The 144179-nt window shown below is 37.7% G+C and overlaps 3 protein-coding genes across 3 annotated transcripts in view; 1 reads left to right on the forward strand and 2 right to left on the reverse strand.

The window, feature by feature from the left end:
• Positions 1 to 2264: 2264 nt before the first annotated feature.
• Positions 2265 to 89746, forward strand: PLCE1 (phospholipase C epsilon 1). Its single transcript, XM_070946465.1, has 31 exons — positions 2265 to 2456; positions 19278 to 19573; positions 36836 to 36981; positions 38898 to 39156; positions 41205 to 41419; positions 48170 to 48845; positions 49642 to 49824; positions 50461 to 50578; positions 52972 to 53134; positions 54131 to 54253; positions 54336 to 54472; positions 55410 to 55648; positions 56719 to 56780; positions 56860 to 57025; positions 58653 to 58760; positions 59214 to 59330; positions 60366 to 60524; positions 62193 to 62322; positions 65431 to 65555; positions 66335 to 66452; positions 68442 to 68573; positions 70390 to 70677; positions 72784 to 72947; positions 73429 to 73690; positions 76355 to 76473; positions 78019 to 78147; positions 80054 to 80263; positions 84198 to 84359; positions 85474 to 85692; positions 86132 to 86332; positions 89169 to 89746. Exons 1-30 carry the CDS (start codon positions 2291 to 2293, stop codon positions 86309 to 86311), a joined length of 5571 nt encoding a protein of 1856 aa, XP_070802566.1. The 5' UTR covers positions 2265 to 2290; the 3' UTR covers positions 86312 to 86332; positions 89169 to 89746.
• Positions 89747 to 94011: 4265 nt separating this feature from the next.
• Positions 94012 to 114875, reverse strand: NOC3L (NOC3 like DNA replication regulator). Its single transcript, XM_070945128.1, has 21 exons — positions 114806 to 114875; positions 112904 to 113108; positions 112234 to 112363; positions 111663 to 111820; positions 111172 to 111237; positions 110087 to 110214; positions 108526 to 108687; positions 107112 to 107205; positions 105580 to 105755; positions 105369 to 105497; positions 104520 to 104651; positions 102833 to 102913; positions 101857 to 101957; positions 101351 to 101423; positions 99824 to 99887; positions 98942 to 99013; positions 98390 to 98571; positions 96059 to 96187; positions 95470 to 95567; positions 94535 to 94619; positions 94012 to 94433 (listed from the first exon to the last, which is right to left on the reverse strand). The coding sequence occupies exons 1-21, from the start codon at positions 114812 to 114814 to the stop codon at positions 94302 to 94304; spliced, it is 2406 nt and encodes an 801-aa protein (XP_070801229.1). The 5' UTR covers positions 114815 to 114875; the 3' UTR covers positions 94012 to 94301.
• A 2139-nt stretch (positions 114876 to 117014) lies between these two features.
• The window catches only part of TBC1D12 (TBC1 domain family member 12), a 54487-nt gene continuing 27322 nt past the window's right edge, over positions 117015 to 144179 (reverse strand). The window contains 11 exon segments of the mRNA XM_070945635.1: positions 117015 to 118633; positions 120848 to 121106; positions 123394 to 123503; positions 125402 to 125530; positions 127281 to 127352; positions 129690 to 129784; positions 132624 to 132704; positions 136907 to 137013; positions 137353 to 137470; positions 139940 to 140022; positions 141955 to 142067. Coding sequence (XP_070801736.1) covers positions 118565 to 118633; positions 120848 to 121106; positions 123394 to 123503; positions 125402 to 125530; positions 127281 to 127352; positions 129690 to 129784; positions 132624 to 132704; positions 136907 to 137013; positions 137353 to 137470; positions 139940 to 140022; positions 141955 to 142067 — 1236 coding nt within the window. The 3' untranslated portion in view covers positions 117015 to 118564.

The raw sequence follows: 144179 nt of genomic DNA on the forward strand, positions 1-144179 counted from the left end.
TGTAGGCATGCAAATCAGAAGTAAGCTCCATTGAATATATAGATCACTGCCATCTTCAGCTGCATACCAGGTTGTGGATAACTATTTTGGGATAAAGGGATAAAGATGAAATAATAATACAGTACAATATGTACAGTACAATACAATAATACAATAAAATACTGAAGCACACATCCCTTAAACCTTAGACTCTAGAAGGAAATATGCTTTATTTATCTTTCTCTGACCTAAATTTAATCAAATTCCTTTCCCATGTAGAAAGCAGATACTATTTTTTTTTTTTTTAAAAGGTGAGAGATACATTCTTTAGAGACAGTTGGAGAAATTCCTGTGTTCTGGAGACAGGTGCCTGGTTGTCTCCTTTTATGATTGCAAGCTACTGTCTCCTGCTTCTGCAGACAAGATTTGCATCAGTAGGTTGTTGTTTTTTTCATCAGTAGTTAAGAAAAACTCAATGCAAGAAAGCAAGAACCATCAACTTCGTAGGTTGCATAATATTAATATTTTGAAAAGTATAGCAATTTGAAATCACTTTTGTTATCCAAATATTTTGAGAAAAGCAGTAGAAAATAAAACTGAGGCCAGCCCAAGAGATATTCTGGGAATGATTTATTAAATATAAATTTAGGAAATAAAAAATGTGAAATGCAGTTCAAGAATGCTTCACCATACTTACATGTGGAGCAATCTGAATAAATTCAGCCTCCAAATTTTGAGGCTTAGTTATCGTTACAGAATTGTAATCTTTCCCTTTTGCTATTACTACAGTTTTATATATTTTTTTAATGTGATCAAAACAGTTCTGATTTAAATATACTGAATAACACTGTATTAATTAGAAGTATACATTTTGGAACTTTTTTGTTTTTTCATTTTAAACCCTTCCCAATTAAAAACCCTGGAAAAACATGGAACAGTTAAAAATGGACAATATTTGAACCCCCTGTAAAATCCCATAACTGAAACTATGCTGTTGTACAATGAAACTCTTACATGTTCCATAGTTAAAACCAGCTCCCAGTTTCTCCTTCACTTTTGCTTCCCCAAATACAATGGCAAAAGGAAAGTAAAAAAAGAAGCAGGCTCAGCACAAGAAATGAGATAAATCAATTTCTTCTATTGGGAATATTCCCAATATTGTCTGGGAGGCTATATATTAGTAGTGGAGCAGAGGTGGGTTTCAGCAGGTTCTGACCAGTTCTGGAGAACCAGTAGCGGAAATTTTGAGTAGTTCGGAGAACTGGTAGTAAAAATTCTGACTGGCCCCGCCCCCATCTATTCTCTGCCTCCTGAAGAGGAAATGGGGATTTTGCAGTAACCTTCCCCTGGAGTGGGGTGGGAATGGAGATTTTACACTATCCTTCCCATGCCACGCCCACCAAGCCATATACCATGCCCACCAAGCCACACCCACAGAACTGGTAGTAAAATTTTTTGAAACCCATCATTGTAGTGGAGTAAGCTCGGTCAAGGTTCCTGTGGTCCAGTAAAGATGCTCTGTTTTGAGGAAGTGCAGTGTTTTGGTTTTGTGGCCTAGAGGCTAAAGCACCAGGCTAGAAACCAAGAGCCTATAGGTTCTAGTCCTGCCTTAGGCATGAAGGCTGGCTGGGTGACTTTGGGCCATAATTATTCATAAATCACAATAAGCTATTCTTAAAATATGATTGGCTCGTTTTCTGCAACATGTTAAGCCATATCCAAGGAAGTCACACTGTGGTTTTGTGTAATGCGTAAAACTATCCCATAGGAAACTCTTTTTAAAATCCATTTACAATTGGTTTTCTCTTCTGCAGTACAAAGCTCTCGGCAGCCGTGTCATATCTTCATCTTTTCTGACACTGCAGTGCTGTTTATAATGTCTTGATTATTTCCAGAAGAGTTCCTATATAAATGCCTCCGAGTGCTAATAATCCATTCTGGAATGTTGCCTTAACAGATTATTTTCCCAATAAGAAAAAAAGAACAGTAATGCTGGAGGGTGGGTAAGGGGTATCAGGAGAGACACATGGATGACAGTCTTTATCTGGAGTCCAAAATTACGTAAGTAAGACAGCATAATGAAAGTCAGCGAAAGCCTTGTATGAAAGCTTCCTGAAAGAGCACTTTCTTAAATTAGATTTATTTCTTTTTTATTTTTATGCTTGAAGAATAAATTCAACACAGAACTCAGTTTATTCACTCTGATATTGTTTTTCAGCTCTTCGGGTCAACACAAGGAGCTGAAGATTCTTTGGACTGCTTTCCCCATCCAGTGAGGATTTTGTTAACGCCATGCCACCGTGCATGTTGCATGACCCCGTGTCCTCAAAGAGCTCCTGAGTACCGGGCTACTTTAAGTAGAACTTCTCTTTCAGACTTTATCAGTGGAGCCTTACTCGAAGCTACTATATCTCTGGGAGCAAGAAGTGGCACCTTAAACATTTCAGGAGGATCTACTGGAAAGACCATGTTAAAAGGTAATGAAGCTATATAGTTTCTGATGGTCTGCTTGTGAAAGTTGTTATATGCGGAATATTTCTCCAAAGAGCCATAGGTAAGCCAAATGGTATGTGTATTCGCGCATGCGTGTATAGGACAGAAGCAACTTAGAACTAAGGAGAAATTTCCTGACACTTAGAACAATTAATCAGTGGAACAACTTGCCTCCAGAAATTATGAATAATCCAACACTGGACGTTTTTAAAAGGAGATTGGAGAACTATTTTTCTGAAATGGTATAGGGTTTCCTGTCTGAGTGGGGGGGTTGGATTAGAAGACATCCAAGGTCCCTTCTAACGCTGTTGTTGCTGTTGTTGTTATTGTGTGTGTGTGTGTGTGTGTGTGTATACATACGTATATATTGTAATACATAGGCATACACACACACACATAGAGACACATATACTGTACATATATACATATCCTTACATACATACACACACAAATGCATATATACGCATACACACATAACAGCCCACATTTTTAGAGTTCAAATGTTGGATATTTTAAGTTTTCCATAAGTATTATTTTGAAAAAAAGAAACCCAGAGACTCTGATTTTTATCTTCAGAATGCAGAGAAGCTGTTTGCGACATTTTTAACCGATAATTTAAAGGCAAGTAAAATACCAGATTAAGATTTCCCATAAATATATGTTAAGATTGCCCATAAATAGATGTTAAGATTGCCCGTAAATAGATGTATAGTGATATAACGTTTTCCTACTAAAAATGATCAAAATATAAATACAGAATTTGCAGATTGTGATCAAGCTGACCTACTCAGCATCTATTCATTAGGTCTGGGAAGTTGACATGGTGTTTTCGGAACAAGTTGTTTTTATTTTCTTTTGTATCTTTAGTTTCTAAAGCCAATATGGTTAATCTCATCACATGGATTATATATTCTTTGACTTTTTTTTAAAAAAAGAATCCCTCTTCCTAGATATGCCATTTCACCAGGGATGGTAAAGTTTAGTGTCCATAAATATATTATTTTGTGGAGTCTCTCAAATTTCATGCTTTTAGGAATGTTAACTGCTTTAGATTATAAAGTCTCAAAGCACTGGGTAAAGATACTTAAGTATATTTTTATTGCAGTTTATAGTGAAGTAAGACTCCATGTCAAAGTGGTTCTTAATGAAAGTACAGTCCTCATTGTTTTGGATAAATTCAGAATACATGTCTCTTTCGGTGTTAAATAATTAGGTGTTCATTATGTTCCTGAAAACTGATGGTCAAAAGATTTATAAAATAAGGAATTAAATAAATGCATTGTTCAGTTTTGGAATGTAGTAGATTAACATAAAACTTCAATGAATAAACATTGTTATATTTTAGTGTCATTGTTATATTTTAGTATCTTGATTTGTACAACGCTGTCAATCTAGTATGTTGTTGCTATAATAAATGCTGTAACGTTTATTGAAAAACTAATGTATGTATCTCTACAACTGTACAATACGTTACTAAATCAGATTCTAGATCCTAATGGTTGCTTCTCTATAGCAAATTGGGAGATTGTAGGATACAGAGAAGAATGCAGAGTAAGAATATATTTAAAACACTCCATTCCCTACTTTCCAATCACATCTTCCCCAAACACAGGGGAAATACTTTTAGGAAAGTCATGATTTCGACCATGTATTGTGATATCATGTTCTTAAAACGTTACCTTTTTTTGCTATTTTTCTCCTATACTGTTTTGTTAGGTAACCTTTTTCCCCGAAAATACGACCTACCCTGAAAGTAAGTCCTAGCGCCCAATATAAGCCCTACCCCCAAAATAAGCCCTAAATAAATTCCTGAAGCCCTCTGACAGCAAAAAGGAGATGGGTGTCTGTGTGTATGACACGCACAAGTGAGGTTAGTCAGTGGATGACTTCCCCTGAAAATAAGACCTAGTGCCTTTTTTGGTGACAAAAAAAATATAAGACAGGGTCTTATTTTCGGGGAAACACGGTAATATATAATGGGCATTTAAAGAGTCATTCTTGCCATGGTCCTCTATTTCTAAGATTATTTAGCACTCCTAATCATTTTATTAATTTATACAAATTTCTTTTTAATGGGCAGCACAGTAAAGAAACGTGATTTGTTTGTGTACTTAAGCACATCAAACACTTTAGGGAATAATTTAAAATATTAAACAATTTGTTTGCCAGTGTTCTGCTTCCTGATACTATAATCGTGCTATCCTTGTTACTCTTTCATTCCACTAGAACCAAAGTATTATATTATTGATATTTTTTGTGAATCATGTCACATTTGTCAAAATTATTGAACTCATTTTAATATCTTGCACTAAAGTTCAAAAGATGCATCATATTGCCACATGATAAAAAATAATGGTGTTTGTTTTTTCATGAAGAGATAAATACTCATGTAGACCAGAATTAATGCAAGTAAATATCTTGATATGTGAGGTATTAAAATGAACAAAATGTGTATTCATTTATACTTCATTAGACTTTGAAGATATAATCAATGACCTCTTAGGTGGAAATCTTTACAGTTCTTCATTTTGAAAATATTTTTTTCATCTAAATAGTTTAATTTTAACCTTTTCCTCTGAGAAAATAATTAGTTCAAAATAAAATTGGAATTTTGATAATATAAACAAAAACAAACCCATACCTAAATATGTCATGTACTAATTAGGAACATGTTTGAATTTTTAGAAATAATCATGATTATGATTTCTGATATATTTTGACAATTTAAAAGGATATAATATTGCCTATTGCTATATATGAAAACTAACATAGTACAGTATTGATTATTAGAACACTTTGACATCACTGAGTCTGTTCCAGGTGTATTGATTTCTGTGTAGCATAAATGTGTTTGTCTTTTTCTTGTAATTAAATCAAATGCTAGTCTTCGTAATTTTTAAAAAAGTATAATTTATCTTGTTGCAGTCATAGTGTTTCCGCTTTTATCTGGTAAGTAGGTAACCTGACCTTTATGCCTCTTGCCTTTGTGACTTACACATCGTATTCTAATTGTGTATTTTGATAGTTCTTAGTTTCAGCTGTTGCACAACAGTGAATGCAAGTAAATGTAGCGTGTTTTATTTCTCTGCTTTGGAATCTGTACAAACTGACATTTTATAAGAAAATGAATAGAAAAATTCAGTTTACTGGTAAGCTTGATGGCTTATATATCTCATGTCTTTTTCATCTAAAATGTTTTTGAGATAGAAATAATGGTATGGATTTCAGAGTCAGTTGCTGTAAATTATTTGTGGAAAGTTTATCTAACATATATGTATTTTAAAATCATTTTTGACAGATTTTGGCTATATTTCTGAATATTTTAAATGCTGTAAAAATTTAATTGTAATGAATTTAGTTTAGTCTGTTTTAATACTAATGTATTTTATTTAATACATATGACTACATGTTCAGTATTATAACCATGGTCCGTGTTGGTAATGTTACTGGATATTAGGAATTTTGTATCAGGAATTATTATTTTCGTTTAGATGGCACTTGTTGCTTTTTCCTTCTCCCATAACAGATAATTTCAAGTTCTCTTGAATCCTTATTTGCCCTGTTTGAATATCACAGTCAGTGATAGCTGTGCAAATTGCAATACTGAGGAGAAAATATATTTACCAGAGAAAGTTTAGAGTTATGATGTGGGGAACAGATCATCCTGAAACATTTTTTTTTCTGTCCTTCAAACCAAATTTTGGAAAATCAGAACAAAATGTCTACTGGTTGTTTTCTCACAGTATGGTAACCAAGATTTTAATAAGCCACTGGGTAAGCTTAATTACACTGCTATTTTTCATCTAGAATTCTTGGCACTGTCTTGAGGATTCCAGAAAGTTAGATAATAATAGCTGCCCAGATTTAATATTAGAATGTCATATAGCATTCTTATACAATATTGCAAACAAGGGTTGTGGTAACTGGGGATTGTAGAAAGGATATTAATTTTTAGGGGTTTCCCATGGTTTACAAGATTATTACTCATTTATTTGCATGAGGGGGAAAAAAAAAGAAAAATTAGTGCTAATAACTTATTTCATTGACAAAATTAATAATGACTTAATCAATAGTAACTTAATTTATTGAAAAAAGAATTTAAATACAGGTAGTCCTCGATTTATGACTACAATTGAGCCCAAAACTTTGGTTGGTTGGTTGAGACATTTGTTAAGTGAGTTTGCCCCATTTTACAACCTTTCTTGCCGTAGTTTTAAGTGAATCACTGCAGATGATAAGTTAGTAACATTTAAAGTGAATCTGGCTTCCCCATTGATTTTGCTTGTCAAAAGTTTGCGAAATGTCATCACATGACCTTGGGACTTTGCAACCTTCATAAATATGAACCAGTTGCCAAGCATCTGAATTTTGATCACATGGTCATGGGAATGCTACAAAGGTGGTAAGTGTGAAAAATAAGTCACTTTTTCAGTGCTGTTGTAACTTTGAATGGTCAGTAAATGAATTGTCATAAGTCGAGGACTACCTGTAATATGTGTTCACCAGAAGAATAATATGTTTCACCAGGGTTTAATTTATATTGTTGTACATATTTTTATTTTAATACAATCTGATTAACAATTAAACAGTTTCATGCTATTTGTAGTACTGAACTAGCTATGATTTTCACTTTAGTCATTGATGAGCAGGTTTAAATTATAGTTGATTATAAAAAATAATGCTCTGTAAAGACTTGGAAAGAGGACACTTTGGAGCAGAAATATGGCAAAAAAGCAGGGTTTGTATAAACAATTTCCTGTTGATTTTTTTCCTTTTGGTTCAATTAACACTCACAGAGCTTGTTCTTTCACAAACAGGTGGAGGCTAATCTTCTTTAATATAGAAGTGCAAATTTTGTTTCCAGTCAGACAGCAGGAATAAGTCAGCTATAACTAACAGCAAATTGGATGAATACAGTATACTTAGTTTCCTCCCCCCCATATTTTTTATGGAATATATTGCTTATAAAAGAGGTATAAAGAAATCACCAATGGGTTTTTCTTTTTGTACCTAAAAACATCAGAATTTAGCCCTGTATTATTAGTTTATAATAAGTTAAAACAACACTAATCCCTGCAGTTTCTGGCTCCTGTAGATATGTATTTCTGATACAATTAGTCCACAATTGGCCACAACTGAACCCAAAATTTCTATTGCTAAGTCAGACAGATGTTAAGTGAGGTTTGCCCCATTTTACAATCTTTCTAGCATAGTTGTTAGGTGAATCACTTCAGTCGTTAAGTTAGTAACACAGTTGTTAAGTGAATCTGGCATCCCCATTGACTTCGCTTGTCAGGTGACCACATGGCCCTGGGAGATTGCAACTGTCATAAATGTGAGTCAGTTGACAAATGTCTGAAATTGCGATCACATGACCATGGAGATGCTACAATGGTTGTAAGTGTGAAAAATGGTCATTAGTCACTTTTTTCAATGCATTGTAACTTCGAACAGTCACTAACTGTTGTAAGTCAAGGACTACCTATAGTTGAGACGTAAAGAGCAGAAGCAGATGATACAATTATTTGAAGGTGTAACCGAGTTGAGTCCCAGAATGCAGATGGGATCTGTATTATAGGTTCCCTTTTTCAGGCCAGTTGTAACTTCAATCTGTGTTATAGGTTCCCTTTTTCAGGTCAGTTGTAACTTTGAAGAATTGCTAAGTGACAAGTCATAAGTCAAGAACTACCTGTAGTATTGGTACCTCCTCATAGCCATTGCTTGTGTACTGTATTGCTACCACTACTTTTTTTTAATGGGTAATGATAGCAATAGCAATAGCGTTTAGACTTATATACCGCTTCACAGTGCTTTACAGCCCTCTCTAAGTCAGCCTATTGCCCCCAACAATCTGGCTCCTCATTTTACCCACCTTGGAAGGATGGAAGGCTGAGTCAATCTTGAGCCTGGTGACATTTGAACTGCCAAATTGCAGGCAGCCAGAAGTAGCCTGCAGTATTGCACTCTAACCACTGAGCTACCACAGCTCATGATACTTTTAGTGGTACAGTACCGCTATTGGACTCTTATATCAAGTAAGATTCAAGTGCTAGAATATGTTTTTGGATTTTGGGGTTTTGTACTGCAGTGCTCAATTTTTTTCAATATGTTTTGTTCAATGTAATATTCACTGCAGTACATCATTTATAAGTGTCAAAGCAATTTTGCCAAAGCAATTTTCATCTCTGCGGGGAGGACCTTTTTTTCTTTTTTTTACTGTACAATTACTATTAACACCCTACTGTGTCTCATTATTTTTGGATATTTGTTGAACTTTTGTAATATTCAGATTGAAAATAGATGAATCTGAGCTGTGACTATATATTAATCTTTATTATTTTAATTTATGGTTATTTATTAGAGAATTAACCTAATAAATAGCATTTTTGAAACTATTAGACTAAATTCTTATTTGAAAATGTCTGAAAATGTCACTACAATTCTAAAAATGCCCTCATCACATGGTTGTGCAATATACTTAAAGCTGAATAGAACATTTATATAATTTGATCTAAGCAATTTGAACAAAAAACCATCTGATGAACTCTATTTTTAATATGAAAATGACAACAAATCACATTGCTTTTTCTATAAATTAAAACCTCCAATGATGGCACAAACATGAAAATGGCAGAATAGGTGCTAGGGAGAAACTTCACCACTTTTAAAAAAAAATCTGTTGGCTCATGTTCTAAATCTAAGCTTAAAACAATCTATATTAAATTCCATATACATGTTTTTCCAAGAACAAAAAAAAGTTATTTTTCCTTAATGGCTTTCTGAAATGATAGTGGACTATTGTAAATATGACCTCTCCCCTGTGGGCTGTCTTTAATGCCTTTTGACTTTTTATGTATTCAGTATGAAAAATTCCTTTCTTTTTAATAGTTAGGAAATGCATGAACAAAACGTACATTTGGCAACCGATTAATAAAAATCCTAAAGGGATTTTTTATTTTTAGATGTCATGATTAGACTAATAGTTATGAGACCAAGTATATCTTTCCTTGTCTGAAGAATTTTTTGTTTTTGTTGTTGACAGCGTACTAGATTGGATCAAAAGATTTCTTATTAATGCTAGCTTTCTTAAAATAGAAGAAACTTTAAAAAAAATCCTCTTATATTTTGTTTGTTTGTTTATTTGTTTGCAGTTTGGGAATTCTCCAGCATTTCCTTTTTGGTAATGTTGGTAAAAGAGTGTCATGGGATCCCCTTTTTGATTATAAATTTGTTACTGTTAATAAATTATAGGCGCTGAATTTAGTATTAAAAAAATTATAATGTCACCATGTAATTTGCAGTTCTGCTTCTTCCTTGCCCCCTTTTTGTTCTGCTTGTGATGTGCATTGTGCAAAACAAACTAACTAAAACCAGGGGGAAAAACAATTCCTCTGGAATAAAAATATTTTTAAGATCTGATAGCTAAGACCCAAATCTTACAGTATGCTTGTATGCATGACTTGTTAAGGTCAGAAATTACATTAATCAAACATTAAGTTCAGAAGCTGGTTTTCATAAATAGCAACATCATCCTGAAACAACGTTATTAGACTGTATGCATATTCATCATCACAATCTTGCCAAACAATGAAGAAGTTGTATATGGTTTTGTTGATCCATTAGGAAAAAAAGTCACTTTAATGGTCACAGAATGGAAATACCTTAATTAAATGATGGGCACACTGCAAGTAACTCACAGTGACCCTTAAAAGCATTTCTACAGTAAAGAGTTGCCAAACATTCTGTTCATAGATGGAACATTTGTAAAAGTTGAGATTATTTCGTTCCTCCTCCGGTCCATGCCATTCAAATGTTATAGAAGAGAACCTGCAGCTTTCCAGAAGTCTTTTGGAAAAGGGAGTGGTTTATGGTTTATGGTGTTCCAAAGGTAAGTCAGCGTTAGATGGTACATTCCAGACATGATCCTCAAAGGCTAAAAGAAATTTTTTAAAAACTATGCTTCTTCTGTAATGTAAAGTGGTGGATTAAGCTGGTGTGTAATAGTATAAACCGGTGTATTAACACTTCATGTGAATAAAAATCACGTGAAATGTTAATACCATTTTATAATACCTTAGTAAGACCACACTTGGAATATTATATCCAGTTTTGGTGGCCATGATATAAAAAAGATGTTGAGACTCCAGAAAGAGTGCAGAAAAGAGTAACCAAGATGACTAAGGGACTGGATTAGTTGCAGGAATTGGGTATGTCTCAGGGGTGAAATGTAAAATTTGTTATTACTGGTTCTGTGGGCGTGGTTTGGTGGTGGTGGGTAATGTGACTGGGTGGGCGTGGCCAACTTTTTTTTTTTTTTAACTTTTCAAAGCATTTTTTCTAATGCTTTGAAAAGCCTCTGCTGATCAGGCAACTCAGCTGGGATCATCAGAGACTTTTCAAAGCATTTTTTTTACCACCTCTTTGGCCAAGAGGTTGCAGAAAAAAATGCTTTGAAAAGCCTCTGATGATCCCAGCTGAGCTGCGCAATCATCAGAGGCTTTTTTTCTTTACTTTTAAAAGTATTTTTTCATCGGAAGAGGTTGTAGAAAAAATGCTTTTAAAAGTAAAAAAAAAGCCTCTGATGATCGTGCGGCTCAGCTGGGCATGTGAGGGGCCGCAGGGATTTTAGCTACCGGTTCTCCGAACCACCCACCGCCATCGCTACCGGATTGGGCGATCCGGTCTGAACCGGGAGCATTTCACCCCTGGTATGTCTAGTTTAATGAAAAGAAGGACTAGGGGTGACATGATAGCAGTGTTCCAATATCTCAGGGGCTGCCACAAAGAAGAGGGAGTCAAGCTATTCTCCAAAGCACCTGAAGGCCGTACAAGAATCAATGGATGGAAATTAATCAAGGCGAGAACCAAGGAGAACTAGAACTAAGGAGAAATGTCCTGACAGTTAGAACAATTAATCAGTGGGACTAGTTGCCTCCAACTTGTGGGTGCCCCATCACTGGAAATTTTTAAGAGGAGATTGGATAACCATTTGTCTGAAATGGCATAATGTTTCCTGCTTGACCAAGGGGTTGGATCAGAAGATCTCCAACATTCCTTCCAACTCTGTTATTCTGTTATCACAAAGCCTTGGAGGGATGGTTTATCAGGCTTTATCAGTACTGAACAAAAAATATGTGAATAGTGACGGCATCGTGATGTTATCTCAACATCATATAGCAAAATATAGAAATTGTAGCGCCAGTGCAAGTGCATATATAGTTATATTAAGTTATATTATTTTTATTTTATTTATTTATTTGTCGAGTATGTATTAGATAATATATATAAGTATAAGCATGAATTGAATACATAAAATGACTATAATTAAAGGGAACATTAGGACAGGAACGGTAGGCACGCTGGCGCTCTGTGCATGCCCCTTACAGACTTCTCAGGAATGGAGTGAGGTGAAAAGTAGCCAGTCTAAGGTTTAAATTTTGGGGGTTTGGGGATGAAATAACTTTCTGCTATTTCTGTTCAGTACTTGGTGCATTAAAGGAGATGGAACATAAACCTTGAAATCTGTGTTGTAAATACCAGACTATGAAAAGACTACCCTTTTTAAAGGTATCCTGTAGATGAATTTTGTTTCAGAATTATTTAACTCTGAGAAAGATTTTAAATTGCTTCTGCTGCACTTTCTTAAAACTTTATCTCTTTAAGTACATTTGTTTTGTTTAAAAAAAATCCAAGGTGAGACCAGTTAGTATTACAGATGTAATAATATATTCATCTTCACCAACTCTGAGAACACAAATGGGCCAATACCACCTTCTGTTGGCATAGGAGAGCTGCAGTGCTGGCTATTGTCTGTTATATTACAGAGACAAGACTATATAACTTCTTCTCTTCCAGTGTTATGATTTTCATCATAAGAATGACTTGAAGGTGCAGCGAGGACAAACAGTACCTTTTGGAGACCATGGTAAAACAAATAGTTTTTAATGTTCTTCACAATTTTTGGGCCTGTTTGTTCTCAGGCATTAGAAATTTACTGTTATCTTCACAACAACGTGTGAGGTAAGATAAATTGGAAGATAACGATTAGCTCAGGAGGAAGTATTTACATTTTTAGTAACTGTGGTAGTTTTGGAAGAAGCCAAACATGGATAAAATAAATGGATTTTTCTGGAGTTAAACTGGACGTCACGTTGTTGTTGGCAGTTGTCAAAAAGTGTAGTACAATCCCTCTTCATTTCTGAAGGCAAATTTTTGAATGTTATATAAGTAAATTGAAAGAAATTTGAAAAGAGAAACATCATATCTAAATCACACTGCCTGAGATCATTGCCCTCAAGGTGTCCTTGTTTTCTGAATTTTGTCATTGCATTGGTTTTCACCTGGCAAAGTGTTGAGAATATCTAAATTACTTTTGGGGAAAATGTGCTGGGTATCTTTGGTTTTTTGAAAGAACCAAAGATCAGTACTGAGAAACTGTAGAACGATATAAGTGTGATCCAGGGAAAAATTATTTTGCTAGGTAACATGAAAAAATGGGTGGGAACAAGACAAGAGAAAGTAATTGGATAATTCAGAAATATGACTTATGTTAGTACTATCTTATTGACTTGCATTTTTTCAGCCAAAATGGCTTGTAATTTAAATGAAGCTTTTAACATTTATTTTTTTGTACTTACCCTGCAATTTATTTTAATCCTTTTAGTTTCAACCTGAGGCTATCTTAGGTTCGCTTTGTGCTGGTTAATATTCTCAATGAGAATTGATTTGTAAAAAAAAATGTGTTACGAAAGGCCAATGAAATATCTGGGATTAAGTTAATAGACTGTGTGGGAAAATGCTTAGTGAAATTATTTAATTTAATTTAATTTAATTTAATTTAATTTAATTTAATTTAATTTAATAATTTAATTTAATTTCCAATTTATATACCGCCCTTCTCCCTGAGGACTCAGGGCGGTGTACAGCCAAGATAAAAACATAGAATACAAATATTAAAAAACAGTTAAAAATATATATAGATTTTGGCCCGAAAGTTAAGAAATCACAGACTGATTAAAAGAATTTAATTATGAAGTGAAAAAGACTGTTAATGAAGAAAAAAAGGGTGTATAAGAAAATTATTACTATAACAAAATAGAATGAGGAAAATATATTATATATTATATAGAAAGGAAGAATTAGACAAAGACACAGTTAAAACTAAAACAGGAACAGACTGCAAGATAATTTTTATTTATTTATTTATTTATTTATTTTTCATATTTGTATACCGCCCTACTCCCGAAGGACTCAGGGCGGTGAACAGCCATAATAAATACAAATACATATAGAAGTTAAAAACTATTAAGAAACAGATTAAGTAATTTAGGCTCAAAGATTAAAAAACATCCAAATTTATCTAAAGAGGTTTAAAACCCAATTTAAAAGACAGTTTAAAAGCCAATTAAAAAGGGAGAGTTAGGCCAGACCAGCTTGTTGGAATAGAAATGTTTTCAGGGCTCGGCGGAAAATGCGTAAGTCTTGGATGTTTCGTAACTCCGGGGGAAGCCCGTTCCAGATGGTAGGTGCCCCCACAGAAAAGGCTCTCCCCCTGGGGGCCGTCAGTCGACATTGTTTGGCCGACGGCACCCTGAGGAGTCCCTCTCTATGGGAGCGAACTGGTCGGTGAGAGGCTATTGGTGGCAGGAGGCGGTCTCGTAAGTACCCTGGTCCTGAGCCATGGAGCGCTCTAAAGATAGTAACCAAAACCTTGAAGCGCACCCGGAAGACCACTGGGAGCCAGTGCAGCTCGCGCAGGAGGGGGGTTACATGAGAGCGCCACATTGCTCCCATTACCACCCGTGCGGCCGCATTCTGGACCAGTTGGAGCCTTCGGGTACTTCTCAAGGGGAGCCCCATGTAGAGAGCATTACAATAATCCAGGCGTGAGGTGACAAGGGCGTGAGTGACCGTGCGTAACGAGTCCCGATCCAGAAAGGGATGCAACTGGCGAATCAGGCGAACCTGATAAAAAGTCCTCCTGGCTACGGCCGTCATATGCTCTTCAAAAGACAGCCGTGAGTCCAGGAGGATGCCCAAGTTGCGAACCCCATCTGTGGGGGCCAACGACTCGCCCCCAATAGTCAGAGATAGTGCCAACTGACTATATCGGGACGACGGAAACCACAGCCACTCGGTCTTGGATGGGTTGAGTCTGAGATTGTTCCTCCCCATCCAGATCCGTACGGCCTCCAGGCACCGGGACATCACCTCGAGGGCATCATTGGGGTGGTCTGGGGTGGAGATGTACAGCTGGGTGTCATCAGCGTACTGATGGTACTTCACCCCAAAACCACGGATGATCTCACCCAGCGGCTTCACATAAATGTTGAATAGAAGGGGCGAGAGGACCGATCCTTGTGGCACCCCACATATAAGGGGCCTCGGGGTCGACCTCTGCCCCCCTGTCAACACAGACTGCGACCGGTCAGAGAGAAAGGAGGAGAACCACTGTAGAACAGTGCCCCCCACCCCCAACCCTTCCAACCGGTGCAGCATGATATCATGATCGATGGTATCAAAAGCCGCTGAGAGGTCTAATAGGACAAGGACTGAGGAGGAACCCCTGTCTCGAGCCCTCCAGAGATCATCAACCAATGCAACCAATGCTGTCTCTGTGCTGTACCCGGGCCTGAATCCCGACTGGAACGGATCTAGATAATTCGATTCATCCAGGTACTGAGGCAGTTGTCGTGCAACCACACTCTCAACAACCTTTGCAACAAAGCGAAGGTTGGAGACAGGACGATAATTTGCTAATACAGCTGGATCCAGGGAGGGCTTCTTGAGGAGGGTCCTCACCACCGCCTCTTTCAAGACGGTGGGAAAGACACCCTCACTCAAAGAAGCATTTATAATCTCCTGGAGCCAGCCTCGTGTCACCTCCCGGGAGGCCAGTACCAACCAGGATGGACACGGGTCCAATAAACATGTGGTCGCCTTTAGTCTGTTCAGTATCCTGTCCACGCTTTCGGGAGTCACAGGATCAAACTCTTCCCAAATAATATTCTCAGGACCTGCCCCTGTCATCTCCTCTGGATCAATCCAGTCAGAGTCTAGCTGTTCACGAATCTGAGCAATTTTGTCATACAGATATTGTACAAAATCCTCAGCTCTACCCTCCAAGGGGTCTTCCCGCGTCTCTTGATGGAGCAGAGAGCGGGTCACCCTAAACAGGGCGGCTGGGCGATTATCTGATGACGCAATAAGAGTAGAAAAGTAGTTACTCTTCTCTACTCTTATCGCCACTAGGTAATTCTTAATATGAGATCTTACCAGTGTTCGGTCGGATTCAGAACGACTAGCCCTCCAACTGCTCTCTAGGCGTCTTTTCCGGCGCTTCATCTCCCTCAGCTCCTCAGTATACCAAGGAGCCAGGTGAGACCGGCGCCGGGTCAGAGGCCGCAAAGGTACGACTCGGTCTAAAGCATCAGCCGCCGCCCTATCCCAGGCAGCCACTAAGTCCTCAGCCGAGTCGTGTGCTAGAACCTCAGGAAATGGCCCAAGCTCCATCTGGAATCTCTCAGGATCCATCAGGCGCCTGGGGCGGAACCACCTGGTCGGTTCCGCCTCCCTGCGGCGGGGTGTGGCGGTTCGAAGGTCCAGGCGAAGGAGGGAGTGATCTGACCATGACAAGGGTTCAATCACTATATCCCCTATCTCGAGATCACTCAACCACTGTCCAGAGACAAAAACAAGGTCCAGTGTGTGTCCCCCCATGTGAGTAGAGCCATAAATTAACTGGGTCAGGTCCATAGCCGTCATGGAAGCCATGAACTCCCGAGCCACCTCAGATGTCTCGCCAACTGATGACAGGTTAAAATCCCCCATGACCATAAGCCTGGGGGTGTCAACAGCCACCGCGGCTATAACATCAAGCAGCTCAGGCAGGGCTGCTGCCACATGGCAGGGAGCCAGGTACGTGACTAGCAAGCCCCACTGCACCCTATGACTCCACTTCACAAGAAGGGATTCACATCCAGCCGTCTGAGGAACAGTGGCCTCCCTTGGTCCAAGACCCTCGTTAATAACAACCGCCACCCCTCCACCCCTCCCCTGAGACCTTGGCTGATGGAAAGCACGGAAACCTGGTGGGCACATATCAACAAGGGGGGCTCCCCCTTCCTGGCCCAACCAGGTCTCCGTAATACCCGCCAGGTCCGCACCCCCCTCCTGAATAAGATCACAAATGAGGGGGGCTTTATTTACCATGGACCTGGCATTGCACAGCATCAGCCGAAGGCCTGGGGCCCGAGGTTCCCTACAACCTGGGGAACGAGAAGAGCTTTGAGGGTCGGAGCGCGCCACCGCTTGTAAACAGCGAGGACGCACTCCCGTAGGATGATGTGGCCACCTGCTCCCGCCATATCTGCCCCTCCCACCTACAGTATCGATGTTATGGGCATCTGTATCGTAAGATCTAATCATCTCCTTGACCCCAGAGTTCACACCTCCCATGCCATGCCCTACGGCTGGCCCAGATACCCTCCCCCGCGGGTCTTCCCCCGAACCCACGTAATCTACCCCCCTCCCAGAATCCCTTAAAATCTTATTAAGAAATTTCCCTAAAAAACCCCATAACCCTCTTTTTGCTGTATGCCATCTCTCCGGACTCCAAAGTCCGTCATCGAGATAGGCCCTCGATAAAGAAGAGGGCCAGACCTGCGAGAGGGGGGCATCTCGCAGTTTGAGGAGTTCTCCCAATGAGTACATTTTGTAGCTAGATAGTCTATAGCTGGTAGGCATGTCCTAGTTATCCAGGGTCCTGTGGAGAGAGTATCAATTAGAGGTACAAGTCATTTTAGTCCTGCTGAACTCTCATATCAGCGGTAGAAAGAGCCATTTTGAACTCAGATGTGAACATCGATCACCCTCTCACGGCAACCAGATATAAGGGAGGAAAACAGCAGCTATAGTCCTGTTCTTTCAATGTTGTACCTAGGCATAGATGGAATAGCCAATCCTTGAGATTAGAGATACGGATAGTCTGTGGGAAATATATATAGTAGGCGAAAATCCAGGGAGACTCAGATGAAATAAAAGTAAGGAAATTCTCATCCTGATATACAGGAAACAACAAAGCTGGATAGCAAATGATTCACAAAAAGCCGAATATCCGGTCATAAAAGGGCGATAGGAGATAAAAATACAGGAGGGGAGATGGAATAAGGCAGTCACTTTGTAGAAGCAAAGCCCCCATGATAGATATAACAATCATTTCTAATCTCCTTAGCTTTCTTTAGGTCTTTTATGCATGAAGGTTTAACCCCCCCCCTATGGAAAGAGAGGGGGGAGGCCCCTGGGATGGTAATCCAGAGCTGGCCCGACAATGGAAGGATCAGCATCTTTCCATTGCCCAGGAGATCAGTTGAAAATAAATAAGAAAGGTCCCTATTCTCCTTTCTGAGGCCTCTTTGGTCTCTAAATTGCTTTGGTTTTTGCTGCCTGTAACTGCCAACTGTAACTGCTATTTCGGGCGCCATTTTGGAATTTTAAACTGCCACCACCATCAGCCTCCTCCGCACCGATTTCGCCCACCGCCGGCCTCTGCAGGCAACCTCCAATCTTGCCAAGGGTCTAACGAAGTCAGCCCAGGGTGCCAGACAGTTATCGCAGCTGTATATCGCCATCCATCCAATTTTGATGGAAATAAACATTTGTTGTGAAAGTTAGTGAATAGGGATAAGCAAGGAAAGAAAATGGAATTAAAAATAAAATTATGCAACAATTTAAGATGAAAATGAACTGAGGGAAGGCTAAAAGAAATACTTTATATATTTGTATGGGACTGGGAATGGTATGTTGAAGGGAGGAATTGTAGTGAATGGGTAAAGAAATCATTAAAAAAACATTAAATTTATTTGTCACCCCATCTCGCCATGGGACTATTCTGTGGGAATAAATGTTTTTTTCATAGTGCTTTACAGCACTTTCTGGGTGGTTTACAGAATCAGCCTATTGTCCCCAACAATCTGGGTCCTCATTTTACTGATCTTGGAAGGATGGAAGACTGAGTCAACCTTGAGTCAGTCGGGATCAAACACCTGGCTATAGGCAGAGTCAATCTGCAATACTGCAACATTGCATTCTAACCACTGAGTTTAGCAACAAGATGGAGGGACACAACTATACTTGTGATGGATGCACAGTGGGAAGACCTGAAGGGGCAGGTTGAGGGAAAATTTTCCTGGAAAGTATCTATTTATGTGGTTGCTAAGAGTAGACGCCAACTTAATGGAGCATAACCATTATGAGCATTTCAGCTGATGAAAGGAGTCTTGTGCTCCTGATAGTTTTATTTTGATTGTGTGGGTAAGATAGAGTACTTCTTGGATATGCATTATGAAGATCTTGCCTGGCCATAGGAAATTTTTGATCACAGACCTGAAGTTTCACAGAACCATAGTGGACACTAATACGAAAATTCTTTAAAGTATGGTCCCATTCACTTCATGTTGTCACTAAATGAGGATAAATGATCATGAACTGAATGGAGTTTAGAACTGAGGAAATAATTATTGTCCCAGCAGAGCATGAATACAAATTACAATTTACTTGTATCTTTGGTAAGAAGATGACTTAACGCATCCACCTATGCAGATGTTTATATATTATTGTCTACATTAGAATTTAATGTATTTAATAATGTTTTATAGAAATGAAAAAGGAACTTCAATTGCCATCTATGTGAAATTGCTTAGGATTTAAGCTTGTGCAGAATACATGATAAATTTCTTATAAAATGTTAATTAAACCTGATGATAAAAGAGAAAATACTGGCTACTTTTTACTTTTATTTGTTTTAGAACGACAGTTGGGTTCATCCATGGCTGCATCCAATGCCCTCACTTCCACTGTCAGTAAAGAACTTGTAGAACTGCAGCATCTCATTCAGTTCCCAGAGGAAGTTGCTAGTATCCTGATGGAGCAGGAGGAGGATCTTTACAGAAAAGTATTGCCTGTTGACTATCTCTGCTTCTTAACCAGAGATTTGGGAAATGCGGAATGTCGGAACAAACTTGCATCCATCAGAGCAACTTTTCTCTCTGTCCCAGATGGGGAACAGAGTGCTGTTGAAAATTTGGTGACACGGTTCAATGAGGTAGGTGGAGGATTTTGATTATCTTCTGTATGTTGTTTTATATGGTTTTTGTTGTATGTTTTTTAAGGACAGATTGAATGGTTCTCAAGTGAAGAGAGCGCTGCTGGGGCCTTCTCCCCTTTGATGAACTTTTCAGACTGACTTTATATGAGCACACATTTGTGAAGCAGTGAAATAGCTAGATGTAGCTGCCACTTTAATTCTTCACAGTGCCTCTGCTATAGCCATTGCATTAGGGCATTGTTTATTTATTTATTTATTTATTTATTAAATTTATATACCGCCCTACTCCCGAAGGACTCAGGGCGGTGAACAGCCATAAAAATAAAACATGGAAATACAAAATTTAAAATAGAGATAAAACAAATTAAATAAATTTGGCTGAACTATATTTAAAACCCCAATAATTTAAAACCAAATTTAAAATTCCCATTTAAAAGCGGAGAAGTTTAGGTCAGGCCGGCTTGCTGGAATAGGAACGTCTTAAGCGTGCGACGGAAGGTACGCAGATCCGGAATCCTCCGTATCTCGGGGGGGAGCTCGTTCCAGATAGTAGGTGCCCCCACAGAGAAGGCTCTCCCCCTGGGGGCCGCCAGTCGACATTGTTTGGCCGACGGCACCCGGAGGAGCCCCTCTCTATGGGAGCGTACTGGTCGGTGGGAGGCTATTGGTGGTAGCAGGCGGTCCCGTAGATAACCAGGTCCTAAGCCATGGAGCGCTCTAAAGGTGATAACCAAAACCTTGAAGCGCACTCGGAAGACCACCGGGAGCCAGTGCAGCTCGCGCAGGAGGGGCGTTACATGGGAGCGCCACGTCGCTCCCATCACCACCCGCGCAGCTGCACTCTGCGCCAGTTGGAGCCTCCGAGTGCTCCTCAAGGGGAGCCCCATGTAGGAAACTATGTTGGAGCCACTGATGAACTGTGGTGGAATGTAGTCTGGATTCCCAGGAGGGAGAGCTGTATTCCAGAGAAGTAAGAGACAGCAAAGGTTAGCTAGTTTTGTTTGAAATGAACATTAAGGTCAAGATACCTCCTCCCTAGAAGTTCTCAGAGTATATCTTTAGTGATGCAATAGTTTAGCAATAGGACCTAGACTTATATACTGCACCATCGTGCTTTACAGCCCTCTCTAAGCGGTTTACAAAGTCAGCCCTATTGCCCCCAACAATCTGGGTCCTCATTTTGCCCGCCTCGGAAGGATGGAAGGCTGAGTCAACCTTAAGTTGGTCAGGATTGAACTCCTGACAGTGGACAATACTGCAATCTAACCACTGTGCCACCAGGGCTCATAGTGGTGGCATAAAGCATAGTTTGCTTTAGCTTGGCAAGATTTCTATCTACAGGTGAGGAACAATAAAAGAAACTACTTCGATGTAACATAGCATGTCTTTCTTGGTTTTTGAAGCCTGATATAAACTGTATGTTGAGTATTGGGTTGACTATTTTTTAGAGAACGAAGGACAGATTTTAATGGTGGGCTTTCTATTTCACTAGACCATGGATCTTGCCCGAGGAAGTGTATAATTGCCAATCCTGGTCTTCTGACAAGTAGATTGATTGTAACAATGGATTAGATTTAATTGCTGGACCATTTTGTTACAGAGTAAACATAATTTTTCTAATAATATGAAAGGAATATGAAACAAGCATTTCTAAACTCTTAACAGGTTCTAAGTATTCATTTATAATCCATCATCCAAAGCACTTTCATGTGCTATGATTGTTCCTAAAGAAATGATGCTGTTTTTCTATTGAAGCAAACTTTAAACTTATTTTCTGTCTAATTTATTTGAGTGTGACTGAAATCCAACAGTGCAATTAGCAAGTGTAACATACACTGCTGTGCAGTTTTCCTGAGCTGAGTCAGGTTGTCATTATAGTGTAATATGGTAGTGACAGCAGAAATGAGAGTCAGATAATTTAGTCACATAATATATACATGATTCAAGGCATGATGGAACTGGCATTGTTGCTCAAAATGGCTAAATATGTATTTGGTTCTATTATAACCGTGATGACGAACATATGGCATGTGTGCCACAGCTGGCACGCATAGCCCTCTCTGCGGGCACGCGAGCCATTACCCAGCTCAGTTCCACTGTGCATACATGCCTCCCGCCGGCCAGCTGATTTTTGGGATGCGCTGGAGGCAGGGCGCATGCCAGAGATGCGCACACATGTGCAGGGGTCGCATGTGCAGGGGGTGGGGGGTGAGCGTGGAGTGTGTGTGTATGTATGGCGTGGCCACCCCCGGCCCGTTTTTGGTCCCAGGAGGCTGCATGGAGGCATACTAGGCCCAAAACGGGGGCGGGGGGACACGTGCGCGGGGGTGGGGGAGTGTGTGTGCACATGTGCAGGGGGCGTTGGTGATCCTGCGTGCATGCACAGGGCCCCCGCATTGCATTATGGGTGCTGGCACACACGTGCGCTGTCTTGCACACACACATTCGCTTTCGGCACACAATGAGAAAAAGATTAGCCATCACTGTATTATAATCATCACAGAATCATGTATATTATTAGAACTATTGGCTATGTGGTGAATATCAGTTTTATATAAATCTACGTTGTAGTAGTGCTTAATAGTGCTTAAGATTTGTTTTTTATTTAAACCTACAAAATCATCATCATACAGTATATCAAAAAGATCCTGATCATAATATGAGTAAACGAGAAGGTAGAACTAGAAAAGAAAAGAAAAAAAAGAAATACCTATATAACAAGATCAGAGAATTAGTGGCTTGCCTAGAATTCTCTTCAAAATATCCATATACCCTTATGCAGATATTATTGTATCTGGAAAAAAAAGATTCCAGAGGGAAGAGTCATGTTTTGGTTGGCCAAAAAATGTAACTGCTTTCTGGCATTGCCTGTAAAAATAATTCACTATATTTATATTGTGGGAGCCAGAATGAATTTTTAGATGACAGACTCTTGATACTTAATGGAAGAAAACTATTTCATACCTCAGTCCTATCCACCCTCACCCCCAATTATTTTTTGCAAATTCTCTACTATGTAGTATTTCTTATGCACATTAGCACTTTGATTACTTAATAGTTTTTATTCTCTGAGAAAAGAACTTTTGGCTTTATGTGGTTACCCATTCATCTTACAAGTTGGCTCTTTGGGTTTGTGTAATTTAACTTTATTATCAAATTGATGTGTAAAAGCCTTAAAGTCCTAGTGTGGTTGACCATGAAATATAAAAAAAGAAACATTAAAAGACAGTTTTATGTGTAAATGAAACTGGCTTGTTGTAAAAAATCTTTGCTTAGATTAAAAAGGAATAGTCAATATTTTCAGCCCCTTTTAGAAGGAAATAATATCTAAGAATATAGAGACAGGATTTTTACGACAGTCTAATTTTATATACCTGTGTTGAAAGAGTATCAGTTGATTGTATTTTAAGCCCTAAATGGCCATTGATCACAAAGTGAAAAGAGATAAACTTTTAGAGTAATTTAATCACTTAAAGACCACTCAATTATTTAAACACTACAGTTAACATTTTAAATACATTCACAATCTATCCATCTGTCATATTTCTAAGTTACACCAAAATATCAGTAAATTAACTTGCTCTTGGATCCTTTTACTTTTTAAAAAGTAATTTTAAATTGTTTTCCTACTCTTGTATAACATTATATTGACCTATTTATATGTCTATTGCAACCCTATAGAGGTAAATGAGTTATGTAACGAATGTGTGTAGGACAGCTTAACTCTCTTAGCAGTCCAAGAAGAGATGGCTTAAAAGTATAAATTTGCTTCAGCAGTGGAATGTAAATAAATATTTCATTCCCCAGTTCAGAACTTTTGAAAACTTAAATGAGCTTGCAGAAACTTTTAGAAAATATTATGTTTGTATAAATAGCTAAATGTTTCCAGTCCTTGTTTGGAACAGTATGTTTGAATTAGTATATAATCGGATTAAATTGGTGAAAGTACTTTGTTGGTCTGTTTTACTCCTTTCAAGCAGACCAGTTAATCCATCATGTTTTATTAAAGATTTACAGGTTTTGCAGAAGGAAGCAGAGTGGGGTTTGTTTGTTTGTTTGTTTGTTTATGTGTTTTCTTGCTGCCTGGTAGCACTTCCAAACACAAAACCAAAAACATTTCTAGATCTCTCTTTCTACAATTGTAGCTGGAAAATGTTTTCCACTGCACTTGAAAGAATGGGTCCAGTTTAGGAGGTGAAAATTAGCCTGTGTAGAATTGCATCAGTCAAATGATGACCCCTTAACAACCATCATAACAAATGACCATAATGGGCAGGATCCATTACAGTTGTAAGTCAAGGACTATGTTTACAGAAGTATCCACGTCTATAGATTTTGACTTGAAATAAGATATTGTACTTATTTCAGGTACATACAAACATTTACTAGAGTCCAGAAATCTGAATTATTTGTCCTTGGAAGTCAGAATAAAATCTCACTTTGTACCAGTTATCTCCATTATTTCAAAGTACTACAGTACTTGATTTGGATTCAAGGGAAGACTGCCCCAGCGATCACCATTATTTCAGCCCCAATTAGCTCTAACTCAATACTTTGCAGTTTTAACTATGATCATCGTTATTAATAGAATTTTATATCCTTAAAATTCACAGTAATTTAAAATTTTAATCAAACTAAGGTTATAAATATATATATATATGTCCTTCTCAAAAAAGTAGAAGTTTTGTTTCTATTGTGATTGGATCAAAGTTCATTGCTAGTATGTCCGGAGGGACTTAAAGTAGTAGTCATTAATTACTATTTAAGAGACATTAGCTCACGCAGCTCTACCAGAACAGATTGCAAGGTTGAACAAGAAACTAACATCAAATATATAAAATGCAACAGCTTCAAATTTCATCGCTCATGGTACCATGCCGGTACCTTGCTGGTATTAGCATTTGTTCTCACTCGTTAGTTATTTGTATGCATTTGTTAAATATTTTCCTTGGCTCCTTAAATCACTAGGTTGGTGCTTGTAAGTTAAATCTTAATCAGAATGATCCACCCATCTCAGGCATCATTTGCTGGTTGATTACTTAAGGTTTTTTTTTTTTTAAGAAAAGTCTATATTTTATGATTTTTTTTGTAGTAGTCGTTAAGTGAACCTGTAGTCATTAACTGAACCCTGTGGTCATTAATTTTTTGTGAAAAACCAGAAGTTAATGCCAGTTCTAGCATGTGACCACAAGATGGTGCAAACTCCTGTAAATGCAGACCAGGTGCCAAAATGCAGTCATGTGATTACAGGGAGCGACCCTCAGAACTTCAGAACCGGATTGTAAATAACTTTTAGGGAGTTGTAGCTTCCGTCATAAGTCAACGACTACCTGTATAGTTGAGATGGAGAGATATTAAGTAGGAGTACCCATTGCTTGCCGTCAAAGGCAAAAAGATATTATGGAATGTGCCTGCGATTTAAACCAAACCATATGGCAGTAAGAATTAGTATTGAATAACTCATGTATAAATTTAGCCGACAGGCTTGGGATTAAGCTTTTGACCCTTTTTAAAAGTGGATGGCTTATGAGATTTCCTATTTGATTCTAGCCACAGAAGAGGTATGATCAAAATTCTTTTCTGGTGATTGCCTTTATATTTTAAAGCTAGTATACTCTTATTTTGGTTTGTGATCACAATTATAAACAGTTAAAATGCATTACACATCGTTCTTAGCATTGTTCACTCAGAAAGACATGGTGCTTAAGTAAAGTTGGAGACAAAAACAGATAAAAGCTATAGAGCAGGGGTCCACAGCTTCCGGTCCACAGCATGCTATAAACCGGTCCGTGCAAACAAGCAAAGCCCCATCTGCGGGATGCAGGCAGCACACAAAACTATGCCCCCTCCGGTCCATGGAACAACCTCTCTCCGTGGAACTGGTCCCTGGTGCCCAAAAGGTTGGGGGCTGCTGTTAAAGAGCATAGCATTCATCTGATTGACTAAGGAGCATTTGAATGTGGAACATTTTAAATTTGTTTTAAGTTTCACTGTAAAAAAAGTCAATATAAAATGAAATAAATAGTTTACTATTTTAGACCTAGGGGTAGAGATTTATATCCGAATGGTTATTGAGAATAGCTGAAGGTACAGTATAACATCAAAACACACAAAGTTAAAGGCTCTGTGATATTTAGAGGTTACACAAGTTGATTACCAGCTAGTTTTGAAGCATTCGTTCAATTCCAAAATGGATGGACCATAGAGATTTCATTTTGATGGTCCATGTCTACAGTCCTTCCTTCAAGCTCTGTCCTGCTCAGCCATAAATCTACATACTTCAAATGTTTGGCTTCTTGAATGTTTACCCAGAAGGACTAATATTATCCAACAGTTTAAAAGGCAGCCATGTAGTATTTTGCTCATATTGGCTATTCTGAACAAAGTAAATTATTCTTATTTTTTCACTTGGAAAAATATTTAAAAGGAAAGTAAAAGAATTGTAAAGTTCATTGCTGCTGGTGAAAAAAAAGATCTGCCAATTTATTAAATACCAAGCAATCTGCCTTTATGTTTGGAATATTTGTCCTCAGTTTTGTTTCTTTTCCAATCCAGATAGTACCATTAGTTTCTTGCACTTTTTGAGGGTTGAGAACATGTTTATTTTTCACTTTATTCATAATTTGATCGACAATTTTGGAGAAGTTACAGCCATTTGTATTCCTCTTTTGCTAGTTGCAGATCTTTTCTAAGAGAGATGTTTTTAGTGACATAACTACTAAGTTCACAAACAGATGTGTTAAAATTGTTCTCCATAATTAATTTTTATTAAACCACAGAGCCATAATTATAATTTATTAGAAATTATAGATGTCAACGAAAATTCTCGGTCATCCAGATAGAGTTGCCTGGAAGTTGAGTCAGGGTAACTGGACTTCTAGAAATGCTAGAATTCTATAGAAAATCTCAACTTTAATCTTAAAAATCTAACGTAATTTTGCTGTCATTCTTAAAAACAAGTTTATATTAATTACTTTGGTAGGAACTCAGTGTTCTAAGTTTAATAGATTTTATAAAGATGTTTATTTATTTAGATTTATATGGCCACCGATCTCACTGATTTTGGGCAGCTGAGAAGAATGAAAATACAATATAAATGCATATGTAATTTTTTTAAAAAAACCATCCCAACCAGTTAATACAGTACAAGTGGCTCTCAGTGAAACTGAGTTTATCAGAGAAGAGTCTATAAGGGGTGTCAAACACGTTATTGTCACGTGACATATTGTGACTTTTTACCCCTTCGCTAAAACGGGTGGGTGTGGCCAGTGCGTGATGCATCCGGACTGCGGGCCGCGAGTTTAACACCCCTGGTCTAATACATCCTCCAACCAACCAAGCTAATGTTTGGGTAGGAAGTACATGATTTTTTTTCCTGTACCACAGACCACCAGGAGTTTTGATTGCAGGGAGATATGAAAGCAATACATAACTAAAGCATCCTTTTCCATTTCAACTAGAAAGGATTTATGTGCTTCTGTGTGTATGAATATATGTATACCTAATACTTAATCTACCATTTAAGATTATTTATGGCTCTTAAGGCCACAAATTCACCTCCTGTGCCAGATATGTCCAAAAATGTATAAACATAAGCATGGTTTTCAAAAAGATGAAAGTGATGGCTGTGAAGATGTGATCAGAACACAGTCCCATGTTGCTACACATAACCAAAAGAAAAATGGGGTTGTGTTTTTTATTACACAGTCACAGTTGCCATCTTGATTTATCTTTCACCCTTCTTGCAAAGACTTCAGATTTAATCATATTCATGGTTAAATTTCTGGAATATGCCTCATGGACCATGTTCAGAGCAGCTTATGCATCCAAAAATCACTACGTTGTTCAATCGTATTTGAAAGTCTAAAGAAATGAGAATTTTAGAATAACATATCATATGCTTAGAACAGGGGTGGGTTCTAAATTTTTTTACTACCGGTTCTGTGGGCATGGCTTATTTTGTGGGTGTGGCTTGGAGGTCATGTGACTAGGTGGGCGTGGCTAGCTGGTCAGAGTCATTTCTGGAAGGTCCTCGCACTTACGACCTGACTCATTTGTTTGCTTTTAACACTGATCAGCTGTAGGATGGCCCTTTGAAGTCCCGTGGCAAGAGTTTAAACAGTTTTTTCCCCTCTAGTCATCAGCTGGGACTCAGGAGGCAGCAATAGATTGGGGGTGGGACCAAATAAAAGGTAAGAATAACGGGGGTGAGAGGGGGGGGAGAACCGGTTCGGTGACGTCATATTGTCACCGCTACCGGCTCGGTCGAACCGGACCGAACTGGGAGGAACCCACTACTGGCTTAGAATCTTCTGTACTGGGGACCTGCTTATTTACAGAGTCTTCTTTCTCTTTACCTTCCCAAATAAAGTGGATTCTGCTTAATCGTATTTCTTGATATTAATTGGTTAGTCATTCAGATGTAGAAGTGTAAAATATTGCCTTTCCATGCTCTCTGTTGTTACTTTTGAAACATTCTGAAAGTTCTTAATGGTTCTGTATGGCCTTTTCTGCTGGAAGCAAGACAAGCTTCTGTTTATGTTACCAGGACAACTGTCAAAAACTATGTTGCATAGAGTTTAATCTCTGAATAATTCTGTAGCTATGTGTTACTTGTACTAGGGATGAAATACCACACAAACCTCTCAACTCTGTTTAGGCTGATACCGTTTAATAATCTGTTTTATTGTATTTGTTAAATTACATTTGTTTCCAATTAAGATTGGTTTGGGAATTGTGTATATTTACTGATCATTATGCTGTACAGTATTTCAAATTCACTATCCAGAGGTGTTTTGGAGTGTATGAGAGAACAGACACAGCGCCTGTCTGCAACATTTTAAGGCAGCTTTGACTTTTCTGATTTCCAGGATCTTGTGACTGCCCTCTGAAGCTACTATGAGCTTCTGACAAAGGGCACAATTGCTTGAATATCTCAGAGAGGTGCCATATATGAACTGTGTACAGTCTGAAGTACTTTTTTGAAACTGAACTCAAAACACGGCAAAACTCTATTACAATGGTCCCCTTTTCGGCACCAGGGACCGGTTCCATGGAGAAAGTTTTTTCTGGGGACCAAAAGGGGCGTGGTTTCACATGCTGCCTGCATCCCGTGGATGGGGCTTCACTTGTGTGCGTGATCCAGTTGCTGGCATGCCGTGGCCCAGTGCCGGTCCACTGGGACCTCTGCTCTTTTACACTGAATGCAGGGGTGGTGTGATGGTTGTAAGTGTGTCTAGGCCATAAATCCCTTTTTTTCAAAGCTTTTGTAACTTTCACCCAGAGTTAAATGGATGGTCATAAGTTAAAGTCCATCTGTTGGCAACCAGTCCACTTGATTGTTTTGCCTTTATGTGTTGGGAAGGCAATTCTAGATATGTCCTAATGATTTTGGAGAGATTTCTTATCAGATAATGATATTTATGGGGGAATTACAAACTACGGTTAATTGATTCGCGTTTCAATTGGACAGTTGCTCGATTCTGTTTTCTGTTTGAAAAAGGGAGCTCGTTCTGTTCTCCAGGTTGGTGAGAACTGAGTTATCTAGTCCAGGGGTCTCCAACCTTGGCAACTTTAAGCCTGGAGGACTTCAACTTCCAGAATTCCCCAGCCACCCAGTCAGTATTCTCTCCTTCCAGCTGTTCAAAAGGAGTTTGAAAAACTCAGTGAAACCCACCCAAATTATCTCATTTCCTTTTTTTCTAGTCCATTGTCCACTCACATCACACAACCAAGTATGAGAGTTTCTGCTTTCTGGTCATCACTTGAAGCCTTTATGTAGCCTAGGACTGTTCGATTGTTGTTTTTTTCCTAGTCCCTGATACTCTAATGCTGTCTTATTTTGGGGTTTTAGCTTACACAACAATGCATTACCAGTGGACAGAGGATTATTTAACTATTCTAGTCTTTTGCCAATTAAATGTTCTTATCCTACACAGTCTTGTCAGTGTTTGTCATTGCCTTCTTCGTTCATTCTCTTTCTTTCTCGAGCACGTTGAACATTTTGTTTATTTTTGAGCCCCAAACTTCTTGGATATTAAGGGAAGTGTTTTACTTTCAAAATTGCTTTTAGTAATAATTATTTTATGTTTACACTGTCACGTGTCTTTTCCTTTTAGATTTATCTTTAGAGTTCTATTTGTTTTGCGTTAGTTATTGACTGCGATAAGTATTGATTTGATGCAAAAAGTAAATGAAAGTTTAGTGATATCATATCCCTCTACTTTGCTGCAAATGTGTCTGATTTTTTTGGTGTGCATTTCTGTCTTCCTATATAGCTCTAATTTTTAAGATCGTAAGCAAAACATTGCCTGCATAACAAATTAGTTTAGTGTTTTTTCTTGTATGAAACTTTGAAGGACTGCTTGATTTTGCTGAAATATCATGCAGTTCTCCCATTTAAACAGATTTTCGAAGCAACCTATCTCCTTGCTTCTAAATGTGAAATGGCCACATTGTGTTGTGACTCCGACCCCGGGGACAGAACACATTGCCTCTCTTTGCAGTGCTCTGGACTTCCTCTGAAACCTCTGTTGACACTTCCAGTAGCAGAAGATTTTGTTATTGGATTTAATTCAAATAACTTAATTTAATTGATTTGATTTTAACGCCACCTGACTCTGGCAGGGTACAACAGCATAACAAAAAAATAGAATACCACAACATCAGGGAGGAAATACCCCAAATAAAGAACAAAATGATTATGCTGTGATGTGCAGGACTTCTTCTGATGCGTCTTCTGATGCAATTTAGTAGAATTGCTGTTGAAGATCCTGATAGAATGATCCTCAGAAACACAACGTGGACAGGTCATGCTCAACTTAGAACCATTCATTTGAAGTTACAATGGCATTGTTAAAAGTGACTTATAATGGATCCTTGCACTTACAAGGAGTCTCAACATCCCTACAGTCAAGTGATCAAAAATCCGGGCGCTTAGCAACTAGTCTGTATTTATTTTTTTAATTTTTTTTTAATTTTTGCAACTAGCCTGTATTTATGATAGTTACAGCATCCGGGATTCACAGATCACCATTTGCACCTTCCCAGTCGTCTTCCAACCAGCAAAGTCAATGGAGGAAGAAGCTGAATTCCCTAAACGACTGCATGATTCACTTAACGCTTGGTTAATTAATGTGCATTGTCACCAAGGTGGGGTGGGGGATTATTATTATTATATTATTATTTTTATTATTTATTATTTTTATTTCTGTGCTTTTATGTCCTATAGGCTGCCTTGAATTGCCATGTGTAAGTAGGTGGCAGTATAAATTTTCTAAATAAATAAATAAACAGCAGTTACTCACTTAATAACTGTGGCAAAAAAAAAAGCCATAAAATCAAAAACAACCCATTTAACAACCACCTTGTTTAGCAACATAAATCCTGGTCCCAATTGTGGCCATAAGTCGATAAACGATCACGTCATCTCTAAGTCTTGTAGTAGTGAATTGTGGGTGCTGTCCACTCCTGTATACCGAAGTAGGAGTATTGCAACTGCTAACAATAATGCTAATGTTAATGCTCATAATATCCCCTCTGCAGCAAGTTTGTCTAGTTGTGCATATACAATTATGATCATAATTGAGTTCCAAATTTCCATTGCTAAACAAAATTTGTTAAGTGAGTTTTGCTCCATTTAAAAACCTTTCTTGCCATAGTGGTTAAGTGAATCACTACAGTTCTTAAGCTAGTAACACAGCTGTGAAGTGAATCTGGCTTCCCCATTGACTTTCCTTGTCAGAAATTTGCAAAACATTGTGACATGACCCCGGTACACTGCAACTGTCATTTGTTGTTAGTTTTGAAGTCGGGTCTGACCCATCGTGACCCCATGGACAACGTTCCTCCAGGCCTTCCTGTCCTCTACCATCCTCTGGAGTCCATTTAAGCTCACACCTACTGCTTCAGTGACTCCATCCAGCCACCTCGTTCTCTGTCGTCCCCTTCTTCTTTTGCCCTCAATCGTTCCCAGCATTAGGCTCTTCTCCAGTGAGTCCTTCCTTCTCATTAAGTGGCCAAAGTATTTGAGTTTCATCTTCAGGATGAAAGGTGACGATGATGGGCATTACATGTGGGTGTGAGAGGCAGATATGGTGGGAGCAGGGGGCCATATCGTGTTGTGGGAGTACGCTCTCGCTGTCTTCGAGCGGTGGCGCGCTCCGGCCCCCAATGCTCCTCTCGTTCCCCAGGTTGCACAGATGCTCAGGGCCTGGGCCTTCGGCTGATGTTATGCAATGCCAGGTCCATGGTAAATAAAGCCCCCCTCATTTGCGATCTTGTTCAGGAGGGGGGAGCGGACCTGGCGGGTATTATGGAGACCTGGTTGGGCCAGGAGGGGGAGGTCCCCCTCGTCGAAATGTGCCCACCCAGTTTTCGCGCATTTCATCAGCCAAGGTCACAGGGGAGGGGCGGGGGGGGTGGCGGTTGTCATTAAAGAAGGTCTTGGTCCGAGGGAGGCCACTGTTCCTCAGACTGCCGGATGTGAGTCCCTCCTTGTGAAGTGGGGTCATGGGATACAGATGGGCTTGCTGATCACGTACCTGGCTCCCTGCCACGTGGCAGCGGCCCTGCCCGAGCTGCTCAACGTTATAGCCGCGGTGGCGGTTGATACCCCCAGACTTATGGTCATGTGGGATTTTAACCTGCCATCCGTCGGTGAGGTGTCTGAGGCAGCCCGGGAGTTCATGGCTTCTATGACGGCTATGGACCTGACCCAGTTAGTTCATGGCCCTACTCACACGGGGGTAAACATGCTGGACCTGGTTTTTGTCTCTGGACAGTGGTTGAGTGGTCTTGAGATAGGGGATATAGTGATTGAGCCCTTGTCATGGTCGGATCATTCCTTCCTTCGCTTTGATCTTCGAACCGCCACACCTTGCCGCAGGGAGGCGGAACTGATGAGGTGGTTCCGCCCCAGGCGCCTGATGGATCCAGATAGGTTCCAGATGGAGCTTGGGTCATTCCCTGAGGCTCTGGCTCACGACTCGACTGAAGACCTAGTGGCCACCTGGGATAGGGCGGCCGCTGGAGCTTTGGACCGGGACGTGCCTTTGTGGCCTCTGACCCGACGCCGGTCTCACCTGGCTCCTTGGTTCACTGAGGAGTTGAGGGAGATGAAGCGCCGGAAAAGACGCCTGGAGAGTGGTTGGAGGGCCAGCCTTTCTGAATCTGACCAAATACTGGTAAGGTCTCATATTAAGACCTACCTAGTGGCGATAAAAGCAGCAAAACGTAATTATTTTTCCACTCTTATTGCATCATCAGATAATTGCCTGGCCGTCCTGTTTAGGGTGACCCGCTCCCTGCTCCATCTGGAAGCGCGGGAGGACCCCTTGGAGGGCAGGGCCAAGGACTTTGTGCAGTATCTGTATGACAAAATCACTCAGATTTGGGAAGACTTGGACTCTGGGAAGATTCAGGAGGGATGATGGAGGTAGGTCTTGAGAATGTTATCTGGGAAGAGTTTGATCCTGTGACCCCTGAAGACATGGACAGGATTCTGGGTAGACTGAGCGCAACCACATGTTTATTGGACCCGTGTCCCTCCTGGTTGGTGCTGGCTTCTCGGAAGGTTACACGAGGCAGACTCCAGGGGATTATTAATGCTTCATTGAGTGAAGGTGACTTTCCCGCCGCCTTGAAAGAGGCGGTGGTGAGGCCTCTCCTCAAGAAGCCTTCCCTGGACCCGGCAGTGTTAGCAAATTATCGTCCAGTCTCCAACCTTCCCTTTGTGGCGAAGGTTGTTGAGAGTGTGGTGGCGCGGCAGCTTCCCCAGTACCTGGATGAAACGGTTTATCTAGATCCGTTCCAGTCGGGCTTCAGGCCTCGGTACAGCATGGAAACGGCATTGGTCGCATTGGTTGATGATCTCTGGAGGGCTCGGGACAAGGGTTGTTCCTCTGTCCTGGTCCTATTAGACCTCTCAGCGGCTTTTGATACCATCGACCACGGTATCATGCTGCACCGGTTGGAAGAGTTGGGGGTGGGGGGCACCATGTTGCGGTGGTTCTCCTCCTTTCTCTCCGACCGGTTGCAGTCTGTGTTGGCAGGGGGGCAGAGGTTGATCCCGAGGCGCCTTGAATGTGGGGTGCCACAGGGGTCGGTCCTCTCGCCCCTTCTATTCAACATTTATGTGAAGCCACTGGGTGAGATCATCCGTGGTTTCGGGGTGAAGTACCACTAGTACGCTGATGACACTCAGCTGTACATCTCTACCCCGGACCACCCCAATGATGCCCTTGAAGTGATGTCCCGGTACCTGGAGGCCATGCGGATCTGGATGGGAAGAAACAGCCTCAGGTTCAACCCATCCAAGACCAAGTGGCTATGGTTTCCGGCGTCCCGATATAGTCAGTTGGTGCCATCACTGACTATTGGGGGCGAGTCGTTGGCCCCCACGGAGAGGACTCGCAACTTGGGTGTCCTCCTGGATTCACAGCTGTCTTTAGAAGAGCATTTGATGGCTGTGGCCGGGAGGACTTTTTATCAGGTTCGCCTGATCTGCCAGTTGCGTCCCTTTCTGGATCAGGACTCCTTACACACTGTCACTCATGCCTTCGTCACTTCCCGCCTGGACTACTGTAATGCTCTCTACATGGGGCTCCCCTTGAGGAGCACCTGGAGGCTCCAACTGGTCCAGAATGCGGCCGCGCGGGGGGTTATGGGAGCGACGTGGCGTTCCCATGTAACACCTCTCCTGCGCGAGCTGCACTGGCTCCCGGTGGTCTTCCGGGTGCGCTTCAAGGTCTTGGTTACCACCTTTAGAGCGCTCCATGGCTTAGGACCTGGGTACTTACGCGACCGCCTTCTACCACCAGTAGCCTCTCACCGGCCAGTATGCTCCGATAGAGAGGGGCTCCTCAGGGTGCCGGCAGTCAAACAGTGTCGACTGGCGGTCCCCAGGGGGAGAGCCTTCTCTGTGGGGGCACCTGCCATTTGGAACGATACGGAGAGATATGGAGGATCCCGGATTTACGCACTTTCCGCCGTGCCCTCAAGACCTTTTTATTTCAACAGGCTGGCCTGGCCTAACTTCCTTTTAATTGTTAATTTTAAATTTGTTTTAAAACAATAGGGGTGTTTTAATCTGTATGGGCCAAATTATTTAATGTGCTTTTACATTGTTTTTTAAATTTTGTATTATGTGTGTATTATCTTTTGGCTGCTCACCGCCCTGAGTCCTTCGGGAGTAGGGCGGTATATAAATTCAAAATAAAGTAAAGTAAAAAGTAAAAGGATCTGGGCTTCTAAAGAGCTGTCAGGGTTGATCTCCTCTAGGACTGACCGGTTTGATCACCTTGCAGTCCAAAAGACTTGCAGGAGTCTTCTCCAGCACCATAGTTCAAAGGCCTCAATTCTTTGGCGCTCAGCCTTTATTATGGTCCAACTTTCACAGCCATACATTGCAACTGGGAAAACCACACTTGTTGGCAGGGTGATGTCTTTGCTTTTTAGTATGCTGTCTAGATTTGCCATAGCTTTCCTCCCCAAGAGCAAGCGTCTTTTAATTTCTTTGCTGCAGTCCCCATCTGCGGTGATCTTGGAGCCCAGGAAAATGAAATCTGTCACTACCTCCATTTCTTCCCCATCTATTTGCCAGGAATTGAGAGGGCCGGATGCCATGATCTTAGTTTTTTTAATGTTGAGTTTCAAGCCAACTTTTGCACTCTCCTTCACCTGCATCAAGCAACTGTCATAAATATGAGCTAATTGCCAAGCATCTGAATTTTGATCATGTGACCATGGGGATGCTGCAATGGTCATAAGTGTGAAAAAAAGTTCATAAGTCACTTTTGGTGCTGTTGTAACTTCAAATGGTCACTAAATGAATGGTTGTAAGTCGAGGACTCCTTGTACAGTTATCTTGGCAACAAAAGTGTCATTTTTCCAAGGTGGTATTCAACAATACAGTTTAATCTCGTGCCCTAGTATTCCCTTGGAGTCTTCTTAATCTGGCCCAAATCTGCTTCTGTTCCAAGAGCAGGCGTATATTCTTGCAAATAAGATATTTGATTTTTTGACGGGGTAATTTTCTCCCTTTATAAATAGCTTTTAGGTACTTTAGTACAGTTTTGTAGACAAGTTTGCTATATGTCTTTAAATCTAACAGTTAAAAGATGATGAAATGCATGTGAAGCTCTCGTTACTGAAAGAATGTCAGTAAACATAAATTATAAATCCTTCAGGAGCCAAGAAGAAGAAAACTTAATGGAGGAGGGAAAAAAAGATTGCATTTATTATCTCATGTTGATAAGTGTTTATACAATGGGAAAAAACAAACCTCTTGGGAATCTCACTATAAAATAGTCCAGTTGGTTTGAATTATGTTTCCATGTGAAATATGGCATTTCTATATTTCTGTTTTTCTTTTTCTTTCAATTAATGTTGTGGGAAAGTGAACTGCATTTTCTAAGTGTTAGATAATTGTTCAGGTTTGAGCCCTCAAACAAATTATGTTGAAATGAGTACTCTCACTGAACCTAATATGGAATTTACCAATGAAGTCATATTGGGAATACGAGTTAGATCAAATTAAAGTAGATGTGTTTACATGTTCAGCAACATAGGAAGCGTTCTGAGAGTTTTAATTATTTAAAATTATTTCTGGAATTTATTTTTTAAAATATTTATAGCGATAAATGATATGTACCGTATATAAAATGATAGTGGTGAAGGGAAATTACATTCATACTTTTCTTATAAATGATGTAAAGTAAAATATCATTTTAAAATATGGTTTAAAGAAAGAACAATGCTTTGTAATAGAAAAAAGTTGTATTATTTAAATCTTTATAGTTATAAAACGTTACTAAACATTAAACCTTAGTGTTTTTCTTTAAAATTAGCAATCTATCATTGTGTATCCACACTATAGAAAGGTTAGTTTTAATTCAGTCATAGCTAGTTTTACATATATTGACCATGACAGTGAAAATTACTTAGATACAGCTAAAATATTGATTTCTGGATTCTGTACACAAATGTATTACATAGTGTTATGCACCCCAATAATAATCTTATCATGATTACACTGGATATAAAAAGTTTACACACCCCTATTAAAATGTCAGGTTTTTGAGATATAAAAAAAAATTCAGATCAAGATAAATTATTTCAGAATTTTTTCCACCTTTAATATGACATATAAGTTATACAATTTACTTGAAAAACAAACTGAAACATTTTTGGGGGGAGGGGGAATAACAATTAAAATATACAATAATGTTTTGCTTTCCTTTTTTTCCCCTTTTCAATAAGGTAAGCTCTTGGGTGACATGGCTGATTCTGACCGCAGGTTCTATGGAGGAAAAGCGAGAAGTTTTCTCTCATGTAATACATGTGGCAAAATGCTGCTGGAACATGGGCAACTACAATGGTGTAATGGAATTCTTGGCAGGCCTCAGGTACTTGAAGCTCATTCTTGAAATGATGGCAACTGAGGGATAGATTACGTTACAGCATCTGTTACATACCACTTGTCCATTTAAAAATAAATAAATGGTGAACATCACTCCATCAGTCATTGTGTTGAACGTTCTGTTAAATTGCATCCTTTAGCCTCATCCACTGAGTTTATGATTATAAATGTTTTGACAGAATTGAATAAGATGGATGACAGAGGTTATATTGTTTAAAAGACAGATCTTTTTTCAGAAAACTGAAGGGACCTCATTTATCTTACGGAAAGATAAACAAGGAAAACAGGGAAAAAAATTTTCAATCTCTTAGTACCACATTTAAACGTAGTTAAGAAAAAGTGCTATTTATCACCCTGAAGGAAAGGCATACTTTAGATAAATTTAAAATATATCTTATCAAATCTACCATGTTAAAAATACTTGCTCCATTTTTCATTATTATTCATGATTTCTCAAACATCGATATCTTCTCTCATTCGTACTCAATAAAATATGCACGTTGGAAAATAAAAGTAGCTTGATGTGACAAGACAGAGGCAAGATCTAAGTTATATGGCAGTGTACAAAGAAAGCCTTATATTTGAAAACATTTGTAGTTTCTTCATTCTATCCATTTATCATAACATTTCATAGCATCTTGATCATGTATTCTCTATTTGAAGAGGACTTTTTCCTTCTGGTTTGTAATGTAACATAATGATGCATATGATTTAATGAAATTATGTGCTGATGAATCTAATCTGACATGCTTACAGTACATAGTCTACATTAAATATAGTCTTCCTTCTGCCGTTGGCTTATCACTTTTTACTTTTAGCACATTTTTAATTCAAGTGTTCTTGTACATAGAATTAACTGAGTAAGATGAGAGTAAATCAGAAATTATCTACTCATTCTCCTTATATACAGGTAGTCCTCAGCTTATGACCACAATGGAACAAATTTCTGTTGTTGAGTTTAAGTGACTTTTGCCCCATTTTATGATCAGTTATTAAGTGAATCACTGCAGTTACTAAGTTAGTAACAAGTTGTCAAATGAATCTGACTTCCCCATTGAATTTGCTTGCCAGAAAGTCGCAAAAGATGTTCACAAAACACCGAGATACTGAAACCTTCATAAATAAAATCAGTTGCCAAGTGTCTGAATTTTGATCACGTGATCATGGAGATGCTGTAACAACTATAAGTTTGGAAATTGGTCATATATCACTGTTTCAGTGCCCTTGTAACTTTGAACGGTGACTAAATGAACTGTTGTAAGTCAAGAACTACCTGTATTTAGAGCAAGGGTCCCCAGCATGTGGACCATGGCCCACTAGTGGGCCATGAGGGAATGGCAACTAGACCATGGAAACAACCAGCAAGCGAGTGCGTGGGCAGTAAATAAGCATGTCTGTGCGTGCTCCATTTGCGTGAGCGGCAGTCTTAGGGGAGCCATCCCCTTCCCCCCACGGTCTTCAAAGCTGGTCCGTAAAACGTTGGGGAACTCTGATTTAGAGCATGTGCATCAGGTGTCAAAACGCGATCGCATCATGGGCCGTATCGTGATGTTCTTTGCTTTTGCGGAGCTGGGGTGGGCATGGCCTGCAGAGACCATATCCGGCCTGTGGGCCACTAGTTTGACAGGTCTGATGTACATCTAAATGATTGCGAGGTACTTATATTACCAGGCCACACTAAGACTAGATCAAAGCACACATGTCCCAGGCACAACACTGTCCTCAAAGAAATAAAACAGGCATATCCTTTGGGAATTTAACATGGCTAACATGATTAATTGTGCAATTGTAATTGTACAACAGCAATGATATTTTCATACCTGCATTGTGACATTATTTGTTATTGCTGCTAACAAGATATGTAGAAAAAAGCTAGTAAACTTTCTTATATTTTCCAAATAGGTCAAGAAAAGTTTTAAAAATGTGGCAGTTCATGGACCAATCTGATATTGAAACAATGCGCAGCTTGAAAGATGCTATGGCGCAACATGAATCATCGTTTGAATATAGAAAAGTTGTCAACAGAGCTCTGAATATCCCTGGCTGTAAAGTAGTTCCTTTTTGTGGTGTATTTTTAAAAGAGCTCTATGAAGTTTTGGATGGGACTGCAAGCCTCATCAGACTTTGTCCTCAGTATAATTCTCAGGATGAAACACTGGAGGTAATTTAATCCGTGAGCAATCTTATCTAAGAGAGTTGTTATATTTCCTTATAAGTGTGTGTGTGTGTAATTGTAAAGATTGATTGATTGATTGATTGATTGATTGATTGATTGATTGAAACCTTTACAATTGCAATAATGTTTTATCTGATAAGAATTCAAGTCATCTGTTAGATAAATTGTTCAGGTTCTCTCCAACCTGGACTCTGATGTTAAGGCAGATTCCATGGAAATGACCAAAGCACACTGGTTATAACTGGGGCAGTTTGATCATGTTGGTCCCGATGAAGTGGAGAAGGTTCAGTCACCTGTGTGTTGGACCCTTGTTCTTTCTCCTGGTTAACTAAGGGTATTCTAGGAGACCATCTGTGGTTTGATCCTGGTGGTGGTGAATTCACCCTTGAAAGAGGGGGTTGTCTCACTGCTGCTTTCTCATAGACTCTGGTCTACCCATTCCTCAAGAAGCCATCTCTGTATTCAACTATTTTGGATAATTGTTGTGCCATCTCCAATCTTCACTTCTTAGAGAAGTTTGTTGAGAATGTGGTTGTGTCACAGTCTCAGGGAATCCTGAGCTAGGGTTCATGCTTAGGTATACAACTGAAACAGCGTTGATTGCACTTGTGGATGACCTCTGGCAGAGGTGGGATGGGAGAGGTCCAGCACATGACCCATTGTCTGCGGAGTCCACCAGGACACAACATTCTCCACTGTCCTATTTAACATCTACAGAACATGAAGGACATTCTAGTAGGCATGGTCATACAACTTAATTTTGTGTGCCGGTTACATTCCTTCCTGGACTGAGATGCACTGCTCATCATCCCTCACACTTTAGTTACTTCCGAACTGCAATGTACTCTATATGGGTCTGCCCTTGAATACTATATATGGAGCTGCAAACTTTTCACAAAGCATTAAAACTGGAGATGCTCCAGAGCATGGAATTTGGAAGATTAAGTGGCCTGTGCATTGTTGTTGTCTTGCTGATGGCTTTTTATGTTGATATTCTTTTTAATTCTAATGCGTTGTAAGCTAACCAGAGTTGTAATTGCAAGACTGGTGGCCATATAAATAGCTTTAATTAATAAATAAAAGGAATACTTGGATTATTCTGTACTAGAATTACTGAGGTTAAATTGCAAAATCATCCTTTCTTCTATGTAAGTCTCTGTGCAAATTCCCTATGGCCTATGCCAAACAAGAATTAATTAGTAAGGTTATTAAATGTCTCTTTCACATACACACACTCACACATTCAATGTAATCCTTAAGATCTGCTTAAATTCTTATACACAACAGTCTCCTACTAGATTTTTTAAATATTCTTTTGAATGACTTAGCTAACAATGTGTCTCCTTAAAGAATACAGTTAATGGGAGAAAAAAACAGCCAAACTCCCTTAGGCTTATAGATTTGCTGCTATAGTTTCTTGGATCTTTCCTTGGTTTCTAAATTAGCAAAAATGCAATAAATATATTCCCATGTTCCACAGTGAAATACTCTGTTTTTGTCGTTATTTCCAAATAAATGCCCTTTCAAATTTACCATAACAGCAATATCAGTGTTATCAAGAACAGAGACTGTTCTGTGAGCTGAACTGAAGTGCCAAAGCAACATTAATGATAGACATTCCAGGCATGCAAGTACATTTTGGTATGAAGCAAAATGTATTCTCATTGAAAGTCTGTTCCTATTTATCTTAGAATAGACCTCATTCATTTCCAATAGCATTTAGATTTATATACCGCTCCACAGTTCTTTACATCACTCTCTGAGCAGTTTACAGTATCAACATATTGCCCTCAACAATCTGTGTCCTCATTTTACCGACCTCAGAAGGATGGAAGGGTGAGTGAACCTTGAGCTGGTAGTCAATTTAATGGGATTCCAATTGGCCAGAAACATTATTGGATAATCTATGTTACCTGGTTCAGGCGGTAACTACTTGTAGTCCTAAAATGTTTAAAAGATATATTTTTGTATAATAATCTTTAGCTATGAATAGTTATAAAGTCAATACTTAGTACTGTGTCTTCTTTTTTTAGTTTGTTGCAGAATACAGTGGTCAAGATAACTATTTGCAAAGGATAGGTCAAGATGGTCTACATGATATAGAAAAAGAATCTATGGCTAATTACATATTTCAAACAATTCGAAGCTGTAACCGAAGTTTGGAGTCAGAAGATGGAGAAGATAACTTTATTGAATATGAAGGTGGAAATTCCAGAAAAAATTCTTTGAAGGACAAAACTCGCTATCAGTAAGATTTTTTTTTAATTTTTTTTAATTTATTTAGATCTTCAAGTTACAGCATTAAAAAATTTATATGTAAGTTTTAAATATAAAGCATAGCTCAAATAATTGTCCAAAAATGTTCAGTCAATCATGACCCTGAGGTACTCAAAATGGCATCATCCTTATACAACATAGAAAAATTGAAAGAAAAGGGAAACCCTTGAAATTTGTAAGAATATATACCCACAGAATTCAACTCAATAAGGATGAATTTCATAGACATGAAGCATTGTTACAACTCCCATTTGTACTTCTACATATCTTTTTTCCTACAGCAATATCATCATTAATGACATCTTAAATTTTTAAATGTGGTTATATTGGCAACCATCATCAGAAATATCTCTAAATCATGACTAAGCATGGAGGTATTGAGGCCTGAGGAGGCATGTGGACAAAATTCTTAGATGTGACCTTCAGATCCTTCTAAAAGATGATGCCCACTTCTGTCTCCTGGTTTTGTCTACTTTTAGACACAGGAATAGAGTATCCCAGTACTTGAAAGCACTGATCAAATCACAATGCTCATGATGTTCAATCACTTCAAGGTTGAGTACCCCTGGTTTAGAGTTTGATGGGTGTTTTTCTGCTTCCAGTTGTAGCTTTCCTTGTGTGGTTCCAGTGCTTGTTATTTGGGGAAATTTACAGGGAATACTAATGGCATTCTCTCCTTTTCTAAAACTCTTCCATATTTTTTCATCTTTTTTTGTTATTAAGAAAGAACCCTTTGGGAGGGGAAGATAGAACTAATTCCTTGTTTAGAACCATCAAGGCTCAGAAAATAATAGGTTTCTACCTTTCTTCCTCGGCTCTAGCAGAGCCATAAAGCAACTGAATTAAGTATGTGATGAGAGATCACTAAGAAATACCTCTATCTCTCTTAGATGAGAGATCACTAAGAAATACCAGGACTGTGGGCTAATTTAGGAAACACAGAAAACAGCCCAGAAAAAAGCAATGGAAGATCAGAGTCACCTAGATAGTAGGATGGGTGATATCTAAATTTGATAAAGAAATAAGAAATAAATAAATAATTTTGTATTGTTGCCATGAAAACTGCATGTCCCTTCAATTACAAATTGAGCTCAAGGACATTAATTTAGATTTTATTTTTGAAGCCTGAATGTTATACCGGTAGTAAATTACAGTTACTTTAAAATGGAAGCAAAAAAATCTGAACTTGGCCTCAGAAGAAGAAGAGAGATGGTATGAATAGGGAGGCATTTTTAAAACACTAAATTATACTTTGATCTTTAGCATTATATTCAGCTGAGCTGAATATGTCATTTTAAAATGTATATTCCCAATTGTAATTCGAGAATACATAATTTATTTATTTATTTTATTCGATTTCTATACCGCCCTACTCCCGAAGGACTCAATTTAAAACAAGGGTGTACTTGAACTTCTTCTTGGTCCAGTCCTTTTGTCAAGAATTATGTGTGGAATTGTGGTTCTAAGATTCTTGGAATCTTTCTCTTTAAATTTTATATTCCCTCGTGATGTAATTACTTTCAGGCAAAATTATTTCATCTTGTACATGAAATTTTAAGCAGCCTATAGATGCAGCTAGGACATAAGTCAGCGATGCCAGGAATAACATCATGCCATCTCTGTTGATCTTAGCTTAGAACATTGTATCCTGCTGGAATAGCATTCTAACTCAGTCAAAATAAAGGTTATTTATTATTGTTCCTAATCCCATTACTTTTAAGGACATGTTATCTGAGATTCTCAAATTATTTTAGGAAGAGCTTATCAGAGCTAGTAAACTCTTTGAATATTCACACTAGAGCACAGCCATTCAGCACAGGTGTTGTTTTCATTATGGCATATGGGAAGGTTGTTATTCTCTGTTCTCGGATCTCCCAGTGCTCTGTGTGTGGTGAGAAAACAGCTGAGTCCAGGAACACCATGCACTTAAATGAACGTTCTGAGAGACCAATGAAAACTTTTTTAGACTTCACTGCTTCAACCATATCCCCAAGAAAAGTTATAACTGCTATTATTTCTCGTTTCCTGGTGAATTGAAAGTTGACAGCTGTGATATAGAGAGATAACATTTCTCTTAGGTGTATGATCCAAGAATACAGTTCTGTTCATCTGTGAAATCCACTGGGTGGTCTGTGCAAGTTACTGTCAGCCTAACTTTATTCTAAATGTATAGGAATCATTGCCTGCCTGCCTGCCTGCCTGCCTCCTGCCTGCCTGCCTGCCTGCCTGCCTGCCTGCCTACCTACCTACCCACCCACCCACCCACCCACCTATCTATCTATCTATCTATCTATCTATCTATCTATCTATCTATCTATCTATCTATCTATCTATCTATCTATCTATCTATCCCAGGTAGCATTAAATCCCAAGGCTAAATGTCTTATCGGTATCAAAGCACACAGCTGCCAAATTATTTCATGAAATGCATTTATTCATTTATTGACTTTATTTGCTGCCCATCTTGTAGGGAACAACTAAAATAAACCTTTTTGTGTTCTTGCAAGGCAATTCTGCCATATAATTACAATATAAAATAATTACATTACAAAATTTGTAAAGATTGCTTCCAGGAGACCTTTTTATGTGCAGTATGCTTATTCATCCAAGTTCACAGAGCAGCCAGATGTCACCATCTCTTAATCATCAGTCCATGTTTCATCCTCTTTTCTGTTGTTGTTCCTGTTAACAGGGATGATCTATTTAGACAGAAATACTCACAGCAATAATTTTGTCAGATTTTTTGGTTGTGGATTTGAAGTCAGCGGAGGCAGTCACCGTCTTTCTTTCTCCCTGCCATTGCTCTGGAAATGTGACTCGTGAGCATGTAGACATGGCAATTTTAATGCAATCTTAAAATTAACTTTTCTCCTTGATTCTATCGATTTTTCCTTACAATGTAGAAGGGACATATTGCACATAGATGGGTGATCTATCTGTACATGTATTTAAAAAAAATACATGTACAGTGCTTTGAAACGCATTAAATTTGGCCCTCAATACATTTTGATGTGAAACTTTTGTCCCAGCACACATTGTTTGTTCGGTACTCAACATACAAGCTAGAACATGTCAGCGTCAGTTGCCTTGTGACTCACTATATTATTCCTTATGGGAAAAATTTGTTTGGTACTCATCATTTTTGGTATTCATCTCACCTCCCGGAACCAATTAACGATGAGTTCTGAGGTATGACTGTATATGGCAATATGTGAACAGTAGATTGTACCCAAAGAAATTGTCAACCTTTTAACAAATAATTCCCAAATTATTGGTCTAGGAGGGAAAAATAGTTTATTTCACAGATAGAAAAGAGTTACGTTATCATAGGAAGGTCAGCAACAAGTGTGGGAGTTTTAGGAGTATTGTGTAGGCCCGCGACCTTTGGGGGAGGGGTTGTGTAGTTTTATAGTCCTTGCAGCTCTTGGTGTGTGAAACTCTTGCATTCCTGTTCACAACTATCATTGTATTCAGGAAAGGGATTGGGATGGGTGAGATGAAATGCTACTTTATTATGATCAGTCCAATGAAACTGATGGTATACATCAGACGTCTTTATAATAAAGCATAAGAACTGCAAAAAGAAAGTATGTTTACATCTGGACATGGCCAAAATCAGGGTAAAATCTCGGTAACATCAACATTGAAAAGAAGCATTATAAGCAAGCAGTAACAAATTAATCATTAGAAGTGGCTGTAAAGCCAAGCTCTTTTAAGGCTACCAAAACATATAAAGAAATGCTATTTGACTGGTATTAACTACCATGCTGGCATTAATGAAATCTGGCTCTGAGACAGACCAGTCAGGAACCGGTACTGTTGGAATTTTCTTCAAAACGGACCAACGAAAGAACTGATTAGAAATCAGCTTTGTTACATTGTTTTACATGTAAATCATGCATCATTTTACTTGTTTGCTTTGATTAGGGATTTATTTATTTTTTTGAGATTTCAAACCCAGTTTTATCACTTAAAAAAAAGGTTTGTTTGTTTTTTGGTGGTATAAATTATATTTTTTGCTTGAAATACTCTTACTGAAATTGCTATCTGGATGCATTCTTTGCAATGCTGTCTTTCATTTTTCTATTGTGTTGTATTTCACAACCTAAATAAATGGACTAATAAGTCCTTTGGAGTTGAGCAGCTATATTGAATTTGAATAAATAAATAACTTAAGGTAAACAATTCCCTCATAGGTTGATGCAAAGAGTTTATGAAGACTAACAGCAATTACTTACCACAAACTGTTGTGGATTGTTTTGAATGATCATCTGGTCCTTCATATACTTCTTCCACCTTCTCTTTAGTAAAGTGGCAGTTTGAAGTAGGTATGGAACAATTCTAGGAACTGGAGGACAAATGATTTTGAACATAAATAAAAAGTGGTGTCTTGCACTGAAAGCACAGTTTGAAATGGTTTCGAGCAAAAATTTGTAGACATGCAAAGCCATGGATATAAATACATAAACGAAGAACATTTGAAGAACAATAATTACAAGTAATCATCCTGTGTTTCTTGATTACTAGAGGCAATAAAAGGAGGAAGAGGAAATGATGGTGAAGCATAGTGAAGACTATAGTTCATCTTTGTCTGTATTTACACAGCAGCCCAGCTGTGAAAAGAAACATCATAAACAACCTGACCTCATATAATTCTAAACAGTGTAGATTATATTAATATTCAGTTAATCTACATTTGTGCAGAAAACACAAATGCCTTTTTCTAAATGTGCTCATTCCCTTAATATGTATGTGAGGTCATCTTTGCTTCCTGACAAAAGAGCTTCTAATGTAATTATCATCTGGCATCAGTTCTTTCTGGGCATATGAACAATATCTGATGTTTGTTTGGCTAATCTTCTTGTCCTTTCATCTCACCTCTTGACATCTAAAAAGTGTTTGAAAGTCCTTGGATTTGTTGTTTAACAATTTACAGCTTTTTTGAGGGGAATCAGCTTATTATTAATTGAAGCTTATGGGTTTTTTTAAAAACATTATGTTTGTTGGATATTAAACTTGAAAGGCTTTCCTAAAAATAAATAGAAGTTTTCATGCATTAGAATGCAGAAAAATGGAGGCAGTATACTATATCTCTAACATCAAAAGCTGGATGTTGCTAATAGCATTCCTGTTGGCTGATTATTGTTTTTTTTTTTTACATTTTTTCTTTGTTTCAGTAGAATTCCACTTAAAAACAAGTGCTACTAAACTGAACTTCATCCTTTTCTCTTTATTCAGATTCTTATTCTTCTATCTCAATCATAGCCGTTTTTGGTAAAATGAAGCAGCAAAACACATTCATTTTGATCGGATTGAAAATATTATTTGCCTAAAATTTCATTCTTCAGCATTCTTTTATGGTAAACTAAAGTCTTTTTAACAATTCTCAAAATGTGAGAATTGTTGGAAATTGAAGCAGTGATGTGTTCCAGTGGAATAAAATAATAATAATAATAACCATGTCATTCTCTGTTATAAATGTTGATTTCAGTTTTGACACATGCTTTTGATGAACCATGTTAATTTCTATAGTAGTACATTTTACAGCAACATACTTGGAATAATTTCTCCATACTGTTAAAATGTTTAGTCATGAGTCTTTGAAAAAACCTGCAATATTTCTTTACTTCCAATCTGTAATGAAATAGTGCTTTTTGAAATCTATTTTCGAGAATCATTCTTTGGGCTTATAAATGTATGAAGCATGTACTCATATTACAGTGTCTATGTGATATAGGCTGGACATTGTGGCTTTGGCATGCATTAAATAATTTGTGATGATGAACTGTTTTAAGTATGCTTGTTAAGATATTTTCCATGTTTGCATTCCTTAAGCCACAGCAGGGAAGACTTGATACTGTGTGTGTGAATTTTTCACTTTTTTAAAATAAACAAGAGTTATGCAAGAAAAAGAAAATCTTATGCATACATTTTGAGTACATGTAGTTCTCAGCTTACGACCACAATTGAGCCCAAAATTTCTGTTGTTAAGTGAGACATTTGTTAAGTGAGTTTTACCCCATTTTACGACTTTTCTTGCCACAGATGTTAAGTGAATCACTGCAGTTGATAAGTTAGTAACCTGGTTGTTAAATGAATCTGGCTTCCCCATTGATTTTGTTTGTCAGAAGGTCGCAAAAAAGATGAATCACATGATCCTGGGACACAGCAACGGTCTAAATATGAAGCAGTTCCCAAACATCTGAATTTTGATTGCATGATCATGGGGATACTGCAAAGGTCGTAACTATGAAAAACAGTCATAAGTCACATTTTTCAGGACCATTGTAACTTTGAATGGTCACTAAATCAACTGTTGTAAGTCGAGGACTGCCTGTATTTATGTCTTATCAGACCTTATTTTTTTAATATACTTTTAATTTCCCTGAAATAATAAACATTTATTAACTCTATTATATTTTTATTAAAAATAAAAGCAAAACCAACATTGGGGACATAAGCAGAACATAAATGATTAATAAATGCCATAATTTTACCATTTTATATATTTTTTTTAGAAAATAGCCCTTTCATTACAAATGAAGCTCATTGAGAAAGAATGGCTTTAACATTAATTAACGTTAAAATATTTTACTTGCAACACATTGCAAAGACATCATGCACAACTGTATATTAATTCACAGAATTGCATGATGAAATAACAAGTCACATGTTGGTCTTTGCAAATGAAGGCTTATCTTGTATCTTGGTTTCCACTCAGCTTAACCATTGGAGAGCTGTCAGATTCTGAAAATGACATATTCGAGCAGTCCAAAGAATGGGCTACGCAGGCTGCTGAAGAACAGCAAGAAGCTTTCGGCCATGGAATAGAGCTAATTCCCTGGTATGTCTTGTCAATCAGAGCTGACGTCCATCAGTTCATGTTGCAAGGCGCAACTGTTATACGTTACGATCAAGAAACTCACTTATCAGCTCGTTGTTTCCTTCAGCTACAACCTGATAATAGCACACTGATATGGACAAAGCCAACCATTGCTTGCTGTGCAAATTCTAAAATTAAACTTAGTACATTAAGTAGCAGCACAGAACTTGGAAAATTTCAGTTTCTTGGCAGTACTGGATTAAATGGACTGGTCGAGGGTTGCTTAGATCTGCTGTCAGCGAAAGCTGTGTATATGGGACACCCCGGCATTGATATGCATGCGGTGTGCATCCAGAATAACCTTTTAAACATGACCCTTGAAGAGAATGGTATAACATTATTATATGGACTTCAAACTACTGAAAACAAATTGCTGCATTTTGTGGTTCCAAAATATAGTGCTAAAATGTTGTTTCATGGATTACTGGAATTAATTAATGCTATAAGGAAGATGAAGAGATTTCCTGATCAAAGATTACAGTGGCTGCGGAAACAGTATGTCAGCCTCTATCAGGTAAAATGAATTATAATTGTCCCTTTTCCTATCAAATACCGTGTTTCCCGAAAATAAGACCCTGTCTTATATTTTTTTGCCACCAAAAACAGGCACCAGATCTTATTTTTTGGGGGGGGGATGTTGTCCACTGACTCACCTCACTTATGCACATCACCCCTGACCTCTTTTTCACTATCAGAGGCCTTCAGGAACTTCTTCGTCCAGCAAGGCTTTCCTGAAGGCCTCTGCAAGCCAATAAAAGAGCTCCGGATCGATCCAGAGCTCTGTTATCGGCTAGGAAGGCCTTCAGGAAAGACCTTTAGGAAAGGCCTCTGTAGTCGATAACAGAGCTCTGGATTGATCCGAATTTCTGTTATCGGCTACAGAGGCCTTCAGGAAAGCCTTAGCGACAGAAGAAATGGGCCAAGGTGTGCGACACCTGGCTGCAACTGCCCTAAGGTAACTAGTAGGGCAGCTTCACCCCTCCCCCATCCCCATCCTAGCTTAATTTTTACCTGTGCACCCTTGAGTGGGCGGGGTCTTAATTAGGGCTTATTTAGGGGGATAGGGCTTATATTGGGCACGCATGTAAAAATCAAGCTAGGACTTACTTTCTGAGTAGGTTGTATTTTTGGGGAAACACGGTATATGTATTTTTTTCCTGTTATCGCATTATTGAATTCTGTAATCATCTGTTTTCTATTCCTATACTGTGTTATTACCTAATATGTCTCCACACAATTAAAAGAATACGAACTATTTCTCTTCAATTATGTAGATTGTACATTTTAATAAAGTTAAATATATTTATTAGGAGGATGGCCGATACGAGGGTCCAACCTTGGCTCAAGCGGTTGAGTTATTTGGAGGGAGACGCTGGAGTACAAGAAATGCAAGCTCGGGAAATTTGGTAAAAAGCATAGAGAAGCCAGGTGTGCAGAGAAACAACACTTTAGGAATCAGTGCAGCGAAGAAGAAGAAAAAAGTGCTTATGAGGGTAGGAGTCTTTTGTTAGTTAATATTATTACATGGATTATTTGAGATTTATTATGTTTTCACCCATCAGAGTGAATTTTTACATAAATAAACCTTAGTTCTTTAAATTTCATTTATTTGGAAGCAATGCAATTTTTCTTTTTTACACACACACACACACACTATAATAAAACTTTGCGTGTACTAAATGAAACTGGAAATAGAATGTTCTCAGTGGTATTTTGACTTCTGAGGTTGGCCTTTATTCGCATTTTCAAACCTAAGGAGAATGGAATTTGAAGTGAAACGGTATTTTTGATTATGCAGAAAATACCATTTTTTAAATGCTGCTCAGAAAATACAATCTTGGAAGCAGAATCCAATTATATCAGGTTTTATTATCATTCTTCCTTCAGTCATGCAGTCCAGTTAAAATCATTGTTTGCTTTTCCAAAGTTATTTTATTTTTAACAATGCCTAGCTTGACGCCCCCAATGAATATTGTTATTCATTCTGTTCCATATGCAACTTTCATCGCCTTTTGGTTCACCAACTGGTTTAATTAGCTGTTCATAGAGCTGTGTGACTTACAAAATAGAAAGTGGTTGAAATATGTACTGTTTTCTAAGACGTTTATTGAGAAAATCGCTGTTTCAAGGGTGAAAGTGGAGATGGCACTGATGATGAGATGGCAAGTCGAAAAGCAAAACCTCATAAGGAAAATCGGAATAGAAGTGGTTCGGATCCTCCAGATATTGATGAACAAGAAGAACTAGGTAAAAATAATTTATTAAACCTCTATGCCACTCAACTCTCGATGTTACGGCAATCAAAAAATTATAATAAAGTCAATAAAAAGATAAAAGATGGTGACTAATATTTATTTGTTTGTTTGTTTGTTTGTTTGTTTATTTATTTATTTATTTATTTATTTATTTATTTATTTATTTATTTATTTATTTATTTATTTATTTATCAAATTTCTATCCCGCCCTACTCCCGAAGGACTCAGGGTGGTGAACAGCCAAGATAAAATACAGATAATACAAATATTAAAAATCCCTTAAAATTATTAAATATTTTGGCTGAAACACAGATTAAAACACCCAATTTATAAAATCACGAATTAAAAATTTAAAAGAGGAGAGTTAAGCCAGGCCAGCCTGCTGAAATAGAAAAGTTTTGAGAGCACGGCGAAACGTGCGCAGGTCCAGGATCCTCCGTATCTCTGGAGGATCTACATCATCAACAGCTGTATGTGTCACACATATACAGCATTCAAGATTAACAATGTGAAAAATTGTGTTGAATATCTAATTTTGGTTAGTTTCAAATAAGAAAACTTCAACCAAGAATTCCAAAACTGGCTAAGTAAAACAATTCATATTTATTTATTTATTTATTATTTTATTTGATCAAATTTGTATACCGCTCTACTCCCGAAGGACTCAGGGCGGTGAACAGGCACAAAATAAAACACATAGATACAAAAGTTAAGAGCAGAATTAAAACCACATTAAATATTTGAGCCCAAGACAATTTAAAACATCCCAAAAATTTAGAACAAATTTAAAATTTCAATTTAAATCTAAAAATTAAAAATTAAAAGGGGGGAAAGGTCAGGCCAGGCCGGCTTGTTGAAATAGAAAGGTCTTTAGAGCGCGGCGGAAAGTGCGCAGGTCCGGGATTCTACGTATCTCCGGGGGGAGCTCATTCCAGATAGTAGGTGCCCCCACAGAGAAGGCCCTCCCCCTGGGGGCTGCCAGTCGACACTGTTTGGCCGATGGCACCCGGAGGAGCCCCTCTCTATGAGAGCGTACCGGCCGGTGGGAGGTTGATTGTGGTAGTAGGCGGTCCCATAAATAGCCAGGTCCTAAGCCATGGAGCGCTCTAAAGGCTGTAACCAGAACCTTGAAGCGCACCCGGAAGACCACTGGGAGCCAGTGCAGCTCACGCAGGAGAGGTGTTACGTGGGAGCACCATGTCGCTCCCATAACCACCCGCGCGGCCGCACTCTGCGCCAGTTGGAGCCTCCGGGTGCTCCTCAAGGGGAGCCCCATGTAGAGAGCGTTGCAATAGTCCAGACGGGAAGTGACGAGGGCATGAGTGACTGTGTGTAAAGAGTCCCGATCCAGAAAGGGACGCAACTGGCGAATCAGGCAAACCTGATGGAAAACCCTCCCGGTCACGGCCGTCAAATGCTCTTCTAAAGACAGCCGTGAATCCAGAAGGACGCTAATTATAGTTAGCCATGGCTGCAGATTTGGAAAATCAGCGAACTGGTCATTAAATGTGGGATATAATAGAATTCAAATGCTTATTTTAATCAACTGCTGTTTTTCATTTCATCCAAACTGCTTAATTTTTACGAACTTAAGTTTCTAATGAACTTAATTACAGTTCGTTAGAAACAAGCCAGCTTCAAACTGATAGGCTAAGCTGATAGCTTGTTGGAATATATGGTTATTAAGGTCTATTATATGTGAATAAAAAATGCAAACAAAGGCTTATGATCTCCTACTTGCAGCCAGAATGATGACTCGAGAAGACAGGACACATGCAAACTTAAGTTGTGTACAGATTAATAATAATGGATAATGAAACATTTGCAAGAAAACAATAAGCTCAGAGAGCACCAAAGACTCTTCCCCCATTGGAAACATTATGTAATTAAATACATTATAAAGTTAATTTCATATCTCTCAAGATTCCTATATGATGACAGTTAATCAAAATTCCATTTGTCTGTGGGGATTCTCAGTCATTCAGGTCATGGTTGTCCCAAAAGTGCTTTTTCAAGAGGCGACTGGACTTTCTGGTTTTTCTTTGAAGACGTTTTGCTTCTCATCCAAGAAGCAGAGCTGAAGAAGCTTCTTGAATGAGACATGAAATGTCTTCAAAGAAAAAAAAACTAGAAAGTCCAGTTGCCTCCTGAAAAAGCACCTTTGGGACAACCATGACCTGAATGACTGAGAATCTCCACAGACTTTTAGCTATGCAATTTGGGATAAACACCCTTTGAAAGGTGTAGGAAACTTCAGAAACTGGCCAAGGAGCTCAATAAAATATAATTCTTTAGTTATAATTTATTTGATTGAGCATCAGACATGGGCCAGATAGGGCTTATAGATAAATGAAAGCCATTGATAAAATTTACTTTTTTTGTTAGATCCAACTCTTCTGGTTACTTTTACTGGTGCAAATACTCTGCCTTCAAGAAGAACGCAGTCACTGACTACTTCAGAGCCACCTAGTTTAGTGCCTGGTGTCTCTTCACCTGTAAGACCACAGTCTTCTCCCGTGATGTCACCATCAATAAAAAGCCCACCTAGGTAAGAAGAAAGCAGTTTTTAAAGCCTGTTATGAGTGTTGAGTATGAGTTTGGCTTTTTCTTTGAAGTGTATATCATCCATGCTTTTAAAAAAGGCTTGTTTTTATTATCTGAGAAACTGATTGTTGGCAGCTTTCTTAAATTATCACTTGTAATAGAATTGTATTTGTGTCTGTACAGAAACGTAGATTTGGGGGATCATGGGAATTCACCATACAAATATCTTTTATACAACATTAGAATTGATTTCTATTAAAAGACATAATCTGTTCTACAAGTAAAGGAACTAAGTGCCTGATTTCATTCTAAGAATAGGATGCCATTTTTATAGCATTTCAAGTTTAGTCGTTAGATTGAATTTTTTTTTTTAATTTTGATTTATATGCTGCCCTTCTCCGGAGACTCAGGGCGGCTTACAATGCGTTAAGCAATAGCCTTCATATTTTTATATATTTATACAAAGTCAGCTTATTGCCCCCACAAACTGGGTCCTCAATTTACCTACCTTAGAAAGGATGGAAGGCTGAGTCAACCTTGAGCCTTGGCGAGATTCGAACCTGCAGTAATTGCAGACAGCTGGTGTTAATCACAATGCTATCAGTCTGCTGAGCCACCAGGCCCGGAATTACCAGTATCTATTCAGCCATATCACTTGATCATCTTTGAACAAATCATTGCCTACCTCACCAGGTAGGATATAGATATAGTTTACTATAGGATATAGTAAAAAATAAAAATTGAGTAGTCTATGTACACCGAGCTGAGTCTTCTAAAATAAAGGGAGAGGAGAGGAGAGGATGAGATGAGATAACCTTTATTGTCACTTTTTATATCACTGTATTAAAGATTAAAGAAATCAATATATCCTTCTTCAATTGGTCTTGTAAAGATGATATGTCTAGAGTACAATATTATTGCATTTCACAATATTATAATGATTATACAACTGCTTTTACATAAACTTGTAATCAAATATACTCAATTTAATTTTTTTTAGCACCTGGAGCAGTAGTAGTTGGCATGGAAGAGGTAAAGGAGGATTGAAAGGATTCCAGACCTGTATGGCTTCTGATAGCAACATGAGTTTTGTTGAATTTGTAGAGCTCTTCAAGTCTTTCAGGTAACATTGGTTTATTCCACACAGGCAGATTCAGTTTACATAACTGAAAAAATACATAATAAAAATATTCCATATATTACAGCGTACGAAGCCGCAAAGATCTCAAGGATCTTTTCGATACCTATGCCATACCGTGCAATCGTCTGAGTCCGGATTCAGCTCCACTGTATACTTCCCTGAAGATTGATGAGAATACAAATGGCCTCCAGCCTGATTTAGGTAAAACTAAACAATGTGATAGCAGATTGGCTTTACATTTGCGTTGCCTATGACAGTTGTAATTTCAATGCAGATAGTCCTCGCTTAATGATATGGTTGTAATGTGTAATGTCATGTGATCACATCACTTAGTAATGATAAAACCAGCAGCCTTGTTGTCATCATTAAGCAAGGATTGTGGATCGTTAGGTGAGGGCCTTACATGCCCAGGATTTGAAACTTCCTGGTTACTTCCAACAAACACTGGGGAAGCTGGCAGGAAGCTGGAAGTCCCAGCCATGAGAAACCTTTCTTTACATGGTTGGCAAGCAGTACGGAAGGCAGAATGAGTGTGAGTGGGTCCTGCACTTGCTCTGCTGGTTGGGAGCTCCTCAAGAGAAAAATTGACAGGACCAAGATTAATTTACTGGAATGACTTACGACCTCCTGCTGGCTTCCCCATTGACTTTGCTTGTGGAAGCTGGTAGTGAAGGTTGCAAATGACAATCATGCGACTGCAGGATGTTGCAACATCATAACTGTGAACTGGTTGCCAAGTGCCTAGATTGTGATCATGATAATGGAAACACTGCTGTGGCTGCAATTGCAAGGACTCATAATAAATCCCCCTTGCTCAGTGCCATTGTAACTTTGAACAGTTGCTGAAGAGGTGGTCATTCAATGAGAATGATGTGTAATAAATATTTTGTATGCTTGTTGGCCAAATATTTCTTTTTTATATATAGTGTAGTGCAATGCATTGGGTGGTAAATCACATTATAACATTTCAATATTACTAATATATTTCCAAATCATCTAAATCACGGATTCAGTAATTTTCTTCAAATCATGGATTCAGCAAACTATTCTCCAAATATTATTGACTATTTAAAGACTTGGGGGGCGGGGAAGACTTAACTATTCTATGAATGTTCTGATTGTGTTTTTAATCTTTCAGATTTATTAACAAGGAACATATCAGATTTGGGCTTGTTCATTAAGAATAGACAGCAATTATCAGACAACCAGCGGCAAATATCGGCTGCTATTGCTGCCGCAAGCATTGTTACAAATGGCACTGGAGTAGAGAGCACGTCTTTGGGAGTATTTGGTGTGGGAATACAGCAACTGAACGATTTCTTAGTCAATTGCCAAGGAGAGCACTATACTTATGACGAAATCCTCAGTGTTATTCAGGTAGGTAATGCAGACTTTTTAAAGTGCGTATATTTAGTTAATTTTCTCTTCATATTTTCACATTGTTTTTTAAGCCCTCCGTAATTAGTCCCTATGTGTATGGGATGACACCTTGTGCTTCAAAGGAAGGGCAAATGAAGTTTGACTAAACAAGAGTCGGTTAACATGTCAACTTTCTAACTCAAACTCAGTGTTTTTAATATTTTAACTGATTATTATGATATGGAAGCCAGCAGAATGATTTGAGAGAGTCACGCTCTCTCAGACCCTGGAGGAAGTCAGTGGCAAATCATTTCTGAAAACGTGGCCATAAACCTTCCAGAACTCATCCATGTAGCAATAGCACTTAGACTTATATACTTCATAGTGCTTCACAGCCCTCTCTAAGCAGCTTACAGAGTCAGCATTTTGCCCCCAACAATCCGGGCCCTCATTTTATCGATCTCGGAAGGATAGAAGGCTGAGTCAGCCTTCAGCCAGTGAAAATCGAACTGCTGGCAGTCAACAGAATTAGCCTGCAATACTGCATTCTAACCACGGTGCCACCATGTCTCCTAGTCGCCTGGAGTCAAAATTGCCTTGAAGGCATCTAATACCACCCCCAGTGTTCATATCACCTGATGGCATGGAAGTAGGTCAACCTAGAATGTACAGGGGACTAAAAGTAGTGATGTACAAAAATGTAATAATGATTCCTTGTTTACTGTTTTCATCCTCCAGCACCTTCCCCTCTACCAGTTTTCTTCTGGCTAGGTTTGAAGGCCAGACATGGCTAAGATGAATTTTGTGGGAAGGGAAGGTATTGATCTCTGCATGGTTGAAAATGGACAAATGAGAGTTGTATTATTCTCTTCCAGTCTCTGCTTTTCTACTTGATGTTTGTCCAGTGTTGCCTTTCCTTTTTAGATGCCATGTTAATATACAGCTTCATTTGAAAACCCAGATCTGCCATTATCATACCTAGTTAGCTATGCCAATTGTGTATTGCATTTATTTATACGTAAAACTGAATCAAAATAGATGATTGTTACATCTTTTAATTTTCACTGTTTCTCGTTCTACCATTATAGAAGTTTGAACCAAGCATCAGTATGTGTCAGCAGGGGTTAATGTCATTTGAAGGATTCACACGGTAATTATCTTTGGATATTCCAACATATAGTCCAGATGCTTTATGCAACTGTTATAAATTTTAAAAATCTATATCTTAGGTTTCTGATGGATAAAGATAATTTTGCCTGCACGAATAATGAATCTCAAGAGAACATAGAAGATTTGCAGTTTCCATTGTCATATTATTACATCGAATCTTCACATAATACATATCTCACGGGACATCAGCTTAAAGGAGAATCTTCAGTAGAACTTTACAGCCAGGTATACAAAGTCAATCTGCTGTCTCCTTTTTTTCCAAAAAGTATTTGTTTATTAAGTCAAAGAAGCATGACCTTTCACATGTTCCTAGTCGTGACTTGTAAAACGTAGGAAAATAAGATGTGTGGGAAAGTGGTTTGTATGCACAGTTGTGCTCAGATGCTTTTTTTATATTTATATATTTATGCTTTGTTCTGAGTTTTCATTTGAGAGTCATAGAATTTAGACACTAGCCAGTCTGATCTAAACTGCTAAAATTAGACTTTCCCACAGGAAAGACTGAGCTAATATGTTGTTTCATTTAGATGTCAAGGCACCATTCAGAATAATGTAAGTTGTGCTGAAAAGATGATGAGTTTGTAGCAAAATTATTACTCAAGAGAATCCAGCTTCTAAGAATATTATATAATATTTTAGACACACTTTCCAGAGATTCAGCTTGATTTAGGTGCATATTGAAGGTCCATTAAAATTAAAAAAAAACTCCAGAACCATCTCACTTATTATGTGTAGATATTAATAAACACTTTGTTAGCATTGAATGAAATGCTTCCTGGTTTAGCTCCAATGGATACTTCAGAGTACAGGTAGTCCTTGCTGAATGACTGGTTGCTTAGTGACTATTCAAAGTTATGACAGATCTACTTAGGACCTGTTTTCAAAGTTCCAGAGTGCCACATCTCCCCATGGTCATGGGGTTGTATTGTGGACATTTGACAATCACTTCACATTTAAAGTTGTTTGCAGGGTCCGTGGTCACATGACTGCAATTTTCGGCAGGTTTTACTGGTTTCCAGGATTTATTTCCAGTTTCCAGCAAAAAACCAATTGGGGAAAATGTACAAACAACCCCAGGGTTCATTTAAAGACTACAATATTCTCTTAAACATTGCTTAATGACCACAGTGTTTGCTTAATGACCGCTGCAAAAAAAGCTTGTAAAATCAGATATGTGCCAGATTGTGACTTGCTTAATAATCACCACAATTTATGATCAGGCTCAGTTACAATCATAAATTGAGGATTACCCATAACAGTTTTTAGAACTATCGATCAAATGACATTGCACAATGATTCTCTCTTTCTCTTCCTTTTTCTCTCTCCCATTAATTGATTTTTGTCCTAAAATAAAAGATGGAATTAGTTCGGGGGAGACAGTCCAATTTGCATAAAAGAGACAAACATTTGCCCAATAAAATCTCATTTGGAAGCATTCTTGATGTGCATGCCAAAAGAAGATCCATGCATCCCAAACCAAAGTTAATTTCTACATTTATTTTTCCAGATGTACTTAAAATCTATAATATATGAATTTGTTTCTAAAATAGAAGAAGCTCATAGTCTGTATCTGATTTACATTTTGTTTATGTGCAAACCAGGGTCTGTAATGGGAAAGTTTTGCTGAGGCCTATGAAAAGGTGGATAAGTTTTGAATGTTACAGTAAAGGAAATACATAAATGCATAAATTTTAAAAAAGGAATAACCATGTCCTTGTATTTTTAACATCTTCTTTTGTTCAGAAAACACAAGCATGCTGTTTGGGGAATTCTGGGAGTTGAAGTCCACACTTCTTCGAATTGCTAACACTCTTTATAGGATCAATACATTGCATGCTTTTCTGTATTACAGATTTTATTACAAGGTTGTCGGAGTGTGGAATTAGACTGCTGGGATGGTGATGATGGAATGCCTGTAATTTATCATGGACATACACTCACTACCAAGATAAGTTTTAAGGTATATGCAATTTATAATAGTATTTTCCATAATATAAGTTAATTTGACAAAAGAGTATATTGTTGACTAGGTAAATGACTATACTAACTTTCTTCAGGCATATGAGATCAAAAGCGTTGAAATTATGGTTATGACTGTGTTTAATCAGAAGACTTTCAAACTAATTTAAGTTTCCCTTAACTTTGAATTCCTCTTTTGGTTTAGAGCAGGGGTGTCAAACACGTGTCGTCATGTCATCACGTGATATATCGTGATTTTTTTCCCCCTTTGCTAAAAAGGAGGTGGGCGTGGCCAGCATGTGATGCATTAGGCCTGCGGACTGCAAGTTTGACATCCTTGGTTTAGAGTCAGCATACTAAGATTTCCCTTAGTAATTTGTGGGAAAAATTATTGTGCTTGTTAACTGTGATCGGGGACTGCTATAATTCTGATTGTTTTTTTTAATTATTACAGGAAGTAGTTGAAGCTATTGACCGCAATGCTTTCATCACTTCAGATATGCCAGTCATCATATCTATTGAGAACCATTGTTCTTTGCCACAGCAACGAAAGATGGCTGACATTTTCAAGGTGGGTTACAAGACTATATTCACATCAGATTTAACAAGCCAAGCTATTAACGTAATCATTAATACATATATATATAATACCTTTTCTCCTACTCTGTTTCTCTTTTATATTAGCAAATAAGTTAGAAATTGAAGTTAATTATATTTTTTAATATATCTTAACAAGGACACTATGAATAATAGCTTCACGATAAGAGGGGATTTGAAATTAACTTTTAAAACATAGCTTTAAATGTCGCCGTGGCTCTGTGGTTAAAGACACTTGAGCTTGTCAGTTGGAAAGCTGACAGCTAGAGTTTAAGACCTGAGCACGTGTGATGGGGTGAGTTCCTGTTACTTGCTCCAGCTCCTGCCCACCTAGCAGTTCGAAAGCATGCAAATGCGAGTAGATAAATAGGTACCACCTCAGTGGGAAGGTAACAGTGTTCTGTGCACTCAGTGTATAGTCATGCTAGTCATATGACCACAGAAATGGTATTCGGAAAATGCTGGCTCCCTCGGCTAAGAAACAGATATGAGCACCATTCTCTAGGGTCAGGCACAACTGAAAAGGAGAAATTTTTACCTATCCCTTTTTGCTTCTTTGCTTGCTAAGAAACTAATAATAATTATTATTTTTTATGGTTTTGACAAAAACAAAACCCTCCTTACTGCATTTTCAGGAAGCCATAAACTAAGTATTTTGTCTCAATCAGTTCAATTGATTATAATTGGATGAATTGATTTGTATTTTTAATCTTATTATATTAATGCTGTATGCTATTCAGAGCATATCCATTTTCATAATAAACTGTATAGAAATAAATATAGCATATTATTATTAACTGCAGAATCCTAACTTTATAACCATGAGTCGTTGAATATGAGAAGGGAAGCAAATAAATTTAATAATAAATACTCAAGCAAAAAAAAGAGCTGAATGCAGGTATATAAAGCTTGTACATATCCTGGTTTATTAAAATCAAAATTGGATTGTCTGAAGGGGGATTAATAACATCATTCATAACTAATATATTTTATTATGTTGATATTCCAGAATACATTTGGGGATAAACTGGTAACAAAATTTTTATTTGAAAGTGACTTTTCTGATGACCCGTTGCTACCTTCTCCCCATCAATTAAGAAGAAAGATTCTGCTTAAAAATAAGAAGCTCAAAGCACATCAAACTCCAGTGGATATATTAAAACAAAAGGTAAGATTAAAATTGACTACAGACACTTCACTTTGTTGGAGTGTCTGTAGTGTCTTAAAACATTGCCACCGCAATGTTTTAAGAATAAAATTTGAATTTAAAGAATAAAAGGCAGTTTTATATGGAGCCACCAACTTCTTGCAACTATACCTTTAACACCATCAAACAACAATATCTACTATTCCAGTTGAGAAGGACATGATAGATGGAAAACCCAGTCTAAACATCTGGTTGATTGTGGACCAGCTATAATAATAATAATAATTTGAAGAAGAAAAAAAAACATTGGAAGAAACAGTAAAGAAGTTGTTTTGAAGCTAGTACACCATGAAGGTTTACTGAGTACCGAAGAGACCAAATGTTCTGCAATAAAGACCAAATGAAGAATAGAAAAGAGACATTGCAAGACAAAATATTGCGTGGCCAGTACATAAAGGAAATAACAGGCAAAGCAGATAACAACAAGACCTGGCAATGGGTAAGAGCAGGAAGACTGAAGAAAGAGACAGAGTGGCTAATTCTGTCTAAAAGACTAAGCTTTAAGAACAAATACATGCAAACCAGAATTGAGAAGACAGCAACAGATAGCAAGCCTCTGCAAAGAAGCTTATGAAAAAGTAGATCCCCTTCCTTGTCTGGTGTAGCCAAAAGGAAGATTTTAAAAGCTTTTCCACTGAGCAGCCACAACTTGACATATCTAAACTTAACAAGCTCTGATTAATTTTAACATCAGTCCCAAAGAAGGTATCTTCAAGCCATGATGTATGAAAATGATTTAAACAAACCTGGATGAGCTACAGATCTGAGCTTTATGACTTAGTAAAATGTTGTTCGTTGAAAACAAAAAAATAATAAAACTCCCTCGCTCCTTTAAGTTATGGTGGATGAAACATATATCAAACCACATAGTGCTTAAATATAGCCAGCGATGCAAATACGTATCTTATGTAATGAAGATTATTTTGCATGAAGACTGGAATATAGATGCCCAAAGAGAGGGTTTTTTTTTATATATATACACTACATCTTGGCATGGAATGTTTTGTTCTAGTGTTTCTTTAATGAGAAAAAAAGATGTGTTTACTGCTGCAATAAAAGATTCAGGCTGTATAAATGTCTTACATTCATATCATTAGAGGCAGCTAGTCTTTGCATGGAATAGCAATAGCAATAGCACTTAGACTTATATACCGCTTCACAGTTCTTTTACAGCCCTCTCTAAGAGGTTTACAGAGTCAGCATATTGTCCCCGACAATTTGGGTCCTCATTTTACCAACCTTGGAAGGATAGAAGGCTGAGTCAACCTTGAGCGGTGAAGATCAAACTGTTGGCAGTGAGCAAAGTTAGCCTGCAATACTGCATTCTAACCACTGCGCCACCACGGAACCAATATTTGTGCAGCTGACCTCCTCTGTTAAATAAATTTAAACGTTATTCCAAGTGGATGGAGGCCTATATGTCTAGTAAGACCTTATTGATAGTTCAGTGGAAAGAGTAATGCAGTAGGAATTACGAAGTGGTGTGAATTTCCATGGATAAATGGGAATATAAAAAAAGACTGCAGTAAGACTGCAGTAAGTAGGTGGTGGAGGATGAAGATAGAGGACCTGTGGCTACTTTCTAACTGTATTCTGTCTCACTTTAAAAAATCTGATTTGATGCTGCAGGCTCATCAGCTGGCATACATGCAGGCTCAGGCAACCAATGGTAACAATGCGGGAAATCTTTCCACCACTAACGAAGAAGAGGAAGATGAAGAAGATGAATATGATTATGACTATGAGTCCTTGTCTGATGGTAAATGAACACATTTGCATGTAATGTTGCATTTTTCAGATTTATGACAAGTTCAAAGTTTTGGTCATACCTATTCTTGAAAGTCCTGGATCAAGCAATAAATCAGGGTAGATAAAAATCAATGATTTTTTTTTATTTAAATTGGATTTTTTTGATTTAAATTGGATTTTTTTGATTTTTATCGTATTTATTTTAATAAAAAACTTTTGGGGTAAAAATCTATCGTAAGACAGTTTTCTACTTAAGATACATAAATAATTTAGTTTATTCAGCATGAAATGGAGCTTAGTTATGTAGCATGAGGCTGTATATTCTGCAACACTGGGACTATCGGTGAGTCAACAGTGGGCCAAAGGAGTAGCAGAGATGACAGTTGCTCTTTAAAAATTATGATTTAAATCGAGTTGATTTAAATCAAGCCTTTTTACTAGTGATTTAAATCATGATTTAAATTGTGATTTAAATCAACTCGATTTAAATCAAATCCACCCTGCAATAAATAAAATAAACCTATGTCAAAATACAGTACAATCAGTAGTAGTAGTAGTAATAGTAGTAGTAATCCAGGTTCTTGGAAAGGACTTGATAGGTAGACAAAAAATGCCAGAGCTAGTCTGAATATTTATCTGGCTGACCATAACCCACAGAATCTCCTCAGACCGGCCCCCCCGGCCCCCACCCCCACCCGGGACTGGCATGTTCTGATACAGTGAATGCAAATCTTTAAGTCAAGCTGAATTGGTGACTTCATGGATATCTCCCAAGCTCCGTTTTTGGCTGCGATGGCCTCCTGCAGCCCTCTGCCAACCGAAAATGTGCATGGGCTTCCCAGGCTCCATTTTAGCTGGCAGAGGGCTACAGGACATCAAGCTGGCCACGCTCACCCCAGCCACGCCCACTTGCCCCCCCCCAGGTCAAACACAACATTGATGCTGCCCACAATGAAATCGAGTTTGACATCCCTGCTCTATTATTTTCTTGGCAGCATTATGGATTTTTTTCTAGTTGTCTCCAAGTTAAGTACTAACCCAACTTATCTTTTTGAAATTAATCAGTCAAGCTTCTATAATTTCTAGTAGTTTGCTGGTTAAGGTAGAGTCATTTAAAGCATTTCCTAATATTCGCTTCTGGTAATAGAGATATTTTGTTTGGGTAAAGTACTGGGAAAAATAATGGTATGAAATGTCAGTCCATATAGAATTCATTTAAATCTTAGTTAAATAAATCTTTACTATTGAAAGCTCCACAGTTTAACGTTTTCAGACATTCGCGTATATTACATTGAAGGCTTTAATTTAAATGATAATGACAAGGCAGTGAACAAAAATCACAGAAGGTATCCTATGATAAAAACAAAACTATCAGTCATTTCTAATTTCAGTGTTCTGCCATGCAAAGCAGCTCAATGCTTAGATAGGCTTACTGCCTATCTTACACCTCATTGAGAATTGATTGAGTGGTTGAATATAATCAAAAAAGTTAATTTGGAATGCACAATATACAATATAACTAATGAGTTGCAAAAGCAAATATTAATATGTTGTTGGTTATTTTCTTGCATGATGTAAAGAATTTGCTGATTTATCCCAGGTATAGACTCTTCTGTAGCTAATATGATGAAATTACCTGTCTGATAAATTAACATCACAATCTCTATGCATTTTTATGAAATAAGCTCCATTGCATTCAGTCACTGTCATGAAAGTGTGTATAAGACTGTCTCTTACCTGATTCCCCTCTTTGCTAAATACTCATACTAAGAAGTCAATTCTTCTCTGATTTTCCAACAACTTTGGATACGAAGGCCAATTGCTTGCCTTTGTCTTCCCTTTTATAAAATATTTCTACTGAGGTTTCCTTGAAGCAGTTCTCTAAGTGTTTGCGTCAACATAATAATTCTTAGCCTGAATGTTATGTTCATTTATCTGTCAATTCCTTTTACTTTTATTTCTTTTCTGACTGTTTTCATAGCTGATGTCCTTAATGCTTCTCCTGCTGCTAACAGCCAGGAAGGTAAAAACCCCTCGATCAAACATTTTAACTGCATGAATTGCATTTCCGAGCAATTTAGAATGTGTGCTTTGAATGCATTTTTTTCACTTACTAGTTAAATTCAACTGTATATTTCCTTAATTTTCTTTTCCTGCTTTGGAGCTTATAGTATTTGCAGATACTGCACTTTTTCTTATTCATACGTGTTGAGAATGAAACAGACTTTTGGGCACCTATATGATTTAAAGTATGCAATACAGTTTGCTATTTGAGTAAGGGAATGAATGAATGAATGAATGAATGAATGAATGAATGAATGAATGAATGAATGAATGAATGTTAATAAGCACCTCAGTTCCTTGTCACGCACCTGCTTGAGTATGTGCAACAAGAGTGCTGTGCAACAAGTATTTAAAACATTTAAGTTTTTGGAAAATTGCATCAGATTGCTTTTGCCCATACACAGCAATTTATAATAATTTATAATGTATTACAGGTAGTCCTGAACTTACTACAGTTCATTTAGTCACTGTTCAAAGTTACAATGGCACTGAAAACAGTGACTTTCACATTCACAACTCCTGCAAATACTATATAAGCCCCAACCTTCCCCATGATCATGCACCATCAGAATTCAGAGGCTTGGCAACTGGTTCATACTTATGACCATTGCTGTGTCCCAAGGTCATGTGATCCCCTTTTGCAATCACCTGACAATCAAAGTTAATGGGGAAGTCAGGTTCACTTAACCATATTACTAACTTAACAACTTAACAACAACAACACTTAACAACTGTGGCAAGTAAAAATGGGACAAAACCCATTTAACAAATGTCTAACTTAACAACAGATACGTTAGGCTCAATTGTGGCCATAGGTTGAGGACTACCTGTAATGCACAGATGTATAACTGGAAGAATCTGCTTTCTTTCTTTAAGGAAATGTTCATTGCTGAACTCGGTTAGAATAGGATATTATTCTGACTCAACAGAATAATATTAGGGAACTAAACATATGGCTGGTTAATCTCTATTCAGATAATATCATCCCGTAACATTCACTTGAAATAAAAATTTCCCTTTCAAAAACTTCAATCAGATATTACTTGCTTTCCAGATAACATTTTGGAAGACCGACCTGAGAATAAATTAACCATTGATAAGCTTCAGTTTGAATTTGGTGAAGAAAGCGCCAAGAGAATTAAGAAGGCTGATAGCACTGTGTGCAACGCTAAGGGAAAGGTAGTATTTCGTTTTTTCTTCCAAACTTATATCTATCCTAAAGGAGGCTTAGGTGGGAGCTGGGATTTATTAAGAAACTACTTTTTTGAAAAAGCTTTTTAAAGATGTCAATATGTTATAACTTTTGTGATTAGCAAATAACTGTGAGTGCTATAATATGGTTATTTATATTCTTAAATTTTCGACACAACAGTAAAGGTGGTTAAAATAAAACATAGGAAAAATGGCCATTAGTTCTAGTTGCCCCTAATAAAGGATGTTTCAGGATGTAAAACGGTAACCATTGATTCTAGAAGTAAACTTCAAATGTCCAATTTTAGAATGCCAAGGTTCTAAGATGTTATGTATAAACTTGCACTTTTGATCTGTTTAAAATGCTTGATTCTCAGGCTTTTGTTGCTGCTAGTTGATCTTTAACCCAAATTAGTTGCATTAGGTTTGGCTAAATCACTTTTGATCAATTAAACTCAAAAGTGGGTTGCAGCAGCTCTCAAAATTTGGGGTGGGTGAGTGATGACTTCTGTCTCATGCTTGGGTATCAATTAACAGTATATAATAAATATATATGTGTGTGAAATGTCAGTATATTTTGTATCTTCCAGCTTTTAGATTTTTATCTTTTATTCAGATAGATAGATAGATAGATAGATAGATAGATAGATAGATAGATAGATAGATCATAGATCATTCTAAAATGTTTCTGCTTTTTTTAAACAATTGTATCCCAATACCTTATGCTGATTTATCACTATAATGAAAGTTCATTTGATTTGATGTAGGTTTATGACATGGAACTGAGTGAAGAATTTTATCTTTCCCAAAATAAAAAAGAAAGTAGACAAATAGCACCAGAACTCTCTGATCTTGTCATCTACTGTCAGGCTGTGAAATTCCCTGGTAAGTACATTGTCCTGACTGCATTTGGCTGTTTACTTCATTTGCGTCGATTTTGTTTTATTTTATTTTATTTTTTTTAATTGTTTGGTTTTATATGATGGGACTATTAGAACTCAACTGTTGTTTTTTGAAAAAGGAGTAAGTTTCAGTTCTAATTCTGTGGGAAATTGGGCCTGTCAGGTTTTTCAAAGATGATCCCTCCTCCTCCCCTTCCTTCCTTCCTTCCTTCCTTCCTTCCTTCCTTCCTTCCTTCCTTCCTTCCCTCCCTCCCTCCCTCCCTCCCTCCCTCCCTCCCTCCCTCTTTCTTCTTTCCTTCTCTCTCTCTCTCTCCCTCCCTCCCCCGCCCCCCCTCTTCCTTTCCAAGAAGCATTCTTTCTAGGCATTGCTTTTTCCACTCTCTACCCACCAGTTCATGTACAGAAAGGCATCATAGACAAATCTTCCTTTCAGTAGAGATTTGGCTGTAGTCCAACAAGGGAACTAAAAAAGAGGGGTTATATTGGGATAGGAGCACAAACAGGAAATTGGAGCAGAGTAAGAATAGACAACTTGCAGTAAATGGACCATCAGGCATTCCATAATAGATAGGAGGGGAGGGGGGGGGGGAAAGGGCATATGGCAAGAATAAAATAACATTGTAGAAGTTTTAAAAGATATGATGAATGATCTAATAATGCTGTGTATGGAAATGAAGATTATTTTGTATCTTAGTAGTACAGTAGATTTTAAAATGCTGCTTAGGACGTTCTATTATCTTATAAAAAGTTTCTCTACCTGTTTCATTTTTGTCATTTTGTTTTCCTTTGGCGAAGTTGATCCTCCCAAAATCATTTACAGCCAGTTACGTCACAATATGTCAAGTGTATGTTTGTGACCTAGAACAGAGTAGTTCACAGTGAAATAAGGAAAAATGAAGAAACAATCTGTATTTTGTTCAGTAATCTTGCAACTTAAATAAATCTGATACATTTATTTATTTATTTATTTATTTATTTATTTATTTATTTATTTATTTATTTATTTATTTATTTATTAAATTTTTATACCGCCCCCTCTCCCGAAAGACTCGGGGCGGTGAACAGCCAAAATTAAAAACACACAATACAAACATTAAAATACTATAAAAATGAAATTAAATTTATCTTTGGCTTCCCCAATTTAAAACTCCTTACCCATAAAATTCCCCAATACATAAAGGTATTTGCATTGAAAAGCTCCCTTATGAGCAAAAAGACATTTTCAGTTGTGCTATGATCAATTTAGATTAATTTTCCAGTACTATCGTATTTCTCTTCCCTGAATTAAATCTTAAACGTTTTTGTTCCAGAGAATTTCCCAATCTTACAGAATTCGGTTTTGATGCTATTTATCAAAGAGGGGTGTGGAGATGTAGATAACGCAGTTTCGCAACCAGAAATCCCCAAATGGAAGTTAGAATCCAAGCCATAACATTTCTGAAAGCATAACCAATATACTAATTAGCAGAGCAGTTGATAAATCATTAAGAGCAGTGGTGAAATCCAAATTTTTTTACTACCGGCTCTGTGGGCATGGCTTGGTGAGCATGGTGTGGCTTGGTGGGCGTGGTAGGGGAAGGATACTGCAAAATCTCCATTCCCACCCCATTCCAGGGGAAGGATACTGCAAAATCTCCATTCCCATCCCACTCCAGGGGGAAGGATACTGCAAAATCTCCATTCCCAGCCCACTCCAGGGGGAAGGATATTACAAAATCTCCATTCCCACCCCACACTAGGGCCAGCCAGAGGTGGTATTTGTCGGTTCTCAGAACTACTCAAAATTTCCGCTACCGGTTCTCCAGAACCTGTCAGAACCTGCTGGATTTCACCCAATTAAGAGCCCTTAGGGCCCCTTTGGTATATGAACTGACAAAACTCAGGAAGATGACATTTTCAAAAGCTGAGAAATGATAAAAATGTGTCCACACTAATTTTTTACCATCTATTTATTATATTTTTATGGGAAAAGGCTTGTCAACTCTAAATCCATCTGCTTCTAGCCGAGGAAAGGAAAGAAAGAGCCGGAAGTCCATTTTTGGCAACAGTCCGGGAAGACTGAGCCCAGGAGAACCACCCATACTTGGAAAAGCATCTGGAAAAGGTACTGTCAGAATTCCTTGATCAATTCCACAGAAGGCTCCATAACTCAACATGCATGCCTCAATTGCTTGTTATAAATTAAATGTGCGACTCTGTATGGGCAGTGCTCATCCTATGGAAGGACCTGGTATAAAATTAGAAGTAATCTACAAATTAACAAATTGGAAATCCAAAAATTGCCCCCCCCCCAAAAGGCAATTGGACTTTCTCTTTTAATCTTTTGAGAAAAAGCACCTTTGGGACAACCATGATCTGGATGATTGACAATCTCCAGAGATATTTAACAAACTGGAATTAGACCTCTGTATTGGGCCACTGGAAATATCAGTATCATCATCTTTTAACAACCCCATAATCCCTGGCACAACTGAATGGAGCTGAATGTTTACTGGCTGGATGCCCTTCCTGTCACCAGTGCGGAGGTTCTTTTCAGCAGATGTAATTTCAATGTGCCCAGAGAGAGAAATATCTGCCTCTACCTAGGATCGAACTCACAGCCTCCCGATTGTGAAGCGAGAGCTCCACCTCTAGGCCACCGCACCACTCACTGGAAATATTAGTATGATTATTTTTAATTAATTTACATCCCACCTTTATTATTTTTATAAGAAGGTGGCAAACATATCTAATATTCCTTTCTCCTCCTATTTTCCCCACAACAACAACACTGGCTTGAGAGAGAGTAACTGGCTGAAGGTCACCCAACCAGCTTTCACATTTAAATGAAACTAGAACTCGCAATCTCCTGGTTTCTAGGCCAGCACCTTAAAGCTATTTTTCCAGGCAAAGACAGTTTTCTTATAAAAATGTTTTATAAACTAAAGATGAATGTGCTATTCTTAAAAAGCAGTAGTAGCAGTTATTTAAATAGGATCGATTCTGAGAATATGGCAAATGCAATATGGAGTAAATTTAAACAGATGTTGTCCCTATTTACTTTAAATTTCTAACAAATCTTTTCATAAAGAGAATGGTAATACTGGAAAAAAACTTTCTAATTATATCTAAAGTTATTATTTGTAAGGAAATGACAGTGCAGTTAGAAAGATTTAATTTCCAAGAGATAGCCAAAATGCTGATATAACTCTGCCAGTATTTTTAGCCATAAGAGATTGGTAATAACTGTTCCTTGGATTTCAGCCTTCCTTTTTTGTTTCCTCCCTGTATAATCAAATAGGTTTTTCTGATCTAATATTAGCTGTAGTTAAGGAGGAAGCTTAATATTTAATATTAAGTGTAATGTAACTATGTGTAGTAGCAGTTCAGGTATAGATTTGCTCCAATGGAAAGTAAAAGAATATGGTAATATTTGTTTTCTGTTTTTTAAATTAAATTTATGAATTTTAAAGTGTTAATTACACTGGGATTTATGTATGTGCCAAGATTCATTCTTTATTAGGCTGTTGAAATGTCAATTATACATGCATTGCTACTGCTTTTAATTTATGAGATCATAAATCAGCCATAAATCAGATTAATTTAAACACAAATATTTAAGAATGGAAAATGCATAAGTTTGGATATGTTTTTTAAAAATATATTCTGCAACATTTATCATTTCTGAAGAGTTAAGCTATAATTGTATTTCTTAAAATGTTGTTTCCTTTGGGAAACAAAGTTTTCAGGAAAAGTGGTCATGACAGACAAGAATTCCTTATTGTCCTGCCAATTATGCTTTGGGTTATAATCATGATTTTTAAGAATTATGCATTTATTTCCTATTAATATATATTTTGTAATTGAGGGCAACACAAGTTATTTATTTATTTAAACACAAATTTAAATAACGTTACTTAAAAGTATCATTTGTTTTCTAGGAACCTCTGATAGCGTACGGCAGACCTTGGAAGAAACTTCTTCGCCTCTTCCCACAACTTCTCTGAGTTACATAATAAGGACACCCAGGTGTTACCACATTTCCTCCTTGAATGAAAACGCAGCCAAGCGCTTGTGCAGGCGATATTCTCAGAAACTCATCCAGCATACCACCTGCCAGCTGTTGAGGACCTATCCAGCTGCCACCCGCATCGACTCCTCCAATCCTCATCCCCTTCTCTTCTGGCTCCACGGAGTACATCTAGTGGCACTGAACTACCAAACGGATGGTATGGGCACTCTTGAGTCTTCCTAGATGTGTACTGAAGTGTCTTCTGGGTTTACGCGATTGTACAGGGAATCCTCGACTTACGACCACAATGGAGCCCAAAATTTCTGTTGTTAAGTGAAGCATTTGTTAAGTGAGTTTTGCCCCATATTACGACCTTTCTTGCCTCTGTTGGTAAGTGAATCACTTCAGCTGATAAGTTAGTAACCCGGTTGTTAAGTGAATCTGGCTTCCCCATTGACTTTGCTTGTCAGAAAAGTCACAAATGGAAATCCCATGACCATGGGACCCAGTAATGGTCATAAATATGAACCAGTTGCCAAGGAGCTGAATTTTGATCACACTGTTCCGAGTAACGCATCCGCCAAAAGCAGAACTCCGAGGCAGGTAGATTCCTTCAAGAACATATCCCATCCGTTGGGATGACCTTGGTTCCCACAAGAAAACTTTTTGTTTTGACTGGCAGCTGTTCTATTACTCCCCCTCCGTCCCTTCCCCCTTCCAAAGATCATGGCAACTCTGAGGCCGGAAAAGATGGCTTCAGCCAGGTCAGCTTCAGAGTTGAAACACACGATCATAAGGATGCTACAAAGATTGTAACTGTGATAAAAGGTTTTTTTTTTAAATCAGGGCTGTTCTAACTTTGAACAGTCACTAAGTGAACTGTTGCAAGTCGAGGACTACCTGTACCGTATAGTTAAAACAAAAGTCACCGAGTTTAATGAAAGAAAAAAAGGTGATTTCATGTGTCCCTCTTCTTCCTGCTGTGGCTGCAGCCGAATCCTGCCAGCTTGTGGCTAATGGGTGAGCTATTTTCAATGCACTGTAAGCCCAATTTACTTTTCCCTGTTGCAAATGCTTTCTGAAGCTTGCTGTTGCTAGCTCAGTGTTAATGGGAGTTGGGAGGCAGGAAGCATGGAGGGCAGCCAAAGTATCTAATGGAAAAATACACCACTAAAGAAACAAGTTAGGATGTGTGCTCTATGCCCAGCTTGAGTGGGGGGGGGAGTTCATTTTCCATATTTGCAGTGAAGCACTATGACGTTTATGAGAAAAACATATTTCTGTATTGTCACTCAACATAGAAATGTATATAATCCTGTGCACATATCGCCATGCCTTAGCACCAAACAAATCCTTTTGAATTTGCAAAAATATATTCAATAGAACAGCTATTACTCTTTTTACTTATTATCAGTTTTATCTTGCATATTATTAAAGAAGAATCATCTCGGTAAAATGAGTGTTAGGAGTGGCTTTTGATTAAGAAGTTTGCAATTTTGCATTCAAATTGGTAGAAAGGCTAGGATAATCAAGACACTGTGCGGATTAGCACTTCCTAGATAAAGTCTTCGAATTCAGCCAGTCGTTTTTAAGGTGAAGTATTGATATTGGTTTTTAAAGATTTGTTAAATAATTGCTTTCCCACCTCCACAAATCTGTTCGTATTCTAAAATCAGCATTTCATTTCTCTTCTTAGCCTTGTTTTTGTTTTGTGTTCAACCACAAAACAAAAACCACAAAACCAGTACTTGGTGGTTGAACCTTAAGGGAGCTTTTGAGATTTTAAAATAACAAAATAAAAGTCACAATGTTTATACAGACATATATATATTTATTGAGTTTCCAGACTTTTTACACTATTATATATTTTATGACACTCTTAAGTCCTCAAAATTAATGCTCAGGTTCAAACCAATTTAAAATTTTGAACAAAAACCAGTTTTGAGAAAGTTGTCATAAACTAGCTTTTGTTATTTTTATTTCTTCAAGAAGGAATTCTCCTATAAACATTATAATCATTTTTTTTTCAATAAATAGATCTATGAATGGATCTGTAATAAATTTCATGGGGCCATTAAAGAAGTGTATAACATACACATTTTCTAAATAGATTAATAAAATCTGTTGGTTTTAATTTTCCTTTTATTGTTTTTAATATGTATATATTAGTTAAATGAGTGATCACATTGGAAGGAATCAAGATTAATGTGCTTGTTTTACAGTTGCAATTTTGCAGAAATATTTTTCCAATCTGTTTTAAATATGCTTTATTTTCAAATCATGGCATAGTAATTTGTAATATTTTGAATTGCTGTATCCATAGATCTTCCTCTGCATCTGAATGCAGCAATGTTCGAAGCAAATGGAGGCTGTGGATTTGTTCTGAAACCACCTGTTTATTGGAATAAGAACTGCCCCAAATATCAGCAATTTTGTCCTTTAGAACGAGATTTTGACCGCATAGAACCAGCTATTTATTCACTCACAGTAAGTGCACCTTATCCACAATCTTTCTTTGAAAATCAAAAATACAATTGAGCGCAGGAGCAAATGACGTCATAAAACTTTCACAGTGTTGATGTGGTAAGAACCACAAAAGTATAGGTACCATTTCCAGATAAACATTTTTTTAAATATTTGGTGATGGAGGCATTGTATCTTTGGGCTCCTGGCTGTGGCTATTTTCCACTTGGATGTTTTCCCAGAAGCCGATACTGTTCTCCATCAGAATAAGCAAGCAGTAAATGACAAGACTGTTATTATAGTTGTGTTTATTGTATAAACATATTTCTGCTTCCTCTTAGTAATTCTCTGAAATCAAGCTTTAATCATTGTAGTTGGAAGGTTGTTGGGGGGTTTTTTGGGGTTGTTTTTTTTTTTTTAAAGTTCCTGGACTTTTCAGTTCATGAATAAAAAAAACCTATGAAAATCACTCTCATCAATTTATTAAATTTTTTTAATGTTTCAGATTGTGTCCGGACAGAATGTTTGTCCTAGCAACAGCACAGGAAGTCCATGCATTGAACTGGATGTGCTTGGGATGCCTCTAGATAGCTGTCATTTCCGCACCAAACCGATTCATCGCAATACTCTAAATCCCATGTGGAACGAACAGTTCCTTTTCCGGATTCACTTTGAGGATCTAGTATTCCTTCGTTTTGCCGTTGTTGAAAACAATTCCTCAACTGTGATGGCTCAGAGAATAATTCCTCTGAAAGCTTTAAAAAGAGGTAAGGTAATGCTTGGGTGCAAAACATTAGTACAGTAGTACTGCATTGCTTAGTAGTTGTTGCCTAACGGTGAAAATATATGGAGGTAGTTGTGGCTGGACTTTACTCTCTTTGCCTACAGGTGGTCCTTGACTTACAACATTTCAATTAGTGACTGTTCGAAGTTACAAAGGCACTGAAAAAAGTGACTTAGGGCCATTTTTCACACTTATGACCGTTGTGGCATCCCCATGGTCACATGATTTACATTCAGATGCTTGACAACTGACTCACATTTGTGACTTGCAGTGTGAACTCCTTTTGCTACCTTCTGACAAGCAAAGTCAATGGGGAAACCAGATTCACTTAGCCACCGTGCTACTAATTTAACAACTGCAACGATTCGCTTAGCAAATGTGGCAAAAAAAGTCATGAAATGGAGCAAAACTCACTTAATAGATTTCTCACTTAGCAACAGAAATTTTGGGCTCAATTGTGGTCGTATGTTGAGGACTACCTGTACTTCGCTGAGATATTTTATTAAAAACAGGTGACATGCCTTCAGCATTTTCCTGCCCTATAATTCTACTTGTAGGGAAAATAAGGTTTGATCACAAATTCAGATTGTCGTCACCACTAAAAATGTTGGTGCAGTGCACACAGCTTTTATTTCATGGAATTAATTAATTAATTAATTAATTAATTAATTAATTAATTAATTATATTTCTATACTACCTTTCTCCCGTAGGACTCAAGGTGGTGTACAGTCAAGAAAAATATAGACACACAAACATCATAAAATTGCTAATTAAAATTATTACTTAATTAAATAAAACCCAGAATTAGATAACATTTTAAAAAATCATTCACATGTTCATATGTTTAGCCCCGCTAAATTAATGCCTTCTGAGAGAGAATAACAAATAGCGATATCTCTTAATGTGTGGGAAATGGCTTTTGATTTGGATTTCATGTGTATTCTTTACATATAGAATATATTTAAAGAAGATTTTTTAATTATCTAATTTATAAGATTAAAGGGTAAGTCTTCGGTTCATTCCTGACTGCATAGCTGCCTCTACTACATATTGAAGTTAACAAAGAAAGAGGAAGTTTGTTATTCTGAGATTAATTGTTTAGAAGGTGTTCAGTTTCAGAAGACTGCTGTTGTGGTGGCAATTCTTAGACTGCAGAAGACTTTCTAGTACAGGGGTCCCAAACCTCTGGTCCACGGCCCATGAGTTGTTTCCAACCAGGCCGTGGAAACAGTTGGCAAGCATGTGCAAATTGAACTGCGCATGTACCCTTGCCGGCTGCTCATGCGGAATCATCCCCTCTCCCCACCCCACCCCCCACCAGCCCACTCAGCTGGATATACACCAGTTAGTTTGTGTGCATGTTTTATAACATGTTGACTCTCTTAATTGTACTGTATATTGAAATAGCCTATTTCCAAAATATCCTAATAATTCTAAAATACTTTAACAGATGCCATGTGTGATCACTCGACTCTGTTTTAGAGGAATCTACCCAGCATAGTCCACACAGTATACAGTATGTGCAATTTTTAGCCAGGTTATGTCATGCAAGTGAATAGGCAGTTTAACTCAATCTCCGGGGCAACCATTGATTCCTCCCTGAAATTCTTTATGCTTGTCTTTGATAGGAGAATACTCCTGTATGTTTTATAATGAATCTTTTTCAAGATGAGCTCTTTGAAAAACAACTTTGATAGAGTGGAGGACATTAATTGTTTTTTCATTTACCTGATTGTGGTTTTGGCCACATAACATAGAAAGCTTTAATATGTGTTCAGATATCTATGAAGCAGTCCATTTCTAAACAGCCATCATTCATTTCCCACTCCTGTTATTCATTTAATTCTTTCCACCCAAGAAAAAAGCCCACTGTGTTCTTAAAAATTGATTCAAATGATTTTGGAAAGGCAAGCTAAGAAATGGCACATTTGTAGAGTTCCAGTCTAATATGTAGGCCTGTGTATCACTTGAGAAGTGCTTGAAGAATTATGTTTCATGCTCGATATATACCAGAAACTCTTGCTAAGTCACACAAGATGACACACAGCACCAATGATGTTACCCAGTTTGGTAATGAAATGTCTGCAAGAAAACAGCCAAGCTCAAGAGAGCATCAAGAACCCCTAAACAAGAGTTCTCTAAATTCTAGTCAAAATATTATTATTATTATTATTATTATTATTATTATTATTATTATTATTATTATTATTATTATTATTATTATTATTATTTAGACTTCTATACCGCTTCATAGTGCTTTCCAGCCCTCTCTAAGCGGCTTACAAAGTTTGCATATTGCATATTAGCATATTGCATTAGCATTAGCATATTGCCCCCAACAATCTGGGTCCCCATTTTACCCACCTCAGAAGGATGGAAGGCTGAGTCAACCTTGAGCCAGTGAGATTTGATCTGCTGATCTGCTGAACTAGCAGTCAGCTGAAGTAGCTGCAGTACTGCACTCTAACCACTGCGCCACCTCGGCTCTTTTAATTAAATATTATTTATCAAATAAATGGCCTTACAGTATTTGTACTTCTTAAGCACAATAAGCCTCAGTTTTACTTTGCAAAACATATATATTTAAAGATGCACTCTATTTCATTGGGTTTTTTTTCTGCAATTTCCAATTATACATTCTTTAAGGTTACAGACATCTCCAATTGCGAAACCTGCATAATGAAGCGCTAGAAATCTCCAGTTTGTTTATTAACAGCCGAAGAATGGAAGAAAATTCATTTTTGAATGCTGTACCTACTTCTATGGTAATTACCTAAAATATATTCAGCAGTATATTTCTAGTTAAAATTTTAACAGTTTTATAAAGCTAGGTATGAGCTATAGCTGGTAGCAATTAAGTAGACAATTAAAATCTTTATTATCATGCTCAGTCTACTCCTATACAACCAGCAGAATAGCCTTGGCATCTATGGAGCTTTCTTTCTTGCCAAAGCTATTCTTAATTGACTACTAATGACATTTACACAAACTGTACTTCCATTATACATACTCAATGTTGCTCTCTTTCTTTTAGAACTGTAGCTTTTAGCCTATTTGAATATCAGTTACTAATATCTGAGGTTCATCAACCTTCTATCAGCCTTTCTAGTCTTGCATATTTTTTTTCTGTGCAAGAATATATTTGATTATTTTTCATTTAAAAATTCAACTGTATCAGATAGCACTGGACCATAAAATCCCATGAAGTGCCTTGAAATTGTAGTTTGATTGTGATTCCATAAATGATTTTTTGTTTAGGAGGTAGAATATGACTCTATTATGATTCTAGATATAATTCTTCTGTATGACTTGCTGAATAACTGGGTTAAACTCTGGGTATATAAAGTGTATCTCTTGATTTTATTGCCTTTTTTGGAAAAATAAAATTAGAAATAGACACCAGCCAATGTTAAGTAGGATTAACTCTGACTTTTTTCGGCTTGAGAGATAAGCACTTGCTTACAATCTAATAATCAAATTAATTCTTAACATTGGTTTTGATCATTCCCTCAGTCCATAAGAAACTACAGCAATTATAGTTTGTTTTTTCTAGTGTTTTACGCAGGAAGTTGTATTTCAACAATTTTCTAAGCTTATCTGGTTCTCCATAGGACAAATTATTCAGTTTTACTCTTTTGAATTAATTTGGTTAATTTCTGACTATTCTTTACCCTTACTTACTTTTAATGACGTTGAATCGTAGCTTACTTTATCATGAATTCTGACTCACATAGCCAACTCACCATAGCCAACTCGCCACAGGATAACTCGCCACAGGACAATGTAATACTTCAGTTTTTTTCAGTCAAATTTCATTTTGTCCCTCCTTTGGCATCCTTTCTTTAATGATTCTATTCCATCATTTCTTCAATATTAGTGTAATTCTTGTCTCATGGTGAGGTGTCTTGTGGTGAGTTGGCTGTGGCAAGTTGTCCTAGACCCGTTCTTGAGTCTCTCTCTCTCTCTGTGCATTGTACCTAGAATTCGCCTGTCCTGATGTATGAATTGGGCCTTGTGAAATTAGAACGTGCTATTAAGCAATGTCTAGCACTGATATTAATTGAGTGCAATATATCGCAATATACAGAAGCATTTACTATTTACTGAGAACAATTAACCAGTGGAAGAGCTTGCCTTCAGAAGTTGTGGGTGCTTTGTCCCTGGAGGTTTTTAAGAAAACACTGGACAGCCACCTGTCTGAAATGGTATAGGGCTTCCTACTTGAGCGGGGGGTTAGACTAGATGACCTCCAAGGTCCCTTTCAGCTCCACTCTGATTGATAACTGTTTTGATATGTATGTTTTGGACAGCAATTCAGCACAGCAGAATGGAGAGCAGCCGCAGTACACAGAGTCACCATACATGGAGTTCCAGGTCCAGAACCATTTACAATTTTTCCTGTAAGGCAAGGAACTACAGTAGCTCAGCTTTTGCATGAGGTAAAGTTTTGCATAAAATAAGTCACTTGAATTCTGAAAATCTTAAGATATACATAACCAATGCCACAGTCAGAATATCTTTTTCTGTGGTAACCAACCAGAAAGAAAATATTTTCTGTGATAATCAATACCACAGGAAATATTAAGATATACATAACCAATACCACAGACAGTTCTCAACTGACTATTCAGTGAGCATTCAAAGTTACAACAGTGCTGAACAAATGGTGGTTACAACAGTCTTTGGAGTTCTGATCTGTATGCTGGTTTGAGCACCCTCCCCACCCCCCAATTTTTTTTGATTTGATTTCTTTCACTTGTTCTACTCATTGTGGATGCACTCAAGCCCTGCATAGTGATTCATTGTCTTTACAGTAGTGAAAAAAATGTGACAATTTCTTTGGCAAATTTTTTTAATATGATAACTGACAAGCCCAAATAGTCGTCTTTAATCTCCTTGAATTGTCAATTGTAATTTTCCATTTTTTCTCTCCCTAGAACAGCATTGAGCTTGTGAGGCAAAAGTAAATGCTGGAGTTTGTTTTGTCATCTCTAGTACTTGTGAAGAAATTGCATTTGCATAGATGAAATTAAGTTGAAAATGTTACACATGTATGCATGGTGTTAGCAGTTGTCATTCTTCTGTCTTTTCCAGTAACATCCTCCAATCTCCAGGCAGAAAAATGTTTTTGCATATGTTCTCTCCCATCCTCTTTAACATAAAACACTAGTTTATTATCTTGACATAGAGAAATGCTCAGCTATGAAGTTCATTAGGTAAAAATGTACCTGGAACACATCATGGTCAATTTCACAATACTGCAGAGTTGCCTGGCGAGTGAGGAAAAATATAAATTGAATAAATTTATATTCAATTCAATATGTTTCAACCAGATCTTTTCCTGTCCCCCCGCCCATTAGAACTGTAGTCATTGTAATCCATTTAGAAACTATTATGAATCGAATAAATCATATAGCTCTAAAATACAGACTGTGAAACATCTCTGGGAAAAATCCCCATCACGGCCTATGCTACAGAGCTGCCAAAAATGGTTTTGAGGATGTTTGTTTGTCAATTATTCTGTGATTCTAAAAAGTCATGCAAGCTTTTAGGGCAACAGAAAGATTGAGATCCTAAAGTAAAAAAAAAAAACAACTGGTAGTGATACAGTATTATAATTCTTGCTATCCTTTTTAAGTGTGCTTGGATGATTTGTTTGGTGTGAAGAAATGAGATGGCTCTCACTGCCAAGCAAATTGGCTTCATCGTAAAGCTTTTGCTTGTCATGTATTTTCCCATCTGTAGCAAAAGCCTAAAAGTGCCAAATTCATAAGCAGAAAATCCTTCAACTGATTAGGAGATTGTCCTTCCATTCTACTCTCTTGGGAAGCAGAATAAATATCCTGGCTAAGCCCGACTGAACAAAAAATAAGATGAAAAAGCATTTGTCTCTTTTAACATAATCAGTTGTTCAAATCATAGACAACTCAAGAAAGTCCCTCTGAGGAATGCGTTAATACGTTTTAGTAGATGCCAGCTAAATAATAAAATAATAATAATTATTATTTATTTATTTATTTATTTTGATTTATATGCCACCCTTCTCCGGAGACTCAGGGCGGCTTACAAGGCGTTAAGCAATAGCCTTCATACTTTTGTATATTTTATACAAAGTCAGCTTATTGCCCCCACAAACCGGGTCCTCATTTTACCTACCTTAGAAAGGATGGAAGGCTGAGTCAACCTTGAGCCTGGTGAGAATTGAACTCGCAGTAATTGCAGGCAGCTGGAAGCTAAATACTACCTTTAACAATAGCATTCGTCTGCCGCGCCACTCAGGCTCAATATTTGCTATTGAACGTTCGTTCCTTTGCCATTCTAATTATCACCATGGTTCTGTTTTAGATTTTGGCTAATGCAAATGGTATTGGAAACTATCCCACTGACTACTTTTTGATGGAGGAGAAATGCTTTATATCTAAAGACAGAAATGAGTATAGGAAGCCACCGTTCCAGAGAGTACTTGGCCCCGAGGAAGAGCTCGTCCAGCTCTTGAACAGCTGGTTCCCAGAGGAAGGCTACGTCGGAAGAATTATCTTTAAAATGCGTGAGGAAGTGAGTCTGTTTGCCTTGATATCTGTTGCTTGCTGATGGTATCGGGGGAGTGACAAAGACAGCATGTGCAACTGGCTGGAATTTTATTCTTGGAATTCGAAGAGAAGACTCCAGCCTTATAAAGAAGCTAGATTGTTATGCGCTGTTAATGAAAGCACTTAAATTAAGCGTGTGAAGTTGCTCTGAAGATGTTATTTTGCATTCTTAAGGCCTTTTATTTTCTGCCCTGGAGATGTGCATTATTAGTACAGCACGGAATAAACTCTAAAAGCATTTTTGCTGTGAGCTGATCGCTTCCAGTTATTCAAAAACATCCCATGTCGATACATAATTGGCCACAACTGAAGGGAGAAGGGTACTCACAAATTTCCTTTTTAATTTTATAGTAATCTCAACAGGAACATGGTTGATTTTGCACTTTTACTTTCTATTTTAATATATGCCCCGAATATTTGTTTTATAATTAATGCTTATATTTAATTATTGCAGTTGGAAATTGTGTGTGCACATATACCCTCTTCGCTGTTTATTAGGATCTACGATGCCTCTTTATGGGGTGGGGGGGAGTCCTTGGTGCTCTCCAAGCTTGGCTGTTTTCTTGCAGATGTTTCATTATCCAAACTAGATCTAGCTTGCTCTAGAACTGATAATGTTACCTAGTTTAAGTAATAAAACATCTGCAAGAAAGCAGCTAAGCTGATAGAACACCACTCCTCAGTTCAACCCTGAGCTACAAATACTCTCCTTTATTGATGCCGCTTTATACTTTAATATGTGATTTCTCTTTTATATGTATTTTATATACTGAATTTTTGCAGGCTCTTATATTATATAAAAGTATAACCAGAACGACAAAAGTGACATAAGTCACACTTGAGCATCCATAGAATAATACAGCCACGGTAGGACAGGCAAAAAAGAAAGGCAGATTTAATGCCACCATCGCTTTCTGTCAACAATATAAAGAAGTGGTCTTCTTTTCTATTTTTTTTTTCTAAATTCTCCAATCGGTTTCATTGGATGGCCGTTCTAGTGTTTAGAGACAGAGAGGAAGAAAATCCTTGTCCCATTTCTCCAAGGTTGTCATCCTTGAGGTATCTCTTTGCTAAGCCAAAGAGTCCCAAATGCTCCAACTATTAAGAGAGGTGTTTGAAACCGCCCCCCCCGATCATTTCCTTTGCCACTGCCTGAACTTTTCCCAGTTCTATGGTTTCAAAGCGGAACTGTAAACAATATTCCAGATGCAGTACAATAAAGCAGTGCCCCCCCCCCAACCTTCTGGGCACCATGGACTAGTTCCATGGAGAGTTCTTCTTTTTTCGCGGACAGGAGGGGGCATGGTTTCGCATCCTACGGATGGGGCTTCGCTTGTTTGCACAGCCCGGTTTCTAGTATACCGCAGCCTAATGCCAGCCCACAAACTGGGGTGGGTGAGTGTTGGGGACCCCTGCAATAAAGTAGCTTTGTGCCGTGGTGACATCTGATCCGGATTGCTACCGGTTCGCTGGCCGCTCATGCGTGCCGTGTGCCAAATGTGTGCGCACCAAAAAGGTAAGTAGAACAGCGAGGGGGGGGCGAATCAGCTGTGCTGCACGATTTAGCTTCGCTAGAAAGAAATTTCCTGCTTTCTAGCAAAGCTAAACCCGTAGCACAGCTGATCATCAGAAATACCAGTTCAACCGAACCGGTAGCTTTTTTTTTACTACCAGTTTTTTACTAGTTTTTATCACTACGGGTTTGCCCAAACCAGAGCGAACCGGTAGCATTTCACCCCTGGGTTTGTGTAAGGACGTTACAGGGCCAGCAGTTTTGTTACTAAATCCTTCCCCAATAATTGCCAGTAGGGAATTTGCCATCGCCACAGCTGCTGTGCAGAACTAGCCTCTTTACTGGGATATCCACTAGGACTCCAAATGGAATTAATCTGCAGGATATTGTATAAAAAGCCAGGGTGTAGCCACTATACGTTTTCGGCTATACCCTTGTGGATAACTCTCACCCCAAGATTTTTTAAAATAAATAAACATTACAGATAGCTCAGATTCCACAAAATACATGTGAAGTCAGGATTTTTGAAATGCATTTACCATTTGATTGACCTTATTCACCCAGTTAAAGGATTTTCAGCTGAATGGTATGGCAAATGTGGCCAACTTTCTGCTTATCCCTAAGCAAAGTTGATTTGTGAACAAGTTTAAATAAAAGAACCACAATCCTTGAGGGACTCTATTCATGTTTTTCCCCATTGAAAAATATTGCCCACTTATCCCCACTGTTTGCTTTCTGGTTTTTTTTTTTTAAAAAAACAGCTAGCAGTCCATAAAAGGACAGACCCTCTTAACCAAATCCCACTAAATTTAGTCAAGAGCCTTTGATGAGAAAGTTTATCAAGAGCTGTTTGAAAATTCAAATACACAACGTTAACGTGGCCTCCTCTATCCATATCCCAGGGCCTATGAATAAAATTGCTCTTACTAGCAGAAGGAAGAAAAATGGAATCAGAATTAACAAATTTATTTTGCCAGCTGATTCATGAGCATTGATGTAGTCTGCAATATAACCTGTATATCTGTTAAAGAGGGCAGAGAAAAGCAACCAAGATGATTAGGAGACTGGAGGCTAAAACATATAAAGAACAGTTGCTGGAATTGGGTATGTCTAGTTTGATGAAAAGAAGGACTAGGAGTGACATGATAGCAGTGTTCCAATATTTGAAGGGCTGCCACAAAGAAGAGGGGAGCCAACTTATTTACTAGATAGGAAGCAATGGATCGAAACTAATCAGGGAGAGAAGCAATTTAGAACTAAGGAGAAATTTCCTGACAGTTAGAACAATTAATAAGTGGAACAACTTGACTCCAGAAATTGTGAATGCTCCAACTTTTAAAGAAGAGATTGGACAACCATTTGTCTGAAATGGTATAAGGTTTCCTGCCTTAGCAGGGGGTTGGACTAGAAGACCTCCAAGGTCCCTTCCAACTCTGTTATTCTGTTCTATTAACTGGCTATTTGTAAATGTTTTCTTGATAATATGCGGGTTGGGCTATGAGATTGATCTGATCAAGTGACATCGCACCCTAGTGTCATCGACAAATACCAGTGTTCCTATGAGTCTGCGTAAATCATTTTGGCTATCTGGGCTAAAAGAAATGAAAATATATGGATTCTTTGCACTACCTTTTATTTTTACTAAAGGTAAAGGCTTCCCCTTTCGAGTTGTTTCTGACTCTAGGGGGCACTGTTCATCTCCGTTTCTTAACCGAGGGAGCCAGCATTTGGTGATCATGTGGCTATATGCCAAGGAATAGAATTGAATAGAATTCTTTATTGGCCAAGTGTGACTGGACACACAAGAATTTGTCTTTGGTGCATATGCTTTCAGTGTACATAAAAAGATACATTCATCAAGAATTATAAGGTACAACACTTAATGATAGTCATAGGGTACAAATAAGCAATCAAATTATACTGGGAAACAATATCAATATAAATCGTAAGGATACAAGCAACAAGTCATAAGTGGGAGGAGGTACACAGAATGCTGTTACCTTCCCACCAAAGTGGTACTTATTTATCTACTCACATTTGCATGCTTTCGAACTGCTAGGAGGGCAGATGCTCAGGCAAGTAATGGGAACTCACCTGTTCCACAGCCCTGGGTCTCAAACCCAAAAGCTGTCTGCTTTTCCCACCGACAAGTTCAGTGTCTTTAACAGCTGAGCCATTGTGCCTCCTTATTTGTTTAAAAATATTGCAAAAGGGGTATAATCAATTGTCGGCGGCCAATGTCATTTTGATCTTATTTTTCAAAAACAAATACTTTACTCTCAAGTTTAATTTGCAAGAAAGGAGAAGAGATTTGAGGGAGCAACCTCTGCGATATGGCTCTACTTTGAAAACCTGGATGCTCTTAATATTTAATATGTTTTTCTAGAGTTTAAATATAAAGAATCTCTGTCAGGAGGAAAAAGACAATGCGGTGGCAGTCTCTGAAGATTATAGTTTCTTTGTTCAAGTTCATGATGTTTCTCCTGAGCAACCCCGGACAGTCATCAAGGCTCCTTGCTTCAGCACAGCCCAGGATGTAATCCAGCAGGTAGAACAAATTGCTTTTATCTCGCTTGCTCCTAGCTAAGATTCGCACTGGTGTTCGGTGGACCCATTGAATATCATTCAAAGGAATATTTAATGGGTATTTGTTAACATCCAGCTGGAAATCCAAATGAAACTCCAGGATCATTTTCATTTCCTAAAATCTTACTGTTTATTGAATAAATTGCATGGTAACTTCGAGACAAAACTAACTCTGAGGTTCCCAAACACCAGTTCATAGAATTAAACAACAAATTTCCGAGTAAACCCCCCAAGGTCTCACGTAGTCCATGTAGATAAGTTCTCTTTGTTATGAGAACTGTCTGCTTCAAACTCCACACCTGTTAGGATGTCCTTGAAAAGTTTCCAGGCTCTCACACTCTTCAGCGGAATCGTAGAAGTTTCGTTTCTCCAACTAACCCATTCAAAAGCAACACTTCCCCCCCACCCTTCCTCTGATGGAAAGTTGAAACACAGAGGCACGTAGCTGCAAAAGTTTCATCCTTGACAGTACTATGAAAGTGTCTAATTCAGATCACCAGGGTACACCAGAGTGTTGACCTGTTCCATGGTGATTGTATGTTGGAAGGACCAAAAAACACTGCCAAGAAAATGGTTAGATTAGAGACAAAATGGCCTGCAGGTAGACCAGGGGTGAAATGCTATTGGTTCACATTTTTTTTACTACCGGTTCCAGCGAATAGGTAATAAAAAATGCTTTAAAAAAGTTTTTTTAAAAAAAAGGTTCCCACGATCACGCAGCACAGCTGATTGCCACAGCTTTTTTAAAACTTTTTTTAGTTAAAAAATTCAAAACAAAAAGTTAAAAGTTGGCCATGCCTATCCAATCACATGACACCCCCTCCAAGCCATGCCCACAGAACAAGTAGGGAAAATTTTTGAATTTCTCCACTGAAGTAGACGATGGGTGAGACAAGAGGCTCGGAAGGAAATGGGAGCAGGTTTGTTTTTTCAGACATGCATGATTCTGTCCATGTAGCTTTACAACAAAGTAGAATTATCTCATCTGGTTATGAGTCTAACCTGGTTTACCCTGTAAGACCGGCACTCATAAATTGAGAGATGCTTATTGGCTTCTAATTTGCTTTCTTTAACAGACTTTATGCAAAGCCAAATACTCCTACAGTATTTTGAACAATCCAAACCCAAGCGATTATGTCCTTTTGGAAGAAATAGCAAAAGAGCCAGGAAACAAAAGATCTTCCACACCCAAAACATGTCAGAGGATTCTTTTGGACCAAGAATGTGTGTTTCAGGCCCAGAACAAATGGAAAGGAGCCGGGAAATTTATTCTTAAACTTAAGGAACAAGTCCAAGTAAGTAAATGATTAAAGAGTTTGCAGTTTGGGTTGAGTAATACTATATAAAATGATACACATCTCTGAAAATGTTTTGCTATTTCAGAGTTATACATCATTAGAAAGGGATTAAAATAGAAGAAATCCAAGATATAATGGATATGCGAAAATAAAATTGGCAGATTTGTCCATACATATTCTTTGTTTGTTTTTAGAATTCATTATTTTTAATCTTTGGATAGTTCATAGGCCTGAATTGGGTTCATTATGCGTCTTACAGAAACCTTTGTTGGGGAATGAGAAAAGAGGAAATTAAGTACACGGTTTCATATTATTATTAATAATGTAATGAGTCATGCTCTTCATGAAGGTATTGCTTCCAATATTTATGTGGATAAATTACATTTGACCATTTCTTTTGAGATCCTCCTTTCTTTCCTTTTTTTCTTCTGGGCAGGCAGGCCGAGATGATAAAAGAAAAGGTATTTCCTTTGCTAATGAATTTAAGAAATTAACGAAGTCAAGTAAGCAGTACAGAGGCTTTATAACTCCACCTCTACAAACTTCTTCAGAAGGTCTTCAGAATAAAGATGACAAGACCGCTTGCCACTTGACCTTTAGCGATGCTATGGAATAACTTTAACAGCTTTCAATTCAGGTAGGGCGACACCAATGTCTAAACATTAAATAATTAAAAAGTTGTTTTTTAGTTAAAAATGGGTCTCAGTACAGGTGGGAGTTTTTAGGTTCACAGTCTCAAGGACAAAACACAGGAAGGTAAATGGTTGGGTAGAAAGAAAAAAGAAAGAAAGCCCAGGATATCAAAGGTGGACTGAAGGCAGCTGGTAATTTAGAGAACTAATGCAGTAGTTTAATTTTCTATGCCTCTCAACTATTCCTTATTTCATGGACAGGCTATTTCATTCAGGTGAGCTTCATGAAAAATGGAAAATTTGATGTGGTAGGACAGTGTTTCCCAACCTTTCCAGGTTGACCGTCCAGCGTGGGTGAAAGGGGGGGTAGAGGGGATGGTTTTGTGCGAGGGGCAGGCAGCGGCAGGTGTGTCCACTTGTGCAAGTGGGGCTGAGAGAGCTGGTGCCCACCGCTCACATGGCCCAGTTGCAAATAGGCCACAGCTCAGTAGAAAACTGCAGCCCACAGGTTGGAGACCCCTGTGGTAGGAGAATTTGATTCTTCTGTCTAGGCTAGGAAGTTATTAAGAGCTTTGTATGAACTTTCATTTAAGGAAGTCTTTGTTTACTATCAGTGACATCCTAAAGATGAATGCACAAATTGAATAAATATATATATTTTTTAATTTGATTTATATGCCGCCCTTCTCCGGAGACTCAGGGCGGCTTACAATGTGCTCAGCAATAGCCTTCATCCTTTTGTATATTTATACAAAGTCAGCTTATTGTCCCCACAACTGGGTCCTCAATTTACCTACCTTAGAAAGGATGGAAGGCTGAGTCAACCTTGAGCCTTGGCGAGATTTGAATCTGCAATAATTGCAGGCAGCTGGTCTTAATAACCAGCTTAATAACAGGGTGCCTTAGACCACTGTACTACCAATATTGCTGAGCTTTGGCAAATCTCTGTTGACTAAGAGACCTACAAAGAACTGTACTGAACTGATGACAAGCTTCTATTATGTGTTTCCATTATTACCAATTTGGTTTATTGCTCTAATAACAGATAGCAGGAAAAGCAAAGCCAACAGATTATTCTTTCCACCGAGTTAAATTTAGGATTCCCTCGACATGGTAGTTTCTCATGCTCTCGTGCAGTGCCCCCAAAACATCTTTCCCAGAAATCTAGGATAAAGCGCATGATAGATTCAAGACATCTCCCCTTCTCAGTAGGAGACAGTGTGACTTGCTAGTACACAAAGCAAATCATATTTTCACAGGCCTTTGTTAGTGCATGTCACATTATTCTTGATTGAAAAGTTCTCTCCTAAATAGAAATACTATTTTTGGGACCCCACCACAAAGCTACAGAGGAATAGTATAGGAGACGAGGTTTAAAAGAAAATGTGAGAAGCATGTCAGCTTCAGAACATAGCTTGATCTAAAGAAGCCTCAGAAATCACTCCTCATCTGGAGCTGCGAGAACAGAAATTGCCACTTCTTCCCATCTTGAGTGGTTAGCTTGGTTTTTTTCCTTAGAATTTACAAGAAAAGAAAGAGAACATGGATGCTAGGTCAATGAGCTGCAACACATTAATTGACAAGCATAGCAAACAGCAGAATGTCTGCAAAATGTAGAATGTTCTGACCAATAGTTGCTTTTCTCTATCTTTCATTGGTCCCCTGCAATTTAGTACAACCTGTAATCCTTGTTCAGTCTTTTGCTGGGAATGAACATGATGTCTGAATGAGACATAGTAACCATTCTGCATAATTTGAGGTCATCAAAACAACACAGCTTATTTCCATTTATGAATGAGATCCGGGCATATTGAGTACTCTGCTGTAATACGGCTTTATTGTCAGTGAAATAAAGGTTGACACTACAAAGCCATTCACCTGTCAGTTTTTCTATTTGCTTTAAATATCTTTTTGTACATATTTCACATTTCAAGTATGCTTACTTATTCTGTTTATGTCTAAAGGAGAAAATTATTTAGAGGAAGAGTTATACATTTATATGCAGCATCTTTTCTGCTTTACTTACTGATAATAGTACCATAGTACTGAGGGACCACTTATCTCCAATTATTCTGCCTGCTCAGTTCATTCTGGCAGACTGAACGTGCTCCAGATCCCATCTGTTAAATATTGTCATCTTGTGGAACCAGGGAAGTTTTTCTGTGGTGGCCCCCAACCTTCTGGAGAAACATTCTCTCCAGACATACTGATGTTGCCCTTTATTCTGGAGTATTGGAAAGTACTGGAAACCAAGCTTTGATCCCAGACCTGGAGTTAATATACTTTTATGATGGGGGGGAGTTATTTAGTTTAATTTTTATCATTTTTAGATCATGTTAGTCTTGGCCAGGAGTTGGCACTTATCGTCCCTTTATGACCTGTGAACATCAACTCCCATGCTGGTTCAGGGAAGTCCATAGGTCTTCTAATGGGGCCATAGTTGTCCACCCTAGTTTGGGCTGTCTGTATGGTTGAAGGTTTATCTGTTTTTATAATTTGGAGCGAGGGTCTGTATGCCACCCAGAGTCCATTGGAGTTGGGTAGCTATAATATATAATATATATTTATAATAAATAAATCAGATTTCAGTCCGGACTATTTTTTCTCTTCACATTTTTTTAAAAAATCTGAACTACTTTATGTCAGCTGATGTCAGCTGAAGTATTATTTTTCTCCATTGATTTTTCATGAGGGAAAAATAAATAAATAATGGAACTCAGATACTTTCAACATATTGTGCCCATTCATGCGTATCATCAACTTGCAGGTCATTTGTTACTTTTCAGGTAGTCAGATTTATCAGGCTTATAGTTTATCTGGTTTGTTTTTCCTGATTCCAAGGTATTATAAATACAAGAGATCACAACCACAGTGAAGATGAGATGTAAAAACAAATCCTTCAACATCTTATTTGGGCAGTCTTCTTTCTGTAACTGGAATATGCCTCTGAAAGAGAGAAAAAAAACCTTTGGCGAATGGAAGAAATCACCACTGAGGCCCTGGAAGGGCCGCTGAGGTTGGCTGACAATGCAGGTTTGATGGAGATGAGAGGCTGATGGATTTCTGCAAAGGAAAAGTTGAAAAGCTGAACTTTGAAAGAATCCCATATGGAAGAATTTGGAAATTGTTTTCTTCTTCATAATCAGCACCTTGGTTTGGGAGAGCAAAGCATGCACCTTATGTAGTTCCTTGCAAACAGAAGCCTGTTTTTTTAAAAAATAGATTTTAATTAAGTCTCTTAAGGGAAAATGGAGGTTCATAACATTTCATAGTTAGCTGCATAATTGTAATGCACCTTTAAGAATTCCTCTTCACACTCATATGATCAAAAGGCAGATGTATGTAGTCTATTGCAGTTCACAAATTTTAGTAGATTATTGTGAATATATCATTTGTCTTAATGTCAGTGTACAATAGATGATATATATATTGATTAGAAGAGAAATTTTTCAGGTAATGTATCCTAGTTTCCCTGTTTTGAAATACAGTAATTTATTTTAATATTTTAAAATATGTGCCACTGTAATATATTTATCATGTCTTGCTTTAGAGAATTCTACTTATCTTTATAGAAAGTGTTACTTATTTCTCAATTTAAAGGGGGTAAATGTCTAATTTTAATGAAAAATATCTGTATGTTGAATATCTCAGTAAGTAATATTAAATTTTTTTTTGAAAAAAAGCCATTTAAGTAAAGATTTTTTTTTCTGGATTTTTCATTCAGCACACAATAACACAAGACCCGAGTAAAATTTATACTTTTTGTTCTTAAACTTGCTTTGCATAAATAGTATTTAAAGAAAGGAGGAAAACCTCCCATTTAACTAGAATGTATGGATGTTGGTATAAAACTTGAGGCTTCTTTTTACCTAGACGACATGTCAAATAATTAGCTATTTTTATAAAAATTACCTATTTTGAATTTATTTTATAAAACCGCTAACATTGATTAGAGCTTTTCCTTTTGCCTATATATTATTATAACTACAGGTAGTCCTCAACTTACAACTGTTCATTTAGTGATCATTCAAAGTTACAACACCACTGAAAAAAGCGACTTATGACCGTTTTTCACATTTATGACCATTACAGCATCCCCATGGTCACGTGATCAAAACTCTGACGCTTGGCAACTGACTCATATTTGTGACCGTTGCAGTGTCCCGGAGTGATAAGATCACCTTTTGCGACCTTCTGACAAGCAAAATCAGTGGGGGAAGCCTGATTCCCTTAACAACCATGTCACTAATTTAACAACCACAGTGATTCACATAACAACAGTGGCAAGAAAGGTCGTAAAATGGAGTAAAATTCACTTAATAAATGTCTCACAACATAAATTTTGGGCTTGATTGTGGTCGTATGCCGAGGAACACCTGAGGAGGCAGGGGTTTGAATGCTCCTCCCCCTTCATGTCTTTTTAATGTAGCGTATCTTTTAAGATGGCTGCTTTGTACAGTCTCAGGAAAAGAGGCAGGAGCTACCATATGCTTTTTTGCTTGATTTATTCTCCCCCCACACCTTTTTCCCTTTGAATCTGAAACTTTGTGCCACCTGATATAAAACAGATTAAACGTGGTAGCAAATGTGCTTTACATTTTAGAACCATAAGAGATCTGAAGGCCGTGTGATTGCATATTCCACTCCGTGAGTTTCATTTCCTTTGTGTTTAACCAGCCTTAATTTTTTTTCAAAAAAATGTCTTAAGATTGCAGTGTAATCCTGTCAAAATAGGCTGTGTGAAACTTTGAACCACGCAGTTATACACCTGCAGCTTGGTGGATTGAAGTTGAAGGAATAAATCAAGAACTGAGCCTTTTAGCTTAACTGGAGTTAAAAGGATGCAAAATACCCAACAACAATTTGTACCTGAATGGAATGTAAAGTTATAATCAGATTGGACCTGCTACAAAGCTTTGTTCTCATGTTTGCAAAACATATTATTCACCTCTGGGACAAAAAGACTTCTAAAGACTTCTACATGTCAATGAAGAAACACCAGAGAGTTATCTTTGAAGGGAAGAAACATCGTGAGCTAATAGCTGTATACTAACTTTTTGTACTTAATGTGGAAAAGATGAATACTTAAATCCAGAAAAGACTCTTGTTTATTTTTTCTCCAGACTAAACATATTTGTCCCTGGGAGAGAAAGTGGATGCATTATTGGGGGGGGGGAAGCGGGGGGGGGGATCTGACACAGAAACATATTTGCATTTGTGCATTTAGGGATTCACAAATAAGTACTTGTTTTAGAAGGAGCAGCGATTATAGCTTGAAGTTTGCATTTTATTTACTCTTTTTTTTCTCTTTAAAATGTCTATTGGGAATATTTCCAACTGCTGAGAAATAGAATTGTGGCTTCGGGCCAATGGACATTTATGGAGAGAGTGAGCAGGGCAGGGAGGAATTATGAAGCCTGCATTGTGATGAGACCTCTGACCTTTTCATTGGTCATTGCCACATCAGTAGGTACACAAGGGACACTGTATTGCAATGCTGTGTTGCTCCTCTTGTCATTTGGATAAAAGCTGTAATGGCATGTGGGAATGGCCTTGGGAGTCAGGAGGAAGAGCTGCAGACTAGACCAGTTAGTGGTCACCAACCGGTGGTCCACGGAACACTGGTAGTCCGTGAGAAAATTTTGGTGGTCCGCGGCGTACCCGGGTGGAGGAGCTGCTCCAGGATGAGCAATGGCCAATCCTGTGACTAGACCTCTGGAATATGGGACTGGCCAGGCATGGTGGGGCTGTAAATCTCCACTGTAGAGGGAGGTTCGTGCAACTTGCAACATCGTCAGCTGGAATGAGGTAATGGTACAAGGGGTGGTGGTGGTGCAGCGGGCCGAAGCAACAGGTGGCGGCAACCCCGGGCTGTTTCTTTCCCTTGCTGTAGTTTCCTGTTGGCTGAACCCACCAGTGGCTGTCCCCGCCCCTCGCCCTTCCTTCCCAGTCACTCCTCGCCTGGCCTGAGAAGGGAAGGGCGGGGGATGGAGATTCGCTCCATATTCCAGAGCGGGAGTGAAGCTTCGTCTCTTGCTGGATCTCGCAGCAGTTTCTTCCGGCCCTTGTTAGTGCTCCACGCATCTCGGTCCCTCGGGGAGACACTTGACTTCCTCTCAGCCCCAAGACACTGGCTGGCCCATGAGATGAGAGAGAGATAATGAGAGAATGAAAGAAAGATAGAAAGAGACAGACAATGAAAGAGAGAGAGAGAATGACAAAAAGTGGGTGAGAGAGAGAATGAAGGGGAGAGAGATGAGAAAAAGGGAGAGAGAATGAGAGAAAGTGGGAGAATCAGAATGAGAGAGAGAATGAGGGAGAATCAGAATGAGACAGAGAAAGAGACAGAATGAAAGAAGGAGACCGAATGAAAGAGAATGAGAGAGAGACAGAGAGAATTGAGAGAATCAGAATGAGAGAAAGAAAGAGACAAAATGAAAGTGAGAATCAGAGAGAGAATGGTGGGAGAGAGAGAAAAAGGGGGAGAGAGATGAGAGAAAGAATGAAAGAGAATCAGAGAATAAATGGGAGAGAGGGGGAGAGAGAGTGGGAGAGAAGGAAAAAGGGAGTGGGGAGAGAGAAAGAGAGAGGAGGGAGAGTGCCTGAAGGACCCCATCCTGTCACCGTTAGTCCAGGCACTTCAGCAAGCGGTGCGCTGGATTTGTATTAGTGGTCTGTAGGATTTAAAATTATGAACTTGGTGGTCCCTGAGGTCCAAAAGATTGGGGACCCCTGGACTAGACGACCATCACGCAAAAAGTATAGAACAGGGGTGTCAAAACTCAAGGCCCAGGGGCCAGATCTGGCCTGCGGGGTGCTTAGCCCTGGAAATAGTGAAGGACTGGCCTGCAGTGCCTCTGCCAGCGAAAACGGAGCTCGGGAGGGCCGTATGTTTTCTATGGCAGAGGGTTGCAGGAAGCTATCCCAGCTGAAAATGGAGCTTGGGAGCCCATTTTTGCTGGCAGACCACTCAAACCACCACAGGGCCCCCAACTTGAGTGATGTCAAACCGCCACGCCCACCCTCGCCATGCCCACTCCAGCCCCCTGAGGGCAAACACAACCCTGATATTTTTACTTTGGGATTAGGTATGCCAAATGTGGCACCTAACTGGCTTTATGTGTTCCTCAACATGTCTAGTGAACTGAGTTTTTGTTTATGCAAGGCTGTTTACTTGGGATTACATTTATATCTGTATGAGTTAATTGGCAGGATCAAGTCACCTTTTTTGGGTGTTTCCACAGCACAACACCTTCCTTCACTTCATTGGTTAAGCATATGGTGGAAACAGAGCTTAAACCTTATGCTCAAAGCCACCTGATATACTTGGCCAGGTGTTGTGTATATTCTGAAGTTACCCAAAATGTGCTTTTAACCCTGTCAATGTATCCTGATACACTAATACTGATTCCACCTTGTGCCAAATCAAGTACATGGCCGGATAATATTTTATTTCATCGATATTTTTTCTTAACAGATGATGTGCATCTATCTAAATGAATATAATGATAGAAAAAATGAATACAGTGTGAACGAGTGGAAAACTCTACATTTTTGTTTTTAAATATCTGTTCAAACTCTGCTTACACCACTCAAATGTCAAATGATGAGTTAGAACAAACCAGTCCAGAATCTTTTTTTTTTAAAAAGAAAGTTCTGTATTTATAATTAAAAAATTCTAGGAATCAACCATGTTTATATAGTTACGGAAAAAGGCATTATTTTGCACTGAGAATACTGTACAATTGTTTTTTTACAAATGCAAGTTTGAATAAATTATAAATTCTAAACTTTAGCCATCAGTGTGGAGTAATCATTTCTGAATTTTTAAAGAATTTACCTGAAATATTCTAGGAATTACAAAAATGCTCTTCTAACATGTTTCTGCAGTATGAAAATCTACACTTCAATAGAACAAGTCACTTTTTCATAGGTCTGGTATTTTCAAACAGGCTGAATTAGCTTGCAATATAGTTATGATGCTGGAAATATCTTTATGTCTTCAGCAAAATCCAGGGCTCCTTGTAAACCAGGCTCTTCAAGATGAAGCTTAACCAATTTAGTCACGTCCTCATTCAGAAATAAATCACCTTGTAAAAATTTACCCTGAAACAAAGAAGCATACGATCATAAAAAATTGAAAGCAAACAGTTATAAACCTTATGGTAATGTCCCATATTTTAAGAAACAAATTTCTACAGAAGTACCTTTTTCCTACGTGCAACTGATGGAATAGAAGGATCAAATGTCATATCTTTCATACTGTAGGCCTCAAAAAGTTCACCAGGCGACCTATGATACATAGCCATATTTAATTTCCATTATTTTCAAACAATTTCTTAACATGCAAACAAGTTTTGAAAAAGCAAAGCAACAACAGGCCTTAATAATGAAAGAATCTAGGCCAGAAATGTACAGAGCTCTCTAGACTGAAACCAGAAGGAATGTTTTCCCTTCAGATACTGCAGAAGTACAATTCCAGAGACTGAGATATAAGGTAATTTCTGAAAATCTTTTATTTCCCATTAAGGATAACAATGAATTAAGAGATCATTTTCTTCTTGAAATTAATGTAGAAAACATCTTTAATGACCAGTCATTGGTCACAACAGCTGCATAAAGCCTGCAGGCTTAGAGGTAGTTAGCCCACTGAATGTAATTTGATGATAAAACTGATGCTGGCTTGTTTATGGACAATGCACCAGGGTGGATAAAAATCGATATTTTTTTTAATATTTTTTTAATCAGATTTTTAAAATTTAAATTGGATTGTTTTGATTTTTATCAAATATATTTTAATAAAATGCTTTTGGGATAAAAATCAATCTAAAGATTGTTTTCTATTTAAGCTACATTGATAATTTAATTTATTCAGCATGAAACGGAGCTTAGTTATGTAGCATGAGGCTGTATATTCTGCAATATTGGGACTGTCGGTGAGTCAGCAGTGGGCCAGAGGAGGAGCCGCTGCAGGACAGAGATGGCAGTTGCTCTTTAAAAATTATGATTTAAATCGAGTTGATTTAAATCAAATCTTTTTACTACTGATTTAAATCATGATTTAAATTGTGATTTAAATTGTGATTTAAATCGAGTTGATTTAAATCGAATCCACCCTGCGCTGCATAGAATGTTCTCTCACCTCCGGCCAAGGTCATGCCCAAGAGCTTCTGATCCTTCAGCTGGAGCTCCTGCCAAGAGATGAGCTGCAAATTTCTGAACAACCGGGTGATAGTGTCTCTGAAAACAAGAGAAGTCGCAGCAAATTGAGATGTTTGACAGTTTCCTGTATCAATGCACTTAACCCCGATTCACTTCTCTGAAGTGAATTATTTAACTGTTTAAACATTATTTAACTGTTAAAAGCAACTGATTAAAACAGTAAGGCCAGGTAATCTTAAACCACTGTTCAACTTCAATAAATTACTTGGCCAAGGTAATCTGAAAACAGGCAGTTGTTGGAAAAAAACAAAGCAGGAAAGTTTTAATTCAAAAAAGACTGGTGGAATGGAGTAGACATGTATATGAACTAATCAGGATTATGAAAACAAACAAACAAAAAAACCATTATTAGATGAGTATTCATTAGAGGTTGAAAATAGTACATAAAATTCATAAACTCATTCCTAGACATTCTAGCTCAGGAGGAAAATAAAACTCTTCAGAAAGAAAGAAAATAGGATTCCTACACTAGAAATCAAAAACAAAGCTATGAAATGTGAGGTTCTCACCAAGAGGGAATGCAACTCCCAGAGAGCCGAGTTCTGAGCATTACAGTATTCTGGCTGATCCAATTCAGGTAGGTAAACACCACTCCCCTGCGATTCATTGTCTAAAAGAAGGTCCATCTTTGGGAAAACCTGTAATGAAGTTTTGTTGGGGGAACAAAAGAGTCCCACAAAAAAAAAAAAAAAAAAATTACAAGATGTCATGTTCATCTCAAAGAATAAAACGATTTCTCCCCCAAGTGAGTACTTAATTCTTAATATGGAATCTCTATTGTACATATGGTCCACAGTAGGACTGACCAACCTTGGCAACTTTAAGACTTGTGGACTTCAACTCCCAGAATTCCCCAGCCAGCCATGAATTCTGGGAGTTGAAGTCCACAGGTCTTAAAGTTGTCCAGATTGGATACCCCTGGTCTATAGTATCTTAGTTATTGAAATACATTTTTCTAACTCTGTGATGACAAACCTATGGCATGAGTGCCAGAAGTGGCAGGCAGAGCCTTCTCTATGGGCACACGCACCATCGCCAGCTGCTCTTTTTTTTTTTTTTTTTTTTGATTTATATGCCGCCCTTCGCTGGAGACTCAGGGCGGCTTACAGTGCGTTAAGCAATAGCCTTCATACTTTTTGTATATTTTATACAAAATCAGCTTATTGCCCCCACAAACTGGGTCCTCAATTTACCTACCTTAGAAAGGATGGAAGGCTGAGTCAACCTTGAGCCTGGCAAGATTCGAACTTACTTTAATTGTAGATAGCTGGTGTTAAATTACAGTGCTTTAGTTTGCAGAGCTATCCAGACTCTTTTATTTCTGCTCTTTATGGGTGCTGGAGTGCTGGAAAACAGCCAAAAAACAGGCATGTGCACCGGCCAGTTGGTGTTTGGGTTTCTGGCACTCCAGCACATGCACACACATGTACACATGTTCCAGTTTGGGCACTTGGTGCCAAAAAGGTTCACCATCACTGTTCTACCTCATAAAGACTAAAATAGCTTTGGATTATTTTGTACATTGCATGGTTATTTCTTTATATCTTATCAATACAAAATTTTGTGCACCTATGAAGATGCAACAAGTAAGAACACATGAAATTAGAAGGACAATTTCAAGCAGAACCATCATCTATCAACTGCAGCTATTAAAATATATCAAACTCGGTTTATAACCGGTTATGTATTTTGCTTTCCAAGAATAAATGTACCCTCACTTTTTCCCATCTAACGCATACTGCATTACAATAGTTACCTGAGTTGGGAATATAATACTGAGACTGGCATTTTGTTACAGCAGCCCCAGGAGGCAGGTCTCAGCCTAAGTGGGTAAGAGACATAATTTTCCAGGAGCAGCAGTGGATGGTATACTGCTTTCATGTTTAATGTATTCATTTAAGAAAATTTATATGGCCGCCCAACTCATTCTCAATGACTCGGCGCAGCTTACAAGGATAAAAACTCAATGTAAAAATAGTAAAAAGCAATAACCCTTCAGGCCCTATATATCTTGCTGCTAAAGGAAAGCATGAAAATGAATTCCAAGATTAGACTAGCTCCTTTATTAATAGCTCTGTTGTCTCCTAAGGATTTCAGGTGGGCATTCTTATACAGCCTATGATCTCTTCCCTAAATCCCTTCAGATGGTGAGATCCAGTGAAAAGGAGCTCATGGGCTGAATATTGACGATGACCAGCAGATTGGCTTTCAAATTCCCCATTTCATAATTTTTGGAGGCATTGGCATTATAAAATCCATGGCATGTTCACACGGGACCCTATATCACTTGTTGGTGACATGAGTGGTTATATAAATTCGATTAATAACTAAATAAAATAAATATATAATTTCTTCCCTGGGAAGATATGGCCTGTTTCCTTAAATAAGAGAGTGATCCGATGAGAGTATTTTCTCTACACATTTAAATTAGATATAATTAATACTTAAGGTATAAACATAGTTACCCAAAGGACTAAGAAAAACTGAAAAAATAAATAGGGAAGTTGGGATAACTACACAACAGCAATACAACTTAGACTTATATACCACTTTCATAGTGCTTTCCAGCCCTCTCTAAGTGGTTTACAGAGTCAGCATCTTGCCCCCAACAATCTGGGTCCTCATTTTACCCACCTCGGAAGGATGGAAGGTGAGTCAACCTTGAGTCGGTCAGGATCAAACTCCTGGCAGTGAGCTGAATTAGCCTGCAATACTATGTTCTAACCACTGTGCCACCACGGCTCCTAATAATGAGATTGTGCCTCTTGGCAAGAAAGTGGATGCAACACAATTTGCACCCCATAACCTGTGAGATATCAGCCAGGCTATTACAAACTTACATGCATTAATGTTCTGTTGGTTGCCAAGATTCCAATACTGGAGTTCGGAAGGACCTGGAGCGCCATGATGGAAAGACGCTTAATGAAAGCAAGCGCCCTCTGTTGAGTCACCTGTTTTCTACGCTTGGCGAGCATTATATCCAGACATTGCAACACTATTGCTGCATCTTCATTTGTAGCTCCTTGAACACAAAATGAAACCCCCAGTAATAGCCCAAAAAGTTGAAAAGCCACAGTTCTACTACCCTCTCTTTAATCAGTTAAGGATCACTTGGCTAAAGATATAGAATCCCATGTGGATTTACACCGAGATTTAGTTTCTTTGTTGATGAGCCACAAAAATGTCTTGAAGCTATTGAGACACCCAAGCCATCTGCTGTAAAAGGGGGCGGATGTCACTCAAAGATGTCATTCAAACTTTGGTGTCCCCAAACAGCTTTAAATATTAGAGGACAATCAGTGAAACAAATCTGGGCAGCTAGAAAGGATCCATTTCTATATATTCAGATAATATTATATGTTAATATTCAATACATTGAAATCAGGAATTACCTGCATGTATCTTAAATAATGTCTTGTAAAGATGAGTGTAGAACTTCAAAGGGTCAATGTTAAGGACATCACCTATGGAAAAGAATTCCAGTTAAGTAGGTTTCTATATCTGAAAATACAGTAATGCATTTGGATTCTCACGTGTTAAGATTAAAAGTCTTACCTTCTACGAGAATTAATTTCTTTTTGATTTACAGGTGGTCATCATTTAGTGGCCACTAAACTATTTGAAATTATGACGGCAATGAATGAGGGGAGCTTATGATGGATCCTTGTAGTTATGGCTATCACAGTGTCCCCGTAGTCATGCGATCACAATTTGGGTACTTGGCAATTGGTGCACAATTACGACAATCACGTGAAGGCTGTTTGTCATCTTTACTGCAGGCTTCCAACAAGATCAATGGGGAAATTGGCAGGAAATCGCAAGTTGCGGTGACGGGATGTTGTGTTCAATTGCTGTGTGTAATTTGCTTAACCACAACCTGAATTGCTGTTGTAAGTCAGCAAAGTTATGTGATATTTTGGTTTACAACCGTGTCACTTAGCGATAGAGTTGCCTGTCCCAATTACGATAGTTTTAACTGAGAAGTATCTCTAAATGCATTGGTCGAACTGTTGCTATATTGTTTTACTTACAAATGCAAAAGCAGATAGAGAAAAAAAACCCACAAGAACAAAAAACAGGCAACAAAATCAGTGGTCCTACCTTAGTTCCAGATGAAAACAGTCTCCTTGCTGTCTTCTTACAAACTGTCTTAAGGAGACTTTTGATGCAAAATTAACAACTCTCTAATTTCTTAGGCTGAACTATGGAATTGTATCACTTCAAGCTGATCATAAAAAGTCAAATCCCACACAATATGAAATCAAATCCCTTACCTTGCCCGGACAAAATGTGAAATGCTGATAGGATACAGTGCAGGCTCTCTCTATGGCTTAACACCTAAAAAGGTCAAAGGTGAATTGTTAGGGCATAGACTCCAAGGCTCTGTGATCGTAAGTGAGGAATGGGGTGGGGGACTCTTACAGCCAAACTGCAGGAATTTCTTTTCCATTCCCATTAATGTAACTGGTTTCATCCATCCACATGCATAAGAACACACAATTTTTCTATGTCTACCACAAACACACACACATCCCGATCTGATCTATGCATCATTTTTCCACCTCTGAGTTGAGAGGGGAGAAAATCCCTAATTTTAGATTAGTGTAACGTTTAGCTCAACCTGTTGACTTGTAAAAGGGGAGGATAATTTATTCCTTCTTTTTTTCCCAGCCCTCAGCCAGGGTGGATCCTACATGTTAAATGTTAAATCCAATTGACCATTTTTTCTTCCTTTTTTGTACACTTTTTTTTTCTTTTTTATTGTGTTAAGGTTGAATGTATGTTTTTCCTTTGTTTCATTTTGTTTTTTGCTTTTGCTGTTCTGTATTTTATTCTCTATAATGAAACAATAGATTAAAAAGCCTGGTTTAGCTCAACAGACAGAAGCACTGTAATTTAACACCAGCTGTCTGCAATTAAAGTAAGATCGAATCTCGCCAGGCTCAAGGTTGACTAAGCCTTCCATCCTTTCTAAGGTAGGTAAATTGAGGACCCAGTTTGTGGGGGCAATAAGCTGACTTTGTATAAATATACAAAAGTATGAAGGCTATTGCTTAACGCACAGTAAGCCGCCTGAGTCTCCGGAGAAGGGCGGCATATAAATCAAATTAAAAAAAAAAAAAAAAAGAGGAGAGAAAACCCACGCTGAACACAGTTTTTGTTTTCTTACTGCTGGGGCAGTGGGAAAAGGGGAATCTGAGGATGGAGCCTTATAAAGCCAACGTGGGCATTATATTATATTATATTATATTATATTATATTATATTATATTATATTATATTATATTATATTATATTATATTATATTAATTATAGTATAGTATAGTATAGTATAGTATAGTATAGTATAGTATAGTATAGTATAGTATAGTATAGTATAGTATTGTATCGTATCGTATCGTATCGTATCGTATAGTATTGTATTGTATAGTATAGTATTGTATAGTATAGTATTGTATAGTATAGTATAGTATTGTATTGTATAGTATTGTATAGTATTGTATAGTATAGTATTGTATAGTATAGTATTATAGTATAGTATAGTATAGTATAGTATAGTATAGTATAGTATAGTATAGTATAGTATAGTATAGTATTGTATGGTATAGTATTGTATAGTATAGTATAGTATAGTATAGTATAGTATAGTATAGTATAGTATAGTATAGTATAGTATTGTATTGTATTGTATTGTATTGTATTGTATTGTATTGTATTGTATATTACAAGCGGCAAATTGCAGATTCCTTACTTCTGACACAGAATAAGGGCCCTCGTTTAATCAGAAAGCAGTAAACTTACCCCAGACACAATAAGGGAATGGAGAACCATCAAAAGATCATCAAAAAATTCCAAGTTTATGAGATGGGCAAATCTAAATGAAAGAAACTTGATTTTACATAGGATTCATCCACAAAACTCTTATGTTGTTTGTTTCTTTTGATATTTTATTTGGAGAGGTCATAGATTAAGATTGTCCCTTAGTCCTGATTTTGTAGCATTGTTTTCATTCCTAAATAAATGCACATAGCAAGGAACAAGGTTCCATTTCACTTACTAGGAGGAATTTTGAAAACCCCAAAATTCATATTGATAACAAAAGATAAAACATAAGGCAGATACAGAACTGTTAGTCAACTAAATATTTCAAATGTTGCTTTTTATATTATGATATTTAATTTTGAAGAATGCTGTAAACAACTGCTCGTAAGTTTATAATGTAAGTATAGACCTTAGCATGTCGTCCCTGGATTTCTTTCTTTCTTTCTTTTTTTAAAGAAATCTCAAAATTATTCTGAAATACTTACTTTGCAAGACCTTCCAGCACAGCAGGCACAAGAGGAGATTTCTGGGCTTTTTTCAAGATTCGGAAGTAAGTCAAAAATACGATATTCAACGTTTCTGTATGCTATAGTAAAAAAGGCATAAAATGATACATGAACCTAAATGATTTCATTTTAATCAAATATTTTTTTCTTCATGCATCATTTTAGAAGCTATTAATCCTAAATTACTATTAAAAATTCCTGGCTTTTTAATAAACTGTCTAATTATAATTTTGGCAGCCAGAAACATTACAGCTTTATACCATTCTGAGTTAACAGCAACTGTAGCTATGACACACCCTCCATTAATGCAATCACATTAGTAAAGAAAAAACTACTTATTAGCTCAAAGTAACAATCTATTGCTGTATTTTTGGATTCGCTCAGCTTCTGAAGAACACCAATGGCATAATGAGATATGAACCTATGACTATAGGTAGCCCTCGCTTACCGACCGCTTCATTTAGTGACCATTCAACAGTTTTGTGAGCACCACTACAGTGGTGATAAAACAGTTTTATCACCACTGCAGTGCCCAATGGTCATGTAATCACCATTGAGGCATTTTGCAACTGTCTTCCAAAAAGCAGAATTAACAGAAAATGGAGAAGTAAAATAGCAAATTGTGGTCATGTGATGGCCACAATTGTGGTCATTAACAACTGAAGAGGAAGTTATGTGGTAAGCCTGTCACGATCACACGATTTTCCACTTCGTGACCATGAGCTTTAGTGACAGTGTTGCTGGCTCTAATTGTGGTCATTAAACAAGGACTACCTGTATAATATCAGGTTTTAAGTCTTTATTCATGGCCCCCCATTTCTACTTGAATCCACTATTTCTGATGAGCCACAGCGGAAAAAGAATTTGGAAGAAATACGTCACTTGATCCAGTCCTACTTCATGTGCAACACAGAAGGACCCCAGAAAATATAAAATGTATGAAGAATGTAGATACCAGTTTCAGTTTTTTCTCTGTATTTTCAGAGGCTTCGGCTTCCAACAGTTCTCGCTCCAGTTTTTCTTCTGCTTTCTTCCACTGAAATGGAACAAGTAGTTTAGAACAGGGATCTCCAACCTTGGCGACTTTAAGCCTGGCAGACTTCAACTCCCAGAATTGAAGTCCGCCAGGCTTAAAGTTGCCAAAGTTAGAGAGCAGGGGTGCTATTCAGCAGGTTCTGACAGGTTCTGGAGAACCGATAGTGGAAATTTTGAGTAGTTCGGAGAACCAGCAAATACCATCTCTGGCCACAGAGTGGGGTGGGAATGGAGATTTTGCAATATCCTTCCCCCAGGAGTAGGGAGGGAATGGGGGATTTTGCAGTATCCTTCCCCTGCCACACCCACCAAGCCACATCATGCCCACCAAGCCAAACCCACAGAACCAGCAGGTAAAAAAAATTGAATTCCACCACTGTTGGAGACCCCCGACTTAGAAGCTAACCAGATTTGGCAATTGGAACACAAATGATTTTGAATCCCTGGATTTCCAATCCACAATGGCATTTTTTCCCCTGAATTATTCATAACAATACTGAATTCCTCCGTGACCAAGTTGGCCAACACTTGGCGGGGGGAGAATAAGGGCCCTCTTCTACTTCAAATTTGCCTGTTGGGTTTTTCTTTTTCCTCACCCCGCCCCCCACCTTACACACACATACACACCAGCCAGGTAGGCAGGAGCACTATGGCTGTCATCAAGCTCTGTGTCAGAGGTGACTGGATGAGAGTGTCTACATCTAAGACTCTCAGTGATTCTTTACCTGAATTCTTGGGTTGCATTATGATAGTTTTAGCCATGTGATTATTATTATTATTCTCTGATGATGTTTTATTGAATGCTATCCAGCCAGAGCTTCTAACGCTGAATAGGTATCAATATTATAAACAAAGAAGTTAACGGATTACTCCCCAAATATCTGACAGGTTTCCCTTCTGTCATGATTTATGGAAATGGCAGAAGTGCTTAAGGCTGCACGTTGTCCTTGGACGTCAAATTGTTACGTGCATGTTTGAGTCAGAATGAAAGAATTCTGACTTATTTGGGGTTTTAGTACCAAACATGCCTATGGTGCTTCCGTGTAAATACTGACCCATGGTAATTCATGCTTTATTCACATGTGTGTGTGTGTGTGTGCGCACACATTTTGTGCTTATATTCTTGAACAACTGAGAATCAGAATCTCTTGCTGAGCTTTTCCAATCACCAGTAGATTCGGATCTATTTTCTACCCACTCCTGATTTGGAGAATCCCCACATAGAGTTTACAATAATATTGACATTTTCTTAGTATTATAATTTTTGGCTAGTATTTTTTTTAAAGAAAATCCCTCAAAAATAGACAAGAATATTTTTGGGGAAAAAAATAAGGGCAGGGTGGTCTTACTACAATGTACAAACATTGTACATCTACAAACTACCAATGATTGGGTTTTCTACATTTCATATATTGGGCTAACAATATCATCAGATATATCATCAATATCATCAGATCCAAAACAGCTTTCAAAGAATTATGGTACATGTAAACATGCCCAGTCTTCTGAATCAGCCACTGCTCCCTTGGTACCCAGGACATATTATTAGTTCCGAATTCTGTTTCACATTTTTGCTCACTGTAGCAAAAAAACAACAACACACCTACCTTTCTTTGCATCCTGGATAGATTTTTCCTTTTGTCTTTGTAGGTCATGAATTTGCTCTTTGGCGTAATGTCTTCTGCATCTTTTTTTACTTCCACTTCTTTAATTCTTAGATAAAGTAGCGCCATTAAAACCTAAATAGAATCCGCATGCATTTATTTCTCATCAAAAATGTACAGGAAGTCCTTGATTTACAATAGTTGTTTAATAATGGTTCAAAGTTATGACAGTGCCAAAAAAAAGTGACTTACGACCTGCCCTCAAAATTATGATTGTACCACTCCCAAGTTCATATGATTATAATTCGGGCACTTGGTAACTAGCTCACATTTATGATAAACACAGCATCTTGCAATCATGTGATTTGGGACCTCAGTTGGCTTCTGACAAGCGAAATTAGAATGAACTGTGATATGATTTGCTTAATGACCACAGTAAAAAATGGTTGTGAAGTTGGGTCTAGTCACATGATGACTTGCTTAATGACTGTCTCACCTGGTGACCAAAATTCTGGTCCAAATTATAGAGTTGAGTCAAGACTTTACAAAAATATATATGAAAAATTAAAACAATTTCTTTCAGATAGAGCAGCATGAAGTGCTGGCAAGGATGGCTGGGTGGGGAATTCTGGGAGTTGAAGTCCACAAATATTAAAGTGGTCAAGGTTAGATACCCGTGCGACAGAGATTCCCAGCTGTCATTCTTGCCATTCGTTTATGAAGGACAGAAATAAATATATCCAAACCTTCAATCAAAGCACTGAATTGAAGATTTGATGCCATTTCAATAGAAACAAGGGAATCCATCTTCAATGCTTTCTCAAAAACAAACGAACATACCAACAAACTCACCTCAGGTCTCACATCATAATTCCGACTTTTCACCAGGCCAGAAATGACCTTCACCACACCAAGTGAAGCAACACCTAACTTATCTTGCTTGAAGAGGCTCCTAATTGCATCACAACATGGTTCAGAAATCTGTGAGGTTTAAAAATTCCAGTTTAGAGGATTTGTTTTGGAAATCAACATGTTTAGTATAAAATTAAGCCGGAAGGCCTACCTTTTTTGAATCATCGTTCATAAGTGGTACAACCAGTGCAATGATGTTATTGTGGAAGTTGAAGTGAGGTAGGGCAACCAGGAGCTCACAAAGGCACTTCACAGCAATCTCGGCAAGGCCTTTGTAGGCCTTCATTGAAATCACGTTGCTTTTCTTCAGCTTCCTTTGCTTCCAATCTAAAGGAAACATTATGCAAAGCTTCAGTATTTCCAGATTCCTTCGTTACTAATAGTATGATTTCAAAACCTGAATGGAATAGTTCAGAATGTAGAGGGGAAGAATGCCTGAAAATCAGGCACTGAACTGCAATCACTGGATGATAATGCTCCTGAGAGGCTCTATCTGGAATATTGGAAAAATAGAGCTTTGCTCTGTTACAATTATTAATCTTCAAAAATTTGCTCAAAACATTTTAGTTCTTTCAACTGAGCAAGTTCCTTAAGTATAAATAATGATACTTTCTAACACTACCAAATCTATACAGGCACAGTGTGAAATTGAGGAAAATTAGGGCTGTGCAAAAATTTTGAAAAGAGTGATTGGCAAGTTTATTTCTCCTCTGAGCATTAAAGCAGCTGCATCCTCTTGAACAGTTGATGTGACTACTTTGAAGCCTTTCCTCAGCCTGTGTACATATATACATGCACACACAAGCCCTTTGCTGGCAGTCTTATTGTACTGCTGATTTTGACAAAGCCCACTATTGACTTCAGTAAATTCTTAGCAAAGACCTGAAGCTACCAACTCTTAGTGAATGCCTTTTCTTGGTGATCCTTCAGAGTTACAATGAAAAAGTTATTTTGTGACCAGTCACTGCAATTATGACCCTCAGAGGCTTGTAAAGTGGAGAAAAGCTGAAGTAAGATTGTAAAATTGTGGTGTTTCACTTAGTGACCACTTTGTTAACAACCAAATTTCCAATCCCAATTGTAGTCGCTAACAGCATACAGCAAAAGATTTTTAAAAAAGGTCTGTGGCTTTTCATGTAATGGTAAGAATATTTTTGTTCTTAGATCTAATTTGCATTAACCTAAGATCAAAGGCGAGACCAATCCTGAAGCTAGTGCATATTTTACTGTTTTTTTTAAAAAAATTCTTCACAGATATCAGAAATGCAAAGCAGATTTAAAACTTGAATGTAAATTGACCTGTACGTTATTATATTCTTCTGAAAAAATTCTCTCTTTTCCCATGTAGTCTTTTCCAAATATATAATATATTTAACAGTAAAATCTTGAATAAAACCAAGACTTAAAATGGAGAAAAAGAAGAGACTAAAAATGGAAAAGAACCAGGAACACATAAGCAAAAATTCTAAAATTAGATTCCATTAAATATTACGGTTTATAATTTACAGAAAGGGCAATTCCTTTTCTTTCTCTGTGATGGAATTCAAATATAATTTTATACTATTTATTCACTGGCTTTAAAGTAAGACTAATCTTTTATAAGAATTGGTATGCTTCCTAACTGGACATTCTTAAAAAAAAATACACATTTATTTATATCTTGATCCATCCTGGAGGTTATACCTTTTATACATTGTTCCAGATTTTCTAAATAAAACTTGTATTGGCTCACAAGGCCTTCTTCAAATTCTCTCAATTTCTGAGTTTCTTTTTTAACCTGCAGATAAAAAGGAAACTTTGTAAAAATATTTTGCCATGTATCCACTGTATTACTCAATCATTTGCATTTAAAAAACATTACTCAGTAGTAGGTATTCTACTTAGTGTAATGCACATGTCTGAAGGGATTAATGTTCAAGATTTCAGATGAGCATTTATTTCACTGGAACTATGCCAACTATAAAACATTGGTATTAAAAATACTGAATTCTTTGCTGAAAAGCTCTCTGAAACTTAGCAGCTAGATTCCCTTTTTCTCACGTTGTACAACTTTAAAAGTTCCAGTAAAAAAATAATTCTTAGCTTAATGTCTATGGAGATTCTCAGTCATCCAGGTCATGGTTGTCCCAAAGGTGCTTTTTCAAGAGGCAACTGGACTTCCTTGTTTTTCTTTGAAGACGTTTTGCTTCTCATCCAAGAAGCTTCTTCAGCTCTGACTTCCCCACCCTCCAATCAGAGCTGAAGAAGCTTCTTGGATGAGAAGCAAAACGTCTTCAAAGAAAAACAGAAAGTCCAGTTGCCTCTTGAAAAAGCACCTTTGGGACATTCTGAGCTTAAATCCATTTATTGTAAGAGCATCCTACAATAGGATTTCTAAGTCAAGTAGCTAACTCATGGGGCAAATTCTAAAAAAATCAGGTTAATTTAAATTCCATTTTCATCAATTAGTACAGCTAGTCATCGACTTAACAACAGTTCATTTAGTGACTGTTCAAAGTTACAATGGCACTAAAAAGTGGCTTATTAACATTTTTCACACTTATGACCTTTGTAGCTTCCCCATGATCATGTTATCAAAATTAGACCCTTGACAATGGTTCATACTTATGACCATTGCTGTGTCCCAAGGTCATGTGATCACCTTTTGCGATCTTCTGACAAGCAAAGTCAATGGGGAAGCCAGATTCACTTAACAACCGTGTTACTAATTTAAGAATTGCAATGATTCACTTAACAACTGTGGCAGGAAAGGTCGTAAAATGGGGCAAAACCCACTTAACGAATGTATCACTTAACAACAGAAATTTTAGGGTTCAATTGTGGTCATAAGTCAAGGACTATCTGTAGAACTCCAGATTCTTATTCACTAAGAAACTATGCAATCTCTGCAAATTTGATATTTGACAAACATTTAAGTTGACTTTCTTTCAATAAATCTGCAGGGATGAGTGATGATACCAAGATCAAGGTAAAATTATTCAAATGACTATTAAAACCCAAACCGCAAATTTCTAACAAAATCTTGATGTTTTTCCCCCAAAGTATTTTTAAACCTTTCCAGTTTTAATATTAAGCCCCTGTCATTGTATAACCTCACCTTCGTGTTTTTCTCTCTTTCTGTCAAAGGCCTGATTTTGTAGGATGGAGTAATATCTTTGAAGAGCTCCATCAAAGAAATCATCACCAATTTTCGCACAATCACAGCCACATTGGGATCTTGTTCCATCAACATGGCACGCAACTCTTTCAGTTTCTTTATCTGTTCAAAAATGACACACCTTTGAGTACATACCTGTCACTATGTAAGCTCAAGTGCAAATGTTCAGATATGATGGTATTAAAAATAAGAAATCCAATTTTATGCTAAATCTGGGAATCCCATCACCAACTCTACCAACCAAAACAATTCAAGATATTTTTGGTGCTATTCCTATCATCTCTGATATTTGGCTTTTCAGACTGAAGTGGATAGAAATGATAAAATCCAGATTAGGGAAAGAACTAGCACTGCTGCTCCAGTTAACTCACCTAGGTATAATTTTAGCAACATTGAGCTTTGACATAAAAATGCTGCTTTTCACATACATTGTATCATAGAAATTAGCATGTGTAAATTTTACCCATTTCCCAAATTAGAGAGGATTTTTTTTTAACCAAAGAACGAACAAAACAAAAAAAGAGGCTTGAAATGAGCAACGTGTGATTTTCAGAGTATCATTTTTAACTTCATGAACTTTTCACATTAGCCAACTTAAGTCTTTCAGAAGTTGTGTGATTGATAAACTTATATTTACCCCTAAACTCTGATGCTGGGGAGAGAGAGATAGGTGGTTCAACCTATAGTAATTATATTTCCACAATAAAATGAAACCTTCATGCCTGCTCCTCCCTTAGTATATTCCAGGTGGCATTTCAGATAAGTAGTCAGGAATTATCTTTTGTCATACAATCTACTCTCTAAAACAGGGGTCTCCAAACTTGGCAACTTTAAGACTTGTGGACTTCAACTCTCAGAGTTCCTCAGCCAGCTTTGCAAAGCTTTGCAAAGGCTGAGGAACTCTGAGAGTTGAAGTCCACAAGTCTTAAAGTTGCCAAGTTTGGAGACCCCTGCTTTAAAATTTCTCAGAATCTTTCAACTCTGCTCGCCAGTTCTAAATCTCTTGCTATAAAGCTTTTTTTTAAAATCTCTGATTGGTAGCTAAAAATATTTCATTTTTTATTAAACATCTTTTGAAAAGAGGACAATCTTTTTTTAAAAAAAATATTTTTAATTAATTTTTAATCAAAATCAATAGTATTAATTTAAAATGTACAAGTGTGACCAAGAATAAGATCATGAATACTGTTTGAGCAGGGGTGTCCAACCCCGGGACTTTTAAGATGTGTGGACTTCAACTCCCATAATTCCTCAGTTCTTAAAGGAGTTGAAATCCACACATCTTAAAATTGCCAAGGTCATACACCCCTGATTTAGAGAAAGAAAACTGTCCTTTCATCTAAAAGTTAACTTCCACAAAGTTTAAGATGGTAGCATGGAAAACTGAATGTAAATCATTGGGAGACCTGATTGTGCCAAGCCATTCAACCCAAAACTGCTCTCTGCCTTAACTTTGAGATGTCCATTATTTTAACTTATTTCCAAACCCAGGGTTACTTACAGTATTTTCTGGATCAGACAAAATTGCAGATGCTAAAGCAGCTATCTGCATCTTCTTCTCCTGTAGCTTTTTCTTCCGATGGACTAACAATTCTTCAACAGTAAGACCAGATAAGGGGTCTTCAGGGGCTGGTAATAAAGAAAACAACTGACTGTTTAAAAAACATATGCAAGCGAGCCAGAGTGGAAACATTTAACTTAGAAATGGCAAAGACAGCATTTGGAAGAAACATTCCAGCTGTTATTGAACTGTTAATCTAAGGATTTTTATTTAGACCTTTTTGATCTCTCTGCTTCCATTTTAGGATTTTCTGGAATGCTCTGCCCCAGGCTCAGTGCCTCTAGTAAAGATAAACTTATAACTTTATATTGGGGGGTGGGTGGGGGCGGCTGGACTTTTTTTTGCATCATATCTACTTTCAAACAATAGCTCAGATATCTGCCTCATTGTGAAAACAGCATCAATTTTCTGATCAAAGCTGGCCTGACATCTGGAGCAATTTAACAGCGGTCTACTGCTTGGATAAAGACCAGCTACAGGTAGTCCTCACTGAACGACACTTTGTTCAGTGAGGACCGCTTGAAGTTACCATGGTGCTGAACAAGGACACTTACAACCGGTTCTCGTAGTTGCACCCATTACAGTGTTCCCGTGGTCATGTGATTGCAATCCAGGTGCTTGGCAACTAGCTTGCTATTATTATGATCAGAGCATCTCACGGCTATGTGGTTGCTACCTTCTGACCTTCGCTGTCAGCTTCCAACAACGGAAGTCAATGGGAAAGCTGGCAGGTCGCAAGTGGAATTGTGCTAAGCAGGATTTGCTTAATGAAGAAAGCAGAACTGCTGCAAAGTGTTATTGTAAGTCGGCAGTCACATGATGTCAAGCCTTATAACCATATTGTTTGGGAGAGAGTTGCTGGTTGCAAATACTGTCATTAAGCAAGGACTACCTGTGTTTAGCTTCCTTCCCAAGAAATACCAATTAAACTGCTTATACCACCGTCCCAGTAATATTCACAGCATTGGGGGAGGGGGAATCAATACTTCAACTGTTCAAATTATTATTTTCCAAGCATTAATTACCTTCTGTCACTTCCTTTTCTTCAACTACTTCTTCTTTCTCTTCTGTTTCCTCTTCAGCACTTATAACTGCAAGAAAGAGCATGTCCTTTAAAAAAAACCACCCTGATTCCACATTTTATTATTAAAATGTGCCTGGTGGCACAGCAGACTGAACTACTGTTAAAAGTAGCATTTAGCTGCCAGCTGCCTGCAATTACTGCGAGTTCAGTTCTCACCAGGCTCAAGGTTGACTCAGCCTTCCATCCTTTCAAGGTAGGTAAAATGAGGACCCGGTTTGTGAGGGCAATAAGCTGACTTTGACCCCGCTTGGGCGGGGCAAAAAAAAGCCCTACTAAGCAGGATATACAAAAGTATGAAGGCTATTTCTTAATGCATTGTAAGCCGCCCTGAGTCTCCGGAGAAGGGCGGCATATAAATCAAACTAATAAATAAATAATAAATAAATAAATAAATTATTGGTAGTTTGTGAGGCAATCCTAACTTTATCTAACCTGGCTTTTCCATGGTCTGTGGAATAATTCCATGCTTATCTTTGATTGGAAGCAGATGAATCAGTTCCTTTTCAGGTTCAGACTGCAGGCGCCTTGGCATCTTCTCATATCTGTCAATCACACTTTCATTCTTGCGTTTCTTGGCGTGAACTGGTTCACTATGGAATGAAATTCGCATATGAATCATTTTTATTTATTCAAACGACTTGGGTCATTAATTTGACTATGAAGGACCAGCTACATAATGCTAACATTAAAAATTAAAATGGCCAAGGGCCCTGTCAGTTACAGCTTTGCCAAATTGTGTGATGTATTCATGAGGACCAAGCAGTTATTTTAATTAATGCTTCAGTGACATTTTCTAATAATTTCCGTTATTTCAGATGTTAACTACCCAAAAGCAAACTACGGTCAAACTCTTAACCCTTGAGATCTAAATTAGAAAGATCAACACATAAAACATTAGTTATATTTTAGACCTTGGTAACATCAGTGAATGTGAAATGAAAGCTTAATAAACAAGAAACTGTTGAAAGGTTTTCTATTAAGTTTTGCTTTTGCCAGCACCCACTTGGAAGACAAGTCCCTTGTTATAAAAGATGCCTTTTGAGCCAACTCTTCCATTAATTTCAGATCATCTTCATCCATCATATCTAGAGGGAGTGCTTCTTCTTCTTTCTCTTCTTCTTTCTCCATCCTCTCTGTTGAGACAAGTGAAAAAAAAATCAGAGGCACAGATCCGGCCCCCGGGCCTTGAGTTTCTCACCCATGCTCCAGAGAAGCTGAGCTTTCTTTTTTATAATCTATACTAAGATCCTATTAAGATAGGAATGGACTAAATGTCTATGAAGATTCTCAATCATCCAAGTCATGGTTGTCCCAAATATGGTTTTCCAAAAGGCACCTGGACTTTCTTAGTCTTTTTCCTTGAAAATGTTTTGCTTCTCATCTAAGAAGTTTTTTTCAGTTTGAACTGAAGAACAGCTCTGGGATAGGAGTGGGATATTTGCTAGTTATTTGATCCCTAGAAGCTTTTATGTCACCTACAGAGATGACCTCCAAGTTGCCTCTCTTTAGGTGACATAAACGCTTCTAGGGAGCAAATAGCCTGCAAATAGGTCACGCCTATGTTAATCAACAATCTGATTATTAAACAATCCTTAGAGTTAATAATATAAAATAGTGACATTTAACAAGCTCTGAGTAGCTTATATATTTACACACACACACACACAGCTTACTTGGAGGTTTTTTGTGATCTTCCAAAGGCACTGGCCTCCGAGAAACAGCATCTTTTACAGCTTGTCTGAGTTTCCTTTGTTCTTTTCGATATTTCTTGACAGCACTTTCCTGTTTGAACTGCTTGTTTTTTAACTTGTTTTCAAGTTTTATTTTACTTGTTTTCAATAACTTCCGAAAGCTTGGAACTCTTTTTTTATTTCTCCTCTGGAGACAATAAGAATCAAATTAGTAGGCCTTTTAAATCAATATGTGGCATATACACACACACACACAGAGAGAGAGAGAGAGAGAGAGAGAGGGAGAGAGAGAGAGATCTATATATATCTATATCTATCTGTATCTGTATCTATAGATAGATGGATGGATGGACGGACGGACGGACGGACAGACAGACAGACAGACATAGCTCAAGCCCACAATAACCATGGCTGTGGATGAACCTGAACCTGCTCCTAAACTGACATCTTATTCACTACAACACATTTTTGAAACAATAAAACCAATTCAATAGCAACATTAAGTTAATATTATACAAAGCAAAAGCATTAAGACAAATGGAAAATTCTTACTAGAAATTTTTTAACAATGCAACCGTGGCATACTTATCCAATATAAGTGAAGAAAAAAAGGCAAATTTTATACATCCATTTCCCAACTCTCTGTTGTGCCCATGCATACACTCAATGTATGTTTTGGAGACTGACTCCTACAAAGGATTCTAGAGTGTAGCATTATTTCAAAACTGTTTTACAGTATTGACACAGTGTTATTTGAGTTTAAAAATCTCTTGAATTGAGATGTACCTTTGGTCTTGGAGTTACAATGGTGGCCCTCTATGAGTTAGTGGGATAAAATGCTGGTTAGGCTAAATATAATTGTTTAATTAAGATTACACTGAATTAATCAAATGCAGTTATTCATCCTGCATACAAAAATTATCCATTCTTTTATTACATTCAAAATTAAAATACGGGGCCAACTCTTGTGGGCGTTCCCCCCAATTTTTTTTAGTGCTGGAATGCAGTCCTTAGGGACACTTTTGTGGCAATGAAATGAAATCCCCGTGCCGTATAACAAATACCATATGGCAATGTATTGTCAACTGTGGCAACTTTTTCAGATGGGTGGACTTCATCTCCCAGAATTCCCCACAGGAAATGGCTGGCTGAAGAATTCTGGGAGATGGAGTGGCACATCTTAAAAGTTGCCAAGGTTGACAAACAGTGCCATATCCCTATGTTCTTCCTGGGGTTGTTTTACTTTTTAATAAAGTAAATATCATTTAATATCTTGGAGGCAAGTCGCTTTAACCGATAAAAGGAAGAAAAGGAGTCCTATATCTACATCCCCATCCCACAAAACAAAACAACCCTCAGCCATCTTTAGGAAACATCTTCCTATCCAACGTGGACTCCCACTGCTTAAAATCCCATCTGTATTCTTCTTCTCCAATCTGGTGCCCTCCAACAGCGCTGGACTCTCATTCCCATAAATCCTTGCGGCTGCAGGTCTTCAAACATGGCAGCTTTAAGACTTGTGGACTTCAACTCCCAGAATTCTCCAGCCAGCATAGCTGGCTTCCCATAAATTCTTTCCCATAAATCCTTGCGGCTGCATGTAGGGCAGGTCTTCAAACTTGGCAGCTTTAAGACTTCAACTCCCAGAATTCTCCAGCCAGCTATGCTCTGACTAGGGATTCTGGGAACGGAAGTCCAGCGCTCCTGGACAACCCGCCGAGCGAACGGGGGCGGGGGGGGCTTTACTTAAACGCCCTGAAAACTCGCGCACAGCAACTGGCTCTCAAGGCTACGCTCCCACTACCACGGCCTATCCTCTCCCCCGACTTCCGGCTGGGCTCAGGCCACGCTATTTATCCCGGCAGCGACCCCTCGTGCTCTTACCGGCTTCATGGCAGCTGCATGGAAAACCGACACTGTCTCACTCTCGGTTCTCCCAGCACTTGATTTCAAGCACGCAAGTAGCGGAAGTGAGATCTCGGCGCTAGTCGGGCCGGAAATGCCATGTCCACAGCGCCCTCAGGCGGAAAGGAGGATCGGACGTCCTCTGCAGAGCCTGCGAAGAAACAGGGACCGACGAGCGGTCCTGGACCAGCATCGCAGCCGATAACCCAATTGAGCTTCATGGGGTGGAAGGCTGGAGGCTCGAGAAGCCTTTGGCTCTTCGCATCCCGGTGTCAACTCCTCCTTTGGGGATGCTGGCGTGGCAGGACCAGGCGCCCCCTTTCTGGCAATTAAAATATAAAAATGGAGGAGGAAAATCCTCAATCAATCAATCAATCAGAATAGACTTAGAATGCCATGCTGTAGTAGTGCCATCTCCTTCAATCTTTTTCTGGGAGCCAAAAAAATCAAAGAGAAAGAATAGTAATTATTGAAACTTTTAAGTCTCAAAACGCCAGCCTGTGCTGACCAAAGTAATTTTCAATCTTTTTCTAGAAGCCAAAACAAATCAAAGAGAAAGAAAAGTATTGAAACGTTTAAGCCTCAAAATGCCAGACTGCAATGACCGAGGTAAACAGGCAGTTGTTCAAGATGAACAGATCTGAAAGGGGAATCAAAATCAAGTGCTCCAGACAGACCGCAAGATTTACCTAAAACATTTATATGGGTAGTCCTCAATTTACAACTATTCAAAGTTACAACGGCACAAAAAAAGAGATTTAGGAGCATTTTTTTACACTTTGCACTTGTTGCAGTCCACATGATCACGTGATCAAAATTTGGATGCTTGGAAACTCATGACGGTTGCAGTGATTTATGTAAAACATTTATATGGGTAGTTCTCAATTTACCATTTATTTAGTGACTATTCTAAGTTACTATGGTGCTAAAAGAAAGTGACTTATGAGCATGATTGTTGTAGTGCCTGCACGGTCGCATGATCAAAATTTGGATTCATGGAAACTGATTCATATTTATGACGGTTGCAGTGTCCCGGGGTCATGTGATCACCTTTTGTGACTTTCCGACAAGCAAGCAATGGGGAAGCGAGATTCACTTAACAACCATGTTACTAACTTACCAACTGCGGTGATTCACTTAATAATTGTGGCAAGAAAGATTGTAAAATGGGGAAAAAACTCACAACTTACCAATAGAAATTTGGGGATCTATCGTGGGCATAAGTTGAGGATTACATGTAAAGCGGTCCATCTTATAACCAACTCTGGTGCTGGTCTGCTCCTAATCACAGAAGCTTCCAAAGAAATTATTTCCTCATGCACAATCTGACATGTGCAAAAAATGCTGACATATGCACAATTTTTGAGCTTGCCCAGAATAATACAAGCTCAGACAATACAGATCGTCTGCAAGTTACCAGAGCTCATTTAGTGACGTCACAGCTCAGACAATGTAGGTAGTCTGCGAATCAACTTACAACTCTTTAAAATACAGTGTAGTGATTAAAAGAAGTAAAGCTTTTTGCTTCATTATGCTGCCATGCAGTGATAATGGTTGATTTCAGGCTCAGGGGAAGGATAACACTTTGGGCACTATTCCCTTGCATCGAACTGAATAATTTTTACCCATCTTTGAAGTAGCTCTGTTAAGGCTGCCTTATCTAAGAAACCCAAACTCTGCTATTGTTTGACACTGCAAAATGATAACCGTCAGGTAAAAACAAAAGACAGCATCTACTGATGTAGGAACTTCTGTTCATTTACTATGATAAGGGCATTGTTCTCCATTCCTTTAGGTTTATAATCAGTTTAAGGGACAGCTAAGATTGGTATCCTGAATTCTTCGTATCTAGCTCTGTTTCATATGCAAAGGAATGGGGTTTATATATGAGGATGCTGCTGAATCACAACTCCCATTGCCTCAACCAGTATGGCCAGTGGCTGCAGTTCAGCAATCTGTATAATATCATAGGATCCCCATCCATTTGGAAATGTAGGCGTGACAGCCAGTGGTAATTCTTTGAGAAGATACAAACCATAATCTTTCATTAAAAAGCCTAACTTTGAAAAAGACTTTAGCGCTCATGTCTGGATGGGCCTAGGAGTGACTACTGAAGCAGATCATTGGGGAACCTACAGAAGATTCTCTGATATACATGAAGGTTGAACAAACTGAAATGAAGACAGTATTCATTCTGCTTACAAGTTTATTTACACAGGAATTGTTACTAGTAGTTTTGAACGAAGGCTAAATTCCTTCTATTTACAATTTATATACATGTGTATACTGTACTTGAAAAGTAAGAAAACTGTACAAGAGAACCCAAGAAAAGGACATACACCGGAGCAAGTAAATACATAAGAGGGGAAAAAAAGCAGACATTTGAACTTCAACTTGAATGTTGTAATAAGTAATATTGAATTGTGGTTTACATTTGATAGCAACATAAATATTACAATATACTGTAACCAAATCTTTAAAATAGGCTCTGCAACTTTTTAAACACTTGACAACCAAAGCAGTATCACTTACTTTTTAATGCAATGATAAATTTGGACTTCATTTGCACATACAAGGACCAGGTACAAAGAAAAAAAAAAAGGAAAGGCAATTTTATTTACATTAATACTATCAAAACGGACTTAGAAAGAACAAGCATTAGCTGCTCGGAGAGATTAAGAGGTATCCTTTCCATCCCCCTCAGTTCAAAAGCCATTTTAAAATGTTTTGGAGTGTGAAGGAAGTTTGACCTTCCACATGTTGCCTTTACAGTATTCGATGCTGACATTAAAAGAGAAGATATGGACTAACAATATGCGTTTTGAGTACTCGTTATTGTACACACTGCAGTAATCAACTTTAAATTTAAATGAGAAAACACTTTAATATACAGGGACTCAAAACTTGCAACATGAACATTGCGTAAAATGTGCAAAAGGGTTATCACTAGCTTATTAATTATACTAGTGTTTATCAAGTATAAGTCACTTTGATTTAAAAAAAAATTCATATGATTTTTATGGATTAGAAACCAATTTTCCTGTAAGCAAAGTACTTCAAAATGTAAAACGCTGAACACCCCCTTGGCTGCTTACCTAAGCCCACAGTTACTGCCACCTTTCAGCCAAAAGACTTATTTGCCAAAGGCTCCATAGCAAAATTGCATGCAGTATTCGCTTACATGCGTTCCCTTAGTTGGAAAGCGAAACTGCGGTTTAAAAGGAGTTTTGTAAGACACGCGTAAAAGCCTCCTGTTCCTGGGCAAGCCTGTACACCAAAACAAAACCTGATTTGGTCCTAAGGATTTCATCTGTAATTTTGGAGGTATTTGTACCAAAACATTTGGTTCAGGTAGCAGTTTCTGGGGCCTTACTTTAAAACACCAGCCCTGCCCCCAAAAGTGCCTTTGTGGTAATCATAAAAAAGGTATCCCTCAAAATTTTAAGTACCAACAAAAGTTATTACAAATGTTATTGCGTTCAACTTTAAATATTAAATATGCGATAGCCACTTTCTCAGTTTCATACTTTATTGTTCTGCTTCCTGTGAAAAGCAACCTTCTCATAAAAGAGGTCTTTAATACTGGCAGCAGGATAAGGACCGTCAAATTCCACCACTGCGTTCAGTCAATACTGTTTCTTCTTCGGTCTCTGAAGCCGTTTTTAGTGGTTTTCACTGAGAAGATGTTTTAGAAGAATTCTTTCACAACCAAGTGGTTTTTCCAATTGAACTTGGAAGTTAGCTTTTTAGTGCTGGACTATGGTTCCTGTCTCCTTCTTTGCTATCCTTCATTAATGAGGCAAACACCTGAAAACCAGTTTTTAAAATAAAACTTAAAAATGGGCCACAACTTCACTCCTTTTTAACATTTATAAAAACTAGCCATTTCTGCAAGGTTTCCTCATCTGTTGTGAATCATAACCGTTTACTTTCCATCATTCCCTTACCCCTATTTTTCAACAGCTCAATATTAGTTTTATAACAATTAATTATCAACAGAGAACCAAATAACAAGCCTTTATGTGATAGATTAAGGAACCCACTCACCCAGTCAGTCATGATTTAGTTAATCATGAGTAACTTAAGACCCAAACCCAACTGATTTCAACATATAGTAGCGTAAGGAGGGTTTAAGGAGTATATGCTAATATAAGAATAATCAGCTCTAATGTATCCAAAGTAATAACAATTTCAACTAAATTTCAATAAACCATCTAGGAAGCCTTATAATCAGCAGTATCATGATCATAATATGTTCTTTGAAAAAATGCAACTATGATAACTTGTTAAATTTCTGAAAGTTAGAAAATCCCTGACAGCAGGGATGCAGGGACTGCATCTAACATATTTATTTCTGTATCTCTGTGTTGAAATAATTTTTATATTGCTTTTACATCTGGTTCTGGAAATGATAGATCAATCAACAATGAGAAACAATCAACGCAATCTAGACCAGTGATCCCCAAACCTTCCGGCTAGGCGCCCTGGGGGATGGTTCTGTGTGAGTGGCAGGAACGCGCACCAGCATACACAGCTCCATTTGCACTTGCACAAATGGAGCTTTGCGCACGAGCGCTCGCCACTTGCACAAGTAAAGTCCCCCCGTGCACACACACACTCCCACCACTTGCATGGCCCGGTTCTGAATGGGCCACGGTGGCCCAGCAGGGTGAGAGAAGGGGTGGTTCTGCGTAAGTGCCTACCGTGAGCACAACTGAAGTTTCGCACGTGAGTGCCTGCTACTTGTGGAAGTGGAGGTGCACTTGCCCACCACTTGTGCAGCCTGGTTTTGAATGGGCCGTGGCCCAGCAGAAGACCACAGCCCAAGGGTTGGGGACCCCTGGTCTAGATAAATGATTCTTGGGGGATGGTTCATTGGCACTTCTTATCCAGGACTGCAGCTCCCCTAACTTAAGTACACAGCCTGTGAGTGTTCATTGTATCACCTAAGACACAAGTAATCTCTTACACACTTCTTTCTAGAGCAGGGGTGGGCAACTGTGGCCCTTTTACAACCTGTGGACTTCAACTCCCAGAATTCCTGTCAAGCTGTCTCAGGAATTCTGGGGGTTGAAGTCCACAGGTTGTAAAAGGGCCACAGTTGCCCACCCCTGCTCTAGAGACAGGAATTGCATGGACAATGAAAGTCTACTTTCACCAATTTGCTGATAGTTTTCAGATTAAGGTGATGTGACATATACAAACTGTTTCCCAAATTACAGTTATTAAACTATCTGGGACTATATAAAATCATATTGCCTCAACTACAGCAACTGAACTCACAGTGCAGGTTTTAATCATTAAAGTCCTTCATGGTTTCAGCAGTTCTTAAAACGCTATCTGCATGTCCCTGTCTATAGGCAATATTTTCAATAAATGCTTTTCAGATGTCTCAGCAATCCTTGATTTACAAACAGTCACTTAGCAACTCTTCAAAGTTACAATGGCACTGAAAAAAAGTTACTTACAACCACTTCTCCCACTTAACAACCACTGCATCGTTCCCACAGACAAGTGATCAAAATTTGGGCACCTGGCAACTGTTAGGCACTTAGGATGGTTGCAGCATGCCAGGGTTATCACCATGTGCGTCCTTCCTAGCTGGCTTCTGACAAGCAAAGTCAATTGGGGGGGGGGGGGGGAAGCTGGATTCTCTTAATGACTGCATGATTCACTTAACAACTCAAGTGGTTCATTAAACGATAGCAAAAAAAAAAGTCATAAAATTGACTCAGCAATTGCCTTGCTTAGCAATGGAAATTCTGGTCCAAATTGTAGTTGTAAATCAAGGACTACATGTATGTGGCAGGTGGCCAGAGAGTTCAAGGCCTTGTCAGTGGTGGTGTCCATTCCAAGAATGCTATTCCTAAAGCAACCACCTTCATTCAGCAACAGGTAAAGCCTTATTTTCCTAGACAAGGTTAATCTCCATCTCTGCTCGTGGCTGCATCTCTCTTTTAAATTGAGAGTTGCTTTCTAATAAAATTAAACGTTTATCCGTTACATATAGTTAGTACTTACCTGAGCCCATTTTTTGTTACTATTCTGCATCTGAATAGATGTAATGCACGAGAAGAGCTTCTCCGATGTGATATCTTCTGGTAGCTTTGTTAGAAACTGTGCTATATGAATAAAGTCCATCTGCAGGAGAATATCTTCATATAACCTAAGGATTCCTAATCCAGTTCTGAACAAAAATTCTTCTCCATCTCTACAAAAGACATCCCAAACTCGACAGGCCAAATCAAGGGGTAGTGACTTGCTGTACAGGGTGAAGATCCTGTATTTTGAAATAAAAAAAGAATCAGGCATGTGAGGGCAAAACACCACACCCTCTAATTTCTCTTACACTATCAGTGATTATTTAATCTAGATAAACCATCATGCTTTGAGTTAAGGAACGAAACACCAGTAGACGTTTCATTTGCAACAACTCTCTCTCCACTTCCAAGTGTACCTCCTACATTCCAAGCGAAGTGCTGTAATATGAAGATTAGAAAGCCAGTTTGGTGTAGCGGTTAAGATACCAGTTCTCATCCTGCCATCAGCACAAAGCCAACCGAGTGACTGTGGGCCAGTCTCTCTTAACCCTAGGAAGAAGGCACTGACAAACTCCTTCTGAAATCTTGTCAAGAAAATGGCAGGGACTTGTCCAGTTGCCTAAAGTCAACACTAACTCTTAAGACTCCAAAAAGAAAAGCCAATTTAATAAGTGGATATGTATTCTATTTAGATAAAAACCCATTGTATCAACTGACTAGATTTCAGTACCGCATTTTTAAAAAATTGCCTGCTGTGTTTGGTGCTACAATAGGGTTCATAGGGACAGCAGAATGTGAACACATAATATTGTAAGAAGCAGATTTTTCTTTGGGATGCAGTTCAATCCAGGAATTAGTTTTTAGTGACAAAATTTAGCTCATAAACTAGTTAGGGGAAACACGGTTTATTCTCCTTTTCTCATATTTACCAACCTTATTTGGCCTAGCAGAAAACTATTTTTGTTTTAATAAGCAATTGAAGGTTAAACCCATGGTTTAACCTTCAATAAGCCATCTACCAGTTAAATCCCATTCTCTTGTTTACTCCTCTGTGCCTTATGCATACGTGTTACAGTTACTTCTGTTCTCCTAACCAGATATCCTTAACCATCACAAGGATTGCAATAATGGCGAATATCTGTAGCTCAGGTGTAGGATGAGGGTGAAGGTTTGCGCTCCAAACTTGTGGGTTGGTTTCCAAATGTTTTGTTACCAGGATAGGTAACGTCTTCAGCGGAACACTGGACACCAACATCCCCTAAACTCCACTGAAGATGTTACCTAGCCTGAGGAACAAGTCAAAGAAACAATGATAATTTGGAGTAAATATTTTGGTCATAGTATCTATTTGGACAATTGGCAGACTCTATGGAGAAAAAAAATTAAAAATCACATTAGCAACTTCATATAAGGAAAATTTACATAAGATGTTTTATAGGTGGCACCTCCCCCCCCCACAAGATTAGCATGAATCAATAAGGGAAATTCTTCGGCATGTTGGAAGTGTGAGGTGACTCCGGGGAACTTCTATCATATGTGGTGGGAATGCCCAAAGGCAAAAAAATATTGGAACCTGATAAAGAGTTGGTTGGAAGAAATTTTGTTAATAAACATAGAAGTCAAACCGGAATTTTGGTCAAACCGGCCATGGAATGGAGTGTATGGGTTTTTAATGTTCTTTTAAAAAATTTTTATGGGATATTGTTCACATTGTTTTTTTGCTGTAAGCCGCCCAGAGTCCCTAGGGAGTTGGGCGGCATAGAAATGCGACTAATAAATAAATAAATAAATAATTTTTTCCTTTTGGGAATGACAGAGGGCAAGTACAAGAAAGACGTAAATTATCTATTACTGCATATACTTACAGCGGCACGGATAGCCTTTGCGCAGAAGTGGAAAGAAAAAGACACCCCAACTGAAGAGGAAATATTACTATAAATTTTCAACTGCGCAGAAATGGATACTCATCTTGGAACTCAAGGATAAAAGCAAAACATTGTACTATAAAATCTGGGCAAAATTCTATGAATGTAAATAAAAGGAGGATAGCCGAGACAAATGTATAGTGTTAAACTAGAATCATATATGTTATTATAGATGAATATGTATGTGAATTGTATAGATAGGTACATGTAGGTATAGATATGTATAATTGTATAGGAATAAGGTATAAATTATTATTATACTATGTTTAAATAACGTATAAGGTCTAAGGAATATATTATTATATTATCCTTAGTATATTATGTATTAGTTTAAAGTGTTGGAAGATGCTTGGGACCAGTGATGTCATATCTATGTCCAACGTTTTTAATTTTGAACTACTAATAAAAAACTTTTTTTAAAAAAGAAGATGTTACCTAGCTGGTAACAAAATGTTTGGAAACCAACCCACAAGCTTGGAGAACGAACTTTCACCTTCAGTCACAAGGAATCCCAGAATGCCTGTTAAAATCTGGCTTGTATTTAACTTCACTTGAAAGTTTATCACTGTGGCATGATGTGACCATTAAGTTTTCAACGTACCAATCTATCAAGTATATGTCGGGGGTAAGATTATAGGATTTAAAATGATGAAACAGTTTAGGCAGGTTTTCCTCAAAAAATACTTCAAATGCTGCAAAGTACTTCAGCATCTGTAAAGAAAGGGGAGAAAAATATAAAATTCAGGAAAACATACAAAACTGAAACTTCTGCAGAATTATACATTAGCTTGCAGAGTAGAGTATGCCTTACTTAAATAGTAAATCTTTAAGTGAAATTGCGATTACTGTACAGCAGATTATGCAGTTGAGAAATAATTTAGCTGATATTCAAACACTCAGGGTGAATGACTCCAGCTTTTAATTACTCTTGCAATGTAGGCCAGTGTTTCTCATCCTTGACAAATTTAAGATTGCTCGCTGGGGAATTTTGGGAGTTGAAGTCCACATCTTAAAGTTGCCAAAGTTGAGAAACACTTACACAGATACAGGCAGCCCTCGACTTACAAGTACAACTGAGCCCAGAATTTATGTTGCCAAGTGAGAAATTTGTTAAGAAAGTTTTATCCCATTTTACAACTTTTCTTGCCACATTTGTTAAGCGAATCACTGCAGTTGTTAAATTAGTAACCCGGTTGTTAAGTGAATCTGGCTTCTCCATTGACTTTCCTTGCCAGAAGGTCGCAAAAGGTGATCACATGACCCCGGGATGCTGCAACCGTCATAAATATGAACCAGTTGTCAGGCATCCAAACGTAAATCATCTGACCATGGGGATGCTGCAACGGTCATAAGTGTGAAAAATGGTCATAAGTAATTTTTTTCAGTGTCGTTGTAATTTTGAATGATCACTAAACTGTTGTAAATTCAGGGCTACCTGTAGTAGTAAACACTGTTCATAGATACAGTGAATATAGAAAGTCTATACACCCCTGTTAAAATTGCCAGGTTTTTGAGCTGTAAAGAAATCAGATCAAGACAAATCACTTCAGAATTTTGTCCATCTTTAATCTAACATCGTAACAGCTGTACAATTCAACTGAAAAACAAACTGAAATATTTTAGGGAGAAAACAACAATAAAAAATATGGCTGCATACCCTTCAAAATAATCTAAACACCATATAACATGCACTACATTAAAAATACAATAAAATTATAAAAATACACAAAGATGACTTAGTAACAAACTTTAGCACAACAGATCAAATGAAGCCTCCCCATACGACACTATCTTCACTAAGGGCAAAACATAACCAGAGGCCAGACCACCAGAGTTTCACCAAGTGCAATGTCGTACAATACTGGTGCAAATACCAAAAATGCTCTAATTTCGTCACCCTTTCCACTCTATATTGTAGGTAGACAGAGAAGGTTCTAAGACAGTGTTTCTCAACCTTGGCAACTTTACAATGAGTGGACTTCAACTCCCAGAATTCCCCACCAGCATGTAATTCAGTAACAACCGGAGAGGCACAAGTACCCCCACTTCTGGTAGAGTAGGAAACATCAGATATTCTGGACCAAACATACTGGCAGCTAGTGGAACAATGCAAGAATATGCCCAATATTTTCCTGGCAGCAACGTTCTTTAGAAGAACTGCAGCTTCTGAAGTGTTTTCTGAAAGGTAACCTAATGAGGACTTTGTTACAGTAATCCAACCCTAGTGTATCTAAGACATGTGTTACTAGGCATAAGTAATCAGAGTATTATTTTCTTCTTGCTTTCTCTTTGTCCAAAAGGCAAAAAGACTGCAAGGATTACCATTATGTCAGAGAAAACTAGAGGAACTGAAAATAGAATGTGCAGATTCTGAAAAATGCAACACTTCTGCAACGGGACAACACATTCTACTGATGTATTTGCTGCTGGCAAAGTTCCTTGGGTGCAAATACCTGTTAGCTATAAGGATGTATATAAAGCTTTGGTGTTTCGAAAACTAGGAATGCCACTGACTTCAATAGGAACATCTACTTATTTGTCCATGAACATTTTGCGGTAAGAAGAAATCAAGTCAAATAATAGTAAAATGTCATAATACGGGCACATACCATGCTATGATCCACACGAAAAAAGGCTAGCTGGCATGGCTTGTTCAAAAGGTTTGCAAAGGCAATAAAAGCATCTGCCTCCTCCAGATTAAGTATGAGAACCGCGGCAATGAAAGACATTCCCTGGACCTTTAACACACAAACAGACAGACAGACAGACAGACAAACAAACAAACAAGTTTTGAGTATACCAAGTAAAAGACTCGTTTTTATGCTACGGCTGAAGTTTCAGTATTTTTGAAAACTGGAATAATACCAAATTATGACAATAATATGGGCAGCTTATTCTGAACCAGATACTCCTTTTTTCATTCATTTACTTGCTGAATTATACTTTAGTCTAAAAATAACCGTGATTATGCATATAGAAAAAAATATGCCCATCGTGAGTTAAAGATGCTCAATATTTTATTTTAGATAGCTAACATTTGGTACATGTTTCTAAGCATGTATAGAAGGATGGAAGGAAATATATGTGGGTGAATGAATACATTCTATACATACAATGATTCTCAGCAATATCTTTCTATTTTCCATTTGTCTAAAGCAGGGGAGTCAAACTCCAGGGCCCGCGAGCTGGATCCGGCTTGCAGGGTGCTTAGATCTGGCCCGCGGGGCAGCCCTGGAAACAGTGAAGGGCTGGCCTGCGGTGCCTCTGCCAGCGAAAATGGAGTTCGCAAGGGCTGCACACGGCCATTTTCGGCTGCGACGGCCACTTGCAGCCCTCTGCCAGTGAAAACAGAGCCCAGGAGGACTCCGTTTTCACTGGCAGAGGGCTGCAGGACATCAAGCTGACCATGCACACCCTGGCCATGCCCGCTAGGCCCCCAAGGTCAAACACAACCCTGATGTGGCCCTCAATGAAATCGAGTTTGACACCCCTGGTCTAGAGCAGGCCTGTCAAACTCCCAGCCTGCAGGCCAGATGTGTCACGCACTGGCCACGCCCGGTTTAGCAAAGGGGAGAACAGTCCCGATGCGTCATGTGACACCGCCGTGACGGTGCGAGTTTGACACCCCTGGTCTAGAGTGTCACTTTAAAGTAGTGCAATCCTGTACATGTTTACCAAGAAGTATGTCGAGATATCTAGGATATCTCTAGATACCTTGAGATATTTATATTTGCTGGGGATATCTCTTCTGTATTCCTAGCGACTATACAAGGAGTTACAGTATTAGGAAGATCACCCTTTGATATGAAATACCTTACAGCAGAATAGTTACACCAGTTTCTCAAATTCAGCAACTTTAAGAGGAGTGGACTTCAACTCTCAGAATTCCCTAGACAGCAACAGAATTGAATTTCAACTATGGAAACAAAGTGTAACAGAACATGTTTTCCCTTTTGGGGTCAAAAGGCTAAGTTTGTGATAATTGACTCAGTTTATAAAGCATATGTTTATAATCATATCAATGATCATATATATCAATATAATAAATTACGGAAGCTTTGATTTTATTGTGATTTCTATTTCATTGTTGTGAAATACCCAGGCTGTTGAGAGTTGGAAAGCATACAAATTTAATACCTTATTATCATTATTATAGTTGGTCGCAGTCAGCCAAATGTTTAGACTGGTTTTGGCATTTTAATCCACCTATCAAATCCTTTCTAGGCATTTGAGATAGGAAGATGTTGTTTGATGGTGTTAAAGTATAGTCACAGGACATAAACTGATCCAAGTAAAGCTGCCTTTTGCAACTGACTGATGGTGATTTTTGTCAATGCCCATGGTACTCAAGTTGTGCTTCAGATAGTTTGGGATTGCATCAAGAACTTTGATTATTATTAATACTACCTTTGCTTTCTTTTCCACAGTCATTCTACTTTATTATTGTCATTGTTGTTGAAAGATTGACAACACTGTACAAATACTTACATATCCTACATCAGGTCTGTAACATGTATAAGCTCCCAAGACACTGTGCAAGAGGTCATGATAAGGGCCACCCTAAAATAGAATCAGTAGATCGAAAAAGTGAAGGTTAAAAACTGAAATTTAAAAATGGAGATATATGATAAAGGTTATTTTAAATCAAGAAAATAAACAAAACACCTGCATAGAATAATCACACTGAATGTGTGTATATATATATATATATATATATATATATATATATATATATATATATATATATATATATATATATATACACACACACATACACATTATATAACTATTAATACCAACTTTTTATCAACCAGCAATTATGTCATCAAAATTACTTCTAAAATATCATTGTAACTCTTATGTGTATGAATTAATGATCTTAAATGTTGATGGCTGTTATTTTTCAAGAAAAATACATACTAGGTTCAACTTCAGCAAAGACAGGAATGCTTTATACTCTACTTTTGTGACAGGACATTCCATTTTCTAAATTTTGTATTGTAAAGCTGGTATTCCTGCCTAGACAGATCTATGAATACAATACATTCTATATGAAAATGTTCAAAAATTTCAATTAATACAAATGTGGCAGTCAGGAAGCTAACCAGTGCAAAGTAGAAGCTTGGCGATTAGCATCTATGTGAGGAAGGATTGTTTTGTATGATAACAAAATTTATTCCTTATGGAGACACTTTACCCATTAATTTGGGCAATTTTTCTACCTCCTCAATCCTAGTATACGCCAGGTACTTTACAAATATTAATATAGAAAATAATTGTAATCAATACTATGAATTACATTAGGTCATTAGAGCTATTGGTCCAGGATAATACATTCAATAATCTGTTCTCCTCTCATCATTTTCACTAGAAGGCTACTGCATTTAAAAAGCAGTTTTATTAAAAAGAAGAAATCCAGTATGTCCATTCTCTTATGACATACTTAATTTAGGGACAAGGCAATGATAATTACAAGCAATAAACATGATTGAAATAATTTGCAATTTAATAAAAGTGATGCAGTCATAATGGTATGTGTTTAGTAATGATGAAACCAAGAAGGCTTCAAATCCAAAGGTTATGTTTTAGCATTTTGTAATCCAAACAGGAAGAGGAAATGAGCTTTCATATTGATAAATGATCGTTTCAAAGTGCAGGTTGACTGAACATGAAGGGAAATACTGAGGCTCAGAACTGCCTTCTGCCTGAGCAAGATAGGCCAGCCTTGTTCCCAGACTAGTCGTAGGACTTCACTGCAAAACTGTTTCCCAACATCAGCAACTTTAAAGTGTGTAGACTTCGATTATCAAAATTTCCTAGTCAAAACAGCCATTGTAAAGGCAACTTGACAACAGAAATGAAGGGAGGGGGGAGAGAATGCTTGGAATGTATTGGGAGCTGGGAGAAAGGTAAGGAATGTATGTGAGCCGTTTGCAACCTGATAAAATCCCGATACTTCAAGGCCGTGCAATAGGAACCTTCCAAAGGCGCAGACTGTTTTCCCAAAATAAAAAGAACATGTTGGATTGGTGAGCAATATTGGACAATGGGTGGCCCAAATGGGGAAATTAACTATGCTGATTTTCGTACAAAAACCTCAGAGCTAGCTTCACTTCTTCTGTGCCCATATGGATCTATCAGTAAAGTTATACTCTTGGTAAAATAATGTTGCTGCATATGCCAAGGGGACGGTTGACAGTCATTGCTAAGGGTTTTGTTGAGCTGAAGCCCACACAAATTTTAAAGTTGTCAAGGTTGGGAAACACTATTGTAAAACATTGAACAGTTTCAATTTCACAATGAGACACTAATCAGATGAACCTACTATTTTATTTATTACTCTGTAATAAAGAGATGGAACTGTAGTATCAACATTTTGAGGAGCATAATACCAGTACCAGAAGACTAAGTTATGTACAAACAAAAGAGAAATACGCTTTTAAAAAATGATTTTATAACCATTTTCACCATGTACACACTGGAGTTGAATTCTTTCCTTCACACAACTTTGAAAATGAAAATGTAAATTTTCCCCCCAAGTGTATTTTGATTGAAAAATACAACACAGATGTTCTACTCCCAAACAATTTGTAATTTGCTTGCGTTATTCTTTTTGTATAGGCTTTTAAAACGCTCAACACATAACAGCTGCAGTTCTACAGAAATGCATACATCAACCTTTCTGCCATACTTCAGCTTGCAAGAGTGTTTATAATATAGACAAACTGTACATATTTTACAACTATCTTTATCCTAGTTAAGCTCCTCTTAATGGAGATGGAAATTATCGACTGCATTAAACCATAACAGAAAAGTCTTCCAACGACAAAATTCTTGCTTTTAGCAACCATTATTTTAAAAGCAGTGTAATCTCAAAGCATAATCAATAAATGTTACCTTCTGAAAAATATAAAGGGATGGAAATGTGCGGGATATATCCAATTTTATTAGCTCCAAGCTAGCTTCTCGGTCAGCAAGTGATGCTCCAGCATCTAGAGAGAGTAAACCTGCAGATTTATACATGTCTGTAGACTGATTCCCAGTAACACAAGATTATGTTGCTTTGATACACAGTTTGCAAGTTTCCTTAAATCAATCACAGACATACGGGTACTCCTTGGATTACGTAATGGGTCCTGTCATCACCATGGTCGTTAAAATAAATCAATAGCAATAGCACTTAAGACTTATATACCACTTCACAGTGCTTTACAGCCTTCTCTAAGCAGTTTACAGAGTCAGCATATTGCCCCCAACAATCTGGGTCCTCATTTTACCGACCTCGGAAGGATGGAGGGCTGAGTCAACCTTGAGCCAGTAAAGATCGAACTGCTGGCGGCCCACAGAATTAGCCTGCGATACTTGCATTCTAACCACTGCACCACCAGAGCTCTTGGCTCAAAACCATAGTTGTGGTTTTGCCAAAAACTGGACATTGATGTTGGTTTTCAGCAAATCCTTTGTAAAGCACAGTCATGTGACTGGAACACTGCTAACAGTCATAAATGTGGCCAGTTGCCCAGTGCATAAAGTGGTCATGTGACTGCAGTCCACCCCCCTCCCAATTGTCAGAACTTCAAATCCAGGTCATAACTATACCCAGGGAGACATCTGTTGTAATTCTGATCGCTAAGTGACTTGTCACAAGTTGAGGACTACCTGTATTCCAAAGGGAATGCTAATTAAAAAACAAAAGAAGGAACAGGGCAGCAATTTCAACACAAGCTACTTCAATATTCAAGTAAAAAGCATTCATAGCATTTCAATTGTTTCAATATTTCTGTTACGTTACATCTACTTTAAACTTTAGTAATGACTGACATACCATTGTACAGAAGAACATTATTTCCACAGCAAAATACAAGGAATGGTATTATCAGAGTTCTCCCATTTCCCTGCTTCCTCCAAACCTCCATTTTGTGTGACTCCATTCTTCCTATTCTACAATAAGCAGTAGTCACCCTTTCCTAACATGGAGAACACTGTCCTAAACCTGAATTTCCAGAGGCTCCATAAATCATGGCCTTGCTTATTCAAACTTCTCCACAACATAATTTAGTTAGGACTACAGCATGCCTCTCCTCTCCTGACAAAACCAAACACCTTGAATCTTTTGTGTCCCACCTGGAACCAAATTTAGCCATTTTTGCTTTCTACCTGAAGGGACCCTTTTTTAAAAAAAACTTCTTTTGCTGCTGTGAAAATATTTTTAAACTGGCACTTTTTAAACATTTTAGAACACTAAATTTTGGAACTCTGCATTAGGTGTATTTTCCAAGAGCAGACCTGAACTTCTCCTAGCTTCATTCATGTTCTTATGAATCCACATTCTTGCCTTCGTGAAATGCTGCATTGTACACATTTGCCATTTTCACTAGCTTTCCTCTATCTGAATTTTTGACTCAATGTTTTTTCTCTATGTTTACATCTCATTCTTTTTTTATTTTTGTCTTTTCACCTATCTCTTATCCCTTCTTGACTGTTCCCCACTCTTCCTTCCTTCTCCAGACTAAATTTGAGCGTGACACCAGGGAGGCATTTTACTTTAGTTAATTAAACCATTTTTTTCTGCATAACCAGCTATGACTCAGCTCTGTTGCTTTTTAATATGGACTCTTCTCCCTATACCAAATATACAAGCTGTTCATTATGAGGTTTCCATAACAGCAAACTTAATTTTCCTACCCTGGCACTGTTTTTGAAAAATATCTTCAGGTGATCCTCGATTAACGACGGTTAATTGGAACTCCGTTGTTGATTGACACGACTATAAAGTGCAATGTGATGTGGCTGCACCGACTTATGATGACAGTTCCGGTTGCTATTGTTAGATTTAGCCTGCAGGGCCATTAGGAGTAACATCGTGTGATTGCCATTTGTGGCCTCCTGCTGGCTCCCCCATTGACTCTGCTCATTGGAAGCCAGCAGTGAAGGCTGAAGATGATGATGGATTATGTGACCGAAGGATGCTGCAATGTTATAATTCCAAGCCGGCTGCCAAGCGTCCGAATTGTGATCATGTGAGCTGCGGGAATGCTGCAACTATGAGGACCTGTCACAAGCTTCCTCATTCAGCAGCGTAATAACTCTGAATAGCTGCTGAATGAGGACTGCATGTAATTAAGATTCATAAGCGTATTAGGAATATGTATACCATACAGCCATTTAGCGGATGACAGGGTTAGTTAAGATCTTGTATCAAAAAGTATCATCTTTTTCCTCAATTTTGTAATAGTCAGAAGAAGAAAGGAGCAAAACTGACTGGACATAAAAAGTGAACTAAGCAGAAAAAATTAGCATGGCTTATAAAATCAGACTCTTACTAAGTTATATAGCCAGGCTGTTATTTCAGAAAGAAAGGGCATTATGAAGCTTATAACAACAGTAGCTATGAAGTTGTAATGTAAAACAAAGATTTTCTAACACAGGGTTGAGCACATCCAGTTTCACATGACACTGATAATTCAGAATTAGAGAGCCTAGAGTCCCAAATGTGACCTTCTACCTTGTTTTCCCCAAAATAAGACATCCCCTGATAATAAGCCCAATTGGGCTTTTGAGCGCATGGCAATAAGGCCAAGCGCTTATTTCAGGACTCAAAAAAATATAAAACAGGGTCTTATTTTCAGGGAAACACGGTACATAACATTTCTAAAATTTTTCTCTCTGACTTTCCCTTTAAGTAAGTATGAAACACACAAACTGTCTGCTAAATGGTTCTGTTGGGAAATTATATTGTTAAAATCCCTGAAAGTGTCTTTACGGTATAATAAACACTACGAACAGTATATCATGCATTGTGAAACGATATGAGCAGCTATTTCAAAATACCTTCTGTATCATTTTCAGTGCCTGTCTCTCCAAAAATCTTCCATCGTTCCTTGGCTCTAGATAAGAAGATTTCATAGAGTTCTGCAAAACACAGCAAAATGTAGTCAAAAAACAAATTTACGATTTTGCAAATTGAACCGTATAATTTCCATTCCAGTATTAATTTACTGATTTTTTAAAAAAAAATCAGAACTTTTATAAATTGACTAATGGAAGTCTCAGTTTATTGATTTAGGAACTTCTAACCTCAGTGATTAGATTCAAGCTCTACTCACCAAAGGGTATAAAGAGAATACAAAGTGACAAATATATGCTTTTGTTACCATGAATATGCATATACATACAGGTGGTCCTTACTTAACAACCCTAACTGGGACTGAAATTTCTATCCCTAAGCAAAATGATGATTAGGCGAAATGTCACCTGTTTGTACCACTTAGTGATGGCAGTTCCGGTAGTCTAGTTGCAGTTGTTAGGCAACAACCCATACTGAGAAGGGGTTGCACTATCCCATCTCAACCTAGGGCCGTGATGGCGAACCTGTGGCACGCGGAGCCATATCGGTGGGCACGTGAGTGCCCTAGCTCAGCTCCAGAACCTTTCTAGGGCCTCGGGGGGGGAGGGGGAGGCCGTTTTTGCTCTCCCCAGGCTCCTAGAAAGCCTCTGGAGGCTGGGGAGAGCAAAAAACGGGCCTTCCAGTCCCACTGGAAGTCGGCAAACGGGTCATTTCCAGCCTCCGGAGGGCTTCTGGGGGTGTGTACGGGAAAGACTGTTTTTACCTTCTCCTGGCTCCTAGAAAGCCTCTGGAGCCTGGGGAGGGTGTAAAACGGGCCCACCGGGCCATCACTTGCCAAAAACAAGGGGATCATGCGCGAGGGGGTGGGGCACATTGAATTATGGGTGTGGCACGCACGCGTGACTCCCCCTCCCCCCGCTTTTGGCATGCGACAGCAAAAAGGTTAGCCATCACTGACCTAGGGGTTCTCCTCGAGTCACATCTCCTGCCCGAAGAGCAAGTGGCAGGCATGACCAGGAGAGCTTTTGCACTGCTCCAGTTTGTACACCAGTTTTGACCTTTCCTGGATCATGACTCCCTGTGCTCAGTTACTCAAGTCCTGGTCATTTTTCACCTGGACTACTGGATTGGGATGTACAGGAGGCTACCCTTGTCGTTCATTCAGAAGCTTCAGGTGGTACAAAGTGTGGCACTGAAAGCAGTCTTTGGGGCCTCTAGGATGGCCAGTGACATAGAAAATGACCAGACCGAGCCTGAGGAAGGAATCAAGTATGTAATTTGGAGTTCATCTGTAACCGTAAGAGATCTAAGTTCAGCCCTCCTTGAATTCCGTTGACTGAAATCTGCCAATTTGTCTTGATTGTTACTAATTCAGATTCTTGAAGAGAGCTAGCATGGAATAACATTGTACTCATTTAAACAAACTTGATTCCTGGTTTCTTGCACCTGACACATATTACAACTCTGCCCTGAGAACTTCTGGTCTACTAGTCTGCTTCCAAGTACAGTTCAAGGTATTGGTTATGACCATTAAAGCCCTTATGGCAGTGGTTCTCAACCTGTGGATCGCGACCCCTTTGGGGGTCCAACGACCCTTTCACAGGGGTCGCCTAAGACCATCGGAAAACACATATTTTCAATGGTTTTAGGAATAATTTTATGATTGGGGGTCACCATAACATGAGGAACTGTATTAAAGGGTTGCGGCATTAGGAAGGCCACTGCCTTATGGCCTAGGTCCAGGTTACCTGAGGAACCATTCTGTCCTCCTAAGACAAGCCTATCCTACTCATGCCAACAGAAAGGGTTGAACAATCCAAAGCTAAATGGAATGATTGCTTCCCATGATTTTGAAAGTAGATTTGTAGACTCTAAAATTGAATTTGCCTTCTTAGAAGCATTGTCACATTGCTGAGTCACATTCATTTTACAATCAACTACAATTCAAATAGTCTGTTCTCATTTATCATGTCAGATAATCCTCATTTCTTACGCATTCGATTGCGCATTCTATTTCCTAACTGGAAAACTGTGCATCTATCTCCATTAAATATTATTCTGTTACTTCTAGTTCATCTTTCTGATGAGTCAAGGACATTTTGAATTTTGCTCTTGTGAGCTACAGTATTAACTTTACCATCAAGTCTTGTATTAACTGCAAATGTGCTATATCTAAGTCATTAATAAAAATGAAGAGTAGAAAGCCCAGGATCTAATTCAATGATACACCATTTGACACCTAATTAAAGTTTGATGAGAAACTGTTGATTATCATTGTTTGGCTCAAACAACCTGGTCATCACCTTTCTAGTCACTGAATCACAACTGCAGCTATTGAAAATAAGCTTCCCTCCCCCTCCCTCTCTCTCTCTTTCACACCACACACACACCATTTAATGTCCTTTTAGTAGTTTCTTCCTTCTGGGGAAAATATGTCTACATTTACTTAATTACAATGATATTGATTAGGTCAGCAATATCCTAAACCAGAAGTGATGGGAGGGAGCACTAATATAGAAAAACCTTTGATAATCTGTTCAGAAATTAACCATTCAAACTAAAAAGAAAATTAATTTGTTAAGACTTCACAAATAATTCACACTTCTATTAACCTTGCATTATTTCTAAATTGTTTACAGCTAACATTTAAAATATTATAGATTATTACTAGCTAAAGGTATATCATAAGAAATGTTAGTCAACCACCACATAAGTTTAACTTGTAGAATAGTTCAAAAACTCTGGATTTTTTTCATTCAGCCTTATTATCTTTAAAGAAAGTGCTTCAATTTAAGACAGGGATCTGAGTGCCGCATAATCTCATCATTTATAAGAGGAGCACTAGGTTTTTTATTTTATTTTATTTTATTTTATTTATTTTATTATTTTATTTTATTATTTTATTTTATTTTATTATTTTATTATTTTATTATTTTATTATTTTATTTTATTTATTTTATTTCATTTATTTTATTTCATTTTATTTTTTTATTTTATTTTATTTATTTTATTTTATTTTATTTTATTTTATTATTTTATTTTATTTTATTTTATTTTATTTTATTTTATTTTATTTTATTTTATTTTATTATTTTATTTTATTTTATTTTATTTTATTTTATTTTATTTTATTATTTTATTTTATTTTATTTTATTTTATTATTTTATTTATTTTATTTTATTTTATTTTATTTTATTTTATTATTTTATTATTTTATTTTATTTTATTTTATTTTATTATTTTATTTTATTTTATTTTATTATTTTATTTTATTATTTTATTTTATTTTATTTTATTTTATTTTATTTTATTATTTTATTTTATTTTATTTTTTTATTATTTTATTTTATTTTATTTTATTTTATTATTTTATTTTATTTTATTTTATTATTTTATTTTATTTTATTTTATTTTATTTTATTTTATTATTTTATTTTATTTTATTTTATTATTTTATTATTTTATTTTATTTTATTTTATTTATTTTATTTTATTTTATTTTATTTTATTTTATTTTATTTTATTTTATTTTATTTTATTTTATTTTATTTTATTTTATTTTATTTTATTTTATTTTATTTTATTTTATTTTATTTTAGTTTAGTTTAGTTTAGTTTAGTTTAGTTTAGTTTAGTTTAGTTTAGTTTAGTTTAGTTTAGTTTAGTTTATTCAATTTGTATCCCGCCCTTCTCCTAGTGGACTCAGGGCAGTGCACAGCCAGAACTAAAACACATACCAATACAAAATTTAAAATTTTAAAAGAATTATATAACTGTGGCCCAAAATTTAAAACATTTGAAACTAAAACCCATTTGACAATTTAAAAGGCTAAAAAGGCTAAAAAAAAAAAGGGGGGGGGAGTTTCACGCCAGCCCTGCTTGATGGAAAAGTTTTTAGGACACGGCGAAAAACCCGGAGATCCGATATCCTTCGTATCTCCGGGGGCAAATCGTTCCAGAGAGCAGGAGCTGCCACAGAGAAGGCCCTCCCCCTGGGGGTCGCCAGCTGACATTGCCTGACTGACGGCACCCTGAGGAGTCCCTCTCTGTGGGAGCATACTGGTCGGTGGGAGGCTGTCGGCGGCAGAAGGCGGTCCCACAAATACCCAGGTCCAATGCCATGGAGCGCTTTAAAGGTGGTGACCACCTTTGAAGCGTGACACCTAATAATGCAATTATTCCTGGGCAAAATGCACACCATCATTCACTCAAGACAACCAAGATATTGCAGAATATCACTTGAAACTATTATATGCTTCAAACATACCAGGAGTGATATTCAATTCATTTCCTACAGCAAGACTCCAAACCCTTCCACGAACGCTTGGAGGTAATCCTTGCCACCATAATTCTCGCACGCGCCTTGTAGAACGCCTACAAAGACAGAGAAGTAAAAATAGGGTAAATGTAATCGTTTGAGCACTGCTGGAAATACCCTATCATTAAATACAGCAGTAAACTTTAGCTTCATATAAGAAGCCAGAGATCTTCTAATGGAATTTACTAGTAGTGCTTCCTGCGAGTATAATATTGCCTGATCTTATAAGATGGCACTGCTCTTTTAATATGTGATTTCTGAATTTAAAAAGTAGAATAGCAGATACAAGTGAAGGTAATTCTATGTTGTGATGAATTAAAAGTATAGCGGAGAACAGAAAGGAAAACATGCAGAAGTTTGCATCAATCTTGTTTTACCAAGTATTCTACACTTACATGCTCTCCCAATTAGGCAGAATTTCATTGACCCAAATCACCATAGCACTAGCAATATTCTCCTCTTGTTTGAAGCGTTCTTTCATTATTTTCTTCCTTCGGTGAGCTTCTTTAATTTCTATTAAATTCAGAATTTTAATTGCAATGTGACATCAAAAAGCCATGTTTAAAACAAATATTAGATAATTAAAGGATACGGGTCTCTTAAATATAAATGCTTATAAAATATATATCTGCTTATGTAAAGCAGCTCATAGCAGAGATAATTCTGATTACAGGAATGAATGTATTTATTACACTGTTGCAGCTCTTTTTTCAACATCAGAAAAAGTAAACAGATATGTGCAAAGTCTTCCATCTTCAGAAAAGGAGCATCCAGAGGAATTCTAGAATGTTATGGTTTTTTTTCCTATTGGGCAGTCCCAAGAGTGGTGTCCAGCTGTTTTCTAGAAGTAGATTTGGAACACCATAAATCACTTCCTTATTTTGGAAGATTTGATTGGGGGGGGAATAGCTCCATAACACCTGGAATGGTAAGGTGGCATGATCTGGAATAAAATGAGAACATTTCCAAGAATGTTACATTTCTAAAGATGCAGTATTTTACTCATATCTTACAGTCACCATTTTGCGACTTTGAAAATCTACATAATCATAGTAAATTCTGATGTCACTTTTTTACGCATCAAGACACAGAGTCTGACGGATGTCAAGGAAAACTACTATGGACACGCTGGTGCCCCTGGACAGCAATACTGCTTTTATTTAAAATAAATTTTCTTAGATTAGATTAGAATCCACTTCATATCATGAGGCATTGTCCTATCAAAATGATTGTATATAAGTATAGGGATACAAAATGAGAAAAAACATAGAAGAAAGATCTAATGATTTTTAAAGAATGGGACAATTGTCAGAGGTTTCAGCAATGGTGGGGTCCCCATCCCTCATCCGTAACTTAATTTAATATTTCAAAATGAATGGATCAGTATTATTTCTTCAAATTAGCAAAAATAATCTGTTAAAATATAATGGAAACAATTATTTCAATAGTTCCCCATATTCTCCTAGCCATGACTTCAGCAAACAAAAAAGGGAAAATCAAAATAAAATGCTGCCTCTTGGTCTCTCAGAATCTTAAAAATGCCCTCAAAATTAAAAAAATTAATAAAAAAGTAATTTACAACTTTGTTTCTTGACCCATCAGAATATTACTATACTCTGAACTTAAATATAAAGATGAAATAGAATAATCACAATTTTGGAACCTTCCACCTGAAAATATGCGGCAATCAACAATAGTTGTTTTATGTTCTATTTTACAATTGTTGAAATATTTGTGGTATTAAAGATAAGAGTTCTCTGTATGATTAAATACAGCATAATTTTCTACAGATCAAGCCCACTAAAATAAGGGATGGAATGAATCTGGTTTAGTAGCATACTTGGGACGGAAATACTGGAAATACTAATTAAAGGTGTTTAACATAATAGCATGTGCCAAATGTGCTATATTTTGTATGATGGTTTATGCTTCTTTCATGTAGCAAACATCTTGCTGCTAGAAAGAAACATTCATTCATTCATTCATTCATTCATTTAATTTCTATAGTTTTTCCATTTCAGCCAAATGAATCTGAGCAGTTCTGGGAAGCATATATAATAAACAATCTCTTTCATATATATAAAGGTGTGTGTGTGTTTTAAGTAGCACCTTTGGTTTGTCATCAAAGATGATCAGCTTGACAGAGAGTCAAAGATCAAATCATGAAGTAATTTAATACTTACATTTATAATACATCAAACAACAAACATTTCAGGTACACAAACAATGCACACTGTGCAAAAGAAGTTCATTCATGGTAAGAGATGGCTATGTTTTGCCTTCAAAAAGGATCTATGGAATGCTATTCTGAAAAAGATTATTGTGGATAGAAAAATGGAAATGTTTTCATGTCCATCTTCATGTCCATATTAATACACTGCCTAATTTACTTGTTCAATGTGCGGTGTGTGTGTGTGTATAAATTTATAAAAGTCATGCTACAAATTCTTCCAGGATAATCTGCAAATAGATATGATTTATCTACTGTAGTTATTTGCGTGACCTTGGACCAGCCCAACTCAGCACATAGGGATGTTGTTGTGGGGAAAACAGGAGAAAGAAGGATATGTTCGCTGTCTTGAGTTATTTGTAAAAATAATAAAGGCAGGATGCAAATAAATAATGATATATTATGTCTCTGTATGCACATATGAGAAAACACATGTTTTTAAAACACTTTACCTATATCTTAGTTTATGAATGTTTACACTCACTGAGTAATTATAATTCAAGTTTCAGTTTAAATATGAAACAGTCAATTAATCAATCATGGAAATTAAATTTTCTGGTTTATAAATTTTCCTTTGTAGCGTACACATGGTCCTGAAGTAGTAAAAATATCCCGTAAGACTTGGAAGAATGCGGTTTTAACTTTATCTGAAGAACATAAACAGGAGAGTGCCTCTGTAACAAGCCAGTTTTTATAGTTTGGTTAAATCTGATAAATTACATAATGGACTAAATATATTAGATCAGACATACCTCTCTTTTTTGCTTCTGCCACCATTTCGTCATATTCTTGTCTGTGACGTAAAGCCTCCTCTGTAGATTTTGCAGGAAGGTTCCTGAAAAGAATTTTAAGTACTGTATAGATTAATCAAATTAAAGTCTTGTTAAATGTTCCATACATTTAAAAAATTGAATGCTTGAATGGTATATTTTCCCAACAGATCTTTCCTTTTACAGGTTATCACAAATAATTTACATAAGAACATATAACTAATGTTTTAGGAGCAAGTAATGGAACAAATTACAGCCTGAACTAAATGGTTTTAAGCTAAAACAGTTCAGTTTCTACATTCAGTGCAAGGTGCATGTCAAACAAATTTGGACCAAGGATATTTGAAGGGTAATATGAAATGATACAGGATTATTATTGCTCTATCTGAAAGAGACCTGAAATTACTGAATAAGAGTGCTGAAAATATAAACGTATCCCATCATCGGTTCTGAGGAGAACATGGGAAAAATATACCAATGCAAGTATGTGGGGAAATAAAACCAAAAAGATAATGGTGCCATGAAACCCAAAGGAATAGACCCCTGAGATATAATTAGTCTCCAGTGTACTATACAACGTCACTGTTTTCATTATTCAACTGTTCATATATTTGAGAACTGTGCCTATTCCAAAGCATTAAAAAAAAAAAAATAGGGCCATACCTCTTCCACACAAACTTTATTTATCCATTCTGACATCCTTCTCTCCTTCCTTGCTATAAAATAATTCACTACCCAAGCCCTGCAACTCCAATAAGTTGCTTTTCATCTAACTCCTACTCCAATCACTCAAATAATTCACTCCTTCCCTGAAGTCATAATATCTTCCCAAACTAAACTTAAAAGAAATGTTCAAGGATTTTAGAAAATGTTCTGTTGCTACTCTAATTAGCGATAGGAATGATTTGAGAAAAAAGGTGATTAGAGGATAAAAAAAGCTATCTACAAGGGGAAATTGACAGCATTACATATGTGGACAAGTAGTACTTGCGACCTGCAAATAGACAGCTGCATATTTGCATGCTCTGGTCCCTAAAAAAATTGTTCCATGTATGTTACCCTCATTAATGCTGAAAGAGCAAAGTATAAATCACCCAAGTGTCTATTTCTACTCTTAGTAGCAGCTTCATGCTTCATTAAGTGTTATTCTGTAAACGTTTCATTGTTTACTTCTTTATCAACCCAAATAGTCTAACCTTCACACTTGACTTTAGCCAAAAGGACTCTTGATATATGCAAAATATCAAACACTCTGAATCCTTAACATATAGATCTTCGACATGTAAATCTTCTAAATAAATTAAAAATAAACAAGCAACAAGTTACTTCACCAAATCAGTTTGAATTATCAACTCCATGCAGAGTAGACGCTAATTATTTTCAAGTGATAAAAAAGCCGGTTTTATTATTTAATCTTAGTATTATATTTCAAAGCTTTGCTTCAAAATCAGAGTTCCAAAGGAAACATTACCAGTTGCTTTAGAAACAGGATTATTTTCAGCAGCATGGTCAATTGTACAAAGTACAGTTCCTCAGATATATGCTAACATTAACATTTTATGTAGTAAAGTTGTATCTACTTAGATTTTTAAATGGTTTAAGTTTAAAAGTAAAGCAGTATTAGATTTTACTCAAACAGACTACAGATTAGAACATGATGGTTAGCTAAAAAGTTTTTTTTCCCCCCAATTGATACTTATTAAAGTTAAGATACTTTTTTGTAGTTCCTATTAAGATAGGTTTTAGTTTTCCTAATATGAACTGTGGAATGGCTTGTATGTATGTATGTATGTATGTATGTATGTATGTATGTATGTATGTATATATATAATTATTTCCACTGCATATACCTTTATAAAAAAAAATAAGTTTTATTATTGTTGGAAAGGGGAGGCACTGTGTGCTACAATCCAAGCATAATATACCTGAGTATCTACCTCAGCTTACTTTTTGATCTGACAGTGAAACACTTGTAAAAAAAATCCACAGGGACTTACGATGGTCGATCCTCCAGAATAAGAGCAGTGGTTGAAAGTGGCTCAAATTCAAAATGTCTACGCCTTGTTGCTTGGGGTGGTTTACACAATTTTCCTATCCGTGCTTCATATTCCTAAACAAAATTAAATAATATACTTTTACAGATTTGTAAATATAATAACCTGCACAGTTCATATTCTACCCTCTATCTATGGAGATCAGGTGATTTAAAGTTATGTCAGGTTCGTTTTAGATAAACAGTGGTTGCCACGAAGCAGGGCTACTTTAAGATTAAAAGAGAAACATTGCATCAGTGCCATAGAGAAAGGTAGTTTCTGACACTTACAACCTACAACAATATTATGCAAGCTGAAAGTTACAAGCAAAGAGAAGGAAAGACACCAGGGAAATAACACTTTCCTAGTTCAAATGAAATAAGAGTACAAGGACCTTGGATTCACACTTGCACCATTGTCCTCCTCCATCTTCACTGAAGATGGAGTGAGAATCTTTTCCTTCCATTTTAAAGCAATTGGACTGAAATATAATATCTGAACTTAAATTCTGATTAAACAAGTTAACAATCAAGCTGCATGCCAGAACAGCATTACTAGAAAATGCTACACCATAAACAATGGTCCACCAAGAAGATCTTCTGAATATGCTTATATTGCTACAGGTAGTTGTTGACTTAAAACCGTTTAACTACAGTTCAAAGTTACCATGGCCTTGGAAAAAGTAACTTAAATCCCATCCTTGAAGTTATGACTGTTGTGCTACCCCCTATGGTCATGTGATTGCAATTTGGATACTTGGTAATCAGCTCACATTTATGACAGCTGCAGTGCCTTGTGGTCATGTGATTGCAACCTTCTCAACTGGCTTCTGACAAGAACAGTCAATTGAGGAAGCTGGATTTACTTAACCGCCACCTGAGTCGCTTAAAAACCGTTGTAAAAATGGTCGTAGAATCAAGTCCGGTCATATAATGACAGACTTAACAACTGCAGTGCTTAGTGACCAAAATTCCATCCAATTGTGGTAATAAGTCAAAGAATATCTGTATCTCTTCTACATTTTGTATGCCATGTTACATGGTACTTCAATCTAAAATAAACACAGGTAGTGCTCAACTTACAAACAGTTCGCTAAGCGACCATTTAAAGTTACAATGGCACTGAAAAATGTGACTTATGACCATTTTTCACGATTACAACCTCTGCAGCATCTCCATGATCATGTGATCAAAATTCAGAGGCTTGGCAACTGATTCATACTTATGACTGTTATGACCGTTATGACCGTTGCTGTGTCCTGAGGTCATGTGATCCCCCTTTGACAAGCCAACCTTCTGACAAGCAAAGTCGATGGGGAAGCCAGATTCATTTAACAACTGGATTACTAATTTATCAACTGTGGTGATTCACTTAACAACTGTAGCAAGAAAGCTCATAAAATGGAGCAAAACTCACTTAACAACTGTCTCGCTTAGCAACAGAAATTCTGGGCTCAACTGTGGTTATAAGTCAAGGACTACCTGTGCTTGTTTTATAATTTATATATATGTATGTATGTATGTATGTATGTATGTATGTATGTATGTATGTATATATATATCAGCCATGAAAAATATCTTCATTACTTATACTTATCTGGTGGAATCAGCAATTTCTTTTTACTAAGCAAGTTTGAACTGACCCTTACACAATACTGTTTCACTAATACATTTCAAATCTTTATTAATATCCTAATATGTAGTATTTTTATCTTAAATAACTGTCAATAGAAGTCCACATTATTGCACCTCCCCCCAATTCTGAATTTAAATTTATCTCCACCTCATGGGTCCACTGGGAAGAATCAGTAGCTTAGATAATGGACATAGAATATACACAGATACACTTCAAAGAACAAATCAGCAGAAGCAATACAGTTGTGCAAATGGTGCAACAAAATGCAACAGAAAAGGTGTCAGTGAACACACGGATGCAGAGGTTTATTAGCAGGCAGCACACTCAAAAGAATACTCAAAACATGTTGTGCTAATGTACTGTAGTTCTTCAGCTTCCTGCACAGATTTTATTTGCTTGTCCTGTTAAAACTTAGGTATTAACTTAGGATACAGACTGAAAGTGAAATAACAAAATAATTAACCAGGTGTCGACTATTAGTACTTTTATACTAGCCTTCAAAATTTAAGGATTAGAAAACTGTTCTTCAAAATAACATAAAAATATGAATGCTG

This window comes from Pituophis catenifer, unplaced genomic scaffold (assembly GCF_029215685.1).
Source record: "Pituophis catenifer annectens isolate HBS135680 unplaced genomic scaffold, rPitCat1.0.hap2 SCAF_6, whole genome shotgun sequence".
Taxonomy (NCBI): domain Eukaryota; kingdom Metazoa; phylum Chordata; class Lepidosauria; order Squamata; family Colubridae; genus Pituophis; species Pituophis catenifer.

Coding starts and splice junctions, on each gene's coding strand:
- PLCE1 (XM_070946465.1), top strand. CDS start 2,291: ATGACCCCGTGTCCTCAAAGAGCTCCTGAGTACCGGGCTACTTTAAGT. Junction 54,254..54,335: donor GAGCTCTTCAAGTCTTTCAG/GTAACATTGGTT, acceptor CATATATTACAG/CGTACGAAGCCGCAAAGATC. Junction 84,360..85,473: donor CCCAGGATGTAATCCAGCAG/GTAGAACAAATT, acceptor TTTCTTTAACAG/ACTTTATGCAAAGCCAAATA.
- NOC3L (XM_070945128.1), bottom strand. Junction 101,424..101,856: donor GTGCTGGAAGGTCTTGCAAA/GTAAGTATTTCA, acceptor TCTTTCATTTAG/ATTTGCCCATCTCATAAACT. Junction 94,620..95,469: donor GGGCATGACCTTGGCCGGAG/GTGAGAGAACAT, acceptor TATGTATCATAG/GTCGCCTGGTGAACTTTTTG.